A 144,179-nucleotide genomic window follows, 5' to 3' on the forward strand; every position below is an offset into this window, starting at 1 on the left:
CAGCCGTGACTCTGTGCTGGCAGCAAGGCAGCTTTCCAAGGGCAGAAACCCCATTCAGCTCCAGTGAGTGGATGGGTTCCCCTGGTGCCTTTCAGCCAGAAAGACACAAACAACTGATTTGCTTTATCAGCTGGGGGGGGTTTGTTTGTTTACTTTGCCCAGCTTGGTGTGACTCTGCAGTCTGTGCTGAAGACATCTAACAGCACCCTCCCCTTGCAACCTGTTAATGTGGCATTGATTTGTCACTTCTCTCAAAAAGAGAGACACTTTCTGCTTTCTTTTGGTTAAGCACCAAGAAAACAGGAATGACCCAGTGCTGTCTGATTATGAGAGGCTCAATATTGGGGGATTCAGGAAGGAGCTGTTAGCATTACAGGACTGCAGTGGTGCTTGAGAAGAGCTTTGTACAAGGGCACTGACTGCATCTTATTCTTATCTCTCTCATATAATTTCTTTGATACTGTTACGCTGCTTTTTCAGCAGTTCACCTTCAGTTCCCCAAATGAAGCCTTGGAGACTTGCATTCTGTCCTCTTCTCCCACTGGAGATGCAGATGTAGACAACATCCAATGGTAAGGAGAAGTCAAGCACTATTAGTCAGACCCAAGACATGTCTGAAAAACTTTCTAGCCATAAATTGGCTATGGTATGGCTATTGGCACAGCAATTTTTGTCTCTTACAGACAGCTATGGCGATGTGAAAAAAGCCATGACAGCAAGTGGACTGCTATAACGCATGTGTGCCCTGGTTTGATTTAGTCTCTCTGAAGTGTCATCTGCTGTTCCTGACCTTGGCATCAAGCTTTAACAGGGTTTTCTGAAGGCAGGAAAAGGGGAACATACCTAACCAATAGACCATACTTCAAAAGTGAGAATTCATGTATTGTTCAATCAGCTCATATTTGACCACTTGTGCTTATGTTAAAACACTGAGAGAATATGGCAGCCCAGATTTGCTTAAATATTAGGCTTCTGTTATTTAAATGGTACTGTCTGAGTTTTCTTGTTTTGCTTTAAAAAAAAAAAAAACTACCTTTAAAAAAGTGGTCTTAATTGATTTTAGCTTTAATATTTATCCAAGATAAAGACTATATGTTCCAGTTTTGTTTGTTTTGGATGTCTGAACTCAGAAGAAAGATATCTTGTAATATATATGTATAAATCTGAGAAAGGCTAGAGGGAAGAAAAAGAAGGACTTGTCATCTTTCAGAACTGGAATCTGAAACTACACCACTATCACCTGATCAGATTTTTACCTAAGTAGGAGAGGAAGGAAGATTATGGAATCTATTTGAACAAAACATTCAAAAAGATAACGTTCTCTTTAAACTGGGGGTGAGATAATTTTCCCATCATGCACATACACACAGAATTCTGGAAAGTATTTACTTTCCAAGTAAGCACAAAAATGTATAGTTCTGGGATTTCTTGGATATAAGATAGGGTCTGGTTTGAACCAGTCAGCTTATTTCATTTAAATAATTGTGAAATCCTTTTTGTATCTTTTTTCTTTCCCTTTTTTGAGGTTTTAGCTTAAATATATTAAAATGAAATAAAACCAAAGAAACAGGAAGCACCATCTAAAAAGTTTTCTCACCTGCTAATCTCCTGTTTTTATGAACAGTTTGAGAGATTCATCCCAGCTGCACCTTGTTTTGGTCTTGATTAATCTGTCTTTTTTCACCAAATAATATTTTTGCTAAGCTCTGTTACAGGGTGTGTTTTGTTGTTGTTGTTGTTGTTGTTTGTTTGTTTGTTTTTATTTTTGTTTTTTTTTCCAGCTCAGGTAAGTTTGTTCAGCCCTTCTGGCCTCAGAACTGCTGCAATTACATCCTGAGTATAATCTATGCCAACATTATTTTTCTGCACAGACTCCACCTTTTCAGTAGTTTCAATTTTTTAAGTTTTGTGTGACAGCTTTATTGACTTTTGTATTACTGTTATTATTTCTGGTGCTTCTGTTGGGTGTGTGGTTTGCAGTATTATTGTGAGACCAATCTTTAAAATCCCACATTTAGAGGTCTTTCTTTGATAGGTGAATTACGGAATGGAAGTATGATATGGGAATTACAATGAACACAAAGCTTTTAAGCAAAACTTGATTCAAAATGTTCAAAATTGAAAAAGGATATTTAGGGTGAGGTGTTCAGAAAGGCTCAGAAAACCCTCTCATTCAGGGTCCTGGCATTCCTTAGTCTTGCTCTGCTGGCGACTGAACAGGAGCTGAATTTGGTGATAACTGTCACCTTTGTCAAGTTTCAGGTCAAGGAACTGAGCGGGGCATGATTTGATTTATTGCCCCTTTAAGTTCTGTGGCTTACCTTGCAGTTGTCTGTGGCTGAAGGATAAACTCAGTTCCCTCATTCAGTTGGAGATGATGGGAGCAGGCAAACACTTCACTGCTCTGAAGTGCCAGCAGAAAGGCTTTCAGGACTGTGGCCAACACCCTTTACAAGTACTTTTTGGATTTGTCTCAGCTTGAGTAGAGACATTTGAACAGGCATCAGATTGTGAGGGAGTGTAACTAACTAAAAAGCTGAAGTGGAGAAAGAAGCTCAAGTGAACCCATCTAGGGAGAAGAGGCATCTCTTGAATGCAAAAAGTTTTAAACAGAAGACAGATGGTACTGTTTTTAAAGGAAAACAAACAGAGGTTCTTGGAAAAGTATCCATTTGGCTGATTTGTTAAAAAAAATAAATAAATAAATCTGTTTGTTCTCTTTGCTGGTCAGTAATTAGGGGTGGGGATTAAAAGAGAAGATGAATACCTGAAGACAAAAATTGCCAGTTGGTACTTCACTAAGAGCATTTTACATGTGTGTTTTAAGTTCCTCATACAGAGTCAAAGATTATAAAAAGGGTTCAGACACTAGTAAGGGCACCTGGGATTAAATCTTAATTTACACTTCAGGAAACCATCACCAAAGTGGAATATGACCTCCTATTATCTGCTTGTAAAAATGCATTGAATGAAGATGAGTACTGCCCCTCATTTTAAAAAGTGATATATCCTGAAAAATGTGTATTAACTAAAAATTAACATTTTCCACACCTTATTATTTTAATATTGTTTGCAAATACAGTCACATCATACAGCAGCACTACCAAGGAGTGTTTATAGCTCATTACTTCCTCTTTCAGGTCTTTGTGACTGATACCTCTAAAATGGTGATATCTCTAGTGAGGCTACCGGGGGCGTTCAATGCACTCAGGAATTGCCATTTTATGAACCTGAAGAAAGAGAAGCTGACTACGAGTAAAGGAGCAGGGAAATTTGGTGTTCTAACATTGTGCCTTCTGGTATTGCTTTTTCCTTTCATAAAATGAATTTGATAATTTTATTGTACAGCACAGAATGTGTTTCATGGAAACTTTTCAGCACAGAATGTATGGTCTGTTGCAAAGGGTTTGGAGATGAAGAGTACTAGGGGTATAATTAGTCTAAATTAGCGTGGGTGGAGAAAGTCCAGGGTACTCAACTTCTGTAAAGAGACCTTCAACCAGAATAAAAGAATCTTGTTCAAAGGCTTATAGTAAGAATAAGAAGTATTATTAATGCTTAGGAGTGGTTCTGTTTGACTAAGAAAATGCCATTGGAACCAAGTATTTATGACTAAACACACTTGAATAGAAAACATGCGGAGAAACTCTTGGTAGTTCATTTGTCAAAAGCTGGCTGAACTGTAGCCCTGCAGTAATTATGTACTGGATATCACGGGCAGAGAAGCTGCTGACCACAAGCTGACTTCCTCATTCTTTCTCCTTCCTTCAGGAGTGGTTTTCATTAGGTAGTCAGCTGAACCTTCCAAAGCACATATTTTCTTACCATGTTGATGTGAGCCAACTCCAGGTATTTCTCATTTAGGTTCCTACTAATTCCCACCCACCCACCCCCTGCCCCATTATTTTCCTGTTTATGAAATGAAAAATGTATTATGGCATTGATTTAAATGCTTCTTAAGTCCTCATGCATGCACATACGCACCAACACAGAGAGGAAAGCAACCTATGCAGTGAAATTAAGACAACTGAACATAATCCAACAACGCTCCAGTTCCTTGTCCTGAACAACAGATCACCTAATATTAACAAACAAGAGACTTTTTCCCACACCATTATATATTTACTTTAGCCTACTGTTCAAGCTTTGCACATTGGCTTCCTAAGACTATTTGATCCCAGATGCAGCTCTGTGCCAGAGTTGCTGGAACAAAATGTGGTGGGTGGACAAACCTGTCCTGCTGCATTGCTTCCAACCTTTTAAAAAGAGAAAGCATTTATCTGACTCATTACTGTAAATATACTAAAAGAGCGTACTGGTGATGATTTTATGACTGAAAGTGCCTGCATCTGCTCAAAAGGTTAACATGGGTGCAAAGTGAGTGCAGATCATGACACATTTGCTGATAGCAGCCAGGGGCAAATACTAAGTAGCTTATCTTTTAAAGAGAGAGATAAGGAAGAAGAGTTGTGATGTACTTGCCAATAAATATGTACATATATGTACATCACAGCTTATGATACATTACAGTAACCATGGCAAGTATGGCTGGCAGTTAGAGCTCCAGTCCAAAAACCAGGACATCTGAGTAGTAGTCCTAACTATAGATTTTTGCTGGAGCCTTTGGCAAATAGTTTAGAGCTAAATTATGTTGCATCCTCTTCCCGAATAGATGAAGGAGGGAGAGATTTCACACATCTGCACTTTCTCCTGCTGCAAAATGTTGGGTTTCTTTTTTGTTGTTTTTCTTTAAAAATAGAAATAAATAAAAAGACCTACAAATAAAAGAAGCATTATCAGGTGCTGATGATATAGCATATCTGCAAGGAAATGTGCGAAATTTGTAGCTCTGTAGTTCAGTGTGAGGGCACAGAATCTACTCCCCTTAGAAAGGGACAAAATTAGCAATGATCTTACATAAATTGCGCTGAATATCTGCTGTGTGTATTTTTCAAGCACACGCTCATATATTTATGTATTTTTATGTATTTACGTATGTTTGTATGTGTGTGTACAGAAATACATGCATGATGTGTGTGCATATTAGACTTTATATTTGGTGTACACACTGCATTTTGAGAAGTGCCTTTTTTACTCTCTCTGGGCAGGAAAACCCTTTTTAAGTACTGCTATGTATATTTTTCTTTGTCTTAAAAATGTATAATACCTCAGAAAGGTGTTGAGATGAGAATACCATGCGATGGCTAGCATTATTGAAAATACTTGACTATTAAATTTCACTGCCTTTCTAACAAACCAAAATGTAGGCTGAACTCAGCTTTAATGGCAAGGTGCAACTCATGCAAGTAATCAGGATGCAGCTGCTGTGAGAGCCTTTTGGCATAGCCTGATGAGCCCAGAAATAGAAGTGTAGATGTGATCTCATGGAATAACTAGGGGAGCATTGCAGTGCACACTTCTTGGGATCCTTCACAAGTATCAAAATGTTATTAAATGTTCAACCCTTGGATTAATTTCTCCACACGGCACAAATTTTAAGAGGAAGTCAAAACAATAAATAAAATATATTGCAAAGAATTGTCTCACCAAATCATTAGATAATAGTCCAGCTTTTACAATTTTGTTTGAGACCATTTCTGTAAGGGCATAGCTCATGGGATTTCATTCCCACAGCAAAATGTTTGGTGCTTTATTTGATTGGGTAAATCCCCCTGACACATCTCCTTGATTTTTTTCCAGCTGAGGAGGAGGAGACGGTCAGAGACCACGACTGAACCAAAACATCCCCTGACCATCCTGGAAGGATCCCTGAAGGGCAGTGAGCCCTCTTGGCCAGCCTTTTAAGTTGAGTGGTGTGAGTAGTCCTCAAAATGCTTTTAGTTTTCTCTTTGCTCAGTGAAGTAGGGAATGTTCACTTTCACCCTCAGTTAAAGGAATTAAACAATAAGATCAAAATATTGTAATCTCCTTGGGAATTCCTTTTAGCTGCATGGATCTAAAATGCTGTTTTTCCCTAAATTGTGGGGCAAATAAAGATAGAGGCTAATCATACAGCTGGCTTTCAATACAAATATTTCCAGTGGCTAGTTCAGCGACATTTATTTGGAATCATCTACGAAACAAATATCTTAATACTTTTTAATACCTAGGCACATATTTAAAAATCATAAATCTGGTTTCTTATTGATCTTGTCTGTTTGCTGTGAGGACCTGAAAGGAGGACTCAAAACCGAAGTAAACTTTATTATTCTCATTTTCTTGGCCTTCCATAGTACCAAATTATGAGAAGAACCATACTATAAAATAGAATTGCACTTGGGTCTCCAAACAGTTCATATTTAGTGTACTGTTATCCGTAAAAACAATACAAATAAATGTTTGAAATTTAAAGCAGTGTTACCTTAGTGCTCTGTGGAACACATTACAACCAACAAGAATATATTATGTAAAAACTGCCATCTTTATTCTCCACCAGGCAAATCTTTTGGCATACATATATCTGTACCAGAGGAATTGGTGGGGAAAGAAAAACAGATCTTAATTTAAAAAAAAACTAAATACAAATTTTAAATTTACAATTGTATGTTCTTTGTCAGGTAATGATCCCCTACAATTTCCTGATAACAGCTAAAACATGAAAGGGAAATAATTGGCAATCTCTGCACATGGTTTTTCTCCAACAAAATTTTCTGAATTTGCAGAAATGCAGACAGGGACTTTGGGTTTGAGGGGAAAAGTATTGCATGTGAACATTGCATGTTCAGCCTACAATGCAGTTTGTTTTCCATGCAAGAGGTTTCTCACAGTCTCAGTATCACAAACTGAAATTACTTGCAACCTTTTCTGCCTTTCCACTTCAACGTTTTCCCTTGGATGTAGAATTGTTTGTGTATATTTGTGTCTCACTGTGGCTGTCACTCTGGGAGAATAACACTTTACTGTACTATTTATTATACTGCCCTTTCTGTGGGAACTGTCACTGCAACAAAAGGTCGCAGCAATTGGAAAGGAAATGTGCAGTCGTTTCATCTAGTTATGACAATTTCTATGAATGCAAATTATCTCCAGCTTTATAGAAAGTATTTTCTGTTGAACGTTGAGAGTGACTTCAGTAGTGAAAGGCATAATTACATATCAAGTTATTCACATGGGAAGGTTGGTAAAAGGGAAGGTCTCAATTTGTTATGTTTAATATCACTTTTGATTTTAAGTCTTAATCAAATAAATCCTTGGAAATAATTGCTGGAAACTTTAAGTGACCTTTTCACACCATGCTTTAGATTTGTTAAAATATTTACAAACCTTTTGGTTAGCTTCTTCTACTTTTCAGATGTCATTGTTGAAATGAATGCAATATTACCATTTGCTATAAAAACTTCCTGCAGCTCTATTAACAAGTTTCTCATGATGTAATTAGAAAGAACGTGTAGTGTTTTCTTTGGCATCTGTGTGTAAATGCTGTGCATACTTATACTCCTGTCATTTAATGAAGTTACTTTCAACTTAGTTCATGTGGAATTTGGCTATACCCTTATCTATAGCTGGATATCTATCCTACGGGACAAATATAACAAATGTTGTGCATTTTCTTTAGATTTCTTATAGGAATACACTATTTCTGTTAGCAAGGAGGTTGCTGCTATTCTGAGCAAAGTAAACGCTGTAAAATCTTTTAGGTCCTGATTTAGCTAGGTTTTCAGATGTGTCCATAACCTGCTTAAAGAAGCTGGAGTGCATGCAAGTGCTGGCCTTCAGACCTCTCCTATATGCCTGTGTTTCCTTCTGTTCACTAATCAATAACATGAGGTTTGTGGAAGGGCAGCATTTTGGAGTCTGAAGACACATTTCTATCAGAAAACATTTATCTCTGTCTCATTTGAGCCAATGGACATCTCTGGTAATATCAAGGCTGGTGCTACTACAAAGTTCACTTTACCACTAAAGTAGATAGATGACTCTGGACTTCAATATCAAACACAGGACTGCTCATTACCATTTCTTACAAACATAAAACCTGCTTAGAACTTGGAATCTGCATGCCATTTCTCATCCAGAGGAGCCTTTGTCTTTTTTCTTTTTTCTAAATAAATAATGAACAAAAAAAAAAAAAGTGGGCTAGAAGGGAAAAAAAATAAGTTTTAATGGAAACACTTCTCATCTTTTCTGCTTGCCATAAAACATTCACATAGTAAACAAATTGATCTTTGTTCTTATATTTTTTAATAACATACAGTATTTTGAATTTTGTCATGGCTAATGTACGCTTAAACCATGTTGTGATGCTTTTTGTGTTCAAACACCTATTGTCACAGTTCTTTAACATCAAACTACATTTTTTAAAAGAAAAGTTGTGTGTAACCTACTTCTGTTCATAAACACCTTTGTGAAAAGTTTTTTTTTTTTCTTTTTTTTTTTTTTCTTTTTTTTTTTTCTGACATTTCAGTGTATTAGTGGTAATGGTGTTTTCTGACCAAAACCACTTTTTCTTGGTACATAGTTCAAAGTCCATGGACTTCTGTGGTCAGCCCCTGTTTTGTGCCATACACTACTTTTCTGAATGTTGCACCCCCACATGAGCAAGGCTTTATAGGATGTTCTGAAACATTATATTCTAGACAGCTAATCCAATCGTAGGACTGTTACAATTCTGAATAGCTGACAGAGCTATGAAATAGGGGTGTGTAAAAAAAAGAAAGTGTCATTTTGGTCCACTTTTCAGGGTGGATGGTGTTATAATATATAACCTTTTTTCATTTCTTAACGCAGTGTAGTTCACAATAATTTAAAATACTCTATAGACATTTAAACGATATACAATAATATAACTTAATTGGATTCCTCAATTGTACTTAACAAATACTATCCTAATATATTTACAGTATCTAGTACCATAAGACTGTGCATTACTGTGCTTGGGAGCTTTATTTGCTTCCTGTCAAGACTGTAGTGAAAGTACAGTATACCACTATGGTTCAACAACAATACCCATAAATCTAGGGAACTTTAAATTATATCAATTGACTCTAGCATTTTGGGGACCCCTGCTTACTTCTGTGGGGTTGCACTCATTTATGCCAAGGCTGAGTTTGAACCTCTAGTTGTCACTTAGAAACCAGTAGCAACAACAAAAAAGCATGAGTGATTTGAGTTTGGGTTGATCCTTGGAACACCCATCAAAAGGGTATGATTTTCAGAGTGTAAGAAAGGCTTGTGGTCAGAAAGGCACGTCCCCATGAGCATTCAAACCAAGGTGCCCAAGTGGCTGGTTACCTTAGATAACACAGGCCCACAAATTTGGGAGGTAATCCTGGATCATCCACATACTCAGCATGGGAGCTGGTGGCATGGCAGCTCCACTGGCCCCTTGCCCCAAGAGCACAATGTGGTGTAGCATGTGCTCCCGTGTTGGATGAGGAGGCCTCATGGCTGTGCAGCCCCTCACAAAAGGTAACAGGATGAAACAAAAGCTAGAAATGCAGATACACAGACATTAGGAAATTTTAAATCCAACTTTTCTGAAATTCAGCTAAGGATCCCTGATGCAAGCAAATTAATGTGATTAAATATGCTGTACCTGGGAGTGTCTGGCACTTGGAGTTTAAACCACTAGGTTCTACAGTAGTAAAATGTCTGAGGGTTTTTTAAAAAATCTCTCATAGGGAAAAGGTGTGTAAATTAGAATTGAATGGTGGAGTAAAAAGTCCACTTCTTTCTTAACATTCATGCATTTACTGGGCTTATGTTATTGCCAACCTTAGAATAATGATGACACAGACTAACCCAAATTTTGGCTTTCTTATGGTCATGAAGCCACGGCAGCTCACAGGTTGCAGCAACCTAATGTTCAGCTACCATATTTTTATTAACTTCTCAGCTCATGCTGAGGATATTTTTTTCAAAAAGTATTGATAATATTATGTTTTAACCATTAAAAGCAGTGTCATGCTTGGAAGATCTTGCCAGTGCATTTGACTGCAAAGCAAATCTTTAATGTTTGTCAGAGCATGACTTTGTATCCTGAATCTCCCTACAAGGAGCTGAGGGTAGGTGATCCACACCTGAAGCCTGAATCTAGAAGAGTCATTCAGGAGGCAAGTGGGGAAAGTCTTCATCAAGCATTTGTAACCACAGCTTCACATGATCTTTTTGTTCAGTTCTGGTCATTGCTTAAGGCCTACAGTAATCGAACTCTCAACTAGTGGAGTGACAACAGATCAGTAGCATTGAAGAACTTAGGGAGAACCAAATACAAAAATCATAAAGTTAGAGTTCCAATCAGTTTACATTTAGTACAGAATTAAGACATAGCTACCCGTTAGTGCTTATAAATTTTGATACTATTAAAAACATAAATAATTATTTTAATGCTCATTCAAAGAGTTCCAGTGTCACTGGCAGCTGATGTAATTTTGTGAACTTTATTTTTTCAAGCTGATAGTGGAGTACTTCCACCACAGATTTTGTCTCCCTACCAGCTGTAGTTTTCTCTCTACCTGCTTTCTTAGCAATTTATTTTTTTGTGGCAAGACTGCTTTGTTCTAGTCAATGAAGATTTCATTTCCTAAAAAATGTCTTTATTTGCACAGGGCTTTGTGCTTTTGTTGTCGTAAAATATGAGAATGTGTCTTTTTCTTTAAAATTTCATGGGAGCTGTAATGCAATCAGCTTCTCTGATATGTATAACTTAAAACACTTACTAGGAGAACTCTACAACACCCAGATTGTAGGTTGTTTGTTTTTTGTTTTTTGTTTTTTTAAAAGAGAGAGAGAAAAGGTTGTCATGTAGTTGTCAACATCACCTTAATCCTGTTGCCCTTGTTTCCAAAGCAGTCACAACAGCCTGCCAGCCAAAATGCACCATCTGTGAGGTGTAAGTAGTGGGGAGAGATTGGTCGTTGTGTTGGTTTATTTTTTTCCCAAAGAATATTAGATGTGCAAAATGATGCTGTCATCATTCGTTGTACTCCACTATCTTCACTTGTGGTGATTTGCTCTGTTCATTTGCGCATTATGCCATTATTTGCAGGTGAACACCTCTGTCCGCTCGCTACATGTGTTGCACTTCACAAAGCAGCACCAGTGGAATTTGCAATTACACTGCCACACCTTGGTGTACTGGTGTGTGTTGTAACCTCTTCCACAGCACATCATGTCACACCCATCTGCATTGGGAGAGGTTCGGTTACAGAGTCGTCCCTGGGTACCAACGCTCCCCGTGGAAGCATCTTCCTCACAGTAGTTGGGTGACTTTTCGATATACACTAAATCTGTTTCCATTGGTTTCTGGTAACTCTTGATCTGCTTAATCTTCAGGAAAGTTGGCTGTCTTAGTCTACTGGCTCGTACCACCTCCACTTGCACTGCAGCATTGTATTTCTCTTTCAAAATATATCCTATCTCTCTGAATTTAGGAAGTGTGGTCCAGCAGGTCTTGGTTGTGCAGGAACCTGAAACTCCATGACACTTGCACTCCAATTTCATTCTCTCTTCAAGCACCTATGTGTATAGACATTTACATATTGTTACTGAGGAAAATGACATTGCAAGCTTACCTAAAACTGTCTGTCTAGTTTATATTAATATTCATTAATGCTGGCTGAAAGTTTTTTAGATGCATGCCTATGAATCTTCTTGCCTCCCAGCAGAATGCTTGTAACACACTTTGTTTTACATGATGAGAAACACAGTGGTTTGTCATTTCATTACAAAATATTTTCATTCTATTTCCAAATATTGGAAAATATTTAATGAAATTTCAGAAGATGTCTTTAGAGACAAAACAAGACTACAATGACTTAAAAAAAATAAAATCATATCATCTTCATTTTGAAAGCAGAAGAAAATAGAAAAGTTTTCAAACAGTGTTTTAAGATGCAGAGTATTTAATCTTAATTGCTTTAAGTAATATTTAAAAAATATTTTAAAATTTTGAACAGCTTTAAAATTCACAGAACTATACTTTTTGGGTGCGTGTTCACTGCATAATCAAAATTTTGCCTACACTGGCAGTGGTAATAGCAGCATTCCTATTAACTATTTAACCCACAGAGCACATCATCACCCTTAAAAGCAGCACTTCTTGCACCTAGCCCCATATCATGCAAATGTTCATACATAAGTATATTTTTCACCCTGGGGCAATCGTTGTGCAATATTAGAGAAAATAAAAACCAACAAAGGGCTCTGCTGAGCTGTGAGCTAAAGAGAAATGGGTTTATTTATTATTGCTATGGCTGTGTAATACCTAAGTATGCCTCCCTCCCATCATGGATGTGCATTCAGGGATCAGTGATGGTCTTGCCACCAGCCTCTGGAAGAGGCTAACCCAGAATCAGGTGGACCCTAAGACGAATTCCAACGCTAGAGGACATTCATGCTCATGCTCCACTCCTCATCTTTAGCCTCATCTGTGGTTCAGCCGCACCACAGCTGGCTCATCCCTCTTTCCCTGGGCACTGACACAGCCCTGGGCAAGGCAGGGAGATGCCCTCCTGCCTCTTGTATATGTGGGGAGGGGAGACTGGCCTCAGGGAAGTGCCTCTCTGTTTTTCTGCCCTTGGGCTGCCACTTAAGCCTGGCCACAACTGCACCCACAGTCATCATTAGCTTATGAAAATCAAGGCCTAAGAACAAAGCAAACTGATCTTTCTCTTTCACGATGGGATGCTAACAAAGAAATATGAGCTACCAGGCTTGTCTTGAAGCATTACTGATGCTGCAGACCATCTCCAATAGTGGTTTCATTGCATATCCCAGAACATGACTGAAGTGGGCAAAGGATAAAAGGGACGAAATCTGAGTACAATGGCATAATGAAGCAGAAGGGAAGTAAAAAATGCTTACTGCTTAAGAAACTGGCCTTAAAATAAAAGCTGTACTGATCTGGTTGTCCCTGCAAATAGAGGGCACCCTCCTGAGTTGTTCAAGTTTCAGTTAAATTGTACATTTTGTTTTGTTTTGTTTTGTTTTGTTTTTTCCCAAATTTCTGGGGTTTCAGTATTAAAGAGAATATTTGGTTTTTATTCGGACTTGCCAACATACAGTAGCAAGTACAAGACAGCTGAGCATCCAAGTCAAAAATACCTTAGACTTTCTGGAACCACAGGCTTTTCCCATGTCAGTGTCCAGTTTGCCTTTCAGTGCTCAGAGGAAGAAAAGGTGGCTTGCAGCAAGGGTTACTGGGTTAAGGAAGAAGCTCCTGCAGTTGCAATACTCTAAAAGTAAAACCAGCAAGGCTAGGATGAGCTGCTTTCTATGGACACTGGAACAGCCACTTCTATAATGAACTGTATCACCCACCTGTCTTCTCCACAGTAAAAAAAAAAAAAGAGTGCCACCTTCTGCAATGGCAGCAACGTTACAGTAGCTCAGTAGCTGCAAGTAGAGGCATGCCTTATGAAATACTCTAGAGTCCGTCAGGATTCCTCTGACTCTACTTTGTGAGTAGAGTACTCTTCTACTCATCTGTAGAAGAATGTGATTTTTTTTTCAAAGACCTTCCTTCCTCACCCCCCTAAAAAAAAAAAAAAAAGAAAACAAACAAACAAAAAAAAAAAAACCAATCCTGTTCCACAAATTTCTGTTAAAATAATCTATTGGTATTTAGATGTGCATTATGTATATATATACTTCTTTTTTCTTTAATTGCTTGTTTCACTGACATTGCTGAAATACATTATTTTAAACCAAGCTGTTTCTACAGCTCTCTCTTTTGACTGGTGGTCACCATACAGTTGCAGACACAAGCAATGCAGCAAAATTAATAACAGAAGCTGAATGGAGGTACCCTTCTATACAGCAACTTCACCAAGCACTACAGGATGTAAGGACTTCAAGATGTAAGGAAAGCATTAGCAATGGGGCTGATCCACCATGCCTGATTTGTGTTCCTCTTCTCCCTAAGTAACAGTTCTTGGTGAAGGGCAGAGGTTTGTGGTTTAGCATATGTTTTACCAGGTTCTGTGAGCATGTGATGTCTGATTTTTAGTTTGGAAAGGCCAAATCAGTAACTGGCCCAGAGAGTGGGAGGAGGTGAAGCTTGTGAGGCTCCTGGTTATCTGTGGACTTAACACTTGGGACACTGCTTTGAGGAGCCTTGCTCTCTCTTGTTGACATGCTTAACCTCCTACAACAGAGAGTGTTGTTGTTCTTGCAAAACAAGATATTACCCACTCAGGTATCATTGGTGATATCTTCGTATATGTATATTTATATTTATATGTGCATGTGTATATATCTTTATCTGTGTGTATTTGGTTGAGACACTGTTTTTTATATACAGCACTGCCCGACACACTTTGTAGTACCATCTGCAGCAACTTTATCCTAAGTTTTGCTTTGTTTTTTTCTTTTTTGTCTTTCTGAAGGTGCAGTTCCATGAGTCATTTTGGTGTACAGGAATCAGATTCCATCATTGTATTTTTTCAGATATTCCTGACATCTACAATTGTGAAAGAACTTTAATATGCAAGCCACAAGAAGAAAAAAAAAAAAAAAGTTTCAAAATGTATTAATTCATGATCCTGAAGCCAATCTTGCTTTTTTTTTTGTTTTGTTTTGTTTTGTTTTTTTGAGACTTCTCTCATGAATGTGGAATGCTTGGGGTTACAACACTGAGCACAGGCCCAATCATCAGGTAGTTAAATTCCTGAATGCTATAATTTGTGTGCCCACAGTCAGCTGTGGGTATAAAATTGTGCCCAAAAACTTGGAGGTCAGGGAATACAAGGCCCAAACTAAGCAGATTCAAAGTAAGATTTTTTTATATTTTTTCCCTTTTCTACACAGATGCTGCTGAGCATTCCTCTTTGTTAGCAAGCCAGCACAGTTGGGCTTTTCCAGAGGTGTGGTTGTGAAGCCCCACAAGGCGCAGTGTGGAGATCCCGGAGCAGGCCCTGCTGCTTTGCAGCTTGCCATTTACATGGACAGCTGCACCTTTTCACTTGGTATCTCAAGGAGCTTCCCACTTGCAAGGTGCTACTGGGCCTGGCAAAAGTGGTAGTATTTGGCCCTCTCCACACAGTACTGTGAACAAAGAATGACTAGCATTTTCTTCCCAAATGTCCCTCCAACTTATTTTTCCTCAGCAAAATTCCCATCAGAGCTTCGACCCTGAGCCTTAAAGGTACTTATTTACTCAAATCTGATACATTATGCCAAGGTAGGTGCCTGATTAAAGACTGAAAATCATTAGCTTGTATGACCCAGTCATTCAGCAGTTTCATTTGTCATATGTCAGCACCTCATATCTAATCTCAAATAGTTTACAGCAAGATCTACTTCCCAAAGCAAATTCCCATCGCTGGACCGTGCTGCCTCAGACTAATAGTAGGAACATTCTTTAGGTCCATTTTCCACATACAGGCCCACTCCCACCCCAGTAGGATCTTGCCAAGTAAAATTTTTTAACTGCTGCTACTTTGTTAAATGAATTGTGAAATATAACATTAAAGCTTTCTTATTCCACATATTTTTATACCTATATAAATCATATACTGAAAATACAATTTGAGGGTTTTGTGCTGCCAGTAAAGTAGAAAAACCTAGCAAAGACTGAAATAAAACAAAATGATATGCATGAAAAGAAACTCATTTTTTCAAGTTCCATATCTAGACCCAACTGCATAATATCAGATACAGTTTCTGTACATATTAAAAATCCTATCTGGATAAAATATGTAAAAACAATAGTAACATTTTGTGTGTGTTTGTTTTGGCTTGCCTTTTCTGGTTTGTGTTTTCCTTAGTGGAAATGCACATTTTTGGACCAGATGTTGAATGGAACAAAATCCATATTAGTTTTTGACTGCAGTATCAAAAAGAAATTGAAGACTTTAAAAGTTTTCCCCCATCAAATATGCAAGTGATCAGCTTTTGCCTTGGGTAATACCAGTACCCAAAGAGACATACTGTGGTCATGAGATGTCACCATCCCCTTGTATACTTGAGCGGCTGCAGCCATGAGAACTTATGTCTGGGTACCAGCAAATCTTAGTCCCAGTGCAGTCTGGTGTCCAGCACTGCTGGCAAAATGCGACCTCATAGACCCATCTGGGAAACAAAGTTGGGTTTGGGGTTGTTTCCTTTCCCTTTCCCTTTCCCTTTCCCTTTCCCTTTCCCTTTCCCTTTCCCTTTCCCTTTCCCTTTCCCTTTCCCTTTCCCTTTCCCTTTCCCTTTCCCTTTCCCTTTCCCTTTCCCTTTCCCTTTCCCTTTCCCTTCCCCCCATTTTTTTTTTAAAAAAAAAAAAAAGAAAAAAAACCTCTGACAGACAGGGGCTCTAATATTACTAGAATGTAATACTACTCCTCTAATAAAAATATCCTCAAAATATTCTTCATTAACAGCAATTCAGAGAGCTAAAAATAGAGCAGTTTATGTCATATTTCATCAGACTGTGTCCAGCTCTGTGAAGAGAAGGTGTACTGGAGCCAGCAAGAGAGCAATACTGGTGATTCAGTTGCGTATTTTACTTTGTGCTCCTGCTTAAGGTTACTCCATCAAGCATCAAACCAGCATCAAACCATCAAACTCTAGGAGGGAAGGTGAGGAATTAACTGTGTTTACTCCCTCTTTTATTGCATCCCTTTTTTTTTTTTATTGTTTAGTTTGATGGGAGTAGGGACCCTCTGTTTGGCAGTGGATCAGTGTCCAGCTGCAACGCAAGATGGCTTTTCCCTGGCACTGGCCACAGCTCAGCAGGACCTCTGTCTGTCCTTCACCTGTCTCCAATCCCACTGAATGCATTAAAGAATGGAAGAAGGTTGTTGCTTTCTTTACCCATGTTCTCCTCCTGGCTAGCAGGAATACAAGCCTGGGAATTTGAGAGCTCCTGCCCATCAGATGAAAGTCCCTACTGTTATAAGGATGGGCTATAGAGACTTCTATAGAGACTATTATGAGGATGTGTTATAGACACATCTGGGCCTCTTCCTGCCCTTCTAGAAGAATAGAAAATAGCTTCAAAGTCTGGGCAGCAAACTGCTGCAACCAGTTAAAATTTCTGAAATGTATTATCACAGTGAAATGTTGAAAAAATCTCCAGATGCACGCCTTAAAACATCCCCAAAACAAGTGCAAATATGTTATTTCACTATTTTTTTCTAATTGATGTGAAGCTTGCAGATAATTTTTTAAATATCATCGTAAATAGATGAAAATGCTTCATTGTCATTTTTACCATGTCAGACAATAGAGATGTCAGGTTTAGGGGGTGTGAAGTAATATTTTACTAGATGAATGATATGTACATCTTGTATACACACAGGTTGCATTGGCAAGTCCATTTCTAAAATAAATGTCCATTTCTAAAATAAAACTGTTTAACAAGTTCTAAAATATTTGGCTATTTCCCCCCTCTAATTTTAAAGCAAAATGTTCAAAATATAGGATAGTACCAGATGTAGCTTCTGGCAGTCAATGTTAAGGGTGTGTTTCTGGAAGAAAAAAATAGGCTAGTAAATCCAGCCCAACTGGAAGCGGGAGAACTATCCTCATGAGATTTTGAGCCAAAGCTTGCATACTCAGGACATATGGATAAGCATTAGTTATCCATATAACCCACCCAAGCTGTAACACCAAACTTTTTGAAGTTGGATTTATAACTGTCTGCAAATCAATTTAAGTGGGAAAGTGGAAAGTATGCCATCAAGCACAAATATCAAAAGCTTTTATTTCATGAATATTCTTACAATGGAATTGCAGTGAAATAGTGTGTCTCTTTTAGAGAAAAAAAATATTCAGCAAATAATGGGCTCAGGGCTGTAAAACCTGGAAAGTCACGTTCTTTAAATCACTAAAATGACTTAGGAAACAGAGTCACATTTTGAAGAGTATTTTAGGCTTATAGAAGAAGAAAATTCGTTGGCTTTCAAATTTGAAACTGGGATTCAGGCTCCGTTGCAACTTCAGAGCAAGTCATCCAGAGTTTGAGGATTATTTCTAAACTTTATGTCCTGCTAGGTAACTGTGAAGGCAGTTTGCAATATATTAAGGCATATGGAGCATCTTGCAAAAATGAGCTTATTAATTTAAATATTTCAGGTGGGGTGAACTGAGCTAACACTTTCTTACATATTTTATGCACAAACAGCACATATAGATTTAAATATAAATATATACAATGATGTGCCCACACACACTCTCTACATATTTATATATGTATATATATATATATGTATATACATAATGGTGACCAACAAATCACCTCATTTGCTGTTCTACTGCCAAAGCATGTCAGCAGAAAATCCGTCCCAGTACCACAGTTCTGTGGCACCAGGAACTGTGAGAACTAGTCATGGCTTAGATGGAAATATTGTCGCATGTAAATGAATAATCTCTTTTAAAGAGGGTCTGATTATTATTTTTTTTTGTCCCCACTCTCTTCTTGTTTCAAATGTAAAATAAGACGTCATCTTCCAGGCATTCCAGAAAAACAACAGGCAAAACCCATTGACATTGCAAAGGAATACATATTGGGATGGTACCAGGCTGAGTTTCTGGCAGTCAGTATTATGGGTGTGTTCATGGAAGGGAAAGAAATAGGCCAGATTTTTCTCCATGTAACCACAGACAATGTCTGTTACAAGAGCTTAATTGATTCATAAACTGTTAGAAATATTTCTTGTCTTCTATTTGGTAAAAACTGTGATCTGCTACCAATTTGTCAGCTTGTTCTTTTAGCTCTCTCCTCCCCCACCCCTCCCTTAAAAACAAACAAATAAACACATTTTTATCATTGATATTCACCATGAGTGCTAGTCATTGTTTTGAACCTTTCAACAAAAAGTTAAGATTAATGGCATGCGTTCCCAGATGTTACTCTTTCTAAGTTCATTTATCTCAGAGTAAAGACACTTGTTTCTAAAAATACATGGTAGAAAGCTGTCTAATAAAACAGCATCAAAGCTTACTTGGTTTGTTGCTATTTAATTTTTCATTACTCTATCAAAGTTTTGCCCACAGATCTCTCTGTAATCATTCAGATTTACAACAAACCATTCTTTTCCCTTTTCACAGTAATGTTTGCATTAGGCTTATGCTAGGCTTCCTTTGGGGGGTTGTTTTCATTTACCACACTTGTACTTTCCATTCTGAATCACAGCAGACTTTTAAATAATGATGGTGAAGTTAGCTGCTTTGTTCTTTTACACTGTGTGGCACTATTTTTCTGCAAAGCAAAAATCTTCCATCAGTAGCATCTCATGTCATCAGGAATCTCTAAGCATTTATTTCTTCCAAATGATGCCAATGGCAAGTTTATGATTTTGTCACTGGTGCTATTTATTGCAAACGTATTAGAAACTTCACAAGCTTGCCATTAGATGAAACAATTTTCAGAAATGCAATGCAGAGAAATCAGGAGATGCAATTAGTGGAGCAATTAGGAGATTCATTCTTTCCACAGTTATCAAAAATTCCCTGAAAAGCCTAAATATCTGCATTTTCAAGGCAGTACTGTTTCTGAGTGTTGTGCTGAGCATCTCAGCTGCAAAGTCACATTAACGAGTCCCCCAGAACTATTTTCCCCCCTCATCTTCTTGCAAAGTTCATGCAGTTATTTATGCAGCATGCTATCTTTTCCTCAAAGAAAAATTCCTCAGTACTCTATTTTTAACAAAAGCAAAATGCCAGCAGGCCAGCTTTAGCGAACATCCCTATGAGAGCAAAACATTACTGTCACTGCTATAGCTACAAATGTCTCTGACCACCAGGCATGTCTGAGGGAAGATATGACAACTCTGGGACAAGTGCTGGGAAAGACTGGAAATAGGCAAAAATCCTGCCTCAGTGCATGAAAAATCCCATGCAGGCATATAAGGGGCATTCAAATAATTGCTCCGTGGGCAAAACTGCTGATTAGCCTCATGAATAATGCTTCTAGAAATGATTTTCTGGGCACTTAGTAGAGGTCTACTGAGGTCAAGGGCCTTCCACTGATTTTTGAGCAACCTGGGAATAACTGTATGTGAGGTTGGGATCTCTGCAACATTTTTTTGCTGACTTTTCTGTACTGGGAGGCTCTGGAATTTAAAAACAATACTAAAATGAAGATAGCAAATTTATTGCCTAAATATTGTTAGTCTTATGCAACTCAAAAAGCCAATACAGTATGAACTGACTAAGAACTGTGAGACTTAAGAGCCTTAATGTTAAAGATGTAAACATGTTTTTTAAAATAATGAAAGTCCCACGAAATATAAAACTTTGGCAAATGGACTGATGTTCATATAAACAATATGTTGTTTGTTTGTTTGTTTTTTCTTCTACCAGTTTTGATAAGATTGAATTGTAACTAAGAAATATTTCCATGGCTAATGGAATCTCTGTAGGAAAATACAAAAGCATACATTTCCTCTACTTTCTCAGCATTCCCACCCTGAACTTGAAAAGATTATTTGACAATTTCTGAAGCAACAAAGGAGTAACAAAATCTGAGTTTACTTTGGTCTCCTTCTTACCTTTTATTCGTATTCAGAACAAGGGAAAATATCCTTACTTTGATCCTTTAGTAATCTTGGACAGGAATACAAAGCTTGATTCCAGAATGTTTACAAATTTTAAGACAAGCTGCATTCAGATCAGCAGAATGGTACTGACAGAACAAGCAAAGAGGTATGAACTTTTCCCAGTCTTTGGAGGAGATTTTGGAAGGGGAAAGAAGAAAGATGGAGATCCAGTATGGTACTTCAGCAAGTGTCCAGCCATAAATGCAATATTTCTGACTTGACTTTGAATAAGGAACACATGGAGCATGTCAGAATAACATCCACATGTAAACAAAATTTCCTGTTTTGGGATTTTGTTTCTGGCTCACAATCCAATCTAAGGTTACCCAGAATATCCAAAACTGCCACATTGCTAGGAAATGTAGCAACAATTTCAAGCTTGTCTGGATTCTCAGAAGGGACTTCTGATTTCAGGCTGAAATTGCACAAAACTCTGTGGCTGCTTTCTTAAAGGTCCAGCTCAAAAAACAAAGAAAACCTATCGTGGTTTCCAGAGTTTTGTTCTAGCCCTGAATTTCAGTCAGTCCTCAAGTTCAGAATGTCTAATTTGTACAAATAGCAGATGATCTCAGATGAACCAAAATCACTAAGTATTATATACTGTAAAACTTTGCATATTCATTTCATGGGAATGTATGTCATAACACCAACATTATTTCTAAGCTTGGACCCCAAACCATCTTTTATATGAGCACATTCCTCAGGATTTTATAGATTGTACTTTAAAACAAAAGCAAAAAGCTGCATCAAATTCTTTCAGGCAGCCTTAGCTGTTCAAAAGTATATGATGCATTAAAGATTACAATGAAAATATATAGCTATAAATGACTACTGAAAAATATCACCAACAACAAAATGGGTTAATTCCAAAACACCATTTATGAAGAAAGTGTATTTTGGGGGGAGGGGGGGGGAGGAGAGGGGAGGGAAGAATGTGGTCGTTATTTGCAAGCCTTTTTATTCCTATCTCAAAAAACACAAAAAGTGAGCCTTATCATTTGTTTTTGCAAGAACATTTGCAGAAAACAAAGTTTTTAGAGAAGCTGAAAGAAATGCAATTGCATGAATGCTGCTACCAGTAATATTTGTAAAAGCACACACTTCTTTGATTTGCTAATGTCCTCCTGCTTATGAAATTCTGATGAACAGTAAAAATGCAATTTGCTTAATAAGAATCAGCAATGTGGTCTAGGGGTTACTGGACTATATTTAGAACTGGGGGACCTGGAATCAGTGCCTAGCTCAGATGCTGAGCTGCCTTCTGCGCCTGTGCAAGGGACATCACTGTTCTCAATCTATGCATCCACTTTTGCTCTTTTGTCACATTTTCACATGTAGGCTGTAACATGTCCAAAACAGGACATACATCTGCATCTTTTTTGGGGTGGCACAGTGCCCACCACGGAGGGTTGACAGTTTAAGCAGGGACCATAGTGCAGATAATAGTAACAAATGCTCTGTTACATGTTTAACGTGTGGCTTTCAGCTTCTTTTGCATCTAAATGCAATGCATGACACCAAAGTGAAACACCTTGGCTAAGAGAAACAGTCAAGCCTGGAGCCAGTCCTCCATGACACTGTATAGCAGTATGGGGTGCTCCTACCTACCTTGGCAGAACAAGTTTTTGGGAAAAGATAGTGCTACTGTTAAGGATGCTTTCTGTCAGACTCTGGAGACCTCTGCATCAAGCATCAATTGAGTATCAACTCTGTCTCTACGCTTGCAATTATGCCCCAAGACTCATCTCTGTCATCACTTGGAATTTATGCAACACTTTCATCTCAGTGAACAATTGCCTACATGACACCTTCCATTTCAGTGAACAACTGACTGCTCTTCCCTGGAGATTTTGTTGCATGCTCTGAGCATTAAGAAGAATTCTCCAGAGTACAGGCAGAAAGAAAAGTGCATTGCTTCTGCCACCACCAATCCAGACGGATGGATTGCTAGTACTTGGTGTAGAATAACAGCTTATGTTGGTTTGGAGAAGAAAATTTGAGTCCAACTTTGGGGGCTAGGTGGGAGGAGCAGAATATTGGTGTCACCTGCAATGAAATATATTCACACTGGAGGGTAAAAACAGCATTTTTTAACCTGGATGAAAACACCTTGAAAGATACAGTAAAATCTCTCTTGAGGTTGGTATGTGTTATGTACAAAGATTTATTTAACTTTTTGCAGGGCAATCTTTGAGATCTGTGAGGATTCTTATTCAACAGACATAAATCAGTGTAACTCCATGATGTTTATTGTTTTGATTGCAAGCAACTCAATCGTGGTTGTAGACAAGAAGCTGTTTCTTCTTCCAAAGTGGCATTTATCATGCAGCCGCCTGTAGCCTGCTAGTGAGGAACAGACAATTGTGCATTTGCTATGAAGTATGTATTTCATTAGAACTGCGGTCTAAGAAGTGTTTTGGTTTTGGATGGAATAAATAGCTGCAAGTGCTGTGGGAGTTCAGAAATGCAGAAACTCAGTCCTGTGCCATCGCAAGCCCTGTCATCTCTTGCTAGACTTTTGCAAAGGAGATGAAAGGCAAAGATTTAGCTTTATTCCAAACAGCTCTAGCAAAGTCCTCTCTGTTACTGGGGGAATTCAAAAGGTGGCTTAGGGAGCAGAAACATTGTGAAGAACAGCAATGGGGGCTGTAATAAACAGTCAACTATGAATAAAAAGAAACAGCAACAAACCATAAATATTAAATGCCATCAGGTAATGGTGTAGGTGCGAGATAACAGTACAGAGAGAGGTACTTTCTTGGGGAATGCCTCCTGTGACCAAGCCAGCCTCCCCCCTTCCTCCAGCGCATACACTTCCCCATCCATCCCTCTTGCTTGCTCAAATACCTTTCTTCCAGCCTCATTGTTGTGCAAGTTCATCAGCCTCCGTGCATTCTTTTTGATTTCTCGGGCATCAACAAACCTCCGGGAGAACTCAATGCCGTATCTGATATCCGCAGAGCAGCCTCCCCACTTCCAGCCCTCCTCCTGGTTGTAGTAGCCCTGTTTCTCTCGGTCACAGCCACAATTGCTGAGGTTGCCCTGGCTGCAGGCAGCTGTGACAGCGTGTGCAACCCCGGCAGCAGTAATGGCATAGGTGAACGCAGCTTCCCTGCTTCCTGTGGAGAGAAGCCAAAAGCTGATGGGTTTGCAGAAAGGTAGCACTTGCTAAAGTACACACATTATGTACAGCAATGGTGTGAGGTAGGAATGTGAGGCAGGCATTACTTCTAGCATGTGCTTTGCATTCTGGTGGAATTACACATGTATTTTAAATGTTTGGTTCGTCTGGGTCTCATTGCCCCAGGGTCTCATAGCACCAGCTACATGACAGTCCTGTCTAACTCTCTTAACCAGAAGGGAATTCACCAATGAGTCTGGGCAGTGGTGAGGTGAGGCAATATGATTTGTTTTTATATTGTCTCGTCAGGTTTCCAAGCTGAACGGTATGTATTTCGGATGAGTAATAGGTGAGTCACCAATGGCAATGCTCACTGGAAAACAGTTGTTTGCTCTAACAGTTGGTACTGCCTGGAAAAAGTGTACAGACAGCTTAAGAAATACCAGATCCTTTTGGGTTCACAAGAGGGTTGGGCACAAATGGGGGAGGTTATTATTGCACCTTTATGGACCAGTAGGGCCTATTAGTGATACTGATGGTCAGCTATGGCAAGAGTTGCCCACAGGGAGAAGAACTAGGTAGTTTTTTTTTCTTTCAAGGTGAAGTAGAGATGACCTCTTTCGCTGACTTTTCTCATGTGTGTGTTTTGCTGTGAACTTTTCCACTCCCACACTGACTCTGATTTCTGCTGTATCTTGTCTAGTGGGTCTACAGAGTGATGGAAGTACTAGGGAAGCATTGTTTCCTCTCTGGAACAAATGAGATGCTGCTGTGAAGGCAAAGCCTTGTTGTTTTTTTTATTATTATTATTATTACTGTTATTACTGTTATTGTTATTGTTATTTATGCCACTACTCATTCCCCACTCCTTGTTATAGGTATTGATATTGAGTATGTAAGGGACAAATAAATGCCGTTTCTTCACTAGACATTGATAGGATGGGTTGCTTTTGGGATGCACATAAGCAAGGGGATACAGAGGCTGAGCAATTTAAAAGGATGTTACAACCTCTGCCTGCTCTCATGTGAGTCTACACTCTGTTACTGACTTAATGTAGGGGTAGAGTATGGCCCTTTTCATTTTGCTGTTCTTATTTACAACATTTCCTTACAAATTCCCCTCTCAGTGCTATCATTATTTTCCTCTGTGTGCTTATTTGGTGATAAACAGACAATCTTGTAATACTACTGCCAAAGAACAATTGCAAAGAATTTTGCTGAAAGTTTTGCAAAAAGTTGCTGAAATGCTTTAATGACCACACACAAAGCTTTAACTTGGTTAATGGATTTAGGAAGAAAAAAAAAATAAAAAGAACAGATCTTCCAGAGGAGAAAAACAAACAAACAAACAAAAAACCTTAGAATCTATTTTTAAATCTTTATTTTAGTATTCACAGATATCATAACTATTCTGGAATGACCTGTGTACAGTGTGGGTTTTTTTATATTTTACGTGTCTTATTTGCATATATAGCTTCCTGAAAAGTTACACCTCTGCAGGATACAAGAGAGATCCTACAAGAAGCAATCATAAACTCTTTTTTGGCACCATTTCATTTTTCTCCAAAGCAATAAAAAAAGTAACTTAAGGTAAGAGAAAAATAAAAGGGTCTGTTTTTATTCAGGTACCAGGAAGGTTAAACTGACTTCTAGAGTATTTGAGTATATCACCCACCAGAAGGCTTGACTCTGCTTTCAGACACACAAGTGTTTTGCTGAGGTGTACGATGTGTGTAGTCTGGTTCAGTGTTTCCCAAACCATGGTCCACAGAACATTGGTGGTCCATGAGGCCACAGTAAAGGGTTTGCAGCTAATCTGCAGAGCCATATTAAACACTGTTTTTAATAGTGTTTTCAATTAAAAGTTTGATGATAATGATGCCTGGTGGTCCACAAGAAATTCTGAGGGTTTATAGCAATCCAAAAAAAGTTTTGGAACTTCTATTCCTAGTATGTTCTCTAAAATGCATATCAATATTCACTCCTCTCTCTTTCAGTCCCCAACTGAAGTCAAAACTGAGACGTCCTTTAAAACATAACCTGTTGACTTGCAGGATTTCCTTCTTCATCTCCTTTCAAAAAAAAAAAAAAAAAAAAATCTATTCTTAATTTGGATTCTTTATTCTTAAATTGAAAGACTAGAAACATGAGATACAACAGAAATGACATATAGAGATAAGTTTTGCTTCCTCTCCAGGATGACAGGAAGTAGAGTAAACACATGTAGAAAAACTTGTAACCAAGCAGAAAGATATTCCTGTCAGGGAATACCGCAGCTGTGAGCTACAGTTCAGTAGATTTATCAGGAGATTAGCTAGAGAGAGGTTGCTGATGTTTTATTTTTTCAATTCAATGTATTCCACATGTATCCAGAGTAGAAAGTGACACTTTGTAATGGCACTGTCTATGTCTTGCTCATGAGTTTTCACACATCACTTCCCTTAATCAGTTTTGTAAAACCAAAGAATATTCTGGCTTTGTATTCCTTTTTCTCCTCTTTGTTCCCATTATACCCCTGGTTACATTTGGGAATAGAGGAAAATATCATTCTCTCACCCACTTGACAGTTATACCAGTAAAGGAATTATCTCAAGTCATGGAGTAATTCTTAATGGAAATCACATTGACTCTCTGAAGATATTATTCTTCTGTTTCAATGCAACTCTAAAATAAGAAAGGATCAAAAATAATAAATGGCTTGAAAATCAAATTGCTTTTGCAAGTTAAGATGTCCTGCCAATAATTTTTTTTTCTTTTCATTTTATTTAGTTAGTTAGTTAGTTTAGTTTAGTTTTTATCTAAAGAATGTTCTGAAGCTTTCTTTGACCTTCAGGGCAAGCATTACCTCAACAGTTCTCTAAAGTCCTAGGATAAAGAGAGTCTATCAAAAAATGCTGATGGAGGAGGGATAGGACCCTCTGTGCTTGAATAATAAGTCTGCTGTACACAAAGCTTTCCATTAGCATGTCATCGTTTGGAGTCAGTCCTAAGCAAGTCCTTGTCAGGCAGCTAAAACAATTTAAGCAATGACTGCTGTGATAACCGCATTAAGAACAATAATCTCATTTTATGCATTTTTTTTGAGATTTCAAAAGTATTCTTATTCTTCAATGAAAGAAAGAGACAGATCTTTCCAAAAATTGTAATTAAAAGGAAAAACAAATATCAGAACATTTGGGATATGACTCAACCTGGAAGCTAGAATTTTTTGTTTGTTTGTTTTGTTTTGTTTTTCTGTGAATATCTTGGTCACCTAGTTATTTGGCAGTATAAGTGCACGCTACCCGTGTCTCAGAACAAAAATTTTTTGTTTGACTTTTCAAAGTTTTCTTTTATATAGACAAGAATAATTCTGTCAAGATTTGAATTTAGTGGAAAAGACACTATTTTAGCTTTTGTTGCAGACCTTGGATCCCTACATTTCCTACATTAGAAATGCCTACTTTCATGTCAAAGAAGACAGTTCTGATTTAATTCCCCAAACATAGAATGGTACACAGAAATTGTCTGATCTAGTAACTCCAATAGAAGATGGCAGTCAGTACTGACTGAAATGTAGCCTATTTTTTTTTTTTTTTTTTTTGGTAAAGGTGCTGAGAGTCACTTCTTGCAATCTGCTAGGCCATGCGAGAAGTCTTGCCTGTGGTCTGCCAGTCTGAGTTGCTGCCATTTGCTTGAGTTCACTTGTGTTCTCACGGTGGGTTGTATTTTAAAAGTGGCCTACTACCCAGTAATGTAGATATTTTCTGCTCAGACAGTCAGATATTGGATCAATGCAATGAACAATTTCTGGCAGAAAGGGTGAGAGGAGTCTATCTGTTGTTGGAATATTGGAACAGCCTATACTTTAGCCCTAATTTAGATGTCATCTCTGACTAACTTTTAGACTGCTAACTGCACTAAACTTAGCATGCTGATGTGGAAATTATTACAAGTTCCATAATTGCTGTAGTTTACTGCATTCTAATATGCATATATTCAGCGGCATATTTTCAGCATGTAACCACAATCAGCTGAGAATCATGCATGCTAAATATATATTTTGATCATTTTTCTGTGAGTGCAGGGCTACAGATTTAACTTTTTCATGGTTATTAGTAAGGCATCTATTTTTCAGAGTAACTAGATGAGAATATTACTATTCCACGCGTCATTCAGAAATGTATTTTCTCAGCAGTTAAATGAATAAGAGCATCATCAAATGTCAGCTAGTAGAACTCTAATTTAACTTGAAAGAGTAGACTATGGAATATACACTGTTTAGCCAGTATTTTGCTAAATCTTGGATTAACAATGATAGAAAAAATGTACACACTGCTATTAAACAAAACAAATTCCTTATATGCTTACAATCTGTAGACAGTGGATCTTGAATTATACGACACAATTCAATAAAGGTTGGTGGTAAGAAAAATGAACTATAGCAGAAGTTAGATTATTTTTGCCAAACTTGTTATTTTTGACAAGTCTTTTGCAAATGAAAGCTGAGGACACATTAAGTCATTTTTTATGGACAAAAGAGATACATCTAGATGAGTAAACTGAAACTCAGACAATAGCCCCCCAAGTAGGGCTGGCTGAAGTCTTTTGCAGAAAAGTTTAGTTCCTTTGTAATTTTGTATTTTATTCAACACACTCATTAGCAGTTCTCAAATTAAACAGTACAGGCTCTTCTCCTTGGGTTCAATCCAAGGGTAATACAAGTCAGTGAGAGTTTTCTCACTGTCTGGAGCAGATCCTTTCTCTATTTGCATTTTCAGTTAACTAATTTTGTACTTCTTGGTTTATAATCTAAAAGCAGGGGTTGGAATAATTTCTCTAGCCTTCTAATTTACTATAATTTACTACCAATTTACAGTGAGGCATGTGAGAGAACACTGAAATCAGATTGTACAAGTAGAAGAAAAACTATAAGAAAGTAGGGCTGGCAGGATCCTCAGGGGGGATTCTAGTCCATCTCTTGACCTTAATCTGGCCAATAATGCAGGTGTCCTGCAAAATAGTTTTTTATATATCTTTTCTTAAAGTTCTTCATGGTGGAGATCCCACAGTCTATTCCATTGCTTCAGGATCCATGTTGTTATATATGTTTTACTAGTATTAACCTGAAACTGCCTTTTTGAATATAAGCCTACTAATTCTTACTGTACAGATATTAAGAACCTGATTGTTCCCTTCTTGTAGCAGTAGCCTTTAAACATTTAAAGGCTTCCACCCCCTTTCTAGACGTGGTCTGTCAGTCCTTCTAGAGCAGTTTCATTGGCTCTGACCATTCCTGTTCTCCCTGGGCTCTCTCAGCTAGCTGTCCTGTGCCTTGCAGATCCATGCCAGAGATGGAACAGGCTGCTCCAGCTAAGGCCTTGCTCATTTGGGGTTAGAGCAGAGGTAGCACTTCACACATCTTGCTTGCTACACTCCTGTTTACTCATGCCAGTATGGTGTTTTAGCAAGACATTTTTGACTCTTAATCAGTTTGTGGTCTTCTTCTATTTTGCTGCTATCACAACAGATGTTTCCCATCTTGCATTTGTGAGGCTGATTATTACCACATACAGATATTTGTCTTTCTGATTTACCTCCTTTTTCTTTCTCTTTTTTTTTTTTTTTTTGTTCCTTTTTCTTCCTTTTCAGTCAGTTTTTCCATGATCATTTTCAATTTTGACTGAAACTTCCTCCAATTTCATTGCAGTCCTCCCCAGCCTGACTTCATTTGTAAATTCAATGAGCTCAGTTTATGCCTTCAGTCAAATCAAGACTGTAAGATTAACCAGTACCAGAACCAGCACAGATCACAAAGTCGTTAGTTATTACCTCCCTCCATTTTGATAACTATCCTCCAAATAAATTTATTGAAAGTATATACCCATTTGGTTAGAGTTTCCTTAGTTTTCTTGTGAAAAAAAACTATACAAGAATGTCATATAAAGCAATGCCAAAAGATTAATTTAAATCCTAAATATATGGTATGAAATCGTTCTTCCCTGCCTCTGAGGCCTTTGGTGGCAAAATAAGGAAATCAGATTGATTTAACATGATTTGTTCTTGACGGACCTTCGTTGACTGTTACTGTTACTCATCTCCTTGTTTTCAGTTATGAGCTCAAATGGGTGTTTGTTCCCATTATTTTAATTTACTGGATTTAGGATGATTGGTCCTATAATTCTGCTGTTTCATTTAGACAAAGGCAATACATGTACATTTGTCTTTTCAATTTTTCTTAATGAGAGTTCTCCACAAGTTTTCAGCTCTAATGGCTGTCAGGACTAATGGCTCTAAAGCAGCTTCATTAAATGTTCTGATATGAGGGACAGCTAATTAGAATGCACACAACCTGGAGAGATACTTCCCACAAGCTAACACTGAGATGATGTTCCTCTGTAGATTATGTGAGTTCTATAACCATCTGCTCACCACTCACTCTCTTAGTGAAGGCTGATGCAGTAAGTTCTTGACCTTCTTGACATTATCCTTGGTTTACACTCGCTATGGTAGTAGTGGACCAACTTTTTTATACATCTTCCACTCACTGACAAAGTACTGACTGAATCATTACTGTGTAGTGTATTGTCAAAACAAACAAACAAAACCACCACCACCAACAACAACAAAAAAGAGTCACCCATGTTCATGAGGTTCATCTTGCAACACCTGCACTCAGAAGTCCTCCTGAAAGAGGAACCTGTTGCAGACTGAATATCTGCTACTCTGGCAGGGCTTTCTGATCAAATCTGATGGAGTCTTTTGATGGTCATATTGGATAATGTTCTCTTTGTCCTGCCTAAAATCTTTATTTTCTACTACAATCTAATTAAAATTGTCTTTTTTTTTTTTTTTCTTTTTAATAATATTTCATCCATATAGGCCTGTTTAGCTAAACTAGAAGTAAAGCAGGAGTTGCAAATTATTTCAGCAGCTTCTTTGTAGACTGCTCATAATGTCTATTTTCAATTACACTTGGATGGGATAGAGAATGAATGATGCATATTCAAAGCTGAGATTGTGCAGTGCTGTGACATAATGTTTTGTTTACAGATTCTTCTGTTATTCAGTAATTTTCATCTCTAGAATCCCACTAAGTTTTTATGGGTGGAAGTGCCAGAATTTTGGCCATCAGTCTAAAATCACTCTGTTAACTGGATTGTTTTCTGTTGCTCATGTGGGTTTGTCAGATTTTCTTTTAGAATGGGCTGCACACGAGCCAGATTTATTTCACCCTTGCTTTTTGTAACTCCTTGCTCTCACTATTTATATAGTTTTGGAAGCATGTCTATTAAAATATATATATATATATATATTTAACACGCCTCCGCTTTTCATATTTTTTCAAACATGTCTCCAGTTTCAGTTATTTTCTAAAGGCTTGGTGGTATTTTCCACAGTGGTCTCTCTAATGAGGCTTCCAACATTTTACAAGATTTTTTTCTTAATTTGCCCCCTAAACATATTCAATTAGCTCCTGGCAACTATAAACAATAGTCAGTATTTCCGTTCTAAGTTGAGCGTTTTGTTTTGTATTCTGTTTTGTATTTGACTGTCTTTTGGTGGCATATCATTTGGAGTTTTCTGGGACAGCTGTGAATTCAGTAAGTTTGCTCTGATGTTCATGTTGGTGATGTTTAAAAGTACCTAGGGTAACAGGATTTTTTTTAAGCTCTCCCTTGTAAAGCTATACTTGTTGCAGCAAGTATTTCTTACTAACTCAGCTCTAAGAAGAAATCTGTATCTCGTTCTTAGAGAAAATGGGGAAATCAAGTTTGGATCCAAAAGCACTACTGCTTGTTTTTGTCAAGTTTTAATAAAAACATGGTGTTAAGCTCTCCTTTAAAGAATGTACAAGACCATTGCTTGAAAAATACATAGTGTACAAAGCATGAGGGGGTAGTTCCCACATACACTGTACCATTGAGAAAAGCCTGTGCAGTGTCACAGCCGTATGTGTTTTCACAATACTACTGCTAATACTGTCAAAGTAGTATGTGGGAAGCAATAGCTGGAGCGGAGGGATTGTCTCCTGCCTGTGTTCTGTTCTGGACCTACTGAAGTTTCATTTTGGGACTTAATGATTCCCTGCTGAATGTTTGGTGTTTTTGCTTTTCAGTGATGACTAGTGGTTTAACATATTATAATATGTAAAAGCTCAGCTGGAAGCATCTTGAAGCATACTGTTTTTTGGTTTTAAGTTGTTTGCACCCACTGTCATAAAGCATGGACTCCTGAAGACTGCTCATAGAAACTGGGTCCTAAACTGTGCTAATGTCCTTGAAGGAGATGGGACTGTGAGAAACCAGGTGTTGCTATAAAAATTTAATCATGTCAGTCTATTCATGATAACAGTTCTTATGCATAGGGTTTGCCTATCCATTATGCTCCCTTTTTTTGAAGAACATTTCCCAGGGAGAAATAAAAATGGTAATTAAGAAAAAGGGAAGGGACACTGTAGCTATATGTGGACATATGTGTTGTGTTGGTTTTTTTTTGTTTGCTTTTGATCATGCTCTTGCACCACAATATGGCCTGTTAAAGGTTTCCGAGAGAAACCTTTGCTATGTTGCCTGCTTCAATTTAAGAAATAGAAAACATGCTTTCAATAGTCATAAAAATGATCATTAATTTAATTTAATTACATTAAAAACAAAACAAAACATACAAAAAAAAAAAAAAACAGGAAAAAAATCCACTCTGAACCAGTCAGAGAAGTGGAGGACAGTACTACCACATTTTTAAAGGAGATTTATTTTGAAGTTAACTATGCTCCAATTTAGTAGTATACAACAGCTGAGTATGTTGCTACCACTCAGATTTTCATGTGTTTGGATTTAATAAACTTGAGCTCATAGTGAATGAAACAGTTTAGAAGGGATGTTCTACATGGCTGCCAATATAGGATCCTTATAACTTAAATTATTCTGTGGTTGTATTTGACTTTGCTATGGACCCAATTTCACAAATACTCTGTGATCCCCATTGCCATGCCTATAAATATTAAGAAATTATCACTTTGCAGAATCAGACCTTCTCAGTGGACTCTGTACTGGGTTAGTATTTGAATTAACTTGTTTGAATTGCTTCAGTGGCCTGACTTATAAATGTTGAAGAACATTTCTTCAAAAATAAGTCTGCACTATCTTTTGCATGAGGTCATCTCTTTCTGTATTATATTCTGTCACTTCAAACATAGATAACAAATCCCTGAGGGCAGTGGTCATGTCTGTATCGTCTTGTAAATCACAGTGCACACCTGTGCTTTGCTGTAGAAACATGTTAAATAATAATACCTCTTAAAGGGTTCGCTAAAGTATAAGTAGAAGTCAACACTAAGCTCCTATACCTGGGAATGCCAGAGTGTCTGTGGGTGTGTATCTGTGGGTGTGAGTATCTGTGTACATTACAGATGAAATTTTATCTCTCACTTCAGAATTTCTTGAGATGTTTTACTTAAATCATGGATGTTACCTCAATATATTGTGCAGAGTCTATTAGTGGGCAAGTATCACTTTGCCATAATTATTGAATTACAGATATACCACATGATGCCCAGCTGAAATTCATGTTAGATAAAATCTGTTTATGTGAGAGGTAGATTGTGACTTAAAATGGAATGTGACTTTCAACTGGAGAGGACAACAGATACTATATACCTCTGTTTCACAGGGACATGAGGATGTTCAGGCATTTATCCACATGGCAGAAGGACTTGCAAGAAAATGAGCTGTCCTCCTGTTGAGTTCTCTTTGTGGGGAGTCTATGGAGGAAGGCAGCTGTGGACTTCTCATCCAACACAAATTCAACCATTTGCAGGGAGGATGTCCATGCAAATGCATAGTGTGGCAGGAGACAACATGATTGCAGAAGTGTTCCCTTGGACTGAGGCTTCTCTGCTCTGCACCTCTACGTATTGTTCCAGCATAGTATTGAACCAGTCCATCTCCTGCCAGAACCCTAAGGGGATTTGGACACAGCAATGCTTAGCATCACCATGCCTACCTGTGATGTAGAAGAAGTACACAGCAAAGCCTGCTCCTAACACCCTGTACTCACACCTCCTCACGTCATACCTGCAGAGAGTTAGACACATACCTTTCCTTTAATTTTCACTTGGAAAACAAACAAACAAACCAACAAACCAACAAAAACCACCATGAATTTCAGAGATCCTAAATGTTTTTATGTTCCATTTGGAGTTGATGATATTTCTTCACTACCAGTAAGAAGTAAGATACCTGCAACTTTAAGCTGGTGTTTTATAGGTGTCAAAATAGACCTTTATTTTTGCAGAGATTAGATACTGTTTTCAGATTAGATGACAGTGTTTACAAAATTAATGCCAGTGTATACAAAATTAATCGCATCTACAGGACAAAAGCTAGACACCTAAAGATAAATCTCTCACAGGATGTTGGCTCTAAAGCCTGTCTCTTAGATGTTCTGCCTCCTAGTATTTTCCATGTGTTAAGGATAGGAATTGAGCCTTCTCAAGTATTGAGAGAGTTAGATGCCACGAAGCCAGACTTCCAGAAGTGATCAAGCTGGGTGGGGAACCCCCAAAACAGTGTGTAGAAAATTCAAAGAGTCTAAACTCATCCTGTCAGAGGTCTAAACTCATCCTGTCAGAGGTAAGCCACATTTCCCTGGACAGAAAGTTTTTCAATCTATGCTGGCAGTGGGCATCTAAGTGTAATTTCTGAGGGTATATGGTGATTTTGGTAAAGGGGATCCCATACTTATAATATCCTACTTTCAGCCCATTATCTTGTTTTGTATTCTATCTGGGGAAAGAAAGATTTAATTAGATTAAAAGCTAGAAGATTACTTTACTAGTATCACTGATTAGGATACACAATATAAATTAAGCAATAAAACCACATATATAGTGTATATATATACTATTCTATATATAAACTAATATATAAATAACAATAAAACTGAACACAATATAAATTCTTCTAATGTATTTTTCTAGTTTTTGGAGTATCATTAAAATTCATTATATCAAGTATGGAATTAGAATGTTCTTATATGAAATAAAGTATTCATTCTACCTAGACATGACATTTATAAAGTAAGGTTTACAAAGAGTGTCAGTATCCTTTATTAAACTGAAGAGCATAGACAGGGAATATACTTTGTCTTGCCAGGGTCTAATAAGTAAGTATTTATATAAAGTATTTCTCAGATTTCCAGTATAAATTACAGATATATCATAAAATGGCATAGCCACCTGTAATGCTGTAGCTTTCAGTGCACTAGCAATGTAGGAGTACTGTCATATACCTCATAGGTATATGACATCTGCACACTTTTTGTGGTAATAGCAATGAAGGTGGAGTAAGTACTGCCCATCCTCAAAAAAGGTGATAGCCCCTCCTGGGGCTCCAAGAAGCATTTTAGACTGCTGGTCATGGATAAACTCTTCCTATATGCCTGGGATAGATAAATTGTTATGCTGTCATCTTGTCCAAACATCATAGACTCTGGTCTTCTAGATATTCTTCAAATAATGGTATTTTCAAGATACTCCTCAAAGAACTGGGTAGACATAGACAAAAGACCATTTCTTATGCTTGATAAAGAAAGAAAAATAATTCATATCAAATAATGTACTGGAATGTTGCTTTTTTTATATAAATGCACCCGCAGAAACATAACAGAGAGGCTCTTGTGTTTGCAGGGAAGTTCTGCCAGTTTTCTGGAAGGTAATTCTGCATGTTGATTGTTCTGTTGTTTACTTAAATTCCTGGCACAGTTTCTGATGCCTGACAGGACAACCTAGAGGACCAACTCAATATCTAAATTTCACAAGCAAAGCTCTACCATGAGCCCTATCACTGGTGACTCAACAATCTTAGTCTTGCAGTCTTTATAGTGTTTCTCTGGTACATTCTTGGCAAGGCAAGGTTTCACAAGTGAGATGCAGTGAGTCTCAGTACTACTGCTTAGGATATTACCACTGTGCTGATATCACCCACGGTAGCAGAAGAACCATGCCTCATTGGATTTAACTTACAGTCCATCCCAAACTAGCCCTTCCTGGGAGGCAGCAGAAGAGAGTCTGGGTTTGCAGATCATCAGAATAAGCCTGCCTTCTGCTCTGCTAATTCTGCTGTAGAGATCACATCTTCCAGGTGTAGGGCAAATAGCTGGGCAGCAACCCCAGAAATTACTGCTGCTCCCTGCCAGAGCTCAGATTTTGTGGAAAGCAAATGAGAAAATTCTGATGAAAAGGGATGAACTGAGAGTTGCTTTCAAATTTACTTAAAGATCTTCCAAATGCTTTTACAATGCTTGTATGGCTGAATTCACATTTCTAGTTGATTTGGCTTGCCTGACAATCTTTCTGATGGGAGAGCTAAGATTCAAGCGATGATGTCTGCCTTCCTTCCTAGAGTCTTTGCCTGCTACTCGTTTGTAACATCAGTGAATGAGACGCAGCACTAATCACACATATGAAAGAGATTTAAAAGACTAAAGAGCTCAGAGGGTTTTGGATAAATACACAGAGTTCAGATGCTTGTCCAAACCTCTCTGGTTTGCAAAATGAGTCTGGAAACATCACAAGAGCAAAGTCTTTTTTTCAGTTCTGGAGTTTCTGGTCCTGACAGGAGTTAGGAAGTGACAAGATTCACAAAAATAAGGAGCAATTACTCTAATCTTCTTAGACCTCATGAAAGATACTGAATTACTGTTTAATCTGAACCTGTCTGGCTACCAGTCAGGCTATCTTATCTATGAGATTAGTAACTTATTTATTATTTGTGTTGTGCTAAAATCAGGGAGATAAGTCAGCATTTTGCCAAATACTGCACAAGTTCACTTTAAGACGCTGGTCCATACCTGCAAGAATTTGCACAGAAGGATTTGGCAAATGGGTAGATGCCTGCCTTGTGAGTTAACTGCCCTTTTAGCTGAAAATTTGAAATGCTATGAGGATAAAAAGATCAAATTTCTTACCCACAAGGAACTTTGATTGTTTTTAGATGTGATATCCCAGAACTGAAGGATGAGTTTAAACAGAGATCAGAAGCAAAATCTGTAGGTTTTTAAAGTACTCCAGCTTCAGTACAGGATCTAGGCTTTGTGACCTAGAAAGGAGACATGACTCCCTTCCAGGAGTATGAATACAAGAGTATTTAAATAGATTGGTATTAATATCAGTCTTCCAGACACTATAAAAATATTATTAAAAAAAAAAAAAAAAACACTAGCAAGTGTCTCTACTGCAAATATACCATTAAAACAAGATACTGGTCACATTAAATAATCTTCACAGCCCCATGCTTTGTAGAAACTTCTTTGAAGATCTGAACTTTGAAGCTGACCCCTATCTCTGTGATGGGCCAAACCAAAAGCCAGATCTAAACACCACTGAATTCTGGGAAAGTTCAAATCCATGTTTTTTGTGGTTCAGGTTGAGCTGTAATTAAAACAGACCAGTTTGAAAGGCAAATATCTGAAAACCAAAACAAAACAAATGTTTCACGTGAAAAGTCTTGGATTAGTCTGTATTGTACCATGTCGTGCTTTTGCCTGTCACATGATGTAATGTTCCCCTGGCTAACACAGAATGACAGCACACACATGCTGCTATATGAGATATTCAGAGCAGACACTTAATTTAACTTTGATTAGGACACAGTATTCGTGGAAATAATTTGTGCTGTGTAAAAACCCATCATCACTCTTACTATCACTCACATTGGAGGGTAGACTGCTGCCTTTCAAGCTTTCCATGGTCATCCCTAGTTGCACTGTAGTCTAGGGTCCTTTAAAATACAATGTTTTGCCTTCTTTGAACAAACTTGTGCCTCATTTTGACAGTAGTATGTGGAATATTGCCACTAATCCCTGAAAACAAACAAGAGAGCAGTGCTGCAGAAACTTTAGTTGTGTAAGAGGGCAGGGAAATCCCAGTTAACCCTCCTGCTAAGAACTTCTGTTTATATTGTACTTAAAACTACAGTGTCTGAAATAAAGCAACATGGTTGATCAATGGGCAAACAAAAGAAGGGAACTCAGTTTCAGCATTGCCGAACTGCTGAAGTAAAAGAAAAAGGGGGACAACAAGAAGAAAAAGGGGAACAACGAGAAGAAAAAGAAAGGGAGGGAGGGGAAAATGTGTTCAAGCCCATTGCTGGAGTCAGGATGTCACTGTGCACCAATAGCTATAAAAAGAAACTCTTGTACAGGAAGATTTACTCAAAGAGTCACAACACACATACAGTGAGCATACAGTAAGTAGCTAGCAGTTCACATGGGCTTTATTTTCTTTCTCTATAATATTACATATAAGTACTGGACAATATTTTATCTTTGAGAAATTGGAATTTAGACTGTTTATGGACAACTAACCAAAGCTTCCATACTTCCTTCTTATGCATACTAAATAATCTTACCAGGCCTGTCAAGATTTTTCAACATGGCCTTTGTTTCAGGCCTGGACCCATGTTCTGTAAGAACAAATCCCTTCATGACACATCTGTGCTTTGCTTCCTGTTTGGATAAGAAGTCTTTAAGAGTGACCATTTCTGGTTGAGGATCGCAGGGTACTTCACAAAGGTTTAAGTCCCAGTGAGGTTAGTCCACATTAATTAAGCCTTTCAATTCCCCACTGAAATTAGTCATCTTTAGTCTTCAGAGAGAGAGGTATGAAGTGACTTGCCCTAGGTCACAAGAAAAGTATATGGCACAGCTGGGAACTGTCCAAGTCCATTATCTCCTGGTCCATGCTCTAACCATATAATGATAATTCTCACGTTAGACTAGGAGCCACAGGATATGTGAAAAATGATAGAAAGGAAATTTTATTGAGCTTCTTTAGAAGATGCCTTCCTCTCAGCTTGGACAAAGAGAGTGAAGAAATATTTTATCTGTTCAGAATGAGTTCTGCTCAGGTAGAAGAATACTCAAATGTTTTCATACTTTGCTCAGAGGAAATTTTCAGGTCAGACATTTCTGTACTGGTCAAATTGTAATCAAAAAAAAACAACTTTTCTAATTAGTCATTCTCTAGCAATATAGAAAATTCTATTTATAGCATCTTTTAAAGCACACCAAAACAAGACTCACAATGTTTTCTTCTAGATTAATTTTCTAATGTTCTTGAAAGAGGATTGCCAGTAACCTACATACTACTTCATGCAAGAAGGAAAGCAAGAAGGAAAAGTATGAGGAGAAAAAAGACCTACTTATGTCCTACACATTTATAGTGTATTGATTTAGAGCAAATCAAGTTGAAGGCTTGCATGGCCTTGTGTTGTCAAAATTATGGCAGAAAATATATGTATATTAACTGGTGCTAATATTTGAGTATGGAGTACCACAAATGCTTAAGAATGAGCAGTAGTCAAAGAACACTTTACTGTCTAGGAAAGTTCACCACCTTTGCTATGCAGTTAATAAACTATCCCACATGTTTTCACCTGGGATTGGATTCACCAATTTTTCCTGTTCCCAGCCCATCTCTTTTTCTTTTCTCCTCCCTTTACACACACTCATAGATCTGCTACACACTTTCTCCCTTCCTCATTCCCCTATCCAGGCAGTTGAAAGACTTTCACTGCAGAGATTGAAAACATACTCCATATTAAATGTAACAGAATAGTATGACCAGCAGGTCCATGTTTCAAACACATTCAGTTCATATCACAGCTGAGAATAAACAGCAGGGGAAGCAACTTGATGGGTTGCTGGAGGCTGTGGCTACCCTTTCTTGTGGAACATGTCTCTGTCACTTGCTAAATAGGTGCACCATCTGGTGGTAATTTTGGACTCCCACTTGTTCTTAAATTTCCAAATAGCAGTGGTGGAGTGTATGCCTGTGGTTACAGCTTTTTCTTTTTTTTTTTCTTTGCCAGTATCTGACTGAAAGCCATCAGCTAAGATGACTTTTGCAGGTACTAATGGTGAATGAGTAAATGAGTACCAAGAATAGCCAAGAGTTTAAAGGAAGGTCATGTTTTCATTTCTGCTATGTCAGGCAAGCAGGTATGACTTTATAGACCACATTTTCTCCTGAGAAACATATGTAGAGAGGAGGAAAAATTTCACAGACAGACCAAAATGGGACATTAAGGGGCTTGATATGTAATTAAGGAGTCTAAACTCCCAGGATAGTCAAGAGACCTCCACACAGTCATGCAGTCAAATTAAGATCCAAATCACCCTCTGAAAGTGCTTCTCTCTGTATTCCTTTCCATACAAGGAATACAGGCTGGCTAGGTTCGTATCTTAGACATCTCAACCGAATGCCTGGAGCTATGTGGTATGAAACTGGGCCAAAAGAAAGAAGTGAGGAAGGGACTCCCAATTTTTCTGCCTGTGTTGTGTGAAGCCCTTAAGTTCAGCAACAGAGACAGAAACCACCACTACTTCTCATGTCTTTTCCCTCAGAAACTGCAAGGTTGAGTTAACCCTGTCAATGGGACACTGTGTGGACATCTTTTCTGAACAGGATGGGTGGATGCTGAGTCAGACAGAAAACCAGGTTCCATGTTGTCACGAAGAAATCAGTAAACAAGTAAAAGTAAATAATGATCCATGAGTAAGCTTCATTCTTTTTAGCAACTTGAACAGAGTTTTCTGGTCTACAGCAATTTGTCTTTAACTATTTTCTTCAAAGCCAATCCACATCTGTTGAGCTTACATCTAGAGATACAGGTGTCTTCTCCCAGCACACAATTTGGCTTTCTGGGGTTAGAGCAGTTTTCTTAAATATGCCTTGGCTATCCAAGCCCACTTACACCAACATTGGTTAAGTCTTATGAATCATCTTTCTTTATCAGTCCCAGAAATCTGAGGTTGAGCCTCTGTAGTGGACAGAGTAACAAATTAAAATTGTGACTGCAAGTTTTCACCTAGGATTACCTAAATTCTAAAACCAAATTAGATCAAAATTGAAAAATTGCTACACTTTTAACTATCTGAAAGACCCATCCCCAGCTTGATTTGCATGCTGGCTTTCACTATGACTTTTGTACTCTGCATACCATTTGGGCATGCATTTAAAGTGAAGCACTTTCAAACCCTTTTTTGCTTTAATAGGACTTAAAACATAGTGCTTAAAGTTAAGCACATATTGGGTAAACAGTGCAAAACTAAAGTTCTTGGCCAATTTGAAGACTGAGAGAAGAGCTACCTTAGTACTACTGTGTTAGATTCATTTTTACAAACCTTTAAACAATAGATAATACTTTCATTTTAATTCAACTCATACCATTAACAGTAATATTGCACTCCACAGTCAGTAAGAAAAAAACTACAGTCATTGGTATTTTAATCCAATGCTAAAATGTCATGCATAATACTAAGGAAGGAAGTTTTGTCAATTAGAAAATAAGATATTTGTCAGTCATAATATTTTGGACTATGCCAGCCACTTCATTAGAAAAAGAAATTGCTCATGACTAGAGGCAGGATAGCAAACTGCATGGATCAGCGATCTGAGCATGAATGCAGTAACATTCACTTGCAAACCAAAATGTACAGATCAACAAATGCTGTGTTTTTTGTAATGTTTGTACATGCCTCTCTGTGCATTTCAAGCTCTTCAATTTAGAAACAGATGGTTTACCAAACAGAATGCATCCCAAGGAACAGGGCAGAAAAGGGAGGGATGCTGCTACACATGCAACTCCAAAGTCTAATGTTATGTTTAGTCTGTCCTGCCTGATGTAGAGGTTGAGCTCGATGACCAAACCTATCATCTGTAATTCTTGGGAAGAGATTTTGACAACATAGTTAACCACACTAGTGAAGCTCAGGGAATCTTCAAAGTCACTAGAAGCCTAAGTTATTACAGGATCAGATACCAGCAGGTTCAGGTTAGCTGCTGTCCTGCACTGCCTTTTGTTTTACATAAAGAACTTTTCTTTCAGTGGGAAGATTTAGCAGCACCTGTCAGTTTCCAAAGTCATTCTGTACCTTAAAAATCAAATGTTGCACAGTTATCTCCATTTACATATTTAGGCATTAGCAGAGTACCTGCTATGAAAGTCAGCTCCCATTTGAACTTCTGTTCATACCCAAAAGGCAAGTGCCTTTTTAGTGGCTGTAAAATCCTGGCTTCGGCAAAAGCAAAAGCTAAAGTTTTACTGACTGTAAAAGGACTAGAATTTGGCATCTGTGATTTTGGGCTAGGTCCAGAACCAGACTTCATTTAATTTTAAATATTAGTTGCCTTCCTTTTTGAGTGTGCATAATGTTGAAAGTCACTAACCAATAGGACTGGGAGGCTATAACTAATTTAGTCAACATACTAAGGATCATTTGTAGCCAGCAATTTTATTACAAAATGACATTAATAAAATGACAATAAAGGAACGTTAATGTTCCAAGCAAGGCACTTAGATGTAAAGAAATGCCATACTTAATGTTGCTGTGCAAATTTAGCCCTGTTGTGTCCAAATTGTTGTACTACATTTAATTAAATAATAGACTAGAATTTGCATACTATCTTTTCCATAGGACCTCTGACTCACTCATCCCAAGGCAGACCAGTAACACAGAAAATTTTATCCTGGGCAGCTAAAATCAAAGTTAAAAGCAACACAAAATGAGGATTTTGTTCTGGTCAGTGCTGAGCACGATATGGGTTGTTACAGACTCTGCCTATAAGGTCACATTGCACATAACAGCATCCTTTGCCACTACAGCTATAGATTTATTAGGACAATCACAGAATACCAAAAACCATGAGTACCTATCCACCAAAAAAAAAAAAAAAAAAAAAATTATTTTCCATATCAACACTTAAAAGGAGCTATTCCATTTAAGAAAAAAGTGGTCCATTTAGTTTTGGACCATTAAAACAAAGTATTAAACTGCTTCCCCACGTCAACCTGTTGTTTTCTGAGAACACAATGGCCCTTTTGTAACCTGAGGTTTAATGTCACAGGAAGGCAGTGTGTATTGCTCTGCGATTTCTCTTACCAAGCTGCAAGATGTGTCACAGAGACATATAACTTTAGATGCATATGGAAGCAGGTGAGAACAAAGCTCATGAGATGCAGAGACTTGAGCCTCCCCAGTTACAGATCCCTGCATCGATTTACATCAATGCGCGTTAATCCTTAATTAGTTTGAAAGGCAGTAAACCAAAATGAAGTTGTTCAGAGTCAGGTATTTTAGTTTGAAGGTGTCTGAAGAAAAAAATGTATTCCAAGGAAAACTTAATCTTTATATGACAAATGAAATAAAAGTTTAAGGAGTTAGCACTCCTCTCAGAATGGGAATTCCAGATTTCATTCAGTTCAGCATCTACCATTCAGCATCCAGCTGCAAGCCACACAGAGTTCATGAAGTAATTGTATTAACATATTAGTGCTGCGTTTAGAATGAGGATGTCTGCCTTTTAAAAGCAACCGTTCTGCCAAAGAGGTAAATATTTAAATGGCAGTGATAATATTTTAATCTAAGAGAACTTGTACTTTTCTTCAAGCATATGATCCTTGAGAAAAAAAGAAACAAACAAACAAAAAAAAACCATAATCGAGCTACACTGCACTAGACAGTCATACTTTACAAAAAGGTGATTATCTATATCACAAATTACATATGCTAGACAAGTTTCTTTTATAGGGAGACAAATTATTGTCCACATATTTTTGAGTAGATTCACTAAGATTGGAATCCTCCACCCTCTCAAAATAGGATGTTTATTTAATACAAAAGTAATTCCTTAGAACAGAAATACATTTTTATTTTTCTAAAATCCTCCAGATGACAGAATCCTACTAAAATTAGGAAAAATCTCAACCTATCACTCTCACAAAAGGTCTCCTAAGCTAGAACAATATCAATTCTTAGCACGGAAGTTATTTCATAAGTTTTTTACTAACCCTTCCCAACATCAGCTGCTGCCAGCTGGGAGGTTTATTTTCTTATTCTGGTTTGGGTTACTGTCTTGCTTTGTTTCTTGTGATAGCAAAAGCTTATCCACCCTTCTACAGTCACAAAGTATGAACTGTTCAAATCTTTTCTTCAATTTCCTTCAAAGTCGGTGATGCAAACTAAAATAGCCTTCTCACTTTGCCTTGTAGCCACTAGATTTTCACAGCTTTTTTTCTACTCTTTAGGTCACCATCAAAATGAATTGCCTTGTAAAAACTGTCCTCATAAGGCAGCTTGCATGCCTTTTTTTTAGTTGCCTACCTTATTGCCTACAGGATAACTAATATAGGTATGAGGGACATTAGGTAGATTCACCCAAATTTGTTCTAACATGGACTTTCTATCTTTGTTCTATCTCTGGTATAACTGAAATCTTTCCGCAATATATATCTAATAAGATAGTACAAATATACTGGATATTCTTCAAGTTAAGAATATTTTTATTTCTCCTTCCAACAACAACTTGTCAGTTGTGAAAGGAAATACACAGTTTGTTTGAGCTATTTAATATAAGGCTTTCAATGGGTATTTGCACTAAGATAAGTCTTTCCAGCAAAATGAACATTCTGAGGAGGTCCTCAGAGCTTGTATTTTCTTCTCTTTACTGCTGCCTCTGCCTGTCTCCCAGACAGTTACTCAAACAGTACGGGTGGCAGTTCACTGTGCATTGTTTTATTTTTTATTTTTATTTTTTAATTCAGCCTAATAATTGGAAATCTCTTTCTTTAAATAACTAAGGATTGCACATCTTGTAATACACGCTGTGTTTCTATTAAAAACTATTCTTGCATAAACCATGGTTCATTAAATTTGCCATGGCATTTATAGCATATACTCATTTAACTAAATCACACAAGCAAATGCAATGCCTCCACATGACATTTTGTGAAATGGACATCAGCAGTCAATCCAAGTTAGCCATGTGAGTAGTAAGGACCCAATTTGTATTGGTATTAGGCAGGCTTCTTTAAGTTTCACACACAGTCTTGGCTGATTGAACATATTGTGTGTGCCTATGTCCTGAAACCCCAGATAACCTGCTGCACTATGAGTTGGAAGCTGCTGCCATCCCCCAAGATGCCACTTCTACATTGGAATGTCTTTTGCCATATCCTAGCACCAATGCAGACATCCAGCTCAAATTACAAACAAGTTCCTTTCTGATCAGTTGCTTGAATGCTAAAAAGACTTTGTTATCTGGAACCATGCTATATGACAACAACAGAAAAAAAAAATCCAAATTATATCCAAAGGCCACTGTGCAATTGCGGTTGACAGTAACTGGCAAATGCCTAAACCAATCATAGCACCTACTGCTATGACAAAGATAATTACTGCCTTTCTGTTGGTGAAGTGTATACTGTTCTCTGTATCACATTTAAAATAATCTAATTCCAACTCATTTTTCCCCGCTAAATTGTTTCCAGCTGCACGATTCCTTTCTTTTCCCCATATTGTTTTTATTGGATATAACACAATTCCATAAATATAGATTTTCCCATAATAAATACACAGATATTTGAATAATAAACATACAGTCAACCTGATACATGAATATTAGTAAGCATTAACTAACAACATATATTGATTAAAAATTGGAAAATGAGAACATAAAGAAACTGAAAGAAAAAAAATGACAAGAGGAAAGAAAGGGAAATAGAGATAGAAGTGTACTTACTTTAGGCAAACTATCTGGATTCATTTATGGTTCCCTTTATTGATTTGCTGATAGCATTAAAACACATGTATGGTTGTAAAGCATGCCTAAGAATGCTGCCTGTCTTCATGTATTGGAAATTTTCTGCTCATACTGCAAGTCAAGCTTTCCAAGTTGGCCAACTCATACCATACTAGACACTACTGTACTAGATTAATATATCACCCTGGATGTGATTTTCCATTTTTGGAGAATAATGAACCTCTCTACTCCTCCCATTTTTGGTAGGAAGTTTTTATGAACATTTGGCATCTCAGTCAATCCACCATTGTAGCCCAGAATAAAAATGACTGGATTCATATGTGAATCCAAATTTAATTAAGCCTATATATGGCCTGAACCAAGAATAATTTACTGACATACTTAATTATGCATGATAAAATGCCAACCATTTCTCCACAATGCCATCACTTACAAATCTTTCATGCCCGATTCCCATGTTCTTTTAGGCCTGCAGCTAAAATAGCGGGATTCAACATGGATTTAGTTACCTATTTCCAGTGCAAATATATAAAGAATCACATTTTTATGAGTGTCTTTCTTCTGGAAGGTATTTCCCTTCATTTCTTCACTTTCTGTTTGAAATTATGCTGTCTTCCTAGCATTTTATGTGTGCATATATACAAGTGAAAGCTTGTATATAACCTTGACAATCAACTTTATTTTCTGACTGTTTCTCAAAATAACCTGTAAGGTCTTCTTCACCTGTGAGTTAATAAAATCCATGCACATATTTCAGTAGTCTTTAAAAATGCAGTTTTCTCTTCCATCCCTCTCCCTTTCAGCCTGGAGAGTGGAATAAAATTTGAGTAAATGCATGGTGACTGGAAACTTCTTGAGATATTGGTCTTTTCCTAAATCTCTCACAGCAATCAAAGCTTAACCTCACTTCAGAAGCATCTTTTCAACATACCAGAAATCTACAAATCTGCAAAAAAGGTCAGAAATTAAAAAAAAAAAAATAGTAATAAAAAAAAATCTTCAGAACTCCCTTGTTTTTCGCCAATTTGTTGCTTCTTCCCTGTAAAGTGTTCAGTTCAATTAAGTTTTTCCATATAACCCATATCTAAAGTTATCTTTGAGACATTCTGATGAGTAGAGAGACAGCCAGATGAATACTACTAATTCACAACACTTTTCTATATAATGAGTCTGACAAAGGAATCTTCTACAGATTATTTTGATATCTTTATATATTTACAGCTCTACATTTCTAAGACTTTTGTCTGCTGTACCTCATTTTTGCCCTGGATTTAACACTATAAGAGCAGTCTGTTTATAAGCACTTCAGTTGGGAGAATTTCAGTGGAAATGGTTAACGCTCAAATAATTAGCCAGAACAATCTACTTTCAAAGAACCATGGTAGGTTTCAATTCTGATAGTGATTCTAACTCCCTACTTTAGAGGCTGCACTGGCTACTTATTTGCTTAGAGTTATTTGCTTCCAATTGCTATTAATAATCTATAACTTTTAGAGGTACCTTCATGACAGATTGTTTAAACCATCATTTGGGGCAATTAACACCAATCCACTCTTTTGCATCAGTAGCTTGGTAGGACCAGAGGCTATACATTTCCAAATCAGGGCCCTTGCCTTCAAAAAGTTAGAAGGGCAATGGATTTTCAACAATGATTATCGGATGTATAATACCAATTTATCTATCATTAACCAATTAATTTGTGAATCCATTTGTTAAAGAGGTAAACTTATGGCTTCTAACGAGAGGAATGAGTAGAGTGCAAAAGATGACATTATGTGAGAAGCTGGTGTGAAAACTAAGGATGAGTGCAGGAAGGTGACAATTATGAGTATGTGCAGGGACAGGATGAGTAAAGTAAGTGTAGTAGTGATATTTTTCTATGGGGTTAGCATGACTGGAAAAGTTCTCAGCTATAAATATATATATATAAAGACAATTAAAAAAAAAAAAAAAAAAAAGGAGCTATACACAAGGCTTGCCTAATTCTTTCCATGCCACATCCTTTGTTCATGCTACTAATTTGGATCTCCTTATCACTTTTTATCAATGGTTGCTATAAATCTTTCACACAAATATGAATGCCCTACATATAACAAGGTTGCTACAGTTGTTATTCTGACCTCTGAACAAATTATTTGCATTGTTTTTAATACACAGGTGACCCCTGTGTGTTACTTAGGTGGTGATAGAGGACCAATTCACTGAAGTAAGTCTTTGAAAAGATAGCTCAGCATCAGTCCAACATAGCTTATTGAGGATGAAATGAATAACATCTGTCTTTTTTTGTCTTAATTCTTCCTTCAGTCTGTTTAAGACGGAACCAAATGTCTGGTTTAGTGTTTCTGTGTGTGTCAGATACAGATGTTTTGTTACACATGTGAATATTTATGTTCACAAGTCTTTTGTACATTTTAGGTATTTTATTTTATTTTATTTTTTTAACTTTGTCCTTTTTTTTCACTTGTTTTCCCCTCACTAGGGTAATAACACCACTTCCTAAACCTTGTCCTTTCCCTAGATACTGATCACATCATCTCTGGGTGCTACTCCACTAATAAAACAAATAAAGATGTGGATTATGGGATTCTTTATAGACCTGCACGGAACTCATCTGGCTCAGCTGGCAGAGGTCGTGTAAACCTTCTCCATCCGTTACAGTTTGTGTGGTTTCACACCCAACAAATGTCAAAGCAGAACTCAGCTGCAACTGCCAAGTTTTGTCTGTGTTTGGATTAAGCCATAAAAGAACCCACCGAATTCCACATCAGTCATTTCAGAGCTGAAAGAAACCACCCAGGTTTGGTGAAGAGGTCAAGAATTTGGTGAACATTTTGGCAAATATGACCTGAACAGTGGCTCAAGAAAACCTTGTTTTTTCAGAACTTGTATAGTCTGACCATCCTGATAGCTGGTCCATCCTGATGCCAAACAATTTCTGTTCCCTATACCTCTTATTTCAGAAAGAAAGCACAACCATGACTTGTTATTCTCTTTAAGTGTTTTCACTGTGCTCACTTGCACAATTTCTGTCAGTGGTATAGATTGTTAGGTATTAATACAATCCTACCTAAGCTGATGAGGTGTCACAAGATTCTGAGCTTGAAGAGGAAAGCAGAGGTCATGAAAACATTTTCAGCTGAAAGTTTAGCAGTGACACTGACTTGGGTACAATACTACCAAGTGTCTCTTTCCAAGGATATAGATGATCTCACAGATGTTAAGAGGACTTACTTGTCTAAGGTTCAGAGCATGCCTGCAGGCTTTACAAGGTCAAGACAAGGAGCATAAAGAAGTACAACAGTAGTATGCTTAGCATCTATATATTTTCTAGTAGCAACATCATTTTGGATATCATCTTATGACAAACAAGTTTAAGACCAACCAAGGAAGACTAGACCTGTGCTTCTAATAGTCAATACAGATGACTAGATGGTTTTCTGATTCATTTTAAGATGAAGGCAAATGTCAAGTGTTAGTTTATTTCCTGTGTATGGTGTCTCAAGGATGTTTAATGCCTTCCACTTCCTTTTAATAAACAAAGGTTAGGTGTGATGTATTTTCTAAGAGGAATTAGAAATTTCCTCAGTCAAATGTGGGAAGAGACACTGAAAATCAAATTTCTCACTAACATCTTTTCAGCATCAATTCTACCAAAAATTTTTCTAAAGTTCAAAAAATTCAGACTTTTCTTTAGCCATTACTTTGGCTTTCTAGGTCTTTTCACTTCTGTGATTTTGTGTGGAGTAATGCCAGAGTATGATGAATTCTCTGCTAGTATAAGTCAGTTCTCCTGACATCAATGTACTTACTCAGTTACAAGTTGTTATAACTAGTCTACTGTGCTCTTAAAAAGCCCAGACCTCAATCAGACTCTAAGTCTTGCATGTGCTTTGAAAAAAGTATTCAGTTTTGTCATTGACTTAAGTGTACCTCAGCTTTTGGCATTTATTGCACAAGTATGTTGGGGAAAAAAAAAAAAAAAAAAGGGGGGGGGAGCCTTGATCTCTATTAACAACCAAAGCACCATGTAAGTTTCCTCTTCTTTGCACAGATGGCAATAATTGTTATGCTATTTTTTCACACAGTTTTAAAGATATCTTGTGTCTGACTACATTCAATTGTGTTACAAAACTCACTTGAACTACTGAATTCAAGAAAGAGGTGTCACCTAGAGAAGAATGTGACACAACAAGAATGTGCTACAACCACACAGAGAAGCTGGATGATTTCATTCTGAGCACTCTTGTGAGAGCCACACACCACAAAATGTTATCCCAACACTGAGCACTGTAAGTGTGAGATATGGTAAGTGGACAGCCCCTGGGGGAGAAAGGAAAGGACAAGAAAAGGATTAGGATACTGAGCTAGTTGATAAGGAAAATAATGATCTCAGTGCTGGAAAATAAATTTGCATAATCCTCCCTATGAAATAATAGCATACATACAGTAAATGGAAAGTGATCACTTAACTTCTGCCAGCTAATGCTTTGTCTGGCCAAGATCCAGTATTATTTTCTTCAAATAGGTTTCCTGCCTCAAATCAGTTGCAGTATTTTCTTAAAAATATGATAGCAACATTAAAATGGATATGTATTGCTATTTTTTATTGGAAGACCAGTGTCATATGTGCTACACTTCCATCAGTTAGTAGGGAGTCTCCTTTTACTTAAGCTCTTGGGAAATCTGCGGAGGTGTTCTTTGGATTTCATTGTAGTTCCCTTTTGATTGGCCTTAACAGGCACCACAGTTATCATGGCAGCCTCTAACAGGATAACAATTGGAAATAGTTTTTCACGGGCTGTGATGACTGTGCCCTGGGATGCCTGTGCAGGGATCTGGGTCATTGCTAGGTATGAAGTTGCACAGATATGAGTGACTTCGTCTAGAGTTCATTAGAGATTTCTTGTCTCTTGCCAATTACTATTTGATGATTGAAAAATACAGACCACAGTTGCTCTGGGAGCATCACTGTTCAACTGCAGGAAGCAAATACCTTAGAGGGAGCTAAAACATTGCAGAACCATAGTGAGAAAGCTAAAAGACATATAGCCCCAACATACCACTTTAGCACTGTATTAGAGACTCCCTTACCTACTCGAAGCTCTTGTCCAAAGACTGTTTTCTCTCCCAGCGCAGAGCAGTTCCACCTCCCATACCGAAACTGATACTGGCACTCATTGATTCCCATTTGTGCCCCTTCTCCGATCACAATGATGGCATCAGGGCGGCTCTGACAGATCGCTCGCTGCCGAGGGGCCAAGCCTGGGATTTTGTTGCAGATGATATTAGCTCCTAAAGCCACCACAGATGACAAAGCTCTGAAGAAAAGCAGAAAGACACATTAGAACCAGGATGAGGCTATTAATTGCTTTTGCTGTATGTTGCCATGTGGCGGGCAAGGCGCTAAGTAAATGAGGAAGGATTGGAAGTTTAGTTCCTATAATTCTGCAGATTTATCCCAACTTTTCTGATCTGGTACGTGGATTTGGAAATTTTGCAGTAATTCTTGGTCTGATTTGTGCCAGAAACACCACGAAAGTGGAATTTTGTGACTTCTGCTTCCAGTCCTACACACTGCCATCAGATGTTTAGATGTGGAAAGTAAGTCATATTAAAAAAAAAAAAAAAAAAAAAAAAAAAAAGGAAATAGTGATAACTGATTGTATGTGAATCTCTGAAGTTAATGTCTGCTTTGAATGGCATACACAGATTCAGGCTCAGTGTTTTAATTACTGCAGCCCATCCATCCATTACTCATTTGAAACCATTGAACACAATTTAGAGGATGACTTGACAGTACCAACTTTCTTGCCCGTTATTACACTCTTGTACTGAGTGATTAATGAAAGTTCACCAGCATAACTGCACTTCGAGACCTGGCAAATATCATGGAGCACATATGAGTGATCCTTCATATGGGATATCCAGACCAGAAACATTTGTATTTCTCATTCTTCAAGTATATTTTCAGCATTATTTATAAAGCTTACATATAACTTGCACCTGCCATGTGTTTTCACTTTAGTGCATTTATTTTTTATTTTTCAGCATCATTACAGGCTCATTTTTCAACATCAGTACAAGCTACATTTTAAGCAGTCATGTTTTGAAAAAATAAGACAACATGGGTACACATTCAGGTATGCCTCAGGTCACATCTATCAAGTACCAGCAGGGACACTTCAACTGACTCTGGGTAAGCCAGAAAGAGCAAGGAAATCAGTATAGTTTTGTTAGCAAAAGAGTCCTTTCTCATCCCAATGTGTTGGACCCTGAGACAGCTACACAACTTAGGAGCCTTCAGTCCATTTTCAGAAAACACTCTTCAGCACCCAAGTCAATGAAACACTTTGGAAAATGTCTTCAAAAAAAACATACACCACCAAAAGGGAAGAGCTTGAGGCATACTACCCCATAACGATGTATGTGGTCATTATTTCTGATCCACATCCCTGATTAGTTATATAGACCTTCTGAAGCCTGCAAAAGCCCCTGCTGCATGGACTAGCTGGCTTTTGTGCTCGGCAGACAGCATCCTGCTTCTTGGCAGCTCCAAGGAAGTACCTCTGCAAACTTTTTCCCCTCTTTAGCTTTTCCCAGCCCAGTATTGGATCATACAGATAGTTTTGTTTTCCCATCCTGTTAGTTACAGGATACAGAATAAGTTCCCCATTCCTTTTCTCTCCATCTTGAACACTCACTTATGCCTCTCTTCTTAGTGTTAAAAAATTCCCATTGGAAGTGCTCTTTTTGGAAAATGCTGACTAAACAAAATTGAAGCATTTTGTAGGAACTTATCAACTTCACCTCAAAGGTAACCAAAAAATTACATAAATGTTGCATTTAAACAAAATCAGAGTGTTTCATTTTGCCGTTTCAATAAACTACAGTAAAAGCCAGAGCAAAAAGGGTGAAATGCAGAACTCTTCGCTGGTCAAAATAAAATACAAGTTTTACTGTGGGATGGAAATTCCATGATGATTCATTCTGCCTTTAATAGGTAATTGTGCATCTTTTCCAAAGTTAACAATCCCTGAGAAATTTCTCCATTGTATTTTTATTTATGGCTTGGGGCTTTATAGATATGGAAAAAAGGTATTGCAAACACAGAACATGCATGCCATGTGGTACTACCTACTAAACGAAAATAAGAAGAAAATGTAGTTGCAGCTCTGACCACTCACAGCGTTTGGGGCATGAGTGCTCAGACCTGTTGCTTTCATTCTTGTTTCTCTGAGTACTAAGCAACAAAGCTGGAGCATCTGGAATCCACAACTCCCCAAGATTCAGGCAGGTTTTGAGCTAAGATTTTGTTTCTGCCCTCTCTACTTAAAAAAAAATCAATAAAATATTTAAATGACCATGCCTTAAAACCAAAACTTTCTAAGAGATACAATAATGTTTTAAAAAAAAAATAAGAATGTCGTGTAGAGATAATACGATTCTCTGACTTCCACGATGGTTTTAGACAGTAACTAACATAGTACTTAGATAGTAACATGTGAAGGAGTCATTTAAAATTTTAAGGAAAAGTATCACTTTCATCACTTAAAAATACCAGAATCTTTTCCCAAACCATCTTAGTATCTAGTCTATTTTCAAAGTTACAGGAAGAGAACTGTATCTTGTTCAGAGTATGTATATATCCAGCCACATGATATCATATAGCATTACACTGTTTATATTGTATAAAGGATAGTAGTTGGGTGCCTCTCCAAGCGACAAAGAAAACATTGTAGTTCCAATTCTAAGCAAACTAAATTGATAAGTGATGGATGACAGGCAAACTGCAGAAGAGCTTGCAGAGAAGCTTCACTGTACACTGAGGCAGAGGAGAGAGCAAATTGCAAAGACAGGTGCACGGAGTTTACAAAAATTAGTAGGTTTTTGAACATTTGCTCTGCAATTTCATTGTTGGGCTCTGATGTCAAGCTGTGTTCTCTGGGCTTGCATACCACCAACACCAGAAATAACTGGTACTGTCCCCTTCATCCCAAGGATGGTTTCACCCCTGGAGCTACATGGGTCTCAAATGATTCAGGAGCAGTCTCACCATGTTTACTTGACAGTGTTCTTATAAATCTAGGCGTAACATGAATATGCCCAACAGGGGACCTGAAATTGCAGCTTGGTCAATGGTTCTTCTGCGTAAGGGAGGCTGAAAGGCACACAGGTCAGCCATGCTGTCAGGAAGCACAGGTAACGGGCCAGCTGAGGAAAATTCCTAATCCTGAAGGAATGCGGGGTTGAGTCATAGATGTGGACACACACAAGACTTCAAAATTTAAGATGACGTTCAACATATGTACACAAGACACACTGTTATGGTCCACTGGGTACCCAGTGGTCATTGACTATCTGAGGCTACATGACCAGTTAACTGGTAAATAACATATATATATATATAACGTATAATATAAATATATTTTTACATTAAAATACTGATAAAAGTTATGAGATAACTTTCTGGCATCTTTTTTGGAAAAGAAAGTTTCCCCCACAGCTTCCACTAACAATTATCTCAACTTGAGCAGCAAAAACTTATGACTTTCAAAACAAAGAAATGTAAGAAAGGTTTGGCTACAGTATCTACCCCATGTATAATTTACAGTTTAGTTGCTTCCTTCATACACATTGCTACTGTCTCATAATTAGGTTTAAGAGAGTATTCTATGGTCTCCCATTGTTTTTGGAGCAGTCCTTGGTCAAAGTGGGACAGCTTATTCATCCAGAAAATAAGTACCATCGTATCTTCCTCAGGAAGTATTGTGAGGATATTGATAATTACTGTGTGCTTGAAGAGAGATTTAAGACCTTCCTTATTAAAAGGATCAAACTTCAGTTACTGTGGAAGGAGGAAGAGGGGGAGGAGACCCTTCGTTTTTTAATTACTACTTCCAGGGACTTCCCCCTCTTTGGCCTGAATTTACCAGCATATTCCCTCAGACTTGTTTAGCCTACTTTAAATTGTTACTACAATTTTAGTGCCAAAAGAAATGCTGAATCATGAATCTGAGGTTTTGGAAAACTTTATTTATAATAAAGAAATGCATCCAGCAGCATTTCAAGCTTCCTCTCCACTATTTCTTGTGGTGTCCCTCAGTTTGTGCGTCTGTCACACATTGAGGAGGACTGTGCTTTACTCCTGTCCTTTGGCAGGTTGAAGACTACACTTTTTTTACTTGATGGAGAATGTTTTGCTTTATAACTGTCAAAAGACAGATTCACACACCACATTTTGGCATCTTTTCCCATCTAATCTTTCTCTGTGGTGCAAACTCTCATGATTCTTATCACAAGGAAATCCTGAATAAAGTGTTTTGATAAGATTTTTGGTGCAGTTTGCTATAATTGTAACCATACCACAGTGCAATAGCCTATGCACAATTCAAAGTGTGATGTTGGGCCATCCACATGGGTTATCCAATTGAACCGTGTTAGTGGGAAAACATTGCACATCAAAGCAATTAATGGTAGTGGCTGGCATATGAATAGTCATCACTGTTCTCCATCACTAGTCATTAATGCAAGGGAAACACCAGAACTGAAATTGAGCTCTAAACAGAGTAATTTTCAAATAAATTAAAAAAATATATATATATCAAAAAAAAAAATAAAAAAAATCTGGGCTTGGATAGGACCTTGCAGTTCAAAGTTAACAAGCTAAACCTGAGGAGTGGTGTCTCAGAACCTTCCTTTTCACAGCATTATAGGGAAAAATGTAAGGATCAGAACCATGAAAATTATTGTATATTGCAAGCAATTCAGCAGTTCATTAAAATGATAGGTCTTTGAAAATACTTCAGAAATTAAATATTAATCCCTAAAATCATGTGAGCAATTAACAAGCACATATTGAATGCCATATTGCTTGTCAGAATAAAAATGCACTTTTCATTAAAAATTTTTCTAGAGTCTCTATTTTATATTTGCAAATGCAGGCATTTGCTTAACTTTAGCACATTAGTCATTTCATTGATATCAAATGTCATTATGTTCTTGCAACTTGATGAATGTCCTGCATAAGAACGTCATCACCTGAGTTCTATTTTATAGAGGGGCTTTTTTTATTTGCACAAGTGGCAAATACACAAATATAAAATAAATCCTTATAATGGGCAGTTGTACAACCACATGAGAAAAAAAAAATCTAGTTTTTACTGTTGTTAGAAGAATCTGCTTTTTAGCAAAGTGATAAATAGAGCTAGCTGTTTATAGATAAATAGGAGTCGGTAACCAGAGTTCTCACCAAGTTCCAGTACAGGCACAAACATGCACTGAGATTTCTCCAAAGAGCTTAGAATTTTGTTCCAACAAATGAAAGGCAAAATAGAAAAAGAAATATAAAACTACCAACACATTTCATACAAACAAAGCACTTAACCAAGCTGATTTTAACCTTTTGGTTTGAAATTTGAGTCTGCACTCAAAACTCTCTTCCATCAGTCCTTGCTCCCTGTGCAAATAACACTTTATTATAGGCCAGGAGTGGCTTCAGAAGCTGTACCATCTCCTCTAACACCCTTGCTCATTTGTATTCCTGGCTGCACAGTGGTGCAGTACACATTTCCCCACAAGCCACCAAGACAGCCTTGCTGCAAGTCCTTTGAACAGGCGTGCTTAAGGTTACCCTGATGTCAGCCCTGACTGCGCTACTCGATATTCACCTTTGCTTGCTGTCGGAGATCCCTTTCAGCAAGGAATGAAGGGATTTAGCCACACGAATCCCATTAACAGAAGAGGAGCTGCACAGCTTAAATCTGGGTGCACTGTACTGAAAACCTACCCCACTGTGCCTGATAAAAAGCTCCATAATGGGATCTTTGTTAGAAGGAGGCACTGGCATATTTTGCGGTGACACTGTAACATATCTGAAATAGTACACCACTACTGAATAGTTTACTTAATTAGGAATTCCTACGTAAATATTTTGAGCATGCATAGGTTGCATGAATTGGCGGAAGCATCATGGGCTCTGAATTCCATCTGCATATGTTTATGCTTTCAATTTTGTTTTCCACAGCAGGCCTTAAGAAATCATTGCTCAGTGTATCTGTTATTGAAATGGAAATCAAACAGGACCGTTTGATACTGTCCCATGGTGCGTTCATCTCCACTGGAGCTCCAAGCCAAGTTTTCAGACTTGTGGGCCATTGGTGGCAAGATGGTCATTCATGTTAAATGAAAGGCAGTGACTTCTCTGAGATCACCCAAAAAAGAGCCTTCTGGATCATACAGTGTGATTGGTGGCATGGTCCAGAATGAATGTGGTAAGATAGATAAACCTGAGGGCACAGCTCTCACAAGGGCAGGGTGTGCCTTAGACAAAATGCTTGCTTTAGAGAGGAGTGGAAACGAGGATCCACATTAGATCCTTGTACACAAGAGTGATGGGGGAAAGCTTATGCAAAGCTTTGGGTTCATGGTGTCCCCAGCTTGCTGTACAGAATCATACAAATACGAGTGGTCCTGAGCCTAAATGGAGGATAGCTGGGGCGTGGTGCTCACTTTGCTTTCTAATGCAATATAGCTGAAGCTCAATTTGAAGGCCCAGGAGCTACCCCTCATCTAAATAGTGTTATGTCAGGGTAGGAGGGCTGGGAGTGATTAAAGAAAAAAAAAATGACTCACCCACTACTCACTTGCTTTCACAGATTCCACTAGTGCTTGGTACAAGCCTTTTGTTAGTTATTTCTGGTCACTCAAGAGCAAGAGAAAGCATAAGCAACTATGACTGACAAGTATTTCTGGTCTGATATCTCTTGAGATTTATACCCACAATGACATTCCAATCTGATTGGTGCATGTATGGTCCACTGTAATCATCACTTACTCATCAGTTAGTGAGGCAACTCTTGATATGTAACAGGATATCCTGAAGACATGTTACACCTCTAGTTTAATTGTATTCAATTTATTCAAGACTATTACTCCACTATATATGAGGCTACTTTATGGTGTTTTTTTTTGTTTTTTTTTTTTTCTGAAATCTGTGCATTACCCACAGATTTCATTTTCAAGAGCCAGGAGGCCTTATCTAAGAGCAAATATCTTTTCCAAAAGAACTTAGAATTCTAAAAAAGTAATGAGTTTATTTCCCATTATGTTATGTTTAAAACAGAACAACATAAATATTTGATCACAATCAGGCCTTTCTGATATGAAGTCCTGATGATGTCTAGGATGTGACAATCTTTAGTGACCATGTACTAATCTAGGAGCCATTTCTCCACATTGATCTTTGTGGGAAAATGTTCACACCAAGAGAAGGCTCATGAAAAACAGAAATGCCTCACATGTAGAGCTTAGGGGTATGGTTTAGTGGGGACTGTTAGAGTTAGGTCAGAGGTTGGACTCGATGATCTTGAGGTCTCTTCCAACCTAGAAATTCTGTGATTCTGTGATTCTGTAAATATAGCTCCTATCAGATAAATCACACTGCCAAACTGGACATTTGCATAATCTCTTAAAGTAGGCATACCGTATTTGAAAGGTAAACGACTGTGCAACAAGCATTTTCATTTTTGGTCTACACTAGTTTTTTTTCTAGAGGCATCTTGTCAGATGGAGAAAAACATTTTTGCATACCTATAAACAATTAAATTAAAATAGGATGTCAAAATACCTGAAGTGTGGGAAACATTGATTCCAAAACAATTTGGGTTTCAAAAAGCATTTTATTTGCTAAAACAGAGTAAGCTGATAGGCCTGAGCAAGTTGCAGGCAGGCCATGGTTCTCCTGGCATGTGAGGGGTCATTTGTGAGAGACTACAATATGCCTGCTTTGGTCTTCCCGGTGATGATGGTGGTGGTACACAAGATGTAACTATCTGAGTAAGTTTAATAAAAAATAGTGTTGATATAAAGTGATTTGATTTCATGCCAGATGTAGAAATCACACTGAAATACTTATTTTTTTTGTCTTATGGCTATATAAGCACATTGTTAACAGAACCTACCATTTCAGTCCTGCAAGCATCCACACACCTGTATTATGCCCAGCAAAGAACCAGGCAACATCTGCTATCAATAACAAAATGTCCAGTCCTGAATGCCTACTGAGCATTTCCAGTTAGTATGGATGTCAAATGCTATTATTTGCCTTCCACCCTATTTCTGTTTTCCTTTAGCACAAGAAAGAATCATGCTGATACCTAACAAAGTTACAGTTTTTTGCTGAATAGTGATTCACTACAGAGGAAAAAAATTACCTTGCACCATAACTGTGATGGGATATTGCAGTTTCTCTGTGGGGGAATAGAACTCTGAAATACCAAAATGGCTGGAAGAGATAAGCCACACAATTTATGTGTCTACACTAAAATGTTTCAGTGTTATAGACAAATAAAAATGTCACACTTCAAGATGCAAAATCCCAAGTTTTCATTATATGATTTTTGTTCATATAGCAAATAAGAATGAATAAATTGTCTCCATCACAGATGACACATAGCTATTGAAATTTTCCAAACTTTATCAACTCTGAGCCTTAAATAAGTCTAACTGAAGTGTATGTTTTGGTTTTGTCCAAAGTTCAGCAGACTGCTCTCCCCTGTGAAAAAGTTATAAGAGTAGGAGAAAAATGAAGTCATTCAGGTAAAGTCCAAAATTTGGCAAGACCATATCCTGTTTAATTTGTGAAATCTGATGATGTGTGTCAGATATGGTGTGGCTCTGAAATCCTGGTAGAATGGCTCTGATGCATACAAACATATATTCCACTTTGCTAGCTCACTCTAAATTGTCATTTAGTTAATAGCAGATATGCGGTTGTGTTTTTTAAATGTTGAAGATGGACTGTTGGTGAAATCTATTTTAAAATATAGGCTCTCTCATATTTACATTTAGCATTTAAGTATATGATATATCATCATTTTTTTTTTATTATTTTTTTTGGCTTCTCATGCACAGGACTTCCATGAACATGATACACAAATTGAAAGAGGAAATTGAAAGATGAAAGCATGTAATAATGGATCTACAAGAAAGGAAAATATCTGCTTCCCAGAAAGAAATAAGCTTTAGTGCAGGTAGTTGTAGTGGGTTTACATGGCAAGGTTTTGGTAGCAGGGAGCCATAGGGGTGGTTTCTGTGAGAAAGATCTAGAAGCTGCCCCATGTTTGGGAAGGGCCCCATTGTTTTCCAGATCTGAGCCAATAAGCGATGTTGTTTTGCGCCTCTGTGAGAGCATATTTAAGACAGGGAAAAAACGCTGCGCCAGACAGCAGCCGGGAGTGAGAGAACAGCCTTGCAGGTGCCAAGGTCAGTGTAGAGGGAGGGGGAGAGGTGCTCCAGGCGCCGGAGCAGAGGTCCCCTGCGGCCTGTGGTGAGGACCATGGTGAAGCAGGATGTCCCCCTGCAGCCCATGGAGTACCACGGTGGAGCAGGGTTCCATGCTGCAGCCCGTGGAGGAGACCACGGTGGAGCAGGTGGCCCTGCACCGACGGAGGCTGCCGCCTGTGGAAGACCCCTGCCGGAGCAGATTCCAGGCCGGACCTGTAGCCCGTGGAGAGGAGCCCATGCAGGAGCAGGTGACCTGGCAGGAGCTGCTGCCCGTGGGGGAGCCAGGTTGGAGCAGTTTTCTCCTGAGGGATGGACCCCGTGGTACGGACCCATATCTGGAGCAGTTCTGGAAGAGCTGCTGCCTGTGGGAAGCCCACGCCGGATCAGTTCATCAAGGACTGCATCCCGTGGGCGGGACCCCACAGCACAGGGGATGAGAGTGACCAAGAAGGAGCGGCAGAGAAGAAGTGCTGTAGACTGACCATAACCCCCATTCCCCCGTTCCCCTGCGCCGCTCGGGGGGAGGAGGTGGAAGAGGGTGGATGGGGGGGAAGGTACTTTTGGTTTGCTTTTTCCTTTGTTTTCCCACTTCTCTCGCTTGTTAGTAATAGGCAATAAATCTTACTATCTCCTTATGCCGAGTCTGTTTTGCCCGTTACAATAATTATTGCGTGATTTTCTCGTCCTTATCTCAACCTTTGAGCCCCTTTTCACATATTTTCTCCCCATTCCTCTTTGAGGAGGGGGAGTAAGAGAGCGGCTGTGGTGGAGCTCGGCTGCCCACTTGAGCGGAACCACGACAGTAGTGCAGGTAGGAACTCATTTCTGCTAGCCAATGAGAATAAACTCTGAGAATTTACTAATACATCATTCTATCAGAATATTTAGTCTTTTATGTTAATTTTAAAACTGGTTGTTAAGCATGAAAGTGAAAGCATGTATGTGGCTTTTAGCTATAACCGAAAAGCCATACAACGTAGTCTTGGAGGTCTTTTCAAGTAATGAAAGTAAAGAGGCCATACTGACCCCATGCAAAATGTGTAACTTGGACTAAATGACCACTGGAGGTTGCTATTTCTGCACTGATATATGACCACAAATCTAGCTGTCTAACTGGTCTTGAATTAACAGCAGAACAGAAAAAATTAAATTCACTTTGTCATTGACATTAAATTTTTATACACTGAATACACCAACATAATTTGATTCAAGATTTCTCTTGTTTCCTTTCCTCATCACTGAAGTGGTGGTAAATCGTGGTGGTAAATCTTTGCTACAGCCATGAGATATCAGAATATCAAATTGAAAAACATCTACAGACAAAATTAAAACCAAAATCTCATATGCTTGCTGCATCTTACTTAAAGCAAGACAGTTGTCTGCCAATGGAGGGGTTGAAGATCATAAGGTCTCTCAGTTTTTCTGTTCAACTGATTAACCTCTGAGATGATAGCATGGTCAGTGGAGCACAGCCTCTCCTGCATAGGTATGCAGCATGTAGAAAGCAATTGTGAGGACTGGGTCTCTTAACAAGAGCCCAAATATACCAGGCAGATCATTGACTTTTTGACATATTCCCAATCTGCTCACAAAGCCTTCATCCCTAGACCCACTTTCAACAGTTCTCTTTCCCTCAGATTACTTTAGTTGGTGTACGCTCTCTTACTGTGAATGCACTTATGTTGTTTCCAGGATGTAGAAAAAAATAGGAAAGAAACATGACATCCCAGAAACAGAAATCATTGATCTCACCAGGTCTGGCATGAAGGCATGCTTTGCCCTTTTTCAGAGCAACAAATTACATCACAGCTCCTACTTGGAAGTCTCCTTTTAGAATCAAGATATTTTGCCCCCTTTGGGTATTTTTCTATTGATTAAGAGCCCCAACGTATATTCTGTGGTTGGTACTGTCATGTCGCTACCAGTAACCAAAATACCAAGGTATGTTAATGGCAGGTCAGCACAACCAGAAAAGAGAACACAGAAAATTACAGAGGCACAAACTAATGGAAACAGCAGAGTGACATCTGTTCATTTATGGATGAGAATTTAGATACAGCCTGCCTCCTGTTCCTGCTGCTGGAGATGCAGGGTTACACAGCTAACCCTCCTCCCAGACCAGGCTAGCCCTGCACCATCACCTGGCTGTGAGCTCAGCCCCATGCAGACATATCCAGACTGGCTTTAGATGACCTGGCAGAAGTTGCAGCATACAAAGAGACACAGAGGCCAGCATGAGTTGATTGCCCGGGTACTTGTCTTGCTCCCTGGACAGGTTTGGCAACCAGGAGATTTTGCTGTGGCCAGACAGGTAGCTTTAAATGACTTCACTTGGCTGGCTGCAACGTAAGCATGCTTCCAAAACAGAAGTGCCATAGAAGTCCCTTTTAGCCTGCACAGCTCAGATAAGATCTTGCAGAGCTTTGAGTTAAAGAAGGAGAGTGCTGTTAGGACCAGCCCTTTAAATGCAAGACATCTACCACTGATTTCAATATTTGCCACACTTCATGCTTGTCATTTTGTTGCATTTATTGCACTGGGAAATTTGCTATTAAACTGCAAGTCAGCTGAAGTACCAGAATATATCCCTGCATGTAGACTTCAGAGGAAACACCAAATCACAAAATGAATCTAAGAGGTAGAAGTTTTGCATTAAGGCAGATGCCTAAGTAAAATGGTACGGAAACACTGCATTAGGTAGGTTTTGTAAGTTTCTAATAAATACCTGTCTAAAAAGAAACAAACAAACAAACAAAAAAGGATTATAACATATTTTTGAGGAAATATCAAACTGAATTGCTCTTCTAAAAAAATAGCCTATGAATGCATTAATTAATCTTGCTTTTTCTCTTCAAAGTCTGTTTGTTGACCTTTATTTTCCAGTGACAAAATTATTTGCAGCCTTCTGCATTATCATAACTAACTGCATGCAAAACCACTTTTACGGAGCAGGCCTGTGCCTTCTACATTGAGCTCTCACTGATAATCACATAAAAAGAAATTCTGATCCACCGGATCGTTTATCCTTAAAGTACTGGCATGAGGTTGTGAGGCAGTTTGTGTACAACAGGGTTAAGCAGGGCCCTTGTAAGCCTTTGTAAGCAGGGCTTAGTTGCTACCACACTGTGAGACTCATCGAACGTTTAGATCTATTCCCAGAAGTTAGCCATTACTATAAAATGGCTGCAGCCTGAGAAAGTGAGGGTAAAAATGTGGATAACCCCTTAAAAACTGTAGAATATAAAATATAGAGAGAGATCCTATACATATTTTGTAGCATTCAAAATATTATATTCAGGACTTTCTGTGACCAGAAATACAGTGCTTTACATGTATAATCCAAACTATCAACACTGCACAGAACAATGTTAACACCCAACAGGCTGCCCATGAATTTCTAAGATTCCTTTCAGCTGCTTATTTCAAAATTTTAAGTTTGACTGATGTAAGAGCATTAGGAAAGCACATGGTATCTTTTCTAGGTCCCTGGCTTGTTGCACTTATTCCAGGTGTTCAGAAGGATTAGTAAAAGACATTTTGAGATGTTTTTCCAGGGTTAGCTTCTAAATTTGGTATACAGCTGTAAACATTGTGCATCTGTGTTATTATCCCAGTGGCCTGTGTTGGGTGTGTCCCTAGGGACTGGCTTTGTGCAAATCACTATAAGCTTGTGAAAGCAACCAGATGAAATACTTCTCCTTCTAAGATCTCTCAAAAAATCATACATATTCCAGCACTCACACCTGGAATATGTGTGATTTTTTTAAATTTATTTATTTTTGCTGTGTTTATTGACTCCATTTCAGCTCTTTCCTGCCTTCAAAATGCAGATGCTCTTTGGGTCTGCCTTTTTCCACTGTATTTTGCATGCTACTTTTCCTCCAGTTTTCTTTCTAAATCTAATTATTTGAGTCCTTTTATTACCATGCATTCCCAAGTGAACCTATTTAAGGAGGTGAGTGAAAATAATAATTTGGGATTCACAGCTGAGCCAGCAGAGGCTGTACTACAACAGCTACATAAAAATGCAGCATATGCAGTCTGCAGAGTGTACAGGCAGACAGCACAGCACATGCAGCATTGGTCAGCAAGAGCCTAGGGCAGGCTCAGCAAAGCTGAAAATTCCCTGGGAGGACTGGGCGTGGTGTAACAGCTACCTGCACGCTGCACTCCAGTCTTTGTCTTCAGCCAACCTTGTGTTCTTGGAAGAGTCTTCTCTGCTAACAAATATTTACTCTGCTCTTTTTTTTTTTTTTTTTTTTTTTTTTTTTTTTCCCCAGTGCTGGCATTCTTTTGCTACTGATTTTCAAAAAAACATTTTACCCTTAAGTGCAATGGAAATTGATAGAGTAATATAACCTTTCTTTCTACATTACATTTAACCATTCTAGAACAGAAATACTTCAACTAGCAATAATACCATAGGCTATATTAAAGTTTGTGAAACATTTTTCTAAAATCTCACAAGTTAAATATCATTAAGCCCTATGAAACTTACCCACTAGTCAAAGGGGAGGTCAGTTTAACAGTGTTGTGATTACAGCCAGGAGAAGTCAGGATGTGCTCTAAGATGTGAAATCTGCAACCTACATTCATAGTTTCTTACAGTAGGCATTAAGTTGATGTGACATGCCTTGCCAAAAAAAAAGGGTATGCTTGTCTTTAGGCATATCAGAAGAACCCATGCATCAAAGCATCTGTAAGTGCCAGAGCATTCTGTTGGACTGAGATATTTATGCACAGCAGTGTGCAGAGCTGGCCACTGTATGTGCACATTAAAAGGCTCCCATTAGGATACTACAGGACCACAGATGCTGGAGACTAAAGGAGCTGCATTCCCTATAGAAAGTTTTTTAAGAAAGCGATGTGGTAATCACTTCTGTCTGAATGGTGGTAGGGCAGCACAGTATTAAGAATGGAAACAAGTAAACAGGACAGAAAGTGACCATAAGGAGGCAGTAGTCCATCCACCTACCCTGAGTCAAGATCAGCTACATCTTTTTCATTCGTAATGCACTTAGTTCTTTATGTATAAGAAGCACCAGTAATGGGGATGCTAAATGTCCCAAAACAATCTGTTCCAGGACTTTATTGTCTGTTAAAAAACCTATTTTCCCTTATGCTCTAACCTAATTTATATAACTAAAGCTCAGCACTTCTTCTCTGATGCATGGAAACAGAATATTTTGTCCCCGGGAGTATTGCACCATCTTTTACGTTGTTGATAAGTTTTCTCTAGAGCAAACCAGCCCTCCAAACCAACTTTTCCTCCTAGGCGTATTTCCTAGACCTATTTTAGACCTCCCCACATTGGTCAATTTTTTTTTGCACAAAAAGTTAAACTGAGTATCATGACGGGCACTGAAGGAAATAAACTCTCCCCTCTCCTCCTCTCGAGGATGAAAGAATAAGGCTTTACATAAAGCATACATGTAGTGCCATTCTGGATGCTGCCTGCTCCCAGTGATCCTGGGCTGCCCTCAGCTTTGATTTGGGCAGTGACTTTATACCCTATACCCCAATACAGTTGCAATCAGTGGGTTTCTTACAGATAGCACTCTTAACTTCGTCTGTTTGCCTATGTTTTCCCCCAAGCCAAATGCCAAGGTGTTCCTCCTTTCTTCATATCACAGCCTGAAAAAAGAAACACTGCTGTTTCCAGGTTTTATCCAGTGTAGTGCTGCCCTGTAGGAGGCAAACAACCAACTCAACTGACTTTAAGGACCAGAGACCTCAAGCCATTTGCCATACTGAGCAACCCTTCCTGCCCATGTTAGATTAACTGTCAGTTTCTGAGAAAGCTGTAGGTGATAGGGAATAAGCTCATCTGAGGAATCATTGGTACTGGTATATTGAGAGTGAAAATTTATATATGAAGCATATCAAAACCAACATTGACTCAGCACTGAGGTCTTCACTTATATCCTTCATAGCCATGTAAAAACAAAACACCGCCAAATCTGAAAATAGGTACACAGGCAAGGCAGAGAGAGTGGAGATCTGAAGTAAAGTGACTATTTACACTTATATACACATCTTAAAATGATCTTTCTTTTCTTCTGACTTCTTCAGTTCTTGCATGGACCCACTGTTAAAGCTATCTTGCACTGTGTAAAATCAGCCCTGCAAAAATATTTTGAGTCTTTGAACTTGTGTCTCAGCCCCCACCAATGGAACAGTAGCATTGTACAATATTGTCAGTATCAGCACCTCTTTCATTTGTGTCTAAAAGGAGTTGCAGCCTCTGACTGAAAATTTGGGGCAGATGGAGAAGAATTGTAGTAAAAGGTGCAGAAACAATTTTAATAGATTAGTCTTGAAATTTGCAATAAAACTTCTAGTGTTTGAGACAGAAAAAAACTCTGACATTTAAAAATATCCTTACTAAATACTTAATATACAAAAAAGTCATGCTTTAAAACACCAATTTTAAGAGTCTTAGAAATAGTGCATATACAGGCTTCCAGATAAATCTAAAGAATGTTTTGGTGCATAAATTACAGCAGACAAAAAGAGCTCACAGTAAGTCATAGCTGAAGTAGACTTGACTTGTTTTGGTTTCATTGCACTTTAGAGATTTAGAACAACTGTGCACGTGAATTGCTGTAATCAGAGATTTGTGAACTGGTGAAGGTAAAAGAGGTAGCATCACTTCCAGCCTTACTGGGTTATTCTCTTCTATCTCAAAACAGAGTGAAAGAAAAGTCTGTTTTTGTTTCAGTTTGTTTTGTTTTGTTTTAGTAAGGAAGGACACATGCTGGTGAAAAAGTGTCTTTCAATTCCGGACAGAAAAGCAGTCTCTCTCTGTTTAATTTCTAGGTCAGTCTGTATGCTCAAGGGGGCCTAGGAGTTAAGAGTCCAAATCATTAGATGCTTCTGAATTTGCTATAATTCATGGATTTTTATAGAATGTGGTACAAAACTTTCTATCCAATACCACTTAAAATAAACAACTCTAGGTTTAAACCAGTGTTTACATTTCTTAATTGAACTTCTGAGCATTTCATCCCGAGTAAAATTCAAACTGCCTGATTTTATTGGATTACCATCACGTTATTCCATCAAAGTGAATCCTTAAACTCTAGTTTCTCTGGCTCACACACAAAGGACTCGTTCCATATGCTTGAGCTTTCCAAGCTTAGCCTATAGGATCCAGCATGAAAGTTTACTGTCATGGCAAAACAAACACATAGCACAGGCAAGACACCAATGAAATACATAATTATGTGGAAACTGAAAGCCAAAACTTTAAGAGCTGGTTTTGGTTTCTGTGGCTCCTTAATCCCAGAATGGCTCGATTTTTGTCCAAATAGTTCACCCAGGTCTAATGACCGTTGAACAGTCTAGCAGGCACTATACATAAGATAGGATTAGGAGGTCATGGGTTCAGTCCATAAGTAGGACCACTCACCCCTGTCACGAATCTACTCAGTTGACAGACAATTCTTTCTGATGAGTTGGCCACCCATTTGGAGGGTCAACAGAAATCTTACTTATTTTGAAAATTTGACCATGAGACACAAACTGCCCTTCTGTGTGGGGAAGCCCACCCCACAGGTGCCCAGAAAAAAATCACAGTTCATGCTATTCAAAATCCATCCTCCCAAGGCTCTTCCTAGAGTGGCTAGTGTTTTCCAAGCTGGTTGCTTTTGTTCTGACTTCTCGTGTGTTCTAAAAAAGTACTTACAGAATGATGTTTTAGTCTTAATTTTAAAGGAAAAAACAGTTGCAACAGGTGAACGTCATATGTTTGTTCAGCAAGTTAACTTCAACAAACCAAAGGGAATGTTGTGAATATTTTCACAACAACAAAAGATATTGTAAAATAATACCTTAACGCCATGTCTTAAAGTATACTTTAGACCTCTCTTGCTTGTTATGCTTGAAAACTTCCTGTCACCCAAGGGAAAAAAAAAAAAAAAAAAAAAAAGAAAGATCAACAACATTCTTTCTGCCTTACATAAGCACAAGAATAAGAATATCACCACCCTCACCCCATTTTTTCTGTTTTGTTTTGTTTTGTGTAGGGAAAACTATAACTTCATGACGGATTTGATAACTAGCACATACAGCGCAGTATCTGATAATACAATCCAAGCATCACAAACCAACTCCCAAATGCTAACAAGAATCAGCATCTTTGCTGTAGAACAAAACAATGTAATCTCATACTAACCCAAAAGACAGTTCCTCTGGAGATACTAAATGTCTAATTCACAGTGAAAATAGATGGTAATAGATGATGATGCATGTACTATATTTTGATGTTGCCTCCCAGAGATAAAACAGAGGGCCTGATCTCTTGTTGTGTTAAAAATTCTCTGGTGTTTTTTGGAATCAGAGAACTGATGAAAAATAAGTTAATTATAATTGTCTGGGTAAAATTCTTGCAAGCATTAACATATATTGCATTCTGGTTTTGCCTTAACACTTTCTGCATTTGACTTGAATAATGAAAAACATAGGTTTGTTTGTTTGTTTGTTTGTTTCTGGCAAAACTGGGGCAAGAAACCAGATGATTACTTGAGTAAATTGAATAGAGCTTGCTGATAAATGGCCATTTTCTAGTTCAGAATTGAATGATTCTACTTAGAGATTTAGACATAATTTGGCATTTAAATCCATGGCCCAGTGGGACAGCCCTGTGAAGGTGAAATTGAGTACGCATGTCAGAGGCCTGCAACTGTTTTGGGACTCTTTCAGGATGGAACAAAATATTGTTCATTCATTACTTCCTTATATACAGGCACATATACAAGGTATATGGATGCATCTCTTACTCAGAATTAAAGGGTGTATGATTTTGTGCATTTTTTAGGATGCCCTCTGACTGGAGAAGTGAAGTCATGCCAGGATGGATTTTGGACATAACCTACCACAGAGGAATTGTGGACAGCAAAACAGCTGGCTTACAGTAAGTATGGCCAGATTTGTGAAATAGGCTTACTGCTTTTGCACTTACATTGTGTACTCTAAAGATCTCAGGGCTTTCTAGAAAAGGACATGAAGAAATCCACACTGCATAGAAGAGGATTATGACCCTTCTTGTGTTGCTAATAGAGGGGAAAAAAAATGTGATTAACAGACTTGGAGACCTCAAGCAGAAAGCTTGACATTATAATCATTTGTATACCATAGATCTGCTCTGCACCATAAATGTCATGATGAACTCTAGCCAGTTTGGTTATGTAGCTCAAAAACACACCTGCATTATTTCAGTGGAAGACATAAACATAGACAGTAAGTTTCTTGGTGAAGGCATTATTCTCAGTTCTGCCCTATGTTCAGCAGTGTATCCTCTATCTCCACAAAATGTCACTACATGAAATGAAAACAAAGAAAAATCCATCAAGAATATGTTTCCTGTGACACGGAAAATCAGTCATTCAGAACAGAAAAGAGAAATAAGATAGTCTGTAATGTAAGATCGTAAAATATTGCAGCCCACTAACGTCCACAACTTCTTTCATGATTGACATGGGCTGTCAGTATGATCTAGCAGTGAGACACTGTACAAGCAAACCAAATAATTTCCAAACATCTCTTATGTGAAGCAGAGAAAAGCCTAAGGTCTTAAAAATCAGGGATTGGAAATTCCTAGCAATAACAAGAAATGAGAAGTGGTACTGTTAGAAATGTGAATACTGAGGCACAGAATTATGCAAAAATAATAATATATATATACATATATATGTTTTGAATTTGAATGTGACAATTAATCCAAAACATCTTTTACTTCACAAAGCTTGTAATGAACCTTAGTGGAAAAGCTTTTCTTCTGTCACTGGAGAAGAATATTTTACACGGCTCCCTACCATCTTAGCACAGTGAAATTTTTCACATGTGGCATCTTTGCCAAGCAAACTCTTATACAGCTTCTCAGTGCTTATTGAGATTTACAGAAATATTCTTTCCCTTTTTGGAGTGATTGAGTCCAACTATTATAGTACAAGGTAAAAGAAGGGATCAAAACTCCACACATGAGTTTGAAGAAAACTGTGAGATAAATTTTTGAACAGAAGTACTCCTTTATATAAGACCAAAACCAAGCAGCTGCTGGATACTCATTTAAGTTTTGCTGGTTTTGGTTGTCTGGCTGTATTTCAGACGCTAAATGGCAAGGAAATCCTCCCTGGTGTATACTTAATGCACTGTTTTACCACATTTACCTTCCTATTGTCTTTCTGAATGAGAGACCTTACCATTATAAAGTCAAATCAGGAAGAGGATAGGCCAAGTATCCCATTTGAAATGCAAATCTGGGAGATTCTCCTCTGGAGTCATAGATTCATAAAATATTTGGCTATTTGCCCTACTATGAAATGCACTTTAAACAGGATGGGTCATAACAGGAGACTTCCTTAAAGCAAGTGAACATGGGAAATGAACTGATACCTAGGTGTGAACAGAGCAGCCTGAGCTCTGAGTCCAACTATGTGAGGGCGGCATCAGAGAGAGGCAGGATATTGCAAGTCTCCTGGTCCTGAAGAGCATCCTGGGCATGCTTTCCTTGCTAACCTACCCTCCCAGAAAGCCTACAGGCAAGACTGGAGAGTCACTTCTCTAGTGGCTTGGATACCAGCTCAAAATAACAAGATCTGGTCCTATTCTGGTCCCTGTGTATTTTTGGACAAGCCACTTCATTGTCTTGTGCTTCCTTCCTGCTTCCTTGCATTCGTTTTACCTTCACAGAGGGTATGTGGGTCAGGACAGTAACTTGCCCATTACTGTGATCTCTCTCATGATAAGGACTCAGTGCTAGGTGTTAATTTACTTGAAAAATTAATTAGAAGGCACATACCAATGACTACATATGTACCACCAGTAACGAACAAGCTGACAGCAAAGAAGAGAGGCACTAAAAAATTTGACAATAGCATCATGCTTAGTGCTTTCCTCTGCCATCCAGATGATCCTTTTCACACTTCGTAATAATCCTGATCTTTGTCTTTGTAGTTGCTGTTATTCACTTGTTCAAGAGAAAGATGTTGCATTGGGGGTTTGTTTTGTCTTTCTAGCTGTCCATAGCTTTTTCCTAGATTAGTTGAAGTTTTTATTGAAGTTGTATTGCAGAATTATAGAATTGCAGAATATCCTGAGGTGGAAGGGACCCACAAGGATCATTGCGTCCAACCCCTCATTCCGTACATGACAACCAAAAAATCAGACTGTGTGTCTGAGAGCATTGTTCAAATGCTTCTTAAACTCTGGCAGCTTGGTGACATGACCACTTCCTTGGGGAGCCTGTTCCAGTGCCCAAACACCCCTCAGTGAAGAGCCTTTCCCTAACCCCCAGCCTGACCCTCCCCTGTCCCAGCTCCATGCCATTCCCTCAGGTCCTGTCGCTGTCCCCAGAGAACAGAGCTCAGTGCCTGCCCTTCTGCTCCCCTCCTGAGGGAGCTGCAGGCCACCATGAGGCCTCCCCTCAGTCTCTGGGCTGAACAAACAAAGTGCTTTCAGCCACTCCCCATACATCTTTCCCTCTAGACCCTTCACAATCTTTGTATGCCTCCTTTGGACACTGTCTAAGAGTTTTATGTCCTCCTTATACTTTGGCGCCCAAAACTGCACACAGTACTTGCAGTGAGGCTGTACCAGAGCAGAGCAGGACAATCACTTCCCTTGACCTTGGCTACCAATATCATGCTTGATGCACCCCAGGGTATAGTTGGCCTGTTTGGCATCCAGAATACACTGCTGGCTCATGTTCAATTTGATGTCAACCAAAATCCCCAGATCCCTTTCTGCAGGGCAGCCCTCCAGCCTCTTGTCCCTCAGTCTGTACATATACAGCCAGGGATGCCCCATCCCAGGTGCTGAATCCAGCACTTAGTAATTACAAAACAAACCATCCTCTTCACTTTTTCCAAAGATATGTCAATGTTTCCCAGTCCCAAAGAAGGCATATGACCGTAGGTATAGCAAATCTTAAATGTCTCATTTCATGTTGCTCAGCAGTACCATCTTAAGGACCATTTTTAAATTCAACTATCTTAAACAGACTAACATTAACATTAAAATAAGTATTATCACATTCATTGATTATCTCCTTCTAAAGACAAGGAGGGCATACTAGATAAATTATATCTCAAATTCTTATCATAGATGCAGCCTGTGTATAACTACAACACAAATTTTGTGGATTTGTTAATGTCAACTATGTTGATTCCTCACCTGGCAGTAACATACCTCTTCTCTGCTCCACCATCTTTACTCTCATAGCTGGCTGCAAGACACCTCAGTTCATAGGAGTCAATCTCCTGTCAGCAAATTGAAGCTGCTGCACAGTGCTTTGGCTGGTGCAACCACAGTCAGTCAGTAACCACAGCTGCCCCTCACTCCTCCACCTTGGAGGAACCAAGTGGCTGCATGCTGCTACCTAAAACTTTGTAATACCATCTGAACCCTCACTGGACCTCTAAAGAGGCCATGAACTACTAATTTGAGAGACCGAAGACTATACATGCCAGAAAGGATCCAGACTTTCTATGAGCACTTTCAAAGGTGAATGGTCCATTCCTCCCCTTAGTGGTTTGCTCTTATGACTCCTGCTATAACGTTTGCTGTTATAAATATCTGAATGATTCTGTTTTCAGCTTCCCATCACTGATTCAGGCAATTATGTATGCCACTGACAGTCAAAGAGAAAACTGAAACTTCTGCAGTATGAAATTTAATTCTGCTCTATGACACTGACAGTAGCAACTGAAGATTGAGTTGATTTCTCTTTCTTCACAAGCCAATCTCTCTAATTTTTTCTCTGGGTAGCTGAATGGTGAGATAGTAAATTTAACCCATTGCTTCCCATGGCTTAGGCTCTTCCCAGCTGTCCGTTGTCTTTGGGTTTTGAAAGGCTGGAGGGTACTGCCATACTCACTGCAAGTTTATCCATAACCTTGGGGACTCTCAGAGGAAAAAGTCACATTCTCAGACCTACCTCTTGGACTTGGAGCCAACACTGGCAACAGGGACAGTAAATCTTCCTGTTACGGAAGGGGCTTGGTGAGGCCCCTGGGGAGCCTACAACATCCATCTTATCCTTAGCCACCAAACAGCCATGGCATGATGATGTCTTCCAACTAATGATGCTTATGTTCAGATGTATTCCATGATACCTTTCTTCTGCTGTCGGCCTTCTTCATGCTCTCTAGCCTAATGTAGCCAAGTTGTTTTGCAGGCTTCACCTTTCACACATTTTTTCTTCAAAAGAAATGAAGCAAAACCAGAAATTGCCAGGGTTGATTTTTTTTTTCAAAGAGTAGTTAACTCCTCCTTTGTTACAGGCACCTGCACACCCATGCACATGTGCACATGCACCTATGTGCTAACACAGACAGCCAAGCACTTTACTTTCCTTCTCCTGCAAAGGGCAGGGTTTGGATTATACTTTCTCAGCAGCGTAATCAGCTGTAGAAAATACAGTGTGTTCTAACACCTTTATCTATAAATGCACCTTCTTTTAATAGGAGCTAGAGTTCAAGAATTAGAATGTATTTAACAAAGAGCTTATAAGCAAACTGAGATCTTCAGCAAACTGCTGCAAGAAATCATCACTTAGCAGTTTCCTATCAACTATGTGGCAAAGTTGTAATTTGCCCTGTGAATGCTTCTGTTTCTTCTGCAAAACACAAAGTAGTTCTTTTTTGCCCTGCAAAGGTATCCAAATATGTCTTTTCGTTTACTGAGTTGTTGATACACAGAAGTCCAGTGTAATAGGCCAAGTCTATGCATCTCTTCATTGTGAGTAAGGCTAGCAGGATTAATCTTCCAAAAGAAAATGGGTGCAATAAGCCAAATACCAAAGTCATTAAAGTAGTATGAGGGATGAATTTGGTAAATGCCTCTAGAATTCCAAACTGTTAAATTCTAGGATTTAACAGGTTTCAAGTAACTTGTTAATTTAAAAGTGAGTGAGCCAATATATTAAGTCATAGAAGAAGCCTCAGAAAATCAAGTATGGAAAGTGCTCTTGCCGTAAAATGGAGGGGATAAAAATCTACATCAGGCTTTCATGTCAAGGGTCATTCCATCAATCTTTCCATATTAACCACTGTAAGCATGCATAACATTAATGGAGAGAAAGCATTTCTAAACTAACATTTCAAGGTCATAAGTTCAAGTACTTAAAATTTAGGAAGTGACAGAATGAGGACTGACAGTGAAACTTTAATTCAGCTATCTTCCATGCTTATGGTAACATAACCTTTTATTCCACAGGACCCTCTCCTCCACTTAGTGTGCAGGATGGATGCACTCTCTTGATGAACAATTGCTCTGTTTTGCTTTCTTCTTGCTCAATGCGCACCCCAGACTTTATTCTTTATTTATTTTATTTATTTATTTATTTATTTTATTCCATTTTATAGGTTAACTCTGAGCTTCACCTTAGCTTTTGTATAGTACCAACCAATGTGAAGCGTGAGAGAATCACAGAAAAAAATAATTTAACAATTTATCCACTTGAGGTAAAGAGATATGATTCCTCCCACATTAATATTTTAGTAAGATGTAACTATGAAGTATTTGCTGGTATGAGCAATTCAGTTTGATGGGTCTTAAGACATCAGCCTTCAGAGTACTTTTTGGTTTTAAACACTGATCCCTCTGACTTCTGGTGCTTTTCTGCAACTGTGGTTGTTCACCACTTCAGAAAGCCATATGCTGGGAACCCAAAGTAAGCAATCAAACATGGGGAACAAATACTACTAAATTAAAAAGAAAAAAAAAAAAAAAAAAAAAAAAAGTTTGAATGACTTTGCTAGCAATATACAGGTAAATGGTATAGAATCATAAAATGGTTCAGGTTGGAAGGGACATTAAATATCATCTAGTTCCGATTCCTTTACCAGGGGAGAGCACAAATGCGGTCCCCCACTACCACAAATTATACATTCAAGTTTCCCACATTTGGGGAAATCGCAGGGATCAGCATACCCGGAGTGTAAGGGAAAACCACCTACCTGATCATGGTGCCTCCCCAGCCAGGATAGGACAGGAAAGAGAATGTAGCTCCTGATAGCAACACGCAAACATCTGATCCACAGGACCTTCCTTCTCTTGTCCAGACAGCCTGTGTTCATTCACAGCCACAAGTAGCAAGCCTGCAGACCCTCAGTCAATTTCAGCAAATATACTAGGGTATGCACTCCTGATGTGGGCATCCCATAGGAAAATGTGACCATGAAATTAAAGATACCATGCACACTTAGGCACATAAGCCACACACATGATTCATTGGCAGTTCTCCAGAATAAATAAATAAATAAATAGATAGATAGATAGATAGATAGATAGATAAATATCTAAACTGAAACTTCAACACAAACCTGGAGATTTTAAATGCCAACTTTGAGCAGCAACTCTGATGTCAATTGCAAATTCCTGCTCAAGAGCACTCTAGAGATTATGAGAAAAACAGTCACGAAGGTCAGGGCAGTATCCTTTCTGTAGCCTCTTCCTGAGAGCCTTTAGAACTGCCTCATCTGAAATTACTGCGGCAGTAACAGAACAGGAAAAGTTTCAACACCAAACTAAATGCACAGCAATCATTCCTACAATTTCAAGAAAAAACCTCCCTCTCTGTTTTGGCTTGTATGTATAATGCTAACTTATACCAGCTGTGGCCCAGAGTCTCACCATTATATCCATTCTGAATACTGTTCTACTTAACATGTGGATGGAGTTACCTGGGAAGGTTTGGAGACCAACAGACCAACATTGGCAATTATATTTGAAACTCACTGCATTCTGTCCTCCTGGAAATTTATATATATATATATCTATATCACTTCCGCATGTTGGCAAAGCCTAAAGTTTAGGGTTTATTTTATAACATTCTCATGAAAGGGTCAAAGAAATCTCTTTGTACTCTCCTCTGCATTGCATTTCTTCCTTACTTTCTAAGATGCATTTTGCACCCCGTGGGGCAGGCCCTTGTTGAAGATAATGTTGTAGAGTATAAAGTAATAAATGGTGATGTCCACATTGACATAGCTCCCAAAAAGCAACTTTGATAGTTAAAAATAAGACTTGCTTTCATTGCTGTCTGAAAACCAAAGCAAGCAAGCAACATAATACTAAAATTAAGTATCTCAAAAAAAAAAAAAAAAAAGTATCCTGCAATGCTTTATGTGCAAAATGTACAGAGTTATGAGAAGAAAAGCCACTAGAATAAGAAGAGTTTTTCTTGTATTGTTCATGCATTCTAGCACCCTTTTAAGAAGAGATTACTGGGAGAAAAAAACAAAACAAAACAAAACAAAACAAAACAAAACAAAAAAAAAAAAAAAAAACAGCATCTTTCTGGAAAAGCTAATCATCTGATCTTGTTATCCATGCCACATAATCACTGCTAATCCATGTTCCATTATGTCATATTCCACAGTACTCTTTCCCTTGTGTTCCCAGTCCTGCTATCTCTTTTTCCTCCACTCACATCTTCCTCCCTGGTACTTCTGGCCACAGGAAACAGTTTTCATTTACTGTTTTCTGAAAGCTTGTGGTTGCTAAAATCTCTTTGGTATTTATGATAAGTATTAGTATCTATAGGATTCAATTAACTCACACAGCAGCCCTCTGCTCTTCTATGGTATTTGCCTTCCACCCACACTTCCTACCTTCCCAGATTTGAGCTTGCTTTTCTTTCTCTCTCTCTCTGTCCCTCCCTGTGACTCATTCACACTGCTTGGAAGTCCCAAACACGTTTCAGCAGCAATAGGGATTGTGTTACCTCTGCTTGTACTGCTGCTGAACTCATTACCTGAATTAGAAAGAGGTTTGTTCTCCTTCCTCCTCAGCTGTATATTGAGCATGGTGCCGATAACTTATACAAAACGCTGTAGAATTGTTTTGTTTCAGTGGGTAAGTGGACCCCTGTAAGTGAGTCCTCACTATCCCACCTCCATAGAGATGCTGTCATGTAACAGTGCTGTCATTCAGTCCACCAGCATAAAGAAGGATGCTGCTGCTGCAATGTAGCAAGACTATTTTAATTTATGTGGGACTATTACAGCTCCCATTCATCAATCTGAAAATTCATGCAGCAGAAAGACTGCCAGGACTGCATTTTCCCTATGTTACTTGGGATCCAAGGTGTGATATAGGCACAGAGTTTTTGGTCCCCTGCCTATTTAGAATAACATTTGCTCCCTTCAAACTCTCCTGAATCTCAGCATTCTTACTCAAAGTTAGGTCTGATTCATTTTAATAGGAATTCAATGGTGATATTTGGTAGTGTTCTTCATTGGGCCCATTTTCTATACCATTCATAATGTTGCCAAAGGTGCCTGAGTTAGGCAACAGGGCACCCTAAATTCCTTCTACCATCAAGGAAAGAGCTAGCTGAGTCCCAGGATGATTCACAATGGAGGTGGATTGAACAACGCCATGGACCTGCCTGTTTCTCCATTAACTATACAAAGCATGCAGGGAGACTAGATGCCTAACTTGACTCTCTTAGTTGCCTAAATTTGGTCGTGTGAATACACCTCTATGTGTTGCTACAGATAAACATCCAAATGGATTGCAACACGATAGTTCCTTTTGTTCTTCTTTGTTTACCTCTTATCATGGAGCAATTGTGGTTTCCATATACTGAAATTTTCAAAGGAAAGATCCTATGCACAAATATGTAATCCAGTTCACTTTGAAAACAATTCTAGATATTAACACCGAGGCCAGTTTTCTGCCACTCCACAGCAAGTCATCTCAGGGAGCCATTCTGGTATGCCCTGGCTTTAACAGGAGCTGCCAAATACAAGCAGAAGCTGTGATGTCTGCCATCCTTCAGGGCCACATGTTAATGCTCTGTGTGCATTATCGGTCACTCCTGAGCTTGATCCAAAGCCTATTGAAATCCATAAGAGTCTGTTACTAGATTAATGTGACAGGGAAGTCAATTCTCCTATCAAAAAGAGTATTTTGCATGTTCATCTGCAGGTGTCAGACAGGTGAGTTTCAGACCTTTCATGAGAAAGGGGTATGAGTGAAGGCTGAACTGAGGTGTCAGTTCTTCAAATATTGGGGGCCATTTGGGTCCACTGTTAGCGTTCTCAGCATCTGTACTTTTTAATGCTGCTGGTGGGTGCTCTAAGCTTCATTTGTTAGGCTGGGGATGACTTGTCATAACACGAGTGGTTTAAGAAGTGAAGATAAGAGCCTTTTCTAACACTAAGCTCTTCTATATCTGCCTCATACAGCATTCTGCATTTGAATAACAGGGCTGTCGAGTAATCTCAGACTTGCACTACCAGTTATGGCTTAGCTTTTGACTTTTATGCAATTAGCAGAAATGGTAGCATTTATTCACTTTCAAAGGAGACTATTCCCTCTTTCTCCCTCCTGCTGCAACCTCCACACCCTCCCCTTCAATCAACCATGTCTCAAACTGGAAGGGAACTGGAGCTGTTTGACTCACCCTGTTAAAGCAAATGATTGGAGCAAACAAATGTGGCCTGTGCTAAAGACTGCTTAAGTCCACAGGAGTCTCTGAGGACTCCAGAGAAATGACTGTCCTCACTGTAGAAGTTGCCTGGCAATATGTACATAGGAAGGCAGGAGCAGTATCAGTTCTCATTATTGCTATCTTAGTATTTCCATTCTGCTCAGGACCTTGCCTGTGTCCATATTTTTCCCTCTCCTTCCCTTCTAGATCAGCAGATGGGGTGGTGATGCAGCCAGGGATGCAGCTCTGTGAGAAGAAAGGCAGCACTATACAGATCGCTGGGCAAGGCACACATCTTCAGCTGGATGCATGGTCAGTGGCACACGTGTGTGAGTCAGTACATACCATATTCTCCAGGCTTTCAGTACAGATTGTAACAGTGCTGGGAAGCCAGATTATTGAAAGGACATTTGTCCATCACTTGGATTTCCAAGGAGTTGAAAGACGGATTTCCAGCACAGAAGCAGCCCAATTTCCTCAAGATCTCGTATCTCCTTTAGGCAACTGAGTGACAATGTATATTCAGAATGTTACATATATAGATTTGTCCCATTCGATTTTGATGATTGCAGGCAGATTTCCCAAAGAGATCTGAACTTGTGTTTTAAATGCAGCTCTTAAAAAGTGACCCAGACTGTCCAAGCAAAGGTCTGAGAGCAAAGGGGCAAACTAAACAACCCTGGTCAGAAAAAAATGTAACTGTAAACAGCCTGGTGAAGCAATCACCCACCCTAGGGAGTACGCTGTGACCGAAGCACACTCGTCACCAGTGGCTGCAGAAGACACTCAACCTTCCGGTGTTTGCTCCATGGAGTACACCAGGCGTGGGCTTTAGGCATGTTCCTAAAAGCGTGTGGAAAATTCTAAGCCTGTATATGTTCCCACTGAGTTCAAATCAGAGCCAATGGGATACTCCCAGGATTACGCACTTTAGTGAAATTAGGCCACAAAACATCAACCTCTCGCTGAACTGAGGTAGGTGGGAACCTGATACAACAGATTGCTTTGTTCAGCACGTACATTGATATCTATTACATTGTGGTGATATCAGCTGGTAAGCTGCAGAAATGCCTAATAATTTATCCAGCACCTTAACCTGGGCATGCCAGAGCCACTTCTGAAGCTCCAAACCTAAGGAGCACTTATAGAAACAGTAGCACATAAATAAACATATTTCCCCCACAAACAGTATTTCTCATATCAGAGATGCAACAGTTAGTCTCGGTAGATTGACAGGCTTAATGTGAAATATCTTATAAGTCATTAACACCGGCAATGAGTGTGCTATACAACAGAGAAGCTAGGACTTTCTGACCATTTGTAGACTTTATACAACTATACTCATTGACCCTGAGGCAATCTGCATTTTTATAAGGATAGCAGCCTCAGGTTGCTTCAAAAGTACTCCTGTTCTGATATGTTGTCATTTTCCCTCTGGCCTGTGAAGTAGAAGTCTTTTTACCTTTACAATACAATTGTATTTTATCATGGTAGCAAACAACCACACCAAGTAACAAAATATCCCATCCAGCATTGCATGGCTGGGGCCCAAATGAGATGACATGATGCTGAAATTCACTTTCCAGATCGACACCAATTGCCACATCATTAGGGAAGTGACATTTGAAGGGATTTTTCCACAGTGGGATGATTTCACAACTGGACATTGTGACAACTCCACCATGTCAGTGCTGTATTACAGACAAGTCATCCAATTCTCAGTGATAAAACAAATGGCTTTAGAGAGAGACAGACATGGCATGTAGCAAAAATGATATGTTTTATACCTCTCTGAACTGTTTATATCCTCTCCTGTACAGGACATCACACAGGAGCACAGAAAATATGCACCACTGAACACCACCATGGCAGTGCTCACACCCCAGCATAGAGGAGCACACAGGATGTGCTCATGTGTGTGGAGCTCCAGAAGAGCCATTGCTGGAATACATGATGACAGAGGCAACAAGGCTTGGCTGGCACAGGTTTGCACATGCTCAGCAACACTTCGCACATATATTGGCAGGCTTTCACACAGATACTAGTTGGGGCCAACTGCATTGACATGTCCTTGTTTATGGTTTGGAAACTACAGCAACATCTTGATCACAGAATCACAGAATTACAGAACTGTAGAGGTTGGAAGGGACCTTGAAAGATCATCGGATCCAACCCCCCGCCAAAGCAGGTTCCTTAGAGCAGGCTGCCCAGGTAGGCGTCCAGACAGGCCTTGAATATCTCCAGAGAAGGAGACTCCACAACCTCCCAGGACAGCCTGTTCCAGTGCTCCTTCACCCTCATTGTGAAGAAGTTCTTTTGCATGTTGGTGCAGAACTTCCTGTGCTCCATCTCGTGGCCATTGCCCCTTGTCCTATCCCCACAAACCACTGAAAAGAGGTTGGCCAAATCCCTCAGTCTCCCACACCTTGGGTATTTATACACATTGATGAGATCCCCTCTCAGTCCTCTTTTCTCCAGGCTGAACAGACCCAGGTCTCTCAGCCTTTCCTCATAGGGACGATGCTCCAGGCCCCGTATCATCTTTGTGGCCCTCCGCTGGACTCTTTCCGGGAGATCCCTGTCTTTTTTATCGTGGGGAGACCAGAACTGGACACAGTACTCCAGGTGAGACCCATTTCCAAATTGACAACTATGGTGAGGTCAGAGGTTTTGATGAAGAACTGCCTTCCAGTTGGTCATGGAGCTAGTGCAGCTCCAGTGGTGTTGCAGTTCAGGAGAGAGAGAACACGCATAAAGATGCTCACGAGAATGCATGGAGGATTGTAAAGGAAGAGGTGTAGATGATAATGTAATATCATTCTGATATTATTTTCCTCCCTGTTCTCTGCAGGATGCTTAGCAGCAAAGCCCAGCATTTTTCTCTCTGGTCCAAACTGTGCCAGCATACTGCCAGAGAATTTTTGAGAATTCTCTGCTCCTCAGTAGCTAAATTTTGTCCTTTGCAATTTTCAGATTTCTGACAGAACTGCTGGTGACAGTTGTAATAATATTCTGTAAAATGTTGTGGTGGTGATTCTTTGAATGCCTTTGTGGTTTGCTGTCCAGAGTTATAATAACCTATGTTTGCCCAGATATGTGTTCTCAGCTTAGAAGCACTGTAGCTAGCATTTACTGTTCTGCCTGGGTTACGTGTGTGAGCATGTGTCTCTAAGCCTGTGAGTGAACCTTCCTCCAGGTATTTACACTGTGCTTCCTACTCCCTGGGTAGCATCTCTCTACCTTCACATCTCATGGAAAGCAGGTGATGCCAGGTTTGTTCCAAGGAGCAGAATGCACCAAGAGGACCATCAATGGCTTCAGAGCCTTGTTTCAGTGCTGTGTTTCTCTATCAGTTATCTCCTTCCTTAATCCTAAAATAAAATATTTTAGGAAAAACAATAATGAAGGGAATAGAAGAGAGTCAGAAAAAGAAAAATGCAGGTCTGTGACTGTGAGACCAGAGACAAGATTCAAACCAGCATAGCTGCACTGAGATTAAGGTTTGATAAAATAGTTTACTTCAGATGACAATCTCACTCTGTTCCTCTCCATGAGTTTAAATTCCTTAGAAGGATGAGATAAAATAGCCAGTGCACATTAACATTTGCCTTGTCTTAGATCTACTTATACATGAGTTCAGTAAGAACTGTTGAGTGAAACTTTAGGGACCACTTTGTGTGACTTACACTGAAATCATGTATGTGTGTATGAGGCAATAATTTCAATTAAAATTGGGGGAAACTTTAGAAAGAGAACTCTAAACAGGGCTAAAAGTAAGATCCAAAAATCACTTGAAGTCTTCAAGTCTCTCTATAGTGTCTCAACCCTTTATATATCTGTGTTCATGAAGAAGACAACAGAAGAGATGTGAATTATGTCTGGTAGCTTTATATATAAATATATATATATAAAGACATACTCCAAAATACAGTGTAATACACTGGACCCTGGTAGTGTATGGAAGCCACAATCTCTATTCTGTGCCAAGCAATAGCTCCTATATATATTCAAAAACAACATTCTAGTCTGCTGAAAGATTGAAGAGAGTTAGTTATTGAGATGGGAAGAAAGAAGCTGAATATATTTTGAGAAGAAAATCCTTCATGGTTTGGCTACATACAATGTTACACTCTCTGAAAGCCTGTTTTTTGAAATGAACTCATGCTCTATAGGAAGGAAAAGCTGAGCATCCCCTCCAAGTGACTGTCCCAATTCACTCCTGCATGCTGGTATTACACAGCATTTGCTATCATTGAAGAAATATGATATTATGTTACTAATATATATATTATACACTACAGTTATGGAATCACAGGCCAGACAGGCCTTTTCTCCCTAGTACCCCAATACTCACAAATGAAATCCCATAAAGACAGCCTTTAATCTATGTGCTTATTAACCATTATTATTAGAATATCACCAAATTTCTAAACTTAAAAGTGCACCCTCACAAGGCTTTAGGTTCAGTGGATGACAGCATATTTGGATACTAAATGGTAAAATTGTCCTTAGGAGTTTACATTCAAGAGCCTTGTCAGAAATCCCAAAATCTGTAGAGCTAAACACAATTTATGTGGAGCAGCCATGCAGAAAATTTTCTTCCAAAGCCAAATTCTCTTATTGATGTAAACTCTGCTTTGTTTCTTACTCCTTTTACATGCCCTCTCCTGCATCTCTCCCCCTGCCCTCTCCTCAAAAGGGGGATCATCCTTTGCCTGCTGAAATTAGCCATCAACATCTCCTGCTCTATTCTTTGTTGTCTCTTCCTGACCAGTGATGTTGAGTCACATCCTCTATGGGGGAAAACTAAGCCTCAGAGGCACGGTAGAGTGTCACTTGCCTGAGAGTGGTTTCCTGTGCTGCTTTGCTCCTGCTTTCTGATCACCTCTCCTAACTCCACACTTACCTCCCGGTTCCAGACTATGCTCCTCTCCCAGCTCTGGTCCTCATGTTGAGTTGCAAAAAATGTGCTCTCAGGTGGTTACATTTATTATCAGCTGATGGAGGTTTGATCAACAAGAAAGGTTAAACCATGATTCAGCTAAGCGCTGAACCTCCCAAGAACTCTTCCTCTGGCAATGATCCTAAAGTCTGCTTCACCCTCCAGCTCCATCTCTTCTGTTTTTCATGCTTTCTTGACCTCTGATTTTCTTCCTTTCTGCTGCTTCCTTCCCCTTTTCTCTTCCCAGTTCACTCATTCTCCCTCCTGTTGGGTTTTCCACCCCCTACATCTCTCCGTTCTCTCTTCCATGGGGTATATGCAGCCCCCGTCCTTGCTGTCCCTCCCTTGCTACCCCTCACTCTCCCCCACCTTATGCCCTGAAGCTCCTGAGGCAGCAAGTCTAGCCCTTGTACACAGCCATCAGGCTGAAAGGAAAAACCTGAGTCATGCTCCAAGCTGAGATTTCACTGGCACTTTATGTTTTCAGCTCACTTTTTGTGTGTTAGATACTAATAAGAAAGTAAAATTGAGAGCTATCCCCCAACTTAATAACCTGATTTAGGAAAGAGTTAATTGTGTTGAAATCCCTTTGTATTCTGGGAACATAGGAGGGTGGTAGGCCCTGTGTATGTCCCATGTTTTCTAGGTTTAGGCCATGGTCTACTTAAACATATGCATGTAACTACAAGTTCTCTTAAGCCAGTATACTTACATTTTTCCATGTTTTCTTGATTTAAGCCTCAGCTGCTATTAAAAGAGAAACTTCTACTCTGGAAATAGAAACTCAAGATAAAAGGACTTCAAATAAGCCAAGAAACTTTAAATTAAAAAAAAAAAAAAAAGAGAGAGAGAGAGAAAGAGAGAAAAAAGAAAGCTTTATAGTGATACATTTATTTTTTAAGAACTAAAGAATTATGAATTCTATATATATCTATATCTCTGCATATAGTCTTACAAACACAATCATTTCCCTACTTTTTCCATTTTCTTCTATTTCTCTTAATAGAAACAACTTTTCACACTGAAAGGATACATGGGATAACATAATTTTTGTTTATTATTTTAAACAAAATATAAGGAAATCCAGTATATCTGTTTTGCAGTCTAATATCAATAAACCTCCATGAGATATCTACTGATATGATCATCCTGACACTTTGCTTGTGTGATAGAAAGCAAATACTATCACAGCCTCACAATTAATTCAATATCATTGTTGTTTACCCATATCTGTTGCATCTGACCATCGATTTCTGTAATAGATCTGCCGAGAATTTTCTGTCTTAACAGCCACTTTCTTGATATCATAACATGCATCATTTCCAGGTGTAACAGAGAATAAGAAAGTAGATTTGTCATTGTTCTAAGGAACTAATGCAAGCAAGGTGTCTTCATAGTAGCACAAATGTAAATTACCCCAAGGAATTTACAAGGGAGGTAGGGAGGGAGGGAGGAAGGAAGGAAGGATAAAAGTAACCTCTTAGTATTTTGCTCAGTTCAAGGGAGAACTGGTGGGAATAGGGAATATTGCACAGCTTTGTACTATTCAAGAAAAGCCACAATGACATTCCTTCAGCATACTGACAACCTGCTTCCTACCCAGGCATTTTCTGAGATGGGGTCCTTTCTGCACAACACACACAGCTACTGAAGGCAATATTATTAATTGCTAACTACACTATGAATTTCAGCTGACCCTAGCTCCACTTTCAGGTATGCTGAAGAGAAGAACTGTTAATGGTTTGGGGTCTACACTGAGATCAGGAAAGTTCCCTTTCATTTTCTCACCCTGCTGGACTGTGTGGTTTGAGTGAAATTATTTAGTCCCTGCATCCTTCAGTTCAATACATGTGAAATAGGGCATTTCCCAAAAAAATGACATGTTAACGGGCATATACAAAAGGTTGTGGAGGGTTCAGAGACTGTGGTAACAAAGATATCTGACAATATAATCAGCTTCTGGAAGAGCTACCAGAAAAGCTGGTTGGCTGCATTTATCTGATATAGATATCTAGATATATTAGAAAGAACAAGAGCAAACACAAAAGCAATGTGATCTTCAATTTAATGGTAGTTTCCCTACTGAGAGACTGTAAGAAGTATGTATAAGATAAGTTTTAAGAAGGTATAAGTTTTAGGTCCAAATGCAATGCCAGCTGAGGTGCTGGGGTGTGTATCCATTCTTCCTGAGAGCTCACTGGATCACACCCCATGATCTGCCACCTGCCATCTTCCAAAACCTCTCCCAGTCTCTGAATCCTCTACAGTGAGGCAATTAAAATTAGGCACCTTAAAGAGCCATTATGCACACTAAAAACAGCAGATCAAAGGAGAATTTAGGACAATAAATAATGTTTTCCTTCTTTAAAAAAAATATTCCGGGAAACTGTATTGCTCAGAGGATTGGTACTGGGATATGGAGCCTTTCATCACTGATCCAAACATGACCCAAGTCAGTAGTGACCAAAAAAAATGGTTACTGTTTGGCAGATGCTTTGTGGCCTAGAGTATTTGAAATGAGTTGATGGTCTTAATCCAGTTCTCAGTGGACAACTATCCACATCACAGAAACCACCACCACAATTGGCACCCTTATTGGCAGCCTTAGCAGGCTGGCCAAGGATTAAATAAGTACAGAGACTGAGCCACCCGCTTATGCCTAGCTAGAGGTTGCCCCTCTAGGTCATGGATGAGACACAAGGATGGGGTGGAGTGGGGAAGCTCACACACCCTCTGCTTGTGCTGTACTGGTTTTGTGGGTAAGGAGAGGAATTCATTTTCCAGGGCTCTGATTCAGGCACCCTTTGTAAACACTATTCTTGGGCATACATTTAAACATGAAAGGAGTCAGAAATTGAGAGACTTACAGGATTAGCTCTCAAAAAAAAAAAAAAAAGGCGGGGGGGGGGGAGGGCAGTCTAATTTTCAGGGAATTCATTAACAAGGGTAGATATAATGGGGTTGCATTTAACAGAATGTGTACAAGCAACCTGTAGAAGTGGCGTCATTTTGAGAAACATTACTTTCGCTATGCTATGTTGTCAGTCATCGCTTTAATTATCTCACAAGATGTCTTAGGTGGAACTCAAACCATGCCAGCTACTGTCAGCAAGCTAACACTGATTTCTAATTGGGTATACAATAGCAACTATCGTGTAAGCAAAGATCTGATAAACCTCAAAAAAAAAAATTAAAAAAAAATAATTTGTTCAATATGAAGAAAAGCAAACGAGACTTTTGTTATCACTGAAAGTGTTTTCCACTTTCAGAGAGGTAAAATATACCAGGCCCCTGATTTACCCTTACCCAGCATATGAGATCTTCTTCTGAGTTGATGTATTTTGCCAAGTCTTTACAATAAACAGCACTGCCCTAACAAAATACTGCGAGATAAATCCTGTAGTAACTCAGGCAAAGTTTAGATGGAACCAAAATTTAAGCTTACATGAAGGGCAAACAGGAAAAATTTTGCACGCGCTTCCCTGTGTGAAGGCATGGAGACTTCTTCCCTTCCTTGCCTAAGCAGGCAAGGCTGGAACAGGAACCACAGTGTAGTTTGTGGCAAGCAACGGCAGTTCTGCCCAAGTAAAGACATAGGGAACAAATGCTGCGAGCAGCATGAGGCCCCCCTTTCCTGTTCACCTCGGTGGCAGCCAGAGAACCTTATTGCCTGTCAGATGTTATTACACCAAGTCTTTAATAAAACAGTAGAAAGATGTGTACCTGTCAGGTATTCTTCATAACCTGACTGATTTAATACCTAGCTGCCATACCTGCCTGCAGCATGACTGAAATGCAAGTCAGCCTGCAAAAGCAAAGCATTTGCTACCTTCTGGAAGGAGCTGCCATTTGATCTTTGTTGCAGTACAGCCCTCGTATATTTTGGCTTTCAACGCCCTTTCTGTAAAATGGAAACTCCAGAAAGGAAAAGTGGTGAATTCTTAAAAGGGTCCTCGCCTGTGATATAACTTGTGCCTAGTCCAGGGGAAGCATTTCCATTTGTTTTTATTTGCACCTGAAGCAGAAAGGGAAGGTTGAGGATTGGAAATAAGCACAAAGTGACGAGAAGTATGAGCTCATAGTGGCAGGGATACCACTCAGAACAGCACCTGACCCTGGACATCTACACACTCCTGCCATGCCAACACATACTAGATGTGAAGAGCACCTTCATAAAAGTACTTGACCTAAACTGAACAAATTTCCTAATTGCAGTAAGACAACACTTGAGGGTGTGGTTACCACAGAAAATCACACCCATGGACAGATTAGGAGCACCTGGCTGCACCTTATGCCTCCTTCTGCCCCTGGGGCACGATTATCTCATCAGGTACCACCTGTCAAGTCTTGTTGCTGAGGAGCAGGCATTAGCACACCGGGCTAGGGAGAGGAGAAAAAAAGAGCAGACAGGGGCAGCAGGCACAAGTGCTCGTCCCAGTCCATTCTCATAAATTGAGTATTTACACTGAGATGATGCATTGGTTCTGCTCAGAAGTACTTCTGTGTTTTGGGTCTACAAAGGAGTAAGGTGTTGTTTCTAAAGTCTGCTCTGCACCCCCTCACATCCTTAGCATAGGTTGTATTGTGTTACTGGTTAATGGACAGCCCTGAACTTGCTGCTTTCCAGCCACACAGTGTGGCCTACATGAGACCAAAAGAGATGGGTAAGCTCCCTGCTAGGGGGTTTCAAAACGTTTTGCCCTTTTCTCCTAGAAGAGGACAAAGCCGAAGAGAGACACAGGCTTTATGACTTCCAACATGTTCTGACCATGAAAACAGCATATCGACTTTAAAGTATGACCAGGTGAGGTTGTGCTCTGCATATTGTCTTTGCATGCATGTCTTTCTCGTCCCTCCTGTTCTCTTTCATCCCCAGTTCAAGGTGTAAAGCCTAACCCCTACAGCAATTAGTGGATTATGGCCCAGCAACAGAAGACAGACCAAACTTCTGGCTCTGCCAGGCCTATTGAGCTCCTGTGAAACAACAAAGATCATAAAATTCAAGACAAATCTCTGAGCCCAGAGGTAAGTTACTCTCGGTCGAAAGGATCTGTCTGGGGAACAAACCTTCAGAGATTAGACTAATCCAGAGTGTGATGACCTTTGGGTCACAGTGCAAGAGCTTCCTCTTTGATATATCTTTTACAACATAACCAGAGTGACATTGACAACAATAACCTGACCCCATCCCAGCCCTCAGAAGCACCTACCCTGGGCAGACCTCCCTAGGGACATAGAAAGGAGAAGAACAAAAGACTCCAGGAAGTCTACGAGGGATGTGCCAATCTAATAGTTGTGGGCAGTGCTCAGATACTGTGAGGAGAGTTGCCAATAAAGAAAAACAACCAAAAACTGTAAAGCTAAATTCTGTACCCCTTAAAGCCGTGGGAGTGGAGAAAAAGGAATTTACTGTGAGTCAGATGAAGCCATATGTATTTTCACCCTCACCCTTGGCCCTTTTGATAGCATCAAAGTCCACTGTGTATGAAGCTACTCCAACTGATTTAGCTGTAGCCCACAGCAGTAGGGAATCGATGTAAGTCCTATTTTCTGCTCCTTGCTCACTGTGCTTTACAGAAGTGCTCTTCTCCATCCAGCAAAATCCTCCTTTCCTTTAAGGCTCAGCACAACAGATCTGATTCAGAAATGTTACTTGCTCTTCATTCCCCTTGAATTTCTCACCCTGAGTCATCAGACTACAGTACAACTTTAATGTGGAAAGTTTTGTGGGTACGTTTTGTTTTAACTTCAGAAAAGAAAAGGTACAACCAGAGGGGGGAAAAAAAGTGTCTTATGGTTGAGAGGACTCTTTTAACCAACGAGTCACATGGCTTCCTGGCCAGCAGCCAAAGGAGTCATGAGAGATGCTGCCATTCCCCCTAGAGCTCCCTTAACCATGTCCTGCCTGCTGCCCAGGCTGCCACCAGCCACCGCCTCGTGCCCAGCAGCTCTCCCTGGCCAGGCCTTGCTTGGCTGTGCCCATGGGTGTCTGGCCAGCCTCCCAGGATGGGGAAAAACATTCAGAAGTGATGCCCTTGACCCTGGGTAGTGGCCACACTGGACATGGTGGCAAAGCAGGTGAGCGCAATGCCATCTTTCTGAGGAGACACAGTTACGCTGACTCTCCTCTTTGCAGTCAGAGAAGAGTCACTGAAAGTAATGACATGGCACTTACACTGCATTTTCCATTTCCAAAGTGCTGTGGCAGCTTTTGCTTTCCTCCCCTCCCTCCGTGCCATGCCAGCACTGTCATTGCCCTGTTAAAGCTATGAGAAAATGAGGCAGAAACTGACAGAAGTCAGGCCATTCAGCATCTGAGGTTTTCCTCCAGTCTCAGACCTCCTCTGTCATCACCACAGAGCAAACCCCACCACAGAAAAGCCTCATCTTTAGCGGGGCTACCCCACTGCTCTGGCCAGGGTCTAGGTCAGTTAGAGATGCACTTGGGCTTTTGCAGATGCTTTCCTGCATTGCTGTGGGGGATGTTAGGGCCAGTGCTGGCCCCCATGTGCTCACAGTTCTGACATGTGCTGCCTGGCAGCTGCCACATTCTGCCCCAGCTGTGAGTGAAATGATCCTTGCCCAGTTCACTTGAGTACTGGGAGAATTAATTCACTTACAACCCTTGTATGAAAGCAACTATTACTAAATATTAGTCACATTTTATAATTATGTCTCACTTCAGCCAGATTAGGAGGGTGGTTATGATATCCAGGCCCAGAACAGCCACACTTAAATAGTTTTAAATTAAATACACCTCAAATTGTTTTCCAGGTCCTACTTGCAGGCAGACAGTGGTTTATATCTTTATGAGTTATTCTTACTTCCAGGCTTGAAAGCTGGGCTGCCCCACAGTGCCTTGCGCACAACAAGCAAATGCTGCAGTATTTCTGAAGTGCTTCTCCCCTAAAAAAAAATAAATAATGTTTTTATGTCAGCTCTTACTGGCACCAGAGGCCGTAATGATTCCTTCAATAGTCCATAGAACTGATTTTGGGTTTTGTCTGATATAGAGGAATAGCCTCCTGTTAATATTGCTTTTGCTGTATGTTCTTGGGAAGTATGGCCGCATTCCCTTCAAATTGTGAAATACTGCATGCCTGTGTCAAGGCTGCAGAAGAAGGGATGCTGGGAGAACAAGCCTCATGCTGACTTTGGGCTTGGTTCTCCTCTCACTTGCACCACAGCTTCATCACAGCTGCTTCTGCTTTGTTAAACTACTGGATTGCAGATGCAACCCCAGGGGAGAGAAGGCGTAGGCCTTCATGCTGAAAAGACAAGATATAGGAGCTTTCGAAAATGCTACACAAACCTCTGGTGGTGGCCATCCAGAAGAAAACACTTTTGTTGTGCGTTCTAGGTATGTTCTGGAGGAAGAGGCAAATCATCAGTGTTATCTTTATGCTTTGTGCCGAAACCACAAATCTGCCAGTAAAGTCCACCTAGCAGCGGAGTGGCTCTACCTCAGGCAAGCAATCTGGGACACAGTACCAGTGGACTTGCTGCCACTTCACTGGGGAAAATTATTCTGCCACATGTTAATTTTGTCCACAGTTGCACACTTGCTATACCACTGGATGTCCTTTTTCCTAATTAGTTAGGAACTCAGGATGAAATCTGACTTTGGACAAAGAGCTGGAACAAAGACTATGTCACCATGATGATTAAGTGGGATTTTTGCATAAATGTGAATTTTGTCCTTTGTGGGTTTTTGCCATGAGGGAGATCTGATACACAGGCATAGGATGAGAAGAAAATAGATGTACAAAACTGTAGCTACAACGTGGGTACAAATTGTATCCACTTTTAAAGTTATTTCCAGAAAAAGATGCAATAGCTCTCTAATCTAGCCTGCCATCAGACTTTCTAAAGAAAGTGTGATTGGCCATAAAATATTTAACAGGTAATAATTATCTTGCTGTCGAATCCTAGTGGAAGAAAGATTTTTTATTATTATTACTAATATTTATTTATTTTATGAAAGCGATGACATTGGCCATAGCTATCTTAACTTTGCAGAAACTGTCTATACTCTGCTAGTACTGAAAAAGATAGCTAGCTTGCAGCTTCCTCAGACTGTTGAGAAAACTGTCTTTAAAGGGGAAACAAAGCCTAAGAGAAATGTGGAAAAAAGCAATTCCGTGCTTTGGATAAAGGTTTGTCCTAAGAGCATTCAGGCAGTAACAGAAAAGAGAAGTCACAGAAATACATCGCATGTAGATAGAGAACTCTACTAAGAAAATCCTTTGTGTCTCTGTAGCTAAAATTTTGTCACATTTGCACCAGCTGAAGTATTTGCAGAGCTCCTTATGCATGTATTTTAGCAAGAACTAATATATAGGAGCTATCTTGAAGCAGCTACCAAGTCCTATGCATTTTTTTCCACAAAGGAGGGAAAATGTGTCATGTCAGGAAAATGTTACATTTGGGGCAAGACAGAAGGGAAAGTAAAAGAGATGGAGAAGGTGCTAATAATCCTTAAAGGACTGACGGATATTCTTGAAGAACCTTCTTTCCCTGACTTTTCTTCCAGAGCATGCCTGAGTTCCTGATCTTTCTTAGCTTCCCAAGTAATTCTGGGCTTGTAAATCCACATCTTTCAGTGACAAGCTCATTCAGCTCTTTGCCTGCATACACAGAAAAATTCCAGAAGTCAAGGATATTTTGCTTTCATGCACTGATATTTTGGTCATGGTTCTCATGGCCAGAGGCCTGGCTGGTTTCCACACAACTCTTCCGTGTAGGTACTACTGCCATACTATAAAAGTTGTGTGCCTGAACTGGGACAGGTTGGGGCAATGCTGTACAGGAGGGCAATGAAGCATTAAGGAGGGAGGAACAAAAATAATGAGAAGAGTCAAGCATATGACCTAGAGCTGCAAAAAGCCAGCTGTCAGGTAGCAAGCAGGTAGATGTGTTTTGCCAACGTATGTGAAAAACACTGGTGAGAATCCACTGTGGGTTAAATGATGTGCAAAGGTTATGGGCTGAAGAAATCACCCTTGCAACAGTTCTGTAATGCTTGGTGTCAGCATGCTTGCAGAACACCTTTGATCTAGAGCTGGTCCCAGCTTCCTGCTGTTTGTAGCAACCTGGGAGCACAACAGCATTAAGGTGTGTTTTGGGGAATCCCTTTGACAGTATTTCAGCCCAAATTATACAGCTGCATGCACTAAGAAAACACTTGGCACCATTCTACCTTTACCGTGCCATATTGCCAGGTCCACACGGTGTATTTTTTCCATTGCATAAAATGTGTTTGTCAGTCTAGCAGTATAATTGCAGCTTTCTTTCTCTGGCTTTTTAACACCTCCTTTGAAAGATTGTTTTCTGAGGGATTAGCCTTGTTCTTTAATATGCTAGCATATCTTCTTTAAACCTGACCTGCTCATCTGCATATTTAATGATGCTTTATATCCAATGGTAATATTGTGTTAGTAATGCAACACATGTAATAATTGCAGGCTGTCATTCTACAAATTCTAGATGCTACCACCTTTCCTTATAATTATTTGTCATGAGTTTTTAAAATTTAAAGGGTGCTAGAAATCTAATCCCCAGAACCTGCTTGCCACAAACTATTGAGAATGGGGGCTACATCCATCTGCATTTAAATTCAGGGATATCCAGTGTTTGGCCTAGACAAAACAGGAAGAAGGGTGGCATGTTTACCAGAGTCCTATAGTTTTAGACAGGGAATTTTAGTTTGGGTGTCTTGGAGAAATGGTAGACTTGATCTTCTAAAGCTACTAGGAAGTTATATCACAGTCACTTTTCTATCTTTGTGTGGCAGCTTCAACAGATGGAAATAGCCTCTATCAGACAGGTAAACCAATCTTACAGTGATTATGGCAGCACAGCATGCAAATCTTCTTTATTTTTCTTGTTTCTCCTAAGCAAAAGAAAAGGTGGTTTAGGTGATCCTAAAAAATAGTCAATATAATTTGGGAGTTCACCTCTTCTGTATCTAAGCCAACACATCTGTGGAGGCAAAATAAAGTTGTAGTCCTATTCCAAATCCTCTTATAAATGAGTATTATGAAGTTCTATGGAACAGGAGAATCTAAAGATCCCACCAGAACTCTCTTTGCACACTGGATGCTGCACAAATAGAGGCTGAGAGAGCGAGCTTGCCCCAAAGTATACACAGCCTCAGCAAAAAGATGAACAAGGCACGAGAGCAGTGAAACAACAGATTAACACCACAGTCCAGTGACTGGGCCAGAGACAATCCCATTCCAATAACAAGTTTTATCACAGAGGTCAACATAGCTCTGATCTCACTGGGATGGGAAGAGTGGGCTCCTCTTGAAGAAGCTGCAACACAGAGCGGGCTTGCTCTTCTGTGTTTGTGTAGCTCCCTCCTACACTGCCCAGATTAAGAGAAAATTTTCAGGGACCATCTCTAGCAATCCTAATCTTTAGGGATTAGGCATGAGTACTTTCCTGTAAGCATGTGAAAAATACATGCTCCCTCTAACCCACTTCCCACAAGCATGGAGAAGCCCTGTTGTAAAGGAAGTGGAATTATAAGGACGTGACAGCATCAGCAGAACAGACGCAAAACATACAAAGGCATTTTTCTCCTATATTTCATAATCTGCCAGTAATACCTACTGGCTAATAAAAATTATTTGCTATACTGTGGTGTCAGAATGCTTAGCTGCTCTGAAGGTTTATGCTGCTATTACCTTGTACATACACACTCTCTTACAAGTTATTCCCAATCACTTTTTAGCAAATAACTGAATTAACTCTATGTACCAGCAGATAATCCCCAAAATAAGCTTATTAAAAACACTCTCATGTTGCTAGTGAATGCACCCAACCCTGAAGAAGATGAACAGTGAAGGCGATACACAAATGTAAAGCCAGAACAGCCCCGTCTTTTTCAAAAGCTAATTACATGTATGCATACAGACACGTGCACTTAAACACGCACTGTGAGAAACGGTGCCAAACCGTGTTATATCTAATCCTGTTTTAAGACATTTATACTAATTACATCGATATTATTAAATGTCAGTTGTATACTTTAAATATGTAATTGGATTACCAACGTATGTCCAGTGCATTAACATGTATCAGTCACCCTACTACCAGCCGTTCTACCTGAAGTCGGTTTTCTTTTCCAAAAAGTCAGACACTAATTGCTTCTGGTTGTAAAAATGTTTACAGTGTCTCAGAGGGCCAGAGGTTAGTAGGTGAGCGCGCCGGAAAAGATTGCTTTAGCAGATAGCATGTTCACAGTACAGAAATCGACTTTATAAAGAAGTTTGTTCTTTAAATCTGCGTGTCTTCTCCCGGACATTGCACGCTTAGCACCGAGGCCTTGGGTGCCTTTCTGCTTGCACGCTTTTCAAAATTGCATTTGACCAGGACGGGCTGTGTGTTACAGCCGTGCTGGCAAAACACGCGAGCCGTGCCGACCCGTGCTGTGCCCGGCTCGCAGGCAGCGGGACAGGCGCGGCACAGACGCGGTGCTCTCCCTCTGCTCGTGCGCTGCAAATTGCCCTCGTGAATTTTGCCTTTATCCCCTGAGTACCAGCAGCTCGGAAAACGAATTGTTGCTCGCACGGCCAAGAGATGATAGAGATCTCGGGCACAATTAACATAATCATTGACAGTCCATGGGAGTTTAGTAAATAGCAGCCTGGGAAGCATCCTCCCCTCCAGAGAGCGAGGGTAGCAGAACCAGACACCAGAAGATAATGCTTGAACAGGCTCTACTATGCTTTAATCTTCAAAAGCTACCATTAGTAAGCCTGAGGAGTATATTTACCCACAAAATAAACACCGCAAGTTCTCTAGGCTACTATCCATTAAGCACTGAAATAACTCCTCTTTCTTTTCACTTCCAAGCGGGAGCGAGGCGAAGCTTCGCAGCGTGCCCAGCTCGCTCCGGGCTGCTGGGGGTTAGCAGCGGGGCCGGGGAGAGAGGGGTCTAGGGGAGGGGGGCCGAGGGGAGAAGGTATGGAGGGAGAGGGGCTGGGGATGAGGCGAGCCGGGGGAAGCGGGGCCGGGGGGAGCGGGGCCCGTGGGAGGCGGCGGCTGCGTCCCCGCGGGGTGATGGATGGCCGGAGGGACGTCCGCGCTGGTTTGGGGCTGCGCTTTGTTGGCTTTCACCTCGTGATCCCTTTCCCTTCTGCTCTGCTGGACTGCAATAGTCCCTGCGGCTCCGGCTCCGCGGGTCCAGCTGCCAGTGACCTGCCGCCGGCGGGATGAACCGAGGCAGCATTATTTCCCCGCAACAAGTTCGCTTTGTCGCAGGGCAGCGCTCAAAAGATCCCCGAGCGGTTCGCTCTAAATAAAGCAGGCATTGCTCCCCTTGTATTTCCCCTCAGCAGTCGCCTTAGTATTATTATTATACTTCTATAGCTTTTGCTTTCGGACCTTATAATTATGTCACACAGCAAGGGAAACCACTAGCATGCCAGCATCTGGTGTGCGGTTTAAAACTTTTGTTTCAAGATTTGAATTATTTATAGAAGGCAAACTTTGTAGGATAGTAATTTCCTACGGTTTTGAGAAAAATATGGCTACGTTTATATTAAATGGGTATATTTATTTATTTATCACGACTCCTTCCTCCTGTTTGAAAAAAGAAGATGGCATTGCAATTTTTTCACGGGCTGTTGGGTCACCTACCAGCAGACTCATCCCGTCTGGAAAGAGAAGCAGGCTGTTTGGTCTAATCAGTAGCATCGCACCGAATTAAACCTAACGTGGCTCCATAAATCAAGCGCCTTTAAAAATCGGTAGCCAAGGCATGTGCATTTCATTAAGAATTAAGAATACAGAAATAGGCGTTTAGTTTCTTTTTATGTCTGTGTTTATTCCTACTTTTTTTTTGCCTAGCGGTGGGCTATATTTTTCTATAACCCACAAAAAAAAAAAAAATATGCACACGGAAGAACACACGCACACGTGCTGGTTTATGTGCATGTGTGTTGCTTGCCTGCATGCACAGAAAGAAAAATAGTCAGAGGGATGGATGGATAGGATGGATAGGATGGATGGATAGGTAGAAAGAAAGAAAGAAAGAAAGAAAGAAAGAAAGAAAGAAAGAAAGAAAGAAAGAAAGAAAGAAAGAAAGAAAGAAAGAAAGAAAGAAAGAAAGAGAGAAAGAAAGAAAGAAAAGCCACATGCAACTCAGGGGTAGGAGCTCCAATTTTGCACCCGCCGTGGAACAGAGATCTGTGCTCGCCGCGGGGGTGGGATAGAAGAGAAATCCTCCCGGCCCCTGCAGCCGGGGGGATTTGAGGAGGTGACGCCGAAGCAGCCTCTTCCGAGCGCAGGCGGGAGCCGAGGCGACTCCCCGGGCACAGCCGGCGACCTGCCCGCCTCAGAGCTAGCCCTGGGCCCCCCCCGAGCCCGGCGCCCCGCACGGAGGGGCGCGCCGGGAGGGATGCTCAAGGGAGGGAGCGGGTCCGGGCGCTACACCAGCTACTCCAGCCCCCGGCGCCCTCCTGTCCCCGCTGCTGCCCCAAAACGTGGGCGCGCCTCGCCTGAGGGCTCTCGGCAGCCCCTCCAGCAGCCCCTCGGGGCTCTGGAGCGCAGCCCCGGCCGGGCTCCCGGGCACGGCGGCGGGTCGGTGCGGGGACCGCAGCCCCGGCCCCCCCGGCCGGCGTCCCGGACCTGCCCGGGACCCGCAGCAGCGCGGCGGCCGCCGCTCCCCGCAGCCCGCACGTAGCTGCCTGTACGCTACTTCTCCCCCGCAAAGTTAGATACAGATATAGATATTAAAAAACCGAGCCCGAAACTCCTTGCAGTCCCACCCACCGACTCTCATTTCCCCCACCCCTACCTCCACCCCCTTCCTCACAAGGAAAAGGTCCTGGAGCCAGCTCTAACTGCGGGACTGCAGATCCCTCCTGAGCAAAAGCACCCAGCCAGCCTGCGCCTCCGCGCAGCGCGGCCGCAGCTCCCCTCGGGCTGCGGGCTGGGTCTCCCCTGGCGAGCACGGAGCCGTGGCCGTCTCCTCTACGGCAGGAGGAGGAGGAGTCGGGCTCGAAGGCCCCGGGGAGACGCCGCTCGGCTCCGCTCCGCTCCGCGCCCCGTGCCCGCCGCCCTCCCGGTGCCACTGCCCCGCGGAGGGGCGCGCAGGGTCCCGGCCCCGCCGGGGCAGCCCCGGGAGTTACCTGGCGGTGCACCTTCCCCTGCCGGAGCCCGACCGCCAGCAGCTCCGCCGCCATCACCACCACCACCAACATCATCATCAATCATCATCATCATCCTCACCACCACGCTCTGCGCGGAGCTGCCGCCGCCCGGGCTGGCTGGCTTGTCCCGGCTCCCTCTGCTTGCATTGCCCCTAGGTAGCTAGCGGGGGCATTTCAAACGGTATTTGGAAAAAATAACAATTAAAAAAAAAAAATCTGGATCACTTACAGGTAACTCCCACTGGTAAGGATGAGGAAAATCTGAGGGTAATACACTGAGAGTAACACACTGCGAGATGAAAAAAGGATCATGGCTGAATCCCGTTTACACTCTTGGAGTTCGCTTCCTTGGTTATTCCTTTCTGGCCCCCCCTGGTCGTAACTCCCCACCCTTTTTGGTGTCAGCTGTGGCTTGAATCTGAGTTGGAATCCAGTCCCTTGGGCTTGGGGGGGCTTTGTCTGTTTGTTTGTTTGTTTGTTTGTATTGTTGTGTCTAGTATTCCCCTGGTGCTAATGCTGCTCTCTGTGCAGAGTACGTGCTGCTGCTGCTGCTCTCGCTGCTGCTGCTGCCTCTGGGCTCCTGCCTGTCATGTCTCAGTGGTTGGAAGTTGTTACAGTGGGTTCTCGTGTTGGAATGAGGATGGTTTAAGGGATTTGGATGGCAGAAAGTGCCTCTCTCTCTCTCTCTCTCTCTCTCTCTCTCTCTGCAACTCTCCTGAGACTCGGGGCTGCCATTGGGCAGTCAGTCACTGCAATCCGCCTACTTTTTTTCTCTCCCTCTCTCTCTCCCTCTTTTTTTTTTTTTTTTTTTTTTTTTAAAGGAGAGGATGACAATGGAGAGACACGGATGTCGCCCGGACTGCAATGCACCCTCTCTCCCCGGGCCAGCCCTGTCCGTACGCCCAGCTCTCGGAGCGGTCCCCACCCGCTAAGCGCTGCATTTTGGGGCGGCTCGCTTCGTGCCTCGGGGAAGGCAGCTCTTGGGCTCTGGCTCGGAGACGTCCTGGAGGAGCCGGCAGCTCCCGGTTAATTGCTTTATGATGGGTGGCTGCCCCAGCTCCCCCGAAGGGCTCCGCCGTCCCCTCCAGCCCCGGAGCGCTCTTGGCTCTTGTTGCCCCTGCTGTTGCAAATCAAGCTCCGATTTTGGGAGGACCTCTGTTAAAAAAAAAAAAAAAAAAAAAAAAAAAAAAAAAAGCACTTTGTCGTAGCCCGCCTGAGAAATAAAGACATGCACACTCGTAGCTTCCTGGCGGGGCTGGCTTTGGCGTGAGAGAAGGGGGAAAAGGACGGGTGGGCAGCAGCCGGGGGACGGGGGCGAGCGGGGGCCGCAGCGCCCGGCCGGCCGGGAACCTCTTCCGCAGCCCCCGGGGGCAGAGCTGCCGCCTCTCCCCTTCCCTCCTTCTTTCCCAGAGGATTCAGGGCGGGCTAGGCGCTTTGCCGGCGAATCAGCCCCCTCTCCCCTGCGTGCCCCTCGGGCCCCGGGCCGGGGCAGCTCGCCCCGACCCTGCTGCCACCAGCGGGAGCCCCTCGCCCCACGGAGCCCTGGATTCATCTGGTTTTCGGGTAAGGAAACAAAGTCCCGCTGATGGGAGCCTGCTGGAGGGACGTGGGCTTCGGGTCTCCAAACGAAGCCCCGAAGAGAATTGTGCGCCGCGGCGAGTTTAGCTGAAGTGCAGCCGGAGCGAAAAAGAACTGGGCTCCTAAGTCTTCTTGGTCTGTAGCGTTTGTAATGTTCGTCTCGGGTTAATTGCGTAACGACCGAAGGAGCTTTCTTGGCCGAGAGCTACCCCAGACACCCCGGATACACCTCCTCGAGTTAACCAGTCCTGGCACATGGGTGCAGCTGTCCCTGCGGCACAACGAAATAAGCCTTCAGATGGAATCGCGAGTGTAGAATTGGTGTAAAAACGGTGTTTCCCGCCGAATATCCGATAAGAGTCTCCTCGGGGGTTTGTTTCATTTAACGACTTTCATCTACAAGTTGAATAATGCATGCGCTGGTACAGTGAGCGTCATTTGGAGGACGCTACTCTCGATTAATGAGGGACATAAGTTTAAGCCTCTCAATTACTTACATCCGAGAATAATCTTATTTATTTGTAATTCTTTAAGATTCTGAAATTGTCGTATTTATTTCTTTAAGTGTGTGTGTGCATCTGTCTACACATATATAGAGAGAGAAACATATAGCTGTGTATCTCTCGTGATGCCCGTTGCCCCTCTCAGACGTAAGAAGTGGCTGGGGCAGCAGAGCTGAGCGCGAGCTGGGAGAACGGGGAGAGATTTTTGATGGGTTATTTCTAGCATTTTCTTGGCTTCAGATATATTTTAAAATGTGCTTTTAAATATGTGCCTGGCGGGGGAAGGAAGGGAAGAAAGTGAATTCTAAAAATGAAAAGTAAACGCTGGAAAATTTCGAAGTGAGGCTGGCAGGGATGAAAGCCAGCCCGGATGAAACGAAGACGCTTTGCCCTTCTGCACAGCTTTGGGAGGAAGATAGCTTTGTCGTGTAGACGGAGGAAAGTCTTATAAAATCAACCAAATCGTGCCGATTCATTTTGGGAAGATAATTCTTTTCGCTAAAAACGCGGGCCGATTATTACGTCGGAAAATTAATAGCAATGATGCCGGTGATAACAATAACGCGTTAAATTCTCTGCAAATTGTATCTATATATACGGCAGTCTGGAATAGCGAGAAGTGCACTTGTTTTGTCGAATAAACCGACTTGTTAAGCCGAATACAACCCACATAAAATGGTGTGGCACTCTAGGAGCTGGTACTGGTGGTAGCCCCTAATACGGGCATTTCAGCATCTGTCATTTCTTCTCCCTCAAACATGTGTTTTTTGGACAAAATAAGGGCAGGACGGCACCGAAATGGTTGCCGGCACGGAGCGATGGAAGGCAGATGAAGCAGAGCAAGCATGAATAAAGTATTTCCCTTTTCTTTCTTTTATGTATTCCCAGCTGCTGTTTCTATCTTACACCAAAACCTGCAGTGTCCGGCAGAAGAGCACGTCAGAAGACGGAAAGAGCTTTGACCGCACGTCCAGCAGGCAACTCACTGGACTTCTTTCAGGTCCTAACCAGGTATTTCTTGTACCTCACAGAGCTGCAAGTCTATTGCAGGGGAAAAGAAGGGGGTCAAAGATGAGTCCCTTGACGCGACCCGACGACGGGCTGGCTGTGGCAGCATAGCCAAAGGCATCGTGGCGGGGGGCCGGGGGGCCACGGTTGAAGCCCTCTCGTCTCCTCCCGAGACCTCTCCGGGACTTCCGGCGCTGCCTCCCTCATGGTGGCTGCCGTCGAGGCTGCGCCCAGGGGCGGGGAGGCTCAGAGGGGAGCGGGATTTCGTTGGCGTTTGGGGCAGGAGCCGCCGGGTCAAGCTTTCCGTTGCTCCCCGGGCAGGGCCAGCTCCTGCCTCCCTCCTGCTGCACACCCTGAGCCGCACCTCGGCCTCCTCCCCGCGGGCATCCTCTCCGCTCCCACTGGCTGCCCCCCTTCTATCCGTCCAGGAAAGACGACGGGGAACACGGGGGGCTTGCCCCCCGAGCCCCGATCTGGGCACTGCCAGCGGCTCCGTCTTTCCAGAGGGTCCCAGCACTCATCCCCAGAGCATCCGCTGCGACTTGCATCTGTGGCACAGCTGCGATTTTGAACTTCCGACGCATTTATTAATTAAACTGGAGCTGGCTGCTCTGCGATCTTCGCAGGAAACATGTCTGTTTCAATCCAGTTGCCAGCCGAGGTCGCCGTTTGATTGCCTCTGTTTTCGCCGCTAGATGCTGGAAGCCAGGGGGGCTGCACGGCGCAACGGCGAGAAGCGACCTCCGCCGCGCCGGGGGGCAGGGGGGCTGCTGGTCACCGCGGCTTCACTCCCCTCACCTGTGCCGGCCGGTGCGGGAGCAAGGCTCGACACGGCCAGAAGCATACTGGGGAATGCAAAATGGAAGTGGGAAGAACGGGAATTCCGTGTGAGGGAGTGATGGAGGAGGGATGGAGGGAGGAATGGCGGAAGGGAGGACCACCTGAGTGGGGTCTCGCTCCTTCCTCCGTACTGGAGACAGCGGCTTCTCCACTCCAAGCCGCCGCTGGGACCCTGCCGTGCCGCAGCAGCAGCCCCGCAGCTCAGCAGCTAGGCATTGTCTTGTTTTCCCTCCCCTCGTGCTCCCCTTCGCCCCTGTCCAGCCAGAAAGCCCAGCTCTGATCACGTTTTATTAAGACAAGAACACGTGCTCGGTGGCAAATAACGTAACTGCATGAGCCAAGCTCTTTGCTACCTCCATCTCTCCTTCACCCTGCAAACTAAACCTAAGGCACGGGGAGGCAAACCGTGTTTTATCTCACTTCATCGCCCCCCCCCCCCCCCCCCCCCCCCGCCTTTGCTACGCACAGAGCTCACTAGGAAAGGTATCATTACGCTTAGAGGATATGGTTTCAACAAAATGGTAGTTCCAGTGGCTGATGAAAGAGGAAATAATTGCATTCCACATGCCTAGCCTAGAAGTAGCCCAGGATCTCAGAGCAAATTTCTCTCCCATTGTTCAGGGAAAATGAAGTATTCTCATCGCCTTACAGGCACGGTGATGGATCTGATGGGGTTTCTGTAAGGGCTTTTACTGTTCCTGCCCTCCACTCAATTTTATTTCCAGGCTCTGTTCGACAGCATTCTTGCGATTTTTTTCCCTCACGAATCCCCTTCTAAAACAGCCACAATCAATTTCGAAAAGAAATCTGCCTTCCAGACTGTAACACGTGCCCAATCTTCTGTTTCCTTTACGACTAAAACCGCAGTGAAAGCGAACAGCGCTAGCACTACCCCTCCTTCTGCAAACCCTTTTCTTTCAGCTCGTCTGCTCCTCCGCGAGGGACGCCTTTGCACCGAATCTACCGGTCAGCTACCGGGGCAGACGGGGCGCCCCGTCTGGGTGGATTCAGAAGGATCAGGAGGACGGCGGTGCAGGTACCCGGCCTGGCCCGCACCCCGAGGCTCCGCGGGGAGCCCCTCCGGGGCACCTGCAGCCGTGAGGACTGGCTGGGAGCCCTGCGGCACTGCCCGGGCCACGAATTAGGTGGCTAGCCAGATGGGCGAGCGAAGGTGAATGCAACCTGCTGGGGACCCTCCGGGCAGGGCCGGGCCGGGAGGGACCGGGCAGGAGCAGCGGGCGGCGGGGGCACCGCTTTCCTTCTGATCCCGTTTGCAGCCTGGTTCAGCGGCCCCCCACCCCCACCCCAAATCGTGCAACCGGCTCCCGCGCTCCCCCCGCTGCAGACCGCCTCTCTTTTGCCTCGCCGGCACCCTCCTCCCCGCCGCCGCCCGTTTTGCTCGGGGGGGGTGGCCGAGGAGGGGACGGGGGGTGGCAGCGGGCGACAGCTTTGCGCGACCCCGGAGGGTCCTGGCGGCCGGCTCCGTGCTTGTCCCTGCCGGCCCTTTCCGTGCTTCTGGCCTGACTCCCCGGGGACGTGCTCCCCCTTCACACACACACACACACACGCGAGCTGCCCCTTCTTTCCCGTGTTGGTTTCAAGGCGGGAAGCAAGCGTTTTCGGATTGCAACTCACCTTATGCATTCTTGATCATTAAAAAAAAAAAAAAAAAAAAAATCCCACAGCTATGCAAAGACAGGATCTTTAAAGAGGTTGTAGCTCGACAGGTAAGGACTCGGCTGGGGCTCAGGAATGTGAAATTCAACTCAAGTCAGCCTACTGCGACGAGCAATATTAATAAGGGCACCCAGGTAAAGGGGGAGAGGCAGAGGGAGAAACTTAGCGACTGAAATCACAGCGCCGAATCGGCAGCTGCCATCCAGCAACGCGGAGACACCGCCGAGATCCCCGGCAGCGCTGGCAGGGCCCCCCCGGTCCTCCGGTCCCCCCCGGTTCCCCCGAGACGCCCCTGCCGGCGCCCCCCTTCCCTTCCCCCCCCCCCCCCCCCCCCATCCCAGTCCGGCCGACCGCCGGGATGCGGAGGCAGCCGGAGCAGTTGTCAAGTTAATTTCACAACGTTGGCGTGATGGTTAGGAGCGCAAATTGTGTCTAGGCCTGCATAAAACAAATCCCCTCCTCCCGCCCCTTTCTCCTTTTTAATACTTAAGCTCCGCTCTATTGTCTCATCAGCAGCGGCTGAGTTAACTCTGTCAGGCTTTTTTTTTTTTTTTTGGCTCCGAGGGTACCGTGAGCCAGAGCTAATACCGAAGCCCGGCTGAGCGGTGCAAAACACGAGGATCCGGCGTTCCCCGGTGAGCGGCTCCCTCCAGGCTCCGCGACACCGGAGCGACCCCGCCGCCACCGGGCCCCGCACCGCGACCCTGCCCCGGGGTCCCGGCGGCGAGACACGATCGCTTCCCGTCCTTTTGTCGCTCGGTCGCTTCTCTTCTTTCGGCTGCGCTTGCTCCGCGCTAACGTGACCCAAAAGACAAGGTTTGTGGTGCAAAAGGACTTACCCTAGTTTGACATAGATGACTCCAAAGCATAGAAACACGTAGAAAATCCACTTGCGAAAGTTTCTGTGCATGATCTAGGGAATGGACTGAGCCATAAAAACTGCACAAAAAGTGGAACTGATCTTGTCGATTAAATCCCAGTCAAGAGCATTTCTGAAGCTGCCCCGAAGCAAAGCCGGCCAAACTGTAAAAATCAACAAAGTGCAGATAAGCAGCTCTTCCCAGAGCCATGGTGACCAAAGCCGGCTCCGATAGTAAAGCTAAAGAGGGAGGAAAATAGAAAGAGCTGTTCAAAACGGTAAAACAAAAACCCAAGACAGACAGTCTGAGGAAGAAAATGAGCAAGCACTGATCTTGATCAACTGCCTCATAGAGCCCTTAAGTTCAATGTGTTTTTACTTGTTCTGACTTCCCCAGGTAACACTACGTATCTTGCAATCTATGGCTCCAGGTAGGAGGATCTCTCTCTCTCTCTCTCTCCCTCTCTCTCTCTCTCCTGCTCTTCCCCCACCCTGTATGTGTCAGAATCTAATACATGTCTTATCTGTCCGTGCGTATGTGCGTGTGCGAGTTCTGTGCGTATTTATGTTTCAGTAGGCATGCCCCTCAGCCTGAGTGTTTGGGAAAACACATGAAATGTATCCAAAAAGGGAACTAAAAGACTCGTCGTCTCAAGCTGCAGCATTTTTTTTTTAATTTCCTCTAGTATGGTAATGAGGCTGCATTTGTAATATATTGGCCCCGAAATACATTGTTAATTTATTATTATTATTTTCCTTTTTTAATTATAAAGAGGCAGGCGTTAATCCCAGTTGCTTATAGCTCTGTATCCTAAAACGTAGTGTGTGTGTGTGTCCAGGCCATTCTCTTTGGCCGTTCAACCCTGCTGTGCACTTAAAAACGCCTGTCACTAAATTTGATTTCATTTTCCGAAGCAAGTAAACATTCCCCGTCCTTTAAAAAACGGATATGGTTGGATTTTAGCATAAGTTTGGGATATTAAGTTTACTGCTCTTCATGAAATTACTGTGTTCGGACACAGTCAAGCAAGGCTTTTCTCTTTTTCTTTCTTTCTTTCTTTTCTTTCTTTCTTTCTTTCTTTCTTTCTTTCTTTCTTTCTTTCTTTCTTTCTTTCTTTCTTTCTTTCTTTCTTTCTTTCTTTCTTTTTCCTTCCTTCCTTCCTTCCTTCCTTCCTTCCTTCCTTCCTTCCTTCCTTCCTTCCTTCCTTCCTTCCTTCCTTCCTTCCTTCCTTCCTTCCTTCCTCCCTCCCTCCCTCCCTTCCTCCCTTCCTTCCTCCCTCCCCTCCCCTCCCCTCCCCTCCCCTCCCCTCCCCTCCCCTCCCCTCCCCTCCCCTCCCCTCCCCTCCCCTCCCCTCCCCTCCCCTTCCCTTCCCTTCCTTCCCTTCCCTCCCTCCCCTCCCCTCCCCTCCCCTCCCCTCCCCTCCCCTCCCCTCCCCTCCCCTTCCCTTCCCTTCCCTCCCCCTCCCCTCCCCTCCCCTCCCCCTTCCCTTCCTTCCCTTCCCTTCCCTTCCCTTCCCTTCCCTTCCCTTCCCTTCCCTTCCCTTCCCTTCCCTTCCCTTCCCTTCCCTTCCCTTCCCTTCCCTCCCTTCCCTGCCCTGCCCTGCCCTGCCCTGCCCTGCCCTGCCCTGCCCTGCCCTGCCCTGCCCTGCCCTGCCCTGCCCTCCCCTCCCCTCCCCTCCCCTCCCCTCCCCTTCCCTCCCCTTCCCTCCCCTTCCCTTCCCTTCCCTTCCCTTCCCTTCCCTTCCCTTCCCTTCCCTTCCCTCCTTCCCTTCCCTTCCCTTCCCTTCCCTTCCCTTCCCTTCCCTTCCCTTCCCTTCCCTTCCCTTCCTTTTTTTTCTCACTCATTTCAGAGCTGTTCAGTTTATTCCTGCATTCTGTGGAATTACCTATTCCAGTCTACTACACAAAGTGTGTCTGTCCGGAGGCATATATCTGCATGCATACGCATGTCTAAATAGCACTCAATACACGCTTGTGGGCTGCGGTAAATTATAGAGATATGGATAAACCTGTGCACCTATGCCCACTTGCACACAAGCGTACATATACATGTAGTAACAGTAAACACCAATAGCTCTAGGCATCTCTTCAAGAGAAACAGCTAAACGCACACCAGTGAGGGCTGAAAGGCAAGCAGGCAGTGACAAGCAAGCAAAAGAGACTGAACACAGAACTTCATCTATCCTGATGGAGAGAACAAAGGATTTTTTAAAGCCCAGACAGGCTGTCGTGGTTGAAGTGACACAGTGTGAAACTGGAGGTCATCCTCGGATGCCTCCCATAGCCACCCTGCTCCCCCAAACTGGCTCTGCTTGGGGCAGCACTCAAGGATGTCCAGCGGGTCTCCGGGCGAGGGAAGCAGAAGCTGAGGGGAAGAGAGAGCGGCCTCATCTGGGGCCCCTGGTGCCACCCCGGGGTGACACAGAGGCGGTCGATCCCGTCCTACTCCGCCGCTGCCTCTCGCTGCAGTTCGACTTCTTTTTGCACCCCCCCATCCCCAGCCATCCTCCCCACCACCTCTGCTCCCTTATTCCTAACTCTTAGCTGTTTATAATTCGTCTTTTTAAAACTCTGAGTTATTCCTCCCCGTTCTTTCTGTTTAAATATCCTTTGTTTTTCCTCCCAGACTTTTTTTTTTTTTTTTTTAAGATGATGAAGCCGTATTTTCCCCTTGCAAAACCATTTCTCCAGCCCCGTAACTTAATCCAGACATCCCCCCGGGGGCACTGACGATGCTCACCCTCCTCTTGCCTCCCCAGTACCTCTCCCCCCTTTTTTTCCCGGTGTTAGACGACGTGCCCCCACCCCCCCGACACCCCGCCAGGAAGGGACGAGCCCCCCGGGGGCGCGGAGCAGGACGGGTGCGGGACCGCGTCCCACGGGGTAACACCGCCACCCAGGGGCGGCGGGAGGCCCTGCCGATGCCAGGGCCGGGCCGGGCCGAAGAGCCTGCGGGGGGCTCCGCTGGGTTCCCGGTCAGCCAGGGCCGCTGTCAGCACAGCACAGGCCGCCTGGGGGACCCGGGGGATCCGGAGGAGGCGGCGGTGCAGCGGGGAGAAGCCACCGCCCCCGAGCCCCCGCCCCCCTGCAGGTCGCCGTCTGCCTTCCCAAACCTCTGCCTAAATGCCGGGTTTTGCACGGTAGAAGCTGCTTTGCTCCTCAGTCTCCCCAAACGGCTGCTCCCCGCTCCCCTTTGACGTCGGAGCTGGACGATCACGGCGCCAGGGAGATCAGGAAGAGTGAGGGTCTCAGGGGCAGAACGATTAATTGTTTCCTTTCTTCTCTAAAGATTACTTATACATTCCATCTGGTGGTCCCTTCCCTTCCCTTCCCTTCCCTTCCCTTCCCTTCCCTTCCCTTCCCTTCCCTTCCCTTCCCTTCCCTTCCCTTCCCTTCCCTTCCCTTCCCTTCCCTTCCCTTCCCTTCCCTTCCCTTCCCTTCCCTTCCCTTCCCTTCCCTTCCCTTCCCTTCCCCTGTCACCTATCCCACCTGCTTCTTTGAACTGGTGAGTCTTTGTCATGTTTCCGTGAAGTTTCAATAGAAGCAAACAAGCTAGATTTTGTCTAAACGACCTTGGATATAGTTACAATTTCAGAACAAAATGTTTTTATATTTTTGACACTTACTTCACTGTTATTATCAGCTAATTGGACTGGGGATAAATGGTAGGTTTTCTTTCCTCCAAATATCAGTTTAACTATTGCTGAAATCTTAGGCTAACAATAAGAATTCATGGAGATTAATAATTCTGAGATTTAAAAAAAAAAAAAAAAAAGGAAGAACAACGGCACTGTAGAATATTAAAGCAGGTAGTTCTCACAGTATTCAGAAATTCAAATAGTTTATAGGCAAAAATATGTGAAGCTTGTTGAACTATATTAAACAAATATCAACTTAGTAATGATAAATATTTCTTGAAAGTAAGGTAATATTCACAAATACAGAAGCATTGGTAGGTGTGGATTGAAACCATTTGCTGAACGCTCTTTTAGTGCACAGGCATTAGCAAATGATTATCGTTATCATTATCACTCATCCAAAATAATTGGTGTGGCAGGTTGCTTCCTACAGGCGATTGAAAAATTCAGTAATTCATTTTTTCTGCTCGTTTGCCACATGCTGATAAAGTGTAACATTCACTCTTACAAACCTGCAGAAGGAAAGGTCACCTGTAACACACTGCTGCCTGATGCCAGCCCTCCCCAGAGCCTTTTAATGAAATGGCTCGTGGTAAAATGTTTCAAAGGTCTATTGGATATCAGTCTTCACAATCCATCACAGACACGTTTACCCGCACTCCTTCGACAGGAAAGGCTTTTCCTGCGTGTAAGGAGGAGAACCTGGGCAACCTTCTGTGGTCAGCAGTGGATTTGTCCCAGAGCTTAATCAATCAGCAGTAACTAACAGGCGTGCTGTTACCCAAGGGCAAGTATCGGGAAAAAAAAAAAAAAAAAAAAGAAGAAGGGGAGGCAACAGGAACAAGATTCACTTGCCAGGGCATACATCTCATTATTTTCCATTGCCCAATCTGCCCAATCTGTGCCAGAAGGGACATGGCGCTGTTAGTCTGACTTGGACCACTGTGACTGTAGGGCCTTACAGACAGAGAACAGACTGTCCCAGGATGAGGGAGCAATCCTCAGGGGATTAAGGGGCAAAAACCTGCACACCAGCTCACATATAAAGCTTTATAAATGGAGCAGTGTGGCCAGAGAAAGGAATTTTGAACTGTCTGTCACACTTCACATCATTTTCCCTGGAGCTCATTTCCAAGCACGGTGTTCAAAATCAGAATAAATCTTGTGAAATTTCTCGGGAATGCAGGCAGCAGGCATAATGCCTCTGCGACAGGTTTCTTTACACACCTTTCTCTTCCTTACTGCTCAGATCAATCACAGGTAACTGGAGTGCTTGTCCCAGGTCCCAAAGGCTAACCACAGGGAAATCTGCCCGCGTTTATCCCAGGCAGCCACTGGCTGGCAGTGTTGCTCCACACAGTTGGAGATGAAGGCCCACCTAAGATACACAGACATGTGAAAGTCTTCCTCAGGGAAAACACGAAGAGGACGTGGCTGAAAGAGAGCAAAGGAACTAAAAGAATAAAAATGAGCATAAGAAACAGACAAGGAGAGAGTTATCATTTCTGACACGGATCTTATGCCATAAAATTGGCAAGTATTCTTAACAAGTATGCGTTAACTATACACATTTACTAACAGTCCTTAATATTTTGCTCATTAAGTCTTTTCTTGGCTCCTTCCCTCATTTACTTAACTGCTTCTTAGGTGTAAGGTGGCCTCCCTTTCTGAGAGACTACTGAACCCACTATCTACCTCTAGAGCTGGTTTTAAGATTCAATATGTCCTTCAGTGAGGTTCTGATGCCAAGCTTGTTCCAATCATCTGGACTTCGAGCTTCAGTTCAGCATGAGGGTATGATACTCATCTGGCAGAGGCATGCAAATTACAACCTGTTTATGCTCTTGAGGCACACATTTGGCACAGTGTCTGGCATAATACTCATTACTGGTGATAGAAAGTTTGCACCAAGGTCAAAGGTTGAGTCTGATCTTATGCAGTGACTAAACTTCCCATTGTACCATAAGTTGTTCTCTCACTTGGTACTACACTTAACAGTTTTTTCCATACCTTTAGTTACCACTGTTTTTTGTTTATTTTCCTTCCCCATTTTTTATTCCCTGTTTCTCTCCCTTTTTTTTCCTGTTTTCTCTTTTACATCTTCTTGCCTGGAATATGTTCTGCCTCTCAAGGTGTCTGTCTTCCTGTAATTCCCAAGCCTGCCAACATTTCAGAGGCAGGAATTGTTCAAACCACAGAAATGTCTGAGTGGAATGCATTATGTGTATGAGATGCCAGCACAAAACGGATTTAACAGACCCTCTCATTAACTCCTCCCCCGCTGAGTGGGTATTTACTGGCTTTGTTGCACTGGTCATAATTCTAGATCCTTTCGTCTGTATTTCATGAACTGGCTTCTTATCTGCATCAATTATATTAGCTTAAAACACTGTCTGCAGAAGAAGATTCAGCAGCTAAGAACATAAGAACATAAGCCAGCAATGTAATATAACTGCAAAAATGTTAAATAGAACTTCTCTGAATAAACTGACTTGTTAGATGTACATGTTATATGTGAACCAATCCTGTCATTCTCTGAAGCAGCATCAAGGCTAGAGTGATGGATGAACTGTGTCTCCTGCGCAGCACACTTCAAGAAGGATGTAGATCAATTGGAGGTAACCTACAGGTGAGCAACAGGAAGATGTGTAGAAGATATGATTCATGAAGAAAAGTTAAACCATCTGTGCTTGTTTATTTTACAGAAACATGGACTGAAAAGAGAGAGGATAGTAATCATCAAAGGTGCAAAAGCACATTGAAAATACAGCAAGGTAGTAAATTGTTGTACACACACACGGGATAAATGGATCTGAGCAGAATTTAAATACAATTAGTTTAAAAATCAGGAAAAATCTTCACAAGATTTAAGATCAGGTTAGGTAAAAAACTACAAGAAATTCTTTACTAGTACAGGATTCTGCCTCAGGCTTCACGCATCAAGGTCCCTTTTAGGCATAATGCTTACATCTAATAAAAGGAGTCTGCACGTTTCTACTTAGGTCAGCAATTCAGAGGCATAGGGTTTGAAGCTATGTACATAGTTTTCATTCCTTGCTTCAGGTAATATAAAGAGTAAGAGCACCTAACTGAATCAAAGTCTGCTGTCTGTCTAAGGTAGCCACACTGGGGTAGCCCAAATGAATGCAAACCAAGTATTGAGTTCAGCAAGGCTTATACTGGAATCAAAAAGAAATATATTTATAGTCCAGTAATTTAATCTGTAATTGGTACAAACTTCTACTGTTGTTTTTTTTGTTATTTAAAGAGAATCCCTTTCTCTTTTATTTTTCTAGGATCCACTGCAGGTGTCTTTGTCAACAACTACCTACGATACAACAAACGAAAGTCAGGGCTGAGGAGTAATTTTCTCTTTTGTGATTTATGTTATCCACAGGTTCATGCCTGTTCTGTCCCACCACAGGAGGGAGTCATTTTTCTTAACTGCTCTACTGTTGTAATGTTACTCCATCTGATGCAGAATTCTTTTTGGCTTCTATGAGTAACATACAAATATGTCTTGATGATCATCCTGTGAAGACTAAAGCCATACCTACACTTTGCGTTCAGCCTGACAAAAATCCAAATGAAATGGCATATCTGTAAATTCCAAATATGTCATGGAAATTACTGTTTGCATCACAGGTACAACACTTGAAATATCACTAAGGCAAATCTTTGCTGTTGTGCAGATACAGTGAAACAGACACAGTGTCTGTCGCTGGGGCAGCATCCCAGTGTAAGTAAGGCCAGTGAGGCCTGAGTGCCAAATCATGGGAGGAGATTGTAGAGCATGGCTTTTTCTACCAATGCTAGGGAGTGATTACTTTCTTAGAAAAATATGAGAGATACTCCTACCCTCAAGTTACCAAGTAGGAAATTCTGGCAGACTTTATTATGTTCTTTCTGCCACTGCATCTGTCCCTTTGCTCAGTGTTAGCTTCATCCATACTAGTGATGCAGCTAAGTTGTGCATGTAAAATTGCAGATCTTTTTGATCCCTTCTTTGGATAACCCTCTGCAAAGGTACTTTTCATTGTAAGAAGATGAGGCATTGTGCTGAGACTCATCAAAGTTATATAGTAGGTATACTCATTAAATATGAAGTGGGAGAAATATAGCGGGTGAAAGAAAGCAATAATGATAGATAAAATGGTACACAACTCTTCTTTCATTTATCAGTGTATCACTGGTGCTACAGCTTAATCAAGTGAATCTTCTTTAGCCCTTCATCTTATTGGTTTCAGAGGTATTATTCATAATATCTCAGATAAACCATTAATTTCATCAATTGCAAATAAGCCTATCAAAAACCATCCTTTTCTCTTTCTGATTTCTAAACTACATTTCCCAGACAACTCAGATTTAGGGTCAAAGTGCACATTCCTACCTGGAGTGCACAGCTGTAGCTACCTGATGCAGTCTCATATTAGGAAAACATCCTGAACGGAGAACAGTGAGCATGGGAATTCAATGGCTTTTTTTTTTCTCCCTCATATCAAGAAAATATTCAACAGATTTCAACAACCAGTAGGAAACTTTGTAACATCAGCCATATATTTGGGCATCTATCTTGTAACTGAACTTTTAAACGTATTTTTTTTTTCTCCCAGAGTAACTCATTAAAGGACTTGATAACCATATCTACTTTAAAAACCAGGACTTTATCAGCTTTATTCATGTTGAATTTATTAATTTGCTTTATTGTATATGGCTTACAATCTTGATGTAAATCTGTATGAATGTGTGCCCTCCTGTCAGGCATAGAAGTATCATATCTCAATTTTGTGTGGGCTATTTTCAAAAATAACTCTGTATTTATACACACTTGACAGTACATAGTTGCCAGATTTCAAAAGTTAATTGCATGCCTTCTAATGATTGATGTTTTTAAATAACAGATGAGCTGCGAACCTGTGGATTTTTTTTCCATATATGTGAGATACTGAGAAAAACTCCTAAATGGGATTTCCCCCCTCTTCTCAGGAACTATGTCAAGAAAATAAAAGAACTGTTTTCCAAAACAGTTGTTGCTTTTACACTGATATTTTCATCTTTGCCTCTGTAGCAGGTTTTGACTAACCTAGCTATATTGTCGCACTGCAGTTCTATAGTAAATTTTGCTGCCTGTATTAGCTTACAGAAATGACCAGTTTGGAAACAAGCTAGAAAGGATTGCCACTCTTCCTGTTACAGTTTTCTATGATTCATGAAATAATGTTGTTTGTGTCATGTCCCCACCCAGGTCACTGAATTATAATGATCTACAAATCTTTCCTACATTTTCCCTCTATTACAATAAGCCTCCTTTCATCAGGATTATCAGCAAAAGATGCAGGATATTTTATCTGGCTGCTATTCAACTTAATGTGGGGGTGCTCATATGCACCCTGCAGTACTTTGTGCAGTTAAAAGCAATTTATGAGATGCTTAGAAGTGTATGCTTTTTTTTTCAGACTTTTTGCTTAAATCCAGTGTCTGGTAATCTCAACACAAGATCTCTGTAGAAACCAGGGTCTACACCTAAGTGTTGACTGCTTCTGCTCTGTCATCACTTTCATTGAAGCTGAAGGGTCTCAGCACTTTTATTTATTTATTTATCTGATGCAGCCCTAACATACCTGTGTGTGTGTGTTTATGTATCTGTGTGTGTGTTAATCTTACTTTCAAATCAAGCACGGTCTTACTGGGCAAGGCCCTAAAGGGCAATAACTCATCCATTACACCCTCCTGGCATGACATCTGAACTTCTGCATTATTCGAATTCATGGTGTAGCCACCATAGCCCCTGCCTCTCCCCCTCAAACAGAGTATGCCCTGAAAGCTGCAAAGCATGAGGACAGATTACCTAGGGAGGCACACAAAATAAATCCTGTAATACAGTGAGCTGCAAGTACTCAGGGAAACATATATTTGTTGTGGAGACTTGCCCTCAGAATGGGGTCCTATGATTCCACCCACGGCAGCAAAACCTTTAAAGCACTGAGCAGAAACCACTAATTTAGTAACTCTAGCAGACACCTCTCTACGTGACTCTGCCTTAGTACACTCTTCGATTCTCTTCAGCTTCTAGAAACAATGCATCTTTCTGATTTTCCAACAGAAGATGGGCAGTATGGGTGCCACTGTGTTTGTAATGTGCATCTGTACCCATGCCTCCAAAAGAGTGAGAAATTGTGGGATCTTTGGAGAAAGCATAAACTGTTTCTGTAGGATGGATTGGTTTCACACCATAGTGTAAATGAAATTCTTTCACTGCTTTTTGGTTGCACACAGCTTTTTTTCTGTATGTTCCAACAAGGGTTAGCAATTGGAAACTAGCTTTGTGACCTTAATGCAACATCATTACGTACATATTAAGAATGCTGCCTGTGCTAGCAGAAAATGGTGGGACATTATCCTCTGGATTAGACATCCTCCTCCTCCCCAACACAGAATCATCGTGTTGGCATCAAAACACAGAGCTGCTGATTCCCAAGCTGAAATGATTAGTCCCCACCATAATTCCAGATCCAGAGTAGAGCCCTGAAGTCTAGTGCCACCCTGTAGGACACTCCTCACCCCTTTGCATTTTTTTCTGCTGGGCCTTGTGTTGGGTCCGTCTGAGCTGGAGTCACCTTTTCCCTGCAGCAGCCCGCACAGTGCTGTGCTCTGCACTCGTAGCTGGAACAGCACTGATATCACTCCAGTGTTGTGTCTATTGCTGTGTAGTGCTGGCACAGCATCAGGACTCCTTCCAAGCCCCCAAGAGCCAGCAGGCTGGGGGTGGGCAAGTGATGGGGAGGGGACATTGCCGGGGCAGCTGACCTAAACCAACCAAAGGGATATTCCATAACACCTGATGTCACACTCAGCAATAAAAGGGGGGGCTCTCATGGGGGAGGGGGCTGTTCCTCCTGAACAACCACTACGCGTTTGAGGCCCTGCTTCCCAGGACGTGGCTGAACACTGCTCGCTGATGGGAAGTAGAGAATAATTTTTTCTCTCTCTGTGCTTCCGCGCGGACTGATTGTTTCTTTTGTTTCTGTTTTTCCTCCCCATTCCCTTTCACTTAAATTAAACCTTTCTCATCTCAAACCTCGAGTTCTCTGTGTTGTATTTTCTCCCCCTTCCTCTTTGAGGAGCGGGGGAGTGAGAGAGCGGTTGTGGTGGAGCTCGGCTGCCCACCTGAGTAAAACCACCACAGGCCTTCAGATGAAGGGGAGTTTTAGGCTCAGTAAATTAGTCCCTCTAAAGTAATGTAAAGCTTTATTCACAAGATCATTGCAGCCTTTTTTGTCTGTATGCATGGCAGAACTAATACAGTGTTTTGTCTTCTGCTCTTTAATTGGTGTAATACGGATAGTTCGTACTACAATTTATTGTTATGCTATTGTCTACTGACTTGCTATGAACCATAAACTGAGAACTTATTTCTTTTACCAAATACAATCTATTTGCTAAATCTTTCATTATTTTTTTTTTCTTCACTCTTTTTTTCTTCTTTTAGAAAGTCATAAATTGGTTCGATTCTAAAGGTAATGTTCCACTGTCTGTACGGACAATGCCTCTTACATTCAATGAGGCATAGAGGTAAGGGAACAGGGGTAGGGAGGGGGTAGGCAGGAGGAATCCTCATTTGGCTGGTAGCTGCAGGTGTCCATGTGTCCATTTACTTCTAGCAATTAAAAAAAAAAAAAAGTGCAATTTTCTGTAAGTTTCTTTTAAATTTCTCTATGCTTGTATGGGTACTTTTCCTTTGTAACATGGAAGCCAAATCTTAATTGTTATTCCTTAGATCTACATTGTGTCAGCTCTTGCAAAGACTGCATTGTTAGTAAGTCTTACTTTTTGGTATCATAATGCACAGCAATCTGTTTTCTATATGCAGCATAAATATATCCTTTGGAAGAATTTGATGCAGGACAATAAGTATTCAAAGGACTTTAAGGGTGGCTGATATAGCTACTTACATATTTAAAAATGATAATGAAACAAAACAAAACAAAAAACCCTAAGAACAGAAAAAGTAAGCTAATTTTCAGAAAAAAATGGGGAAAGAACAGTGAAGAGGAGAAAAACGGATATGCAGAAAAGAGTGATCCAACAATGAAAAGAGTGTTAGTTGTGAATAGGAATGAAGGAAAGAAAGATTTTGGAACCAAATGAAAGAGGAGCATTGGTAAAATGAAACACTGTGTTAAAATGTACAGGAGATAAGGCATTTCTTTGGTATTTCTAAGAATCTATTTGTAACTCAACAGCTAAATTAAAAGAAAAGAAAAAAGAGAGAGGAGAGGAGAGGAGAGGAGAGGAGAGGAGAGGAGAGGAGAGGAGAGGAGAGGAGAGGAGAGGAGAGGAGAGGAGAGGAGAGGAGAGGAGAGGAGAGGAGAGGAGAGGAGAGGAGAGGAGAGGAGAGGAGAGGAGAGGAGAGGAGAGGAGAGAGGTTGGTTTTTTTTTTTTTTTTTTTTTTTTTGCTGATAGACCAACTCAGTTCCAGCTGTTTTAAGCACAAAACACTGTCCATCAAGGCATTCTGCTGATAATGTTTTGAAATAATACAACCTTTACCCATTGAAATCAAACAACTGGCAAGTGGACACCTTCTAGCTCTTAATTCTTTGTCACATGTCACCTCAGCTAATCTCTGTTTATGTCTTTTTTCATGATGCTAATTGAATTTGACTATACTGAATTTGACATGCCTAGTGCTAGTCTTCACTGAATTACTGGCCTACCGAATGACTTTGTATGAGTCATTTCCATCACTGTGCCTCCTTCCCCAGCTAGGAAATGGGGATATCCATGTTAGTTCCATCTTTACTTGCTTTGCTGTCTACTCATAGATAGTGCTATGAAAGACAGTGGTGATATTATTAGCAATGAAAAATCTAAATGGATCCCCACAGATTGGGTTTACACAAAAGAAGCAATAATCAAGCCAAAGGACACAAACAGACCATCTTCTTTGGATGTTTGCACCAGCTTTGCTGAATAGGAAATTCCAAAACTGTGAGCTAGACCTTTGTCTTTATGGCTTGCAAAGAGCAACAGGGATGTTTTGATGTGATTACTGACAATATTACTAATGCTTTCTTGAATAGATGTCCAGTCTAAGACAATTTGTAATGAAGGCATTTCATCTAAGGATGAAGTCATCCCTACATACTAGTGACTGCAGCAGTTGTTGCTCTTTATAGGGAATACTGCTCATAGTATTCTCACATACTGACCTTCTTTATTTACCTGTTTGATTACTGGTATGGGTGAAATGGGGAAAAAATACCATTTCTTCCTAGAGACAGAAACTAGTAAAGAGGTCAGGCTTATTCAGTTGAAGATGCCATGTGAATTTTGTGAGATATACTGGTATCTCCTGAAACACTATTGCCTTTTTGGGGGCATTTTGTGGCCTCTGCTTTCAGTGGCCATTTCTGCTCCCTTTGTAAACATTGCATACTAAAATAACGATTTACCTGTCTTTCCTAAAAGCACTGAGTTTTCCAAATACACTATACTATTACTTCTCAATATGCGAAAATTATATATGAAAAAAATACTTTCCTTTTCCGTTTACTCAGAGAAAAGGGAAGAGTAGAATGGGTCAGAATCAATTCAACCAAGATAACAGCAATACCAGTATGTAGATAGATCTAAGAACAAAAATTTAGGATGATAAAGGCTTACTGTTGATACAGTAATAATTTTCACACTTCTGCCAAATGACAAAGTATTTGTTGCACTGAGCACAAAATATTAAAAACAAACAAACAAACCCCCTATACACTAAACAAGTTTCCTTGAACTTTAAGATACACAGAGAGTCCTTCATTTTACCCAACTCCAAATCATTGCATTATTAGTAAACCATTACTCAGTGGTAAGAGGTAAGAGCATGGATACACAGTACCAAAAACACTCTGGTCTATGCAGCATTCTGTTTTTATTTGAGCATGATTCATTGAAAAATAACACATACAAATGCAATTCTCATGGTATACATAAGACAAATCTCCAGCTATATAAAACAGATATGTAAAACCTCAAGCACTCATTTAAAGGAGCCTTCTTGTATTTCTTTTGATAGGTCTACCACTTTCCATTTATTTTTCTTCAATTGTTATTGTTTTACCATTCTCCATGTTCTGCATCTGGGTTTACAATACGCTACTGACCACACAAAACAAATTTAATATACTTTATTTGGAATCCTACTAAACCACAAGACCACATTTCCTAATATTTGTTTTGCTATTTTTTTTTCTGTCTCTCCTCTTTTATTTTATGTAATTTTGAGTCTTTTGAGAACAAGTCCAACTCTTTATGTATCTCTTAAAACTGTGATGCTGCACTAATATAACTGAAACTCAGATTTTCCCCTTAGAAATTGAAACACAGTTTCTTCTGTTGATACCAATACTACTTCTTTTCCATAGACTTCCTCATTCTCCCCCTATTGTTCTATGTTGCAGCAGAATTTATTGTTCTATGTTGCGGCGTGGAAGTTGACCAGCCTGGCTCAACAGAGAGTTGCAGCTTGAGCTTAGGAGAAAAAAGAGGGTTTATAATCTTTGGAAAAAAAAGGCGGGCCACTGAGGAGGACTATAAGGATGTTACGAGGCTGTGCAGGGACAAAATTAGAAAGGTCAAAGCTCATCTGGAGCTCAATCTGGCTACTGCCGTTAAAGACAACAAAAAATCTTTTTACAAATACATCAACACAAAACGGAGGACTAAGGAGAATCGCCATCCTTTACTGGATGCAGGGGGAAACCTTGTTACAAAAGATGAGGAAAAGGCGGAGGTGCTTAATGCCTTCTTTACCTCAGTCTTTAGTGGCAATACCGGTTGTTCTCTGGATACCCAGTACCCTGAGCTGGCAGAAGGGGATGGGGAGCAGAATGTGGCCCTCACTATCCATGAAGAAATGGTTGGCGACCTGCTACAGCACTTGGATGTACGCAAGTCAATGGGGCTGGATGGGATCCACCCGAGGGTACTGAGAGAACTGGCAGAGGAGCTGGCCAGGCACTTACCTTCATTTATCAACAGTCCTGGCTATCAGGGGAGGTCCCAGTCAATGGGCGGCTAGCAAACATGGCACCCATCTACAAGAAGGGCCGGAGGGCAGACCAGGGGAACTACAGGCCTGTCAGTTTGACCTCAGTGCCAGGGAAGCTCATGGAGCAGATTATCTTGAGAGTTATCACGCAACACTTGCAGGGCAAGCAGGCGATCAGGCCCAGTCAGCATGGGTTTATGAAAGGCAAGTCCTGCTTGATGAACCTGATCTCCTTCTGTGACAAAGTGACGCACTTGGTGGATGAGGGAAAGGCTGTGGATGTGGTCTACCTTGACTTCAGCAAGGCTTTTGACACCGTCTCCCACAGCAATCTCCTTAAGAAACTGGCTGCTCATGGCTTGGACTGGTGCATGCTTCGTTGGGTTAGAAACTGGCTGGATAGCCGGGCCCAAAGAGTCGTGGTGAATGGAGTCAAGTCCAGTTGGAGGCCGGTTACTAGTGACATTCCCCAGGGCCCAGTACTGGGGCCGGTCCTCTTTAATATCTTCATCAATGATCTGAATGAGGGCATTGAGTGCACCCTCAGTAAGTTTGCAGATGACACCAAGTTAGGTGCGTGTGTCGATCTGCTCGAGGGTAGGAAGGCTCTGCAGGAGGATCTGGATAGGCTGCACCGATGGGCTGAGGCCAACTGCATGAAGTTCAACAAGGCCAAGTGCCGGGTCCTCCACCTGGGGCGCAATAACCCCAAGCAGAGCTACAGGCTGGGAGAGGAATGGTTGGAAAGCTGCCTAGTGGAGAAGAACCTGGGAGTATTGGTTGATAGTCGGCTGAATATGAGCCAGCAGTGTGCCCAGGTGGCCAAGAAGGCCAACGGCATCCTGGCTTGTATAAGAAGCAGTGTGGCCAGCAGGTCTAGGGAAGTGATTGTCCCCCTGTACTCAGCTCTGGTGAGGCCGCACCTCGAGTACTGTGTTCAGTTTTGGGCCCCTCGCTACAAGAAGGACATCGAGGTGCTTGAGTGAGTCCAAGAAGGGCGACGAAGCTGGTGAGGGGTCTGGAGAACAAGTCTTATGAGGAGCGGCTGAGGGAGCTGGGCTTGTTCAGCCTGGAGAAAAGGAGGCTCAGGGGTGACCTTATAGCTCTCTACATGTACCTTAAATGAGGCTGTAGCGAGGTGGGGGTTGGTCTGTTCTCCCATGTGCCTGGTGACAGGACGAGGGGGAATGGGCTAAAGTTGCGCCAGGGGAGTTTTAGGTCGGATGTTAGGAAGAACTTCTTTACTGAAAGGGTTGTTAGACATTGGAACAGGCTGCCCAGGGAAATGGTGGAGTCACCATCCCTGGAGGTCTTTAAAAGACGTTTAGATGTAGAGCTTAGGGATATGGTTTCGTGGAGGACTGTTAGTGTTAGGTCAGAGGTTGGACTCAATGATCTTGAGGTCTCTTCCAACCTAGAAATTCTGTGATTCTGAGAATACTATTCTAATTCAATCATTCTTCAACTAATCTAATACAGCCCAAAAGTGGATTAGCCAGCAGGCACTGGTGGAGTGCACATCTATCAGTTGACAGCTACAAAATCACTGGATAGTTAAATCCAGAGAAAGATCTGGGAAGGGAAGGGAAGGGAAGGGAAGGGAAGGGAAGGGAAGGGAAGGGAAGGGAAGGGAAGGGAAGGGAAGGGAAGGGAAGGGAAGGGAAGGGAAGGGAAGGGAAGGGAAGGGAAGGGAAGGGAAGGGAAGGGAAGGGAAGGGAAGGGAAGGGAAGGGAAGGGAAGGGAAGGGAAGGGAAGGGAAGGGAAGGAACAATGCATTTGTCTCTTGCTTCTCCATCTGTTGCTGTTCACTCCATATAAATGAAGCTCAGCTCCTTGTCCTTTCTTCTTCCAGCCACCCAAAACTGGAAGTGGCTTCCACGCCTTTGGCAAGAGAAACAATGCTTTGACAAACTGAATGCAACAGAAGGGAAAAGGGGAAATGTCTGATCCCCCTCCCTTTTTCTCCCAAGGCAGAACATTTCTTTGGAAGTCACACCAATACTCCAGTATCTACACTGGGAACTTGCACCACAATGGCAATGTTGATGCAGCTACAGTGCAGCATGCAACCCTGTGGCTTGCAAGTCCAGACTGTAGACATTCTGTAAACTGTCTGTAAGCTGTCGCAGAAGCAGGCCAATATATGACACCCTACTAGTGAAGTAAACAGAATGTCATAATTTTGTTACTAAGTGCTGTTGTTTTTCTCCTTTTTGTGCATTTTTGTGATGGTCTTTTATTTATTTATTTATTTTTATTTCATCATGTTTCAACAAAATAAGAGGTTGAGTGAGACCTTAATTTCTCTCTTTCTCTAGTCCTTTGCTATCTGAAGTAAGTGCCACCAGAAGATGAAAGCATGCAGGTACTCTACATGTGATTTCTTTTAATCATGTTCCTTTTCTAAGTAGTTTTTCTCAGATTGAAGAAGTTATCTTCAGAACAAAGAATGAGGTTGGACTTGGATGTTCTGATCGTAACAGGATGTCTTCCTTCAAGCTGGATGAAAAATACTATGCTAATACTAATGCTAATGATTAGTTCACTACTATTTCTATTCTTTTAAAAGCCCCCTAAAAATCTTTACTGTAAATATGTTGAATATATATTTTCTATATGATTAATTGCATTATGGTGTTCATCTAACTGTATTTGGCTGGTTATAAAAAGTATAGACTTTTTCCCTACTGTATTTGGTTGGTTATAAAAAGTATAGACTTTTTCCCTGCTGTACCAGTATCCCCCAAGCTGTCTTTTCCTTCTAACCTTGTCAGAACTGACACACTGTAAATGCTGCCTAATCACCAGTCTCATCAGTGAGTTAAGAAAACAAGAGTTCAATTAAAGTAGAAGGTCCATTTCTCCTGGATATCTGCCAGCATTAGTTGGTGTTGTAAGGGTGTTTTGAGTTTAGTGGTTTTTTGTTTTGTTTTGTTTTGTTTTTCCTGCACTAAGGAGTGCGTATGTGGATATTGTGGAGAGTTTGAGGAAGCTGCTTTGGTATGTTTGTTTTGAAGAAGCTAAAAGACTTTTCTTTTTTTTTTTTTTTTAAGTTTTTTAGTTTTTGTACATGCATGAGACACAAGATGTAATACATTTGTGATCGTCTGAAATAAAATAGCTTTTTAATGCCGAGGATCACTCCCTATTGCCTAGAGGGTGTCTTTTAACAATTGGAGTGGAACTAGAGTTCAGTGGGGGGAAGAAAACAAAAAATTCACTAAGCCTCCAAAGGTCTCGGACTAACCATTACACAGACCTCTAGCTCTTGTCTTAACATTTTAAAATAATCCTCTGGTATTAAAAAAAATTGTTTTTCTTCTCTTTGGGCTATGCATAAAGGAACACTACTCCTTACTCTTTGGTTCTTTTGATAAAGGCATACATATCTCTCCTACTACAAAAAGGCATTTTTTCGAGTATTCTTTTACTTCTTTAACTTATTGAAGGGACTCGTGATTAAACCGCATTCAAAATACATTCTCATTTTACAACGTACCGTATCTTAAAGCCAGAAGCACTCGGGTGATGGGCAGTTTGCAAGTACACCAGACAACCAGCATCACATGCCGTAACAACATTCCCATCGCTTCACACAAGATGGCGCTGCAGATTACTCGCAGGGAGGATTTGGGACAGCTGTGCCGCTCACACTAGAAGCTGTCAGTTTTCCAACGCTTACTGTTTTAATTCTCACTATTTTCATGGTCTTAAGCTCAGCTCTCAATTAAAATATCTTAGTCTGATGATCAGGAGAAGGTCTTTTTTAAGGAATTATTGTTTTATGGAACAAGACATACTACATACACTATGACACTTCTGTAAATTGAAACTATACTAGTATAACTGTCAGCTTTAAGTAAGGGACTTACTAACTGAAGTAACTAGGATTACAACTGCAAAATTTTTTGAGATGTAAATGGCTCTCAGTGTTGGTATTCTGTGGTACTTCTGACAGCATAGTTTATTAAATTATACATTGCTGCACTCATGTACCTAAGTTTCTCCATGATAGGGTCTCCCGCCACCAAACTTGTGTGCTTCGGCACCTAAACTGAGATTCTTAATGTCATATCAGTGTCTGAGTGCTGGAAAAGTAGGTGGGAACAGGGCAGCTAAATAAAGTGTCAGAATGCTGTGTAATAAACACAATACTTTTCTGGGGGAGGCAGAGTTCTGAAAGCTCTGGATGGCTTCCTTGGCAGAGGTCTGCTCAACCTTACTGGACATAAGGGTCTTCCTTTTAACTCTCGCTCTGAACTAAATCTTCCCAGCCTAAAACAGCCTCTGAGCTCCCAAATTCTTTGCTGTATATAATGTGGCTCATTTTTATTGCAAAAGGAAGAGGATAGTGAACAAAGATCCTGACAGAGGATGCTCTCATCTCCTGTAGATGAGTGAGTCCTGCTAACTGACCATAGTGATGCTGCAACAAAACGTGTTCTTCAGTTTATGCATGGCACAAATTCATCTGTGCACTTTTTTCCATTTATGAAATTCCAAAACATTAATATACCCTTAAAACCTTACTTTGGTGCATGAATATGAATGGTGTCAGGCAGAGTATATGTAATAACAAATAATCTTTGCTTTTGAAGAGTAAACTTGGAATAAAACCTTGGTTACCTGCATAATTAATCCCTGTTCACAAGCCTTTGCATGCCTGAATAATTAAAGAATTAAGGCCTAAAAATTAAAAGCAAATAAAGCCTGCATTTTTGTACTTAAAAAGCTTCAGAAGCAACAATGGTAGTTCACAGCACATAAATAATTCAGAGTGAGCTTCCTCTTTTTTTTTTTTTTTTTTTTCTCTAGAAATCCTCTTAGTGCTTCCTAATTAAATGAAAATATTTTATAAGCTGACATTTCATGACATCACAAGAATATTTTAAACTACGGATTAGACAAGCTGAATTTACATTTTCGGTATTTGTGATCTGATAACCAGAGCCATTTTAATGGAACTGTAAACCAGCATAAAGGTTTTATTAAATGAGCATGCACTTTTAAAAAGAGCAAAAAATGCTATGCAGGCCGTGCTCATCTTTTAAGTCGACTTTTAGTTCTACTCAGCACTTTCATCGTGAAGTGCTAAAGCTATACACAGAAGGGACATTGCCTGCTTTCATCTCGACAAAAAATGCACAGACAGCAGGTGTGGGGCTGGGGAGGGGATATGCTGCGGGATGAGGACTCGGCTTTAAAAGACTTTTTCCCCCACAGAGAAAGCAGTGAAATTCCGTGCGCGGCTCCCCGGCCCCAAAGGCACGGGGCGGCGGCAGAGGGCGCCCTGCGCCGCCCTGTCAGTCAGTCAGGGAGCGGGGAACCTTCTGGAAGGCGCTGCTGGCGCTTCCCGCCCCTGCTTGCGCTGCCCTCCCTTGGGGCCCCGCGGGGACCGCACCGGCCCCAGGGGGCTCTGCACAGTGAGCAAGCCGGAGGGCACCCAGGGGTGCCCACCCCCTACCGCCAAAACCACCACCGGGCGCTGCCGGCGCTCTGCCGTGCTCCGAGGCTGCCGCCACGCAGAGCGCTGGCGCAGCCTCAGCTCTGCCCAGCGGCCGCCCCGAGCCCGCCTTCCCCTCGTCTTCCTCCATTTCCTTCCTCCCCCCTTCGCCGCTCCGAGCTTCCCACCGCGCCCCTCCCGCTCGCTGCGCGCAGCAGCCTGCCGGCAGATGGCCGCCGCCCTGACGGGAGGCAGCCGCGCCCAGCCCGGCGCTGCGGACGCGGAGGGCAGCGGGAGCCCCTGGGTGCGTGTGCGCCCCTCCTGAGGGCTGGTCCCGGCGTGCTGCCCGTGTCAACAGCCGCCTGCCCTCACGGCACCCGCGTGGCCCCGTCGAGGTCCCCGAGAGATGCTCGTTGTCACCGTACCCTCCTGCTTTGCCCCTTAGTTTGTTCATTTACTCATTTCTGTACTGCGCGAGAAGCGGGGCCTACGCGGCAACTGCTTGTGAGGCAGGCTTCCATGGAGCAAACGGCTTTTCCTGTTTCTTTTACCGTTTCGTGCTTTGTTAATTCTAAGAAATTATAAAACTATAAAGTCGGGAGACTGCTGCCTGCTCTTTGCTTCCTAAGTTAAAAAAAAAAAAAAAAAAAAAGTCCTATTCAGCGGCCTAATACACAATAGGCTATTTTAAAGGCAAGGTAGCTGAAATCAGACCAATTACTTAAAAATAAGGGCATTGCTTGCATGTCACAATTTGCAATTAGTGGTAGAGGAGCTTAGTGGTAGAGGAGCTGCGTGTTCAGACTCCTGAATGCTACATTTTTTATTCTGAAGAGGTAGGACAGTAGTGGGATAAGAAACTTTTTTTTTTTTTTTTTTTTTTTTGCCTGGGTTCGACAACGTGTTTTGATTCTGGCAGCCCTGCCGTAGTTAGTCATGAGCAGAAGTAATAACTGGGGAATGTACCATTAGAAAATAATCTGGAGGTATCATGAGAAGAATGGTACAGTCATATTTTATCACTGCAGTTTATCATACTGCTTAGATTCACCGAGGGATCATCGCACTTAATCCATTTTGCTAAGCACTGTATAAACCAGGCATAAAGCCAATGCCTGACTAGAAAAACTGCTGCTTCTACCGACTTTGCATTAGCTCGGGTCTAATTTGTCCCCGATGTATTTTTGTATATGCATTTTTGGATGCATTTTTGTATAAAATAAACGTCAGTCAGAACATCTCAGCCTTTGGCACACCCCGTATTTAACACTGAAATGTTTTACAAGGCCTAGTATGGAGGGATGTGATCGCTGCCTTGTGCGGAAAAGACAACAGGCATTGCAGGAAAGTAAAACAAAACCTTCAAAACCTCCGTCCCCTCCGTGGTGCGGCCGTCATGGAGGAAGACCTGAGCAACAGTTCGGTGCAGCAACTGGCAGCCTGCAGCGCTGGGAGGCTGCACTCCCCTCCTTGGCTTTTATTTTGCTTTTTTTTTTTTTTTTTTTTTTTTTTTTTTTCTTCCCCTTCATGTATTTATTTATTTATTTTGACGTCACCTTGCTGCGATCTCACAGCTTTTGGGGCCGGCAGCGGTCCTGGTCACTCACTCTCCCGGCTGCCAGGCGAGCAGGGGGCAAGGGGCGTGGACCCGATCCTACGGTCCCAGGGTCGGGGGCTTTGCGCTGAAATCCCTTGAAATCGGTTTTCGTTTAGGATTTGGTTGGCGTGCCTCGACCTTTGCGCGGTTTCTCCGCTGCTGACATCTGGTTCCGTCAGCTTCGGGGCGCGGCGCAGGGATCGGGGTCGGGAGCAGAGCCGTGGGCTCCTTGTTGGTTAGCGTAGGTGCTTCGGACTGGGCTGAAATCCATGCTGAAATCCAGTGGTAGGCCTTTATGGGGAGGTGGCCTGCTTGACCCTGAGGCTCTTGTGACGAGCTCCTTGCAGGGAGATCTGCAGGAAGAGTGAGTGCTGAGCAAGGGGGAAATTGCTTCTATTTGTGCTGAGAAGAGAGCTAGCACCCTAAGCATAGAGGTCGGCTGTCAGTACGTTTGCCTAGCTCCGTGTTTTCCTATCTGAGAGCCCCCTCGCTCACCCTATAATAGCACATATTATATCCTCAGTAAGTGGCGGCCGACTGGCAATTGCAATGAAGTCTCAAATAAATAATAATTTTCATAGCGCGCTGGTGATTAAATAACACGGGTCATTACCGCAGTTAATGGCTCGTTAATAGAATTTCTCCGAGCCACAAGTGACAGCGGAGTATTTCGGGGTGCCCAACAGCCTCCTTCCTTTCCTCGCCCTTCTGCCGCCGCTCCCCGCTCGCACACTCCACGCGTGTCGGGGGAAGGCCGAGGAAGAGGAGGGGCAGCCTTCGTAGCCGAGCCCGCAGGTGGCCCGCTGAGGCGACCCGTTCCCGGGGAAGCCTCCGAGCAGAAATCACTGCACGGGAGGAACAGGTTGCCTGCCTCGCCCCGGCGGCAACCTGTCCTCCAGGGGATGAAGCGGGACATAAGGGAAATAAACGGGGATCCTTTATGGGGGACACTCAGCGAGAGCTGGGGCCTCATCTTGTTCTCCTGTAAGCCAACAGGTTTGTCTTTCGCTTCAGCAAAGAAAACGGGCCCTCCTCACCTTGGGCATTTTTTTTCCCTTCTGGAAACCCTTATTGACAGTAATAAACGTAGCTACAAAGTGGACAATAAAGGGATAAAAAAGTAAAAGCCCGAATAAAAATAAAATAAAATAAAATAAAATAAAATAAAATAAAATAAAATAAAATAAAATAAAATAAAATAAAATAAAATAAAATAAAATAAAATAAAATAAAATAAAAACTTGTAAGCAAAAATACCGAAACCTTATTTTGTGAAATCTTTGTTATTAAGAGTTCATTAAAATCAATTATTTCTAGTTAAGAAAAATGAATAACTATCGTAGACTTGTTACCTAAAACACTTACTTCTTGAATTGTTACGGTCAAATTTTAAATATTCCCTACATCTAGAACAGCGTGTTACTAGCGGATCTTTAACATCTCCAGCTGCAAACAAAATTTTGCATTATTTAACTACAAAAATAAGAATAATTAAAAAAAAAAAAAAAAGATGGGGATTTTTACAAAATTGCGTTTACAAGGTTGCTTTGCGTTGCAGGGTTCGGTTGGTCTCCCCTCCCGCCCTGTTTTGGCAGCCGGCTGTCATTTCCTCGGCATCAACAGGCTTCCTTGCAAGGTGCGAGCGGTTTCCGAGCACGGTCTGCAACTTCCCAGCCGTTTTCAGATAAGCTCTGATGCGGTCTCGTAATTAGTCTCCGTATTTCTACGTGTATGATTTAAAACCATTAGCGGAAAATCAGCCCTTGGTAGCTGAAGGTTTCCAATCTATAATGTTGATTAGCTTCCCGACAGGGAGCTGTCGTCTCTTCATTTCCCCCCCGTCCTACTGCTGCTTCCAAATAATCCCGCTTCCCTCCAGCGAGAAGAGACGTGCAGTGGAGCCGGGGAAGCTCTCTTTGGAAATGAGATTTAACGCGAAATAGCGACACGTTTGCGCAAACCCCAGGTGCTGATTTCCGGTGTCTGTCCTTAATCTATTACCCCAAATAACATCCCACGTCGGCTTCACGGCACGCGTTCGCTCCTCTGTCTCTTCTCGTGCCTTATTAATAGGACAAATCCGCCTGCACATGACCCTTCCCACATATATTCGGCGACAGTTTTCTTTGACTGGCTGCAAAATGGGTTCTTGATTTTATTTTGTAGTTTTTTTCTAACAAAAAACTTTTCCCGTTTAAGGCAGCTCGATGGGGTAGAAGAGTCGCATGTGGCTGTCTACAACGCGGGCAAGGTGTGGAGCCCCCCGCATGGTGACAGCAGAAATCTGCTGGATCTTTTTGGAGAAATCGTGGGGGACTGTGGTTTCTTTTTTTCCTTTTTTTCCTTTTTTTTTTTTTTTTTTTTTTTTTCTCCCTGAAAAATGTGTCTCTGGAAGAAGTCTCAGCGCTTAGGTTGATACGCAAAAGCAAAGCGGACGTCGGGGACTTTGCCGCTTATTTTCCCAAACTTTCTCAAGCGCAATCAGGGGAGAGGTGAAAACGCCCGTTTCAAAACCCACTCGCTTTTTTTTTTTTTTTTTTTTTGTTATATATATATACTCTTTTTTTTGTTGTTGTTGTTATATATATATTTACTCTTTCTTTTTTTATTTTTATTATTATTTTTAAGGGCAAATTTGTCGTTAGCCGAGGGGGAATCCCGGCAGCCAGGTGCCGACGAGGAGCGACCCTCGCGCCCCGTCGGCTCTCTCGGAGATTTTGCTTTGCTGGAGGATGGGCCACTGCGGGACGCGATAGGAAGGAGCGAGAGGCAGCTGGGGGAGATGAGCTGGGAAGCTGCCTCCACGCTGCCACCCCCCTCTTTTGGGTGGGGGGAAGTTAAAAAACGGAGTGCATTTTCCGAGTTGGTACCTAAAGGCATAGCCCGGCTCGCTTTCCCGTTTTGGTCCTTCGTAGGTGGGCTTTTGTGTGTGTGCTGTTTCTCAATATGAGGCGCAACTGGCTTGCTTTTATTTGCTCCAGCTTTCATTGCAAATGTGAAAAATGGGAATTCTCGGCCTGGCAGCGCAGAGCTCTCCTCGCTGTCCTGGCGTTTCCAACAAGGGTGTTGGGTTCCGGCACATCGCCCCCAACGGAACGGGGAGCCGCTGGAGAGCACGGACGCCTGGCTGCGGACCATCCCGTTTGGGATTAGGGTCATGCATGAAGGCGGCATCTCTATTGGGAGCTTCTTTCGTCTCGTCCTCTCTCCTCCCTCGGCAGCCCCTGCGCTTCTCGCGCCGCCACCATGTCGCGGCAGGCGGCTGCGAGCCTTGGCATCCCCGCCCGGTTCCTCAAGCCTCTTTCCCTCGTCTCATGGCTCTGCGTCACACTCGGCACCGGAGCAGAAACTAAGGCAAAATACTAATAAAAAATAGAAAAGAAATCATCCCCCCAACTCCCACCCCACCCCAACATCACCCCCAAACTGAGCTTCCCCCCAGCAGGGCTCCTCGTCCGGGTGCTGCCGGGGGCTCGGCCAAGTCTGCACCCGTCCTGCTGGCATGTTTTAGAGTCATTTTAATCTGTCTGAACTTTGAAACAAAGCTGCTTTCCAAAGGAAATTTCCACTGCTGCTGCTCTCCCGCACCAGAGGGCGCCGGGCTCCTGACCCGGCTTGGTCTTCCTTTCCAGTGTTGCTGCAAATTAACTCCCGCCCTGCCGGCTTTTTCACCGAGCCGGCTTTCACCTTCTCCTTTAAAAAATACTGCCATATTCTAACATTTGTTTTTCTATCTGAAATACATTTTTTTTCCCTTCTCTCTCCTATTTTTTTTTCTTCTCCTATTGCAGGCTTTCACAGTGTTGCAAAGGCTTCACCCTCCTGCAACAGCCCCCCAAAGACTCTCAGGAGATTTACAGCTCCTCTCTGTCTCTCTGAACTTGGTTCTAATTAAGTCACTGGATCACGTTTGCGTGACAATACCATGTTTTCCCTTGTAATTGTCTGGGATAAAAGTTTGTCTGTGTTTAAGCTTAAAGGGTCACATAGGGCTCTTCAAACAGAGCAACACTGAAGCACAACACCGAAGGAATAAGCAAGCAAAACGTTGAAAACCATTTCACTTGAACACCTGTAATGTTTATGTTTTCACCCAAAGAGTGGAAAGCCAGCCCCTCTCTATTAAGGCTGCATGCTCCAAGCTTTTTCTACCCTGAGACACAAAGAAATTCAGTTAGGTTTGCCATGGTAACTGTAACAGGGGCAAGCACATCATATTTGTGCCTGATGTTGTTTCCATGCCTTAAGTACTGGCTCTGATGCTGGTGTTAGCTCCTTCATCGTCAACCCCATCGGCTGGTGTGCGTGCAGCTGCATGCCGGTAGCACTGCCTGGTGCCTTGTATTTTGTGCCTTTTGCCTGCCTTACACCTTTGGGAGCAAAGGGCAGCACCATGTCAAGGGAATTCGCCTGAGTTCGAGCAGTAGGGTGAGAATGAGTGACTTCAGACCGACCAGTGAATACTTCAAGAGATCATGGGAGAGTTTAACAGGGGTTTATAAACCCAAAGCTACAGCAAGAGCATTTCTTGTGTTTATCTGCATATGTAAATATTGCTGCTCACCCACTGAGAGACAGTTTTCATGGCAATTTAGGTTGATTATTCACTGAAAAAAAAATCAGGAAAGCAATCTGGATTTTTTTTCTTTAGTGTAACTTGTTCTTTGCATACATGGTATGTGTATATACATAAGAACAGGACAGAAATGACAAGAAAGAGCAGGTGGGGAAATCTTTATCAATACCTTATTTATTTGTTTTAGCGGTTCATTTCCAAACAACATAATCCAGATTCAGATGAGCTGTTGATTCCTAGAATACTCAGTCCTGCTTGAAATATTTAGGAAGTGATTTAGCTGGTTATCCTGTAAGCCTTTCCCCTACTCTCTGAAATATGCTTAGCTGAAAACTACAATGGAAGCATTTCAGAAACTACTCACTGCTTATATGTTAAAGATAAAAGAACATGCAGGCCTGAAGGTCAGTATCAGGTGACTAGTGTTTCAATAAAATGTATACTACTACTTTAAAAAATGTTAAGCCTTTTTTTTTTTTTTTTTTTTTTTTTTAAGTACAAACTTTAGGAAGCACATAAATGTCGTTTCTTCATTCATGACCAATATATATGTGCTTCATTTAGCAGCACTGAACTAGATCAAGAACCCATCAACATAGGCACCATACATATGCACTGTAGGTAGTTTCCAACTGAGCTTGCAATTCTAAATAGTCAGAAGAAAAAGGAAGAGAAATAAGGTATTAATATTCCTACTTGGAAATTGGAGGAAAATGAAAATCATAATAGCCAGCAACTGAAAAAAATCACCTTTCTCCCAGCTCAGTGACTTCATTACAAGTTTAGTTTTCCTTTAGTTCTCTTTAAATACATGAAACTATACAGCAAACTGAGAAATGCCATCATTTTTTGTCCTTTTTTTTTTTTTTTTTTTTTTTTTTTTCCTTCAGCTTTTAGAGGTGCCAATATAAATAACAGAAAAGCAGAAGTTTGAGATAAATGTCTGTGCTCAGATACATCCAGCAGATGCGGATAGGAAGATGGACAACTGAGCGGTCTATGTGGGTGATAGTCGTTTGCTTCATGGAGGTTGGTGTCCTGATGTACCTGATATTTCAAGGGATGTCAGACAAGCTTATTGGAAAATACACTAAAATGCAGTGGAGAATACTTCAGGAAAAACCTTCTGCTATTACATTAATTCTTAGGGCACTATAGTAGAAGGAATAGCTAAGACACAGTAGAGGGAAAGAAAAAAAAAAAAAAAGGAAAAAAACAGAAGGAAGAAGGAACTAAATATTAGGACATGTCTTTTCCATGTTGCCTGAAACCTTTTGTGAGGAGCTAAATATGCTTTTAAAATTCACATATAGGCTCAATAGAAATGCAAAATGTACAATATAAAACTTTATTAAAAATTAGAAAACATAAAAGCTATCAAACAAAACAATTTAAACACTGGTGGTTCATGGAAAAAGTTGAAGAGAAATGGCATTTTTCTTTACATTATTTAAATTTAAAAATGGATTTTAGAAATTTATAGTCATAGTTTATCTCATTTCATTTGGCATCTATCAATCATAAAAAAGAAAAGGGATCAAGGACTGTTAAGTCATACTCATACACCTTCAGAGGATCAGCTTTTATTACTTTCTAGTTAATGTTGAATTTTATCTTCAAAGTGAGTGCAGTGCTTAAGGTAAGAATTTTTGTTTCAGAACAAAAAGACAGTATGTTGCATATTGTAGAAAAGGCTGCTAAAATGTAATCGAAGCTTTCCAGTAATAAATGTAGAAATACACGGTGTTTCTCAGTGCCTAGTAGGCTGTGCATAGAAATCTGATACTCAGAGACCACTTACTGTTATCTGCACAGAAGTCTCAATTGATGTCAGTGTCTGGCCATGACAGAGACTGATGCTTGAAAACTTTTTTCCTTTTCCTTTTCCTTTTCCTTTTCCTTTTCCTTTTCCTTTTCCTTTTCCTTTTCCTTTTCCTTTTCCTTTTCCTTTTCCTTTTCCTTTTCCTTTTCCCTTTCCCTTTCCCTTTCCCTTTCCCTTTCATTTTCCCTTTTCTTTTTCCTTTTTTTTTTTTTTTTTTGGTTGGGGGAGGAGCATTGGAGAAAAAAAGACATTAAAATGCATCTTGGCTCTTATACCATTTCCATTGAAGTTGATGGAAAGTCAAAAGTCTTTTTGACTTCACTGGGAACAGGGCTGGACCATTTTAAATTCTGTGTTGTAATGTAAATCTTTTAAGTCTTAAATATTTCCATACAGTGGAGCAAAGAAGTCTCAAACGTCACCAGAAAGACTGCTTCTTGTTAGGCTGTTACAATGTGCTATTTCTGTTCAAATAGCATTTACTAATATGAGAGACAAATATATTTATACAATTTAGACGTCTAACACTACAGTTGGGTGTTCACAGCTTTTATACATTATGGTATTTATGAAAATAATTTTAACTCTTCTGTTGCATAAAACAAAGTACAGATGTTTTCCACCAGTGTTTCCTCATCAAGCATTTTAGCTTGACATTGCTGGAGTGTAGCACAGAGTTTGGTTACAGTTAAGCTAAAATGAGAATACTCTTAGAGTAGCAGGGCACTACATGGAAAGGCAGGGTAGAAAGAGGGAGATGGCAGGAAGTAACAATCTCCTTCTCTGGCTGTGCAAAGACTTCCACCTGTGGGATCTTAGAACTGGAACTTCTCATATATAGATCTTCCCTCTTTAACAGGGGCTTTAAAGAGTTTTATGTAAGAGAAGGGTAGCAGAAAAAGCACTCAAATTATGGTGCTCTTGGAAGGTGAGGGGAGTTTCCATATCCAGGTACTCTAGGATGTCAGGCTTCAAAACCTCTATGCTCCAGAGCTGCTATGACATCCTGCCAGCACCCTACCTTATTGGCCACAGGAAACACCATTTCTGTAGAAAAGGTTGCTGTTTTCCTGGAGTTAGCTTGGCTTGCAAAGCACAACTGGGAAAGCACAACATTCATATAGGCATTTAGGCATCATGAGTGCTCATTTAGGCCTCATCGTTAATGGGGGAGTATTGTCCAAGTGACAATTTACATATGTCTTGCCAAATACTATTGTAGGTCTCTCTCTTTGTGTGTGTGTGTGTTTGGCTGGCTGGCTGGCATGACCAATGTCACTTGACACTTCTGGCTGGTGTCTTCACAGCTTCTTCTGTAGTGGTCCATAATTACAAGTATTGGTGATAAACTGCCATCATTTGAAGAAAGACAGACCAACCCCTCTAAACCATATTTCCAAGTAGATGATGATTACAGAACAACAATTGTTATCTGTTGTTTGTCCCAAAACAAACAAATAAAAAATACAAACACCAATTAAAACCAAGAGAGTGAGTATACTCTTGGTGAGAAAAGAGACTTTCATTGTCTCCACCCTTTTGTTGTCTCAAGAAATATATCTGCTGCTCCTTTTTAAATAAATGCATGTCCTAAAAATGGTTAAAGATATGCTATAAGGAAAATCAAAGCCAACAATTCAATTCACAAGGCCACATGAAGGGAAGATATCTTTCTGTGAGAAGGGTTAAACTGGCATTTCCAAAGAAAAGATACTAAGAAAGTCCTGATAAAAGCATAGGGAAACAGAAAATAAGTACACAGTGGTACTTGTATGTTTTAAAATATTTGAGTAACATTTCCTTGTACTTTGGGCCTGATGTTTAAGAATATTTTAAGCAGATATCTCTTCAGATCATGGTGGTACCATACAGATCATCATTTCATGTATTGTGGGTCAAAAACCATCCCAACTATTGGCGGATTGCTATCTGCAGAAGCTCAAAACTCTCTAAGTCAATAGCAGCATACTTCCTCCAGTAAGAAGAGTGTAAATGGTCCGTAATTGCTTCCTGAATGTCTTTACTGATACCCACCTTTAATCACTGAAAGCCATTCAGTCCCTCTTTGGGAGAGGAGTGGGCATAAATATTTACAGCTAGTGATTGCAGCCAGTTGTGCCTTCCGTATCTTGAGCTGCTGCTGATTCAGAGACTTGCATGACGATATGAAACCAAGTTTCACACACAACACTGGAGAAACACAAAGATGGGTGTGATGAATGCCAAAATAACCCATCAAATCCAAGGCCAAGATTATGTATCCGCACATAAACAAAAGTGTAAAAATAACCAGATTTTTCCTAACCAAGCTATATGGACATTTTCTAACTGCATTAGGAAGAAATATTGTTCAAATTAGTGCAACCTAGTCTATTTTGACTCAAACCTTTTTCCCTGAAAGAAAAAAAGGGATTCTCTCTGTGGCTATTAGATTGAGCAGGATGGGAGTGAGTATAGTATCCTCAGTGGTATTTTCAGGTGGGTAGGCAATGCAAGGCTGGGCCTGTGCACATGCAGTGGCATCAGAATAGTCTTCATGACTTTTTCAATGTTGCATTTGTTTAGTACTGCACCTAACTGTGTTCATATCTGCCACTGGAAACCCTAAGAACCATCAGGAAACACAAGCACAATAGGAGAATTAGCGCAAAAAATTTTACATATTACTTCTACCACCTAATATACATCTGAAAGTTGCCAAAGTATTCCTCCTTTTGTTATTTCACTGTAGCAAACTCCACACATTCACCTTGATATCAGCTTGGTATTCCAGTTTACTGTTGGTTTACATCAACTTTAGAGTGAATTTATGAGAACCAATACCACCTATTAACAATGTTCCTTTGTCTGCATTTGTGATACTTTCCAGTGCACTCCAGTAGAGCAAGAGGAAAAAATATGGTAAGATAGTCTCCTGTTTTGATGAAAAATTGCTAGCAGTTATAATGTGATTAACTTAACCAATAAGGTAGTAAAAATTAATTGCTCTGTTCATGAGTGATGCATATTCTACATTAAGTCTAAATTTCCTAGAAGTTATATACTGAAACATTTTTCAATGGGCCTTTACTGTATAACATTTATAAAATTGTGTATTTAACAACATTGTTTCCTTGGGTCTTTTGGAATGCAAAGAGAGGACTGTAACTGTGAGGGAAGCAGTGACAGACATGACCAAAAAGTTATTTTTTCAGTGGGAAAGCTTAGGGAAAATGTTTTAAAGGACTCATCCATTATATTTTTCTCTGACCAGGCTTTACTTGAATGATCATACCATAACATTACTATTTTTTGCGTTGCTGAGGAAGTATTACTTTCAGTATTTGCAACTACTTGTAAGTTATTTTGCCATAGTAGTAATTATCTATTCAATTAATATATATTTTTAAATCTCTTTTAATCTCTTGAGCAAGTATATTACAAAGAATTCCAGTTTGTTTAGAATTGTGGAATGAGGTAGGTTGTTAGGGAGCTTTGAAAGTGATCTGATCTGACCTCCTGCTCAAAGAAGACCTAATCTGGGCTTTTTATATATATATATATATATATATATAATTTCAATAACATTTTATAATAATATTTCTTGCTAAAGAGCTTGTTAAAAAACAATTTCCACTTACTAGATTTCCCTTTCTATCTTCTCTGTAATTAATCTGCTCTGTAGTTACCTTTGGAATCAACAATCTCTGCTCTTCTTTTAACAGTTCAAGTAAAATACTATTTGGAAAATATTTCTTTCCCCTGCAGCAGAGGATCTCGAACACCACATTCTCACATATAGCAGTACCTTCAAATCAATATTAATGCTTCAAAGCTCAAAGTAATTTAATCATTTTTCCATCTTTACACCAGATGAAAATATCCTAGCTTTCCACCAACTTCCAGAAGCAGTGAGCTGCTGATCTATGATTCTGCTCAAGTGACAGGAGAGCTGAACAAAATATAAAATCAAAGGCCCAGCTTTGGTCTCAGCTGTTCTGGTATAGTTCCAGTTTAGCTCCTCTGGTGTTGATGAGTTTATTCCAGTTTTGCCCTGCTATGACCAAACTAGAAGTTATTTTATACTCTGGATCAAAGAACTGGGGCATCTCCTTCTGTTTTCAGAAGACAAGATTTCGCCCCCTCTCCCCCCCCTTTTTTTTTTCCCCTCTCTTCCTATTTTATAATTTTAAAACACTGATACTTTTACTTTTAAAAGAATGATGATTAACTCTCTACCTGAAAAACAGTGTTATACACAGACTTTTGCAGACTCTTGGGTTTTGAAGAGCATGAAAATACAGTTTAAATATCAGGAAAACTGCTGTTAAGCAGTCATGGACTCCTTTTGCTTATCTGACTGTCTGTCTGTCTATCCATCTACCTATCTATCTATCTACCTATCTATTAACTCACCCCATCATTGATTCAGTGACTATTTTTCTTTATATCAGCTATAAAGATACATATATATGTAGGCAAAACAAGACTCGTTTTGAAACACTCAGAACCAGATTTCCAAAAGAGCCTGTTAAAGCTGGGAGGGATACTGCTATGGATTTGGTCATGTTTAGAAACCATCCAAAGCTATGTAGCTATGACAACTTAATGTTCCAGGGCAAAGATCTTGTGCACATACCAAATCTCTGACACTATCCAAGATCCTTATCCAATATGAAGATGAAACTATAAAATCAGAATTGCCTAAAACAACCCCTAGAGAGTATTGCTGATTCTTGAGAAGGCTTTTTCTTTGCATCTTAAAGACGGCTTTTTCATAAGAGGTCTAAAATGGGAAACTTGTAAAATAAAAGAGAATACTGAAATGAGTAAGACATCCACAAACCCTGGAAAAAGAGCTTCCCAGCAAGGTCCCTTCTTTGTTGCTTGTTGTGATTCCTTTACTCTTATTTCATCAGTTAAATGGATTTGTCTATTTTGAAAACCAGTAAAATACACTAACTGAATTTTCTAGTTTGTATATTTTAAATGGGAGTGCCACCTAACCTGGGTTTCAGCTCCCCCCAGTATGGATCATCCAGGATTAGTTCTAAACACAGCCAAAAAAGGAGTACCTGAGAGGCTGACTTCAGCAGAGATGGGTGGCCATGGTCCGACAGATCACCATGTACCTGGTCCATGTAGTTCATCTGCTGACCATATTTTTTTGCATTATATATTAAATGAAGCATTCCGACTGATAAAAATCTGCTCTTTTAGGTGCTGAATATGTTACCTACAACACCTGTAACCCATGCTTTTTGGAAAAATGTAGGTGCTGTTAGTATTTATTCTCTTCATTTTGATTGTTAGTATTGTTTTTGCTTCCTGATCCCACATATGCCTTTTGATTTTTTTTTGTTGTTGTTGCCTTTGTTGCCTTTTTTTTTTTTTTTTTTCCCATCCTGGCTGCATTTGATCACTTTTTTTTTTCTCTGGATGTGGCAGGATTCTGTGGGACTTATTTTTGTAAAGGAACAGAGATGTGGAAAATGCAGTATTGATTTAAAGAAGGTAAATAGATTATATTTTGGTTTCATCAAACATCCTGAATTTCTAGATTCTGTTTCTCGTAGAACTAAAACCAAACATTTCATTAATATGTAGCATACTATACAAAATGTTTCTGGCCACTTTTAATGAAAATGAAGAGACAGAATGATATATCCAGATGAGCAGTAGTAGATGGTATTTCTCATTTTTCCTGTTATCCTCTGTCCTTCTACTAGTAGCTGAGTGGGTAGTTACTTGGAGAATTAAAGGACAAAATGCTCAATTCTCCTCTTCAGTGAACTTTGAACAGAAAGTGCAAAATAGATATCCCAGCTCAAAGGCAAATGCCGTAACCTTTGCCCTGTGAGGTCAGGCTCTTGTTCATCTACTGAAGGATTTTCATCACAGAGCAAGATGTTCAGATTTGTTTGCCAGATTTGACATGAGTTAAGGATTGCTTTGATTTATGAAAACTGCACTTTCAGTGAATAAATTATTATTCAAGAAAAAGTCTCCACAATGATAGTCAATGCTGACTTGACAACCTTAGTGTTTGACAGCAGAATTTAACTTTACATGACACTTATTATTATTAATGCATGATATTGTAAACTTTATAAAGGTTTCAAAAAAATATATATTTTTTTGAAAGTCAGGAAATGCAAAAGATACTTTTTTTGCAGGCTTGTGGCTACATATGCTATATATATCCTGTACACTTAACATTTTTTTTGGTTAAAATAGCATACATTTAGTAATCAAAGACATGTAATATACTATCTGAATACAAAGAGTCTCATTTTATGTTGCAAGATTTTGTTCATTTTCTTAATTTATAAAATGTAAAATAGTAAGTGTTAATTGGCACAATTTTTGTTTTTTATTTGGCATGATTTAAGATCTCAGACTGGTCCTGGTTCAAGGGCACTGTCATACAAGTTACAGAACTTCTTTCAGTGAAAATTGTTGTGTTTTTAAATAAAGTGAATCAGAAGAAAAAAAAACAGTCTGTAAAAGGCTACAATACACTTAACAGTAGTGGAGGATGCACTTGGTGACAGCACTTCAAAACAGAGATGGGTGAAGTCGTATGAGCCCGACATGTATGTAGGGATGACACATTCCTTGCTTATTCTTTTCTTCTCTTCTTGTTGACTAATCTTTCATCTGACTTGTGTGTGGTATGCTGGATATGGTATGTCTTTTCAAAATAAAATACTGAATTAACCTGCACGTACAATAAGGACGAAAAAAATTGTCACTTCTTGCAGGAGGTACATGAAAAAGCCCTCTCACATCTCTTTATTTCCTACTCAAAGCTATTTATCAAGCAGTGAAAGATCTCCAGTTTACATTGTTTCCCTGGGACTCCATGCAGAGAGATTTTTTTTTTTCTGGCAAAGTGAATGAGATCCTATAGCAAAAAGATACTTAGACGTGAACAAGTGAACAGTTAATCTGGCACAAATATTCAATGTGTTGATTAATTTCTAAACGTATGTAAATTTTGCGTTACTTTCCCAGCCCTGTACTAGAAATGAAAGCAGGTTATTTGTAAGCCCACCAACTAAACAAATTAACTAAACCCCTTTTAAAAAAAAAAAAAAAAGACTGCATGGAAGTAGTCCTACAAGTTCGAAAAAAGTGGGAGATTTTAGTCTGCTTTTCAAAGCTGAAGGTGATTCTGCTCTGATGATGATCATGATCCTGTGTTTCTCATGTGGCAGCATTAATAAGAAGTTTCATTGATTGCCTTGTTAGTGCAGCTATCAAATGCTGCTTGAAGGAAAACTACTGAAGCAGTTTTGACGCTCCTGTGATCCATCAGTCACCAGTCTTTCCACCTCCTTTTTTGGAGGACATGCATTAATTTTATTATAGTTGGAGTTGAAGTGCAAGTGAGCTCATTTATACTTGAGGAAGTATCTGAGCCTTTTAGATCAGTGTTGGAGATGTTCCTTTTAGGGACTACAGTAGAAAGTTTTGCTCACATGTTAGACGGGTTCCAGAAAAAAATAAAAAATAAATAATAATAATAAAAAAATAAATAAACCTGCCCAGTGGAGTTTAGCCAGCAAGCTCCTGGTGTGGACACAGCTGTGCTGCCAGGAGAAAGCTGCTGTCAGATTAACCTGTTATGTTCAGAACCTGGTGTGACTACAACAGCACAAAATCTCCTTTGGTTGGCACCTATGCTGTGGAGATCTGCTGTCAGTCCTGTGCTGGTGTAACCGTCATAGTAACTGTAACTGTAGACAAATCCTGTATCTGAAGCTTACTTAGGCCAGTAGTTTAGATGTACCTTGTGTTAGGACAGTGAGGAGATAAAGATGCTGAGAACAGGACGCTGAGAACACATTAAGAGTTGTTGGCAGGGCTGATGGTATGTGTCCCTTTGGACTGGAAGAGCCCGTTTGAAAACTTCCCACTCCATAAATTTCCCTCTCTTTCTCTCTCTCTCTCTCTCTTTTTTTTTTTTCTTCTTCTTCTTCTGGAAATTACATTATTGCATGTGCCAGTTTCCACTGGCTGCAGGAACATCTGCTGTGATGAGGTTTTCTTTGCCTCAGAAACACTGAGTATTTATGCCCTGCATTGGTAGCTTTCTTATACTAAAAAGTCTACCCTAGGAGGATTGTTCCCTGTAGTAGAAACGAGCTGTGTCTGCAGCCATATCACACTGGGGCTGTAAATGATGTTTAGTGGATACTACAGTGAGTATTAATTCTCTCTGCCTACTTCACAATCACAATAAAAGTCTGCCCCAAAAATAATACAGCAGTATATCAGGTTCAAAGTGCTTGTCCTGTCATCACACGCATCTGCCTTAGGTTACCAGAAAGCCACAGAGAATTACACCAGTGAGGAAAAATTTGAAGGTCAGCCCAGGATCGGTCTGGATGACAGGTGATGGCCATGTTTTTACTAAGCTTTCTGTCTCTGATACCTGTTAATGTAGGAATGGAACCCTTTGGTATATGTGGACTCATTCGGTTACTCTTTCTTTCTGACATAAACATGAAAAGTCTTGACTGGTTGCAGTGCTGGCAGACACAGAAAAATGGCTTGATTTTCTTTGACCACGCTCAATTTTCCTAAGCACTTTGGCATGCAAAAAAAAAAAAAAAAAAAAAGGTGAAGAAGCTGAAGAGGGATTGATCATTCAATTTTTTTATTTATTTATTTATTTTTTTTTTCCCACCATGAGAAGTAGAGGACATCAAATAGAGTTTAAAATACTCAAAGTGTAGAAAATTTCTCTGTTTCCTAAGTGGAGCCAGCTTGAAGCAAACATCTGTATAATGCACTGGATGCACTGGTCTTAGACTCTTCTCTAGGCCTCTGTACAGCAGCCATTTCTATAGTTGTTTCCTCAAAAAATTAAATACCTTCTTCTGTCCCCAGAAGAAGCCAACAGAGAGCTCCAGTGTAAGGTGGTGAGCCTGCAGCTGGGGAGGGTATCAGTAATGAGAAAAGGGGAGGAATGATGCCAGAAATTCAACAAGAAGTTCTGGAGGAGCCAGAAGAGTGGCTGCAGCTGAGCAGACAGCTTTCACGTGTACCCAGTTTCTGTTATATTGGGAAGTGTTGTGGGTCAGGGAATCCTGTGAGTATGCCCATGTCTTCTGCTCCACAAAGAATTTTCAGACTTAATGCTCCTGATGAACCAAGGAATTAGCTTGGAGTACAAGTTGGCCAGCTGGGGCTTCTCACCCACTGTGTGATGACAAGAGGTACAGCCTCTAGTGATGACGATGGTAAGAAAGGCAGCCACTTTGTGGTCTAGTTGCTGGGAAAGGGAGTGAGAGCTTGTATAATTATTCTTTTGGGCACAGCCTGGAGACACACTGTCCAGGTATTGCTGGGGCCTGCAACAATGGTCCGTGGGAAGTGGCCAGGGAGGCCCAGGAGGTAGAGGAGCTCTGCAGGGTCTGCCATGGGCTACCCTTTCACAGGAGTCACCCATTGCATAAGACTCTGGGATTCAAGGCAGCCCTCATTCTCTGGAATAAGCTGTGGGGGGTAAAGTTGTTGCTCATGTAGTGTACTGGGTGAGCAGTGTGGGATCCATTCAGTCCCACCAGACCACAGACTATCTCTGTTAGGGGCTCACTGAGGGGAATGAAAGTGGTGGCAGAACTCTCTCAGAAGCCTGCACTACTGGGGCTGCCTATGGCCTTTGGCCTGTCCTCAGAAGGGTATTGACCACAGGCCTGCTGGGGACCTTCTCAGAAGCTGTAGAGGGCCTCTCTTCCTGCAAGAGAAGCAAGCATGGGGCTGTTATTTGTACCTATCTCATTTACACCTGAGATGAGGGACTTAAAGGTCTGCACTTCCTCGTGGATGTGCCCAGGGAGCTGGGTAGCAGGTCTGGACACAAAGATCAACCAACTCAGGGAAGGGAGCAGAAGAGGAAGAGGTCTCCCACTGTGAGTCACCCTCACTGATGCTTAGTGGGGTCTTCTTTGTTTGTGCCCCACAAGGGCTAGAAGTGTTGAACAGTTGTTTCAGTAAGTAAGTTTAAAAGTATTTTTGTTTGAATATTGGTATTGATATCGTTATTGCCCAGTTTTTATAATTATATGCTTAACATCACTATGTTATAGTGTAATGTTTTGACATTGTTGAAATCAATTTATTAGTGAATCAAGCTTAGTGACTTTGACAATCTGTATGCTACAGAAAATTTTCAGTTTCCTATTCCAACTGAAGATTTTTAAAAATATGTATATGTAAGTATCAGAATTTCTAACTGAACAGAAATTCTAGTTTCTGAAAAACTGTTTGCTTCAAAACAATGTTAACGTTGTAAGACACAGTAATCAAATAGAATGCATTGGTGGTTGTCTTACAGGGAACAACCTGTTTGTTGACTGGAGATTGACAGACAGGTCAGCAAACATGTCCTGAGTCAGACTAGCTTTTTGTAAATGAGCAGAGCATTTGCAGTAAGTTCTGTTGCTTTCCCACCATGGAGGAAATGATCTAGCACCAGCCTAGAGACAATGGTAGCAGCCCAGAAGTGGAAGAATGAGCCACAAGAGAACATGGAACAGTTTTTTCTGACTAGAAAAGCCTTTGCCCCCAAGTATTTTTAACTCACATACTTCAGAAAATGTCAGACAATTGATGAGCAATCTGTTGCTTAAGTGATGTATTTATCTTATGCGTGGTTTCATTTAGCAGCTACAACACGTACAGCAGAATTGAACAAAAATGAACTGGAACTCTATGTAACATCTTTTATTCAAAACAGATGTACTATTTGGTATATGTTTAACATTCTTCACATAATCCCAACTTGATCCTTAACCATCATACATTAGAGTGTTGCTTTTAAAGAAGATGAAAATGGGCTGCTAAAATGCTGCCCATATAATCTGAATTATTTGCAGCCCAGTTGTTAAAGTTTAGAGATAAAATTCTCTTTTGAACTAAGGTTGAAGGCATTGTGTTTGATATATTGGTATAATTCCTGTAATATAAATACTCATAAATTAAGTTAGTGGTACAGTATGATTTCCTGTAATCTGTTTCCAGAATCAATATTTTATTGAATGAACTTCTTATTTTAACTTCTCACTTACTGACCCAGTGGTACAGCTGTAATGTGTGCTTGATCACTCACTATCCTTTATTTTTTTAAATCAGACTTGACTTTGTGGTATAGTAGACAGGTTATGTTCTTGGAAGGATTGCACTTAATATTGTGTGCAGAGAGATTGAAAATAACACTATCGTGCCATAATGTAGAGACTCCCATCTAAACATCCTTTAGTAATTCAGAAAATGGCTATGTAACATTACCCCCATTTTATGGGCAGGAAAATTGAAGCCATGATTATTTTCTTCTTAGACGATGCTTAACTTTAAGCACATAGTATTATATTTGCTTTTCTAAATGTGGATCTTATTTTTTTAATGCTTTATACATGGCAATTAGCATTTAGTTCATTACCCAAGATTTACTGCAAGATTCTGCCAATGAGTGTGTAATCTCATGCACATTGAAAGATTGTTTATTCTGAGCAGGTAAAATTATCCCACCTTTCAGACCCTGCTGGGAAAGTGTTAATGGCTAAAAGCAGCAATAGATAAGGATGCTTTGCACTAGATTTAGTTGCCTGAGCTGGTCTATTAGCATTTTTAGACCTCATGACTGCATGAACAAGACAAACTTCAAGTAGCACAATTGCCACATGCTGCTCTGGTTTTAGCCTCTTTTGGTTTGTATTACAGTAGCATAAATTATTTATTACTACCATAGAATGGTTTAGGTTGGAAGGGTGCTTAAAGACCACCTAGTTCCAACCTCCCTGCCATGGGCAGGGATGCCTCCAGGTTGCTCAAAGCCCCATCCAACTTGGCCTTGAACACTTCCAGGGATGGGGCATCTGCAGCTTCTCCAGGCAACCTGTTCTGGTGCTTCACCACCCTCATAATAAATAATTTCTTCCTCATATCTAATCTAAATTTACCCTTTCTTGGTTTAAAGCCATTCTCCTTTGTCCTATCACTACACTCTCTGACAAAGAATCCCTCTCATGCTTTCTCGTAGGCCTCCTTTAGGTAATGGAAGGTTGATATAAAGTCTCCCCGAAGCCTTCTCTTCTCCAGGCTGAAAAACCCCAACTCCCTCAGCTTGTCTTCATAGGAGAGGTGCTCCAGCCCTCTGATCATCCTTGTGGCCCTCCTCTGGACTCATTCTAACAGGTCCATGTCCTTCTTGTGCTGGGAGCCCCAGAGTTGAACACAGTGTTCCAGGTGGGGTCTCATGAGTGCAGAGCAGAGGGGAAGAATCACCTCCCTTGACCTGCTGGCCACCCTTATTTAGATGCAGCCCAGGATATGGTTGGCTATCTGGGCTGCAAGCGCACATTGCTGGCTCATGTTGAGCTTCTCATCAACCAACACCCCCAAGTCCTCCTCAATCCATTCTCCACCCAGACAGTATTTGTACTTGGGATTGCCCCAACCCATGTGTAGGATCTTGCTCTTAGTCTTGTTGAACTTCATGAGGATCACACAGGGCCAACTCTGAAGCCTGTCCAGGTCTCTCTGGATGGTGTTCCCTTCCATCCAGCATGTCGACTGCATGTCACAGCTTGGTGTCATCATCAAACTTG

The 144,179-nt window shown here is 41.0% G+C and overlaps 1 protein-coding gene across 2 annotated transcripts; it reads right to left on the minus strand.

Annotated features, from left to right (window-relative positions):
• Positions 1-10,977: 10,977 nt before the first annotated feature.
• Positions 10,978-103,514, minus strand: WNT7B (Wnt family member 7B; the record flags this gene model as incomplete). Of its 2 annotated transcripts, none has more annotated exons than XM_084300669.1 (4): positions 10,978-11,457; positions 23,313-23,584; positions 50,261-50,487; positions 103,444-103,514. In XM_084300669.1, 4 exons carry the CDS (start codon positions 103,512-103,514, stop codon positions 10,978-10,980), a joined length of 1,050 nt encoding a protein of 349 aa, XP_084156795.1. The 2 variants fall into 2 exon arrangements, with proteins under 2 accessions (XP_084156795.1, XP_084156794.1); XM_084300668.1 differs by lacking the exon at positions 103,444-103,514 and adding an exon at positions 97,228-97,310.
• Positions 103,515-144,179: the final 40,665 nt, after the last annotated feature.

The sequence above is a fragment of the Netta rufina genome, assembly GCF_964035555.1.
Source record: "Netta rufina genome assembly, chromosome: 1".
NCBI classification, from domain to species: Eukaryota; Metazoa; Chordata; class Aves; order Anseriformes; family Anatidae; genus Netta; species Netta rufina.